Source organism: Pteronotus mesoamericanus, unplaced genomic scaffold (genome assembly GCF_021234165.1).
Source record: "Pteronotus mesoamericanus isolate MK-2021 breed Mesoamerican mustached bat unplaced genomic scaffold, CSHL_Meso_final scaffold_31, whole genome shotgun sequence".
Classification (NCBI taxonomy): Eukaryota; Metazoa; Chordata; class Mammalia; order Chiroptera; family Mormoopidae; genus Pteronotus; species Pteronotus mesoamericanus.
This window is the reverse complement of record NW_026555312.1, coordinates 8,909,413-9,053,591: the sequence shown is the minus strand read 5'-3', so window position 1 is coordinate 9,053,591 and position 144,179 is coordinate 8,909,413.

Below are 144,179 nucleotides of genomic sequence, written 5' to 3'. Positions count from 1 at the left end.
CTGCCGGTCAGGCTCTGCTGAGTGCTAAGGAAGAAGGCGAGGCCTTGGGGCCACACAGGGTCTAGATTCCTCTACGATAAGTGCAGTCAAGGGACACGGCGGGGACTTGGGGGCAGGATGAGTCCACCCTTCTGAAGGCTCTGCTAGTGTATGTTGACATGTTAAAGGATAGAACAATTAATATTCCCAGCCTTCTCTAAGGCTCTACTTCTGATACCACCCAATCTCTTTTAAACATATTTTAAACTTCACACTGTTAACATAGATTTTTTTGAGACTTGCTTATATCTTCCACCCTTAGGATCAGATCCACAGTGTAAAGATGACAAGAATCTCAATAATTACCTAAACTAACAGAAAGGCCAGAGTAAAATATTTCTTCCCCCAGGAAAATAAAGTAAATGGGAGTAGAACAACTTCTCTTCTCATCATTACTCCAAACTCACAAATCTGCTAAAACTCAAAGTTAACCATGCCATGCACTTTAACAGATAGTATTTTTATTAACAAGAACTGTTGCATTAAGAAGTTAACTCCAGGAAATGAGAAGATTAAGACAATGGAAAAGGTCACACAATTTGAATGTCACACATGCATACTTATTTTGTATTGGCATAATGAAAGAGAATCGATGTGACTGTTGTGACCTATGGTCATGTATACTTCGGTACCAAAAATATTTTGCATTTTTCTTAGTTTTATAAGATGGCTTGAGTGATGGTTTGAGTCCCTTCAGCAGGTCAGTGGACCAGCTTGGAAGCCAGCTGGAGTTATAAAACAGGCTCTGCGGTCAGGCGCCACAAGTGACAAGCCAGCACAGCAAGATTGTGGGACATGGGTTTGAATCCTGGCTCCACTACTAATTAGCCCTGTATGAGTTATTCAGCCTATCTTAACCTCATTAATTTTCTGTAAAGTTGGAATTATAAATTTAAATTTATGGAGCTTACTCATATAAAGATGATTCATTTAAAGTGCTTAGTCCATCATGCCCAACGAGTATTAAATTATGAGAAAATATCAATTGCTATTATTAATACTTGAATGGAAAATGCCGAATTTAACTGGCAATATACAGCTGCCCTTGTTTATTTCTACCAGTAGCAAAGCAATACATTGTTTGGTTAACACTTGCTTGGCCTCTTTCAAAATTCTTTAATTACGTATTTTTCTTTGCAGCCCTGCAGGTGTGTGGTGTGTTGTATGGGAAAGACCAGTAATTACCCCTTGCAGGCGGAGCTGACCAAACAGTCTTTCCCATGGCAACTGAAAAATAAAAAAATAAAATAAGAAAAAATTGGGGGTTACATAATTGCCGTCACTGGACGAGGAGGAATGTGAAGATCATGAATATTTTTTGTGGCTTTTGGTTTTCTTTGAGTTGAAGGTGTTGGGTGAAGATACAGAGGTCCTACTGAGTAACTGAACAGGATGCCGTTGCTTGCTTTGAAGTGAGTAAACTGGTCAAAAGTACAAGTGGGAGGGGAAGTTGAGGTTTAATGAAGGAGGGTCATTATTAATGTTTCCATGGTTTTAGCAGTTTAAAAGTTGGGAGTTTAAGTAAGGTTGTTGGTTGTGGGGAAAACAGCCCACAGACATTCAGACATGGTTCAAGTTCAGTCTCTTAGTCTTCATTTTAATCTGAAAATAGGGACTCAAGGCTTCTGAATAACATAGCAAAGGGATTGCTTCATAATTTTAACAGTGAATGCTAATTACCGCATGTCCACAATGGCACAAGATTCAGAAAGCTGCACCATTCTTCTCAAATCCCAATTATCCAAAGATTGTTTCTCTAGGGAGGAGAAAGAGTATTATTACTTTGAATTGCTAACTCTGCTTTCAAAAGGATTTATATTAATTTTTTCCAAAGCCTATGTGGAACCCAAAAATTAACTTTCAGTAAACAGGTGGTGCCTTTCCCCAACATCCATAAAATGATCTTGAATCCTTTCTCTTTATCTTTCTTGTATAAAGATTAACATAAAAGCCACTATTTATTTGACTGGAGGATAGGATTGACTTTGCCATTGGGGATTTGACTCTCTTGATTCCAGGACGAGGTTGGAAAAAACGATTAGCATCCACTTGCCCCTCTCCCCCACCATGTATGTTAAATGAAACTTGTTTTCTTTTATTTCTAAAAATTAGGTTATTTTTTTTCTTCCAAAGATCCAAGAGATAGATAAGGCCAACTCTACATTTTTAGCAATAATTTTGGTGTAGAAAGAACATGGAGAATTGAAATCTATAAACTGAAGTCTGACGTTTAAAATACTCTTTTAATCCCCAGCTCTTTCAATGTGAGCAAAGGATGAAAGAGTGAGAGGGACAAAGTAAGAGTCAGCACCCACGGTCTGTAGCACTTGGCATGAGGAACTCTGGAATAGAAGCGGGCCCTTCCAGTTTCCTAGTGAGCACTGGGATATTTCTGTAACTTCTCTGAGTTCTCTCCTCATTTGTCAAATGATGAAGTATTTACAATATTTTTTGTGGTCCTTCTGTTAGATCAGATGTGATATATGTGACAGTTTGTAGTCTGTTGGACACGCCCTGTGTCTCTCTTTGTCTCACCTGACAGAGGGGAGGAGGAGGTGCACACAATCAGTAGCTGAGCAATTATTTTTTATCATTCACCCTCAATTATCAAGAGTGGACTACAGACCAACAATCTTCATTGTCTAACCTTCATCAGTGGTCATTGCCCCAGCCCCAAAAGTTGTTATTGATAAAGAGAATATCACTAAAAACAAGATTCATATTCATATCCATGTCTTTTTTGCTTCCATTTTCCCATCCATGATGGTCAGTTAGGGATATTAACCAAGTTCTGTCCTGGGAGAATAAATGAATTTTTCTCTATTTTCTTTTTCTGGCAATCCTGTATCACCAGTCTCAATCTTCATAAATTGTTGGAGTTGGGAATTTTTTTCTTCTCAATACTGGCCTCTTTCACATTGGTAGCAGAGGGAACAAACTTTGGAAGTCTGGAGAGAGCAGTGGAACAGTGGCAGGTTCCTTTAGCTGGCAAGCTCAGGGCTTTTGCAATATATCTGCTCTGTTTCTATTCTACCTGAAACTTAGGTAAAGAAAATCTGTCTGTACCTTCCATCACCCTTGCCTTATTCTAAGCTAGCAGGAATATCTCTTTTCTAATCGTGTTGCCTAACTTTTTTCCTCCGTCACTTCCTTGAAGAGTGGGATGAACATCATCTTACTCTCTCAACTGGTTTTGGTTCAAAGTATTGGAGGGTCCCCCTCTCAGAGTGCACGCTGAGGGTGCACATGGCATCTCCCTGCAGGCCCTGCACCCCACACAGCAGCCAGTGCCCTCAACTCTCTTGGGCGTGTCCCTAGACGCGCCCCAGGTTGCAATCTGTGATACCACGAAATTTATGAATTCTGAAAACAAGTTATTTACATCCAGCCATTAGAAAGAAGAGACTTGGTAGTCTCATTAAAAATGATAGATATAGTATAAACATCCATTCCAGTAATGTAATAGAAAGAATTAGGAGTCAAGATTGGGGATCTAGTCTTGACTTAGCCACTAACTAGAATTGTAAAGGTGATAGAGTAACTTCATTTTTATAGATCTCATATCCAAATATAAAATTATTTTTATTTCAATTTAGGAAATAAGGTTTTAGACTGCATTATCTTTAAGACTTCTCTCAGTATTATGATTCTGTTTTTAAATTCAGTACTTCTAATTATTATTTATCTTATTAAGGATTACATTGCTTGTATTTTATATTACCTAAAGAATATCACGGTATTCAAGATTGGTCATTGCCATTAACATGCTCAACACTCAGAGCACATTGGAGATAAAAATCAAAAGTTTTCCGTGACTCCCACTCATCCACCCCACCCAGTGGGAGAGACTGGTCAGGGACAGTGCTCATAAAAGCAACAGAAGAAACTGAGGAGCAAAAAAAGACATGGTGTCATATCTTTTATTAGGTCTTTGGTCAGGAAACTCTACATAATTAAAAATTCTGGAAAGCTGAGTTCAAGACTAGTATTCCTTTGGGAATCGCTTCTTTTGGAATTTTTAAAAATAGAATCAGATCAGAATTTATTAGAAGACAGAAGGATTTTAATTGCCTTCCTATAATCTGAGTCTCAACTTTAGCCACTGTCCACATGTTTGTCTTTAACATAAACCTCTGTCAATAAAGTTTATTGGTGGTTTTCAGAAGAAAGTTAGAAAAATTATCTAGATACTTACAAAAGCCGAAAAACTACAGTTGGAAGATAGAAATGTTCCCTTAGAAAGTTTTATATCTATTACTCAGAAAGCTGTGTGAACAGTGAGCCAGTCTGTTCTTGATCTTGTTTTAAAGTAACCATATTTGTAGACTTGTAGTTGGCTCCTAATGAACCATGCATGAAGCCATTTAAGGCAAGAGCTTTGCATTGGTATTAAATCAGCAGAGTAAAATTGTGTATAATCTTGTTATACCTTTCCAACATCAATAATATCTCTTACATATAACATCACGTGGGAACTTTTCCCCTTACTTTTTGTCTGATCTGGATTGCAAGCTAAGCATACATATTCCTTGACAGAGGAGTTCTAGGTTATCTTTTCACATTCCAAATTGATATAAACCAGAGTCACTTGTTTTATTCTTGTCAAGGGATAGTGCTTATTATTCTTTTCTAACTGGGGCTCATCATCAGTAAGTATTTTTTTTTAAAGCTGTTTCAATGTTCTACCTCTGTATACACATATACCCTTTAAGTTAATGCTTGTATTGAGCACTCATTTATATCTTACCTTCAACTGTCATTGTCCTCCACCTGAAATAGTTTGTTTCTGTAGAGGATCTCACGGAGCTTTGTTGTCCATGAATATATTTTGTGTTGGACCACGTTTATCCAGATTTTATTCTAAGTTATCTTCTGGGAGGTTTTTAGTTTTGTGTTTTCCATTTAGGTCTGTGATTCATTCTGAGGTAGTTTTTGTGAAAGATGTAAAGTGTGTGGTGTATTAATTTTTTGCATGTAGATACTCAGTTTTTTCAGCACCATTTGTTGTAAAGGCTGTCCATGCTTTATTACATTGTCCTGCCTCTTTGTCAAAGATCAGGTGACTATATTTATGTGGTCTTTTTCTTTTTTTATTGATTTATCTGTTTTCTTTGTTTGTTTGTTTTGCCAATAACCACATTGTCTTGATTACTATAGCTTTATAGTAAGTCTGGAAGTTGGGCAGTGTTAGTCCTCCAGTTTTTTAGTTCTCAAAATTGTTAGCTCTTCTGGATTATTTCTTTTTTTTATGTATTTAGTAGTTTTCATAAAAGCTGGCCCTGGATTTTCACAATATAGGAAAGTGGTTTTTGGAGGCATGGTTCAGATATAGGAGATGATCATGAAAAAATGAGCGACGTTGGATCAGTCTTTCATTGAACAGTGTATCTGAACCTATTCAAGAGACCAGCAGCTGACCCGAAAGCATTGTTAGAGGAAAGGTTTCCATCCTTTTCTTAAAATATTATCTGGCTATAACAATATTATTTCTGTTCCTCTTCAACATGCCATTTTCCTAGTAAACAATTTGAGTGTCCCCTTGTACCTACTGAATAGAAAGCAAACACACAATGACCATCACGAGTTGACTTCGATCTGCCTCTCTAGTCGTGGTCTCCAGAACTCTCCTTTGGGAATGCGTGTTCTCAGAAGGACCATAGTTTGACGGGATGAGGGACATGGGGCTTTAGAGAACTCTGGGCTCAGATCCCTGTGCTGAATTTATTAGCTGTGTGAACTTTGTCAAATCACATCGCCCCCCTGAATCTTAGTCTTCTAAGGGCTGAAATAAATAATAAATACATTGACTTTGTTTTCATCTGTGATACCATGTAAGTAAATATCATGTAGGATCAGACACTTAGATTCATTCCCTGAACTACTTATTGTAGCTAAATTGGATTTGTAGTAGATGAACATAGGATATTTGAACTTAAGAAATACTCCTTTTTCTTCTTTTCTATTTGTTGGTAAATTCTTTTGCTCCTATTATCTAATGTCAAAACACTTTGTCCACAAAGATAAGTTTGATAATAGATTTGGGGCACAAATAAACTATTTACAAGTTAATACATTAAAAAGGCTATGCACAAATCTTTTTGGCATTTATGTTCAGTCTCTGATTTTATATGTTGCTCAGTTATGAAGAGGAGAGAGAACATAAAATCTGATTTTATTTGATTACTTATATGCTCAGAATTATATTTTTTCGGTCTTATCTAATCCTGCAGAAATATCTAGGAGGGTATACGATTCAGTGTTCTCAGATACTGCTTACCATCTGCTTTCAAAGTGAAAAATGAGCATTATATTATACTTTTATTACCCTTTGTCTGCTAAGTTCAAAGTCAGGAGATAGAGGTCACTATTCTTTTTACAACTGAGTTGATACTAACATTGCATACTCCATCATCTGCCTTCTCTGCAGTTTTGTGATAACCATTCACCCTGTCTTGGCCCCTTGCATACTTTCTTTCCCCTCTTACATACTTTTTGCAGCAGATATTCTTGGCTGAAGGAAATAGGGAATACATTCATCAGGAATGCGTAATTAGGTTTTATAGAAACAAAAAGTTTTTTGCTTTCTTTAGCTCCCCCCTCCCTTTGGACCTGATTCAGTGTGAAAGAGAGAGAAAGTAACTAGAGAATCTTGAAAACGGATGCAAATCACAGATTTAGATAGAAATTGGGAGGAAGAAAAATATAGTAATATTGCATGGATCTTCTGTATATTAGATGATTTCATATACATGATTTAAGTTTTATCAGAAGCATTGGTTATGGTGAAGATGAATGTGACAATGACTAATCGTGTTGGACAGATAAGGAAGCTAGCTGGGAGGGCCAAGTCACCGGTCCCAAACATATTGCTAGTGACTCTGCTGTATGTGGTGAAAAAAGATGTTTTCTGTGCAGTCATATGGGTTCTAGTAAAACCAATACTACATTGTATTTCCTTTTAAAACATTCATGATTTAATACCATATAAAAGCATACTATTTTAGGATCAGGTTTTTATACTGTTGTCTGTGCCATGTGCATAGAATGGCAGCGTCTTTGCGGCAGAGATTTGCTCAGACGGGGCAATTCGTCATCATCTGGAATGTTACACTAAGTAATCATTTAAAAGACTAGAACATATGAAGATGACCATAAAGCAATAACTCTATTATTAAATGCTTAAAGTGAGCCACAGATGTCTGTTTGCTTTATCTGTGTTAACCTTTTTCTCCATACAATGCTCTTGTGGGGTTGGCACTGTTATTTTTCCATTTACAGTTGAAGAGGTTGAGACACAATAGAATTCATAACTTGCTGAAGTCCCAAAGCTAGTGTGGTTTCGAATCCAAGTCCTCTGACTCCACAGCCTCTCTACAGTGCTGCTTCTTAGGTGAGTTAGTGGCTGTGGCTCCCTGAGAACCTTGACTTGGCCTCAGTTGATTTAGGAAATAGTTTGGTGTGTATGTATTTCCAGGCCTATTCTGTTTTTTCATCAATTATATGGAATGCCTACTTTTGAGGAAAGTAATTGTAAGATGTAACTCCAGGCACAGTTCAAGGGTGGGTGAGGATTAAGTCAGTTGGAAGGGTTAGGGAAAGTGTTCTGGGCACCTTCCCAGGAAATCAAAGTTTCATTTGAGCATAGGGACTCAATGGTTGAAGGAGAGGGGTGGATCTTGCACATAGGTTTGCCTGTGTCATCTTGGTCTTCAGTGTGAACCAGTCCATGATGGATAGACAAGCCTTGGAAAGATGAAGGAGAACTAAAAGAAATACCAAATAGGTTTCAAAGGACTAGAATTTCGTAGCTGTATTTTATAATGTCCACTATCCTGGTGATAATTTACATGGGACAGTTTATCTTTTTCTGTTTGGGAGTATACTTTCCTTTCTATTTAAAAATACCCTGTCTTTAGAATCCTTTGAAATGTAATGACTGGAGGGCAGAAATATGCAAACTAGGCTCTTTTCATTCTAGCCATTTGTTTGTTTGTTTGTTTGTTTTAGTCTGAGATAATTTAAATGCTTCTTTGTTCACTGGCACACTTATTCAAGGGATGTTTATTGAACATCTACTACATGCCAGACTCTTTGCCAGAATGTGGCCATAAGAGATGAGATGCTGAATCTGTCTTAAGGCATTTGGATTCTGGTGGGAGAAACTCTCTTGTATTCAGCTAGTCACAATGCAGTTTAAGAAGTGCTACATTAGCACAAGGGAGGGAGGAAGTAATTCCTCCTGTGGTTATCAGCAGACATTTGAGCTAAGTCTCTGATAGCAGAGCTGGTCAGACAGAGGTGGGCAGGGAGGACACGGGAGACTAGAGTGCTCAAAAGCTGGGAGGACAGGAATAATTATCACCACCTCACAGCTAGAAAACTGAGTGCTGTCGCCAGCATAGTTTACCTGTGACTGAAATGCCACCACACTCAGGGCTCCGGGATCTCCCTGGCCAATCTGCATTTACTACTACTGGCTAAAACTGGGCTGCTGCTGGTTGCTTTTATTTATTTTTTAAACTTTTCTTCTTGTTAACTTGATAGATTTGAATTAGATGTGTTTTCCACATCAGGCTTTAATTATGCAAATGAAGTATGGGAAAAAAACGAAGCTGCCTGCTATGACATAGTGGAACGTAAGGTTTTCTGCCATTTTTGTCTGTCATTTTCACATTTGTTTTTCTCATTTTTCTGCTTTGCCATTAGGATGTCAGTCCTAACGGCAAACCTCTGTGTCCATATCTCTGCTTCTCTCAGCTTTTTTGGGAGCCATTCTGGACAAGCATGGCATGCCAGTGGGAAGACTTCCTCTGTTTTGTACCTTAAATTTGCTAATTCATGTTTTTTATGGAGACAGCCAAATGCTCATGTTTAAATAACTTACAATTCCTGGGTAACTTGTAAATCTGCTTGACATGATGTTCAATAGTTTGTTCCTATAAGAAACTTTGCAGAAGAGTATGGTAAGTACAAAAAGCGCTTTATATGTTTTGACTTACTGTCTCTCAATTACAGTATATAAAATTCATCAGGCTTCATGATCATTAGAAAAATGAATAATTTTCTTGTCATAAATCACAAATATCACAAACTATAGGAGGGTTGTAATTGACAGGTATCCACTGATAGTTTATTCATATTCTCCAAGGGAACTCACAAATATGTTGTGCCTATCATAATTATTCAGAAAATATAACTTTAATAATAATTTTCCTGACACTGGGTGCTGTAGCTAAGTAACTTAATTCTGACTGTTAACTTTTCTTGTTAAACCAGCTGGATGTCCCAAATATGACTGTGTAAGATAAAAGAACACAGTGCCAGGACTTTATAACATGATGCCAAAAATAAATACATGTGTGCACACACACACATACAATTGACTGCATTGTTCATTGTTCTGACTCAGGGAAACTGGAAGATGATTTGGAGTTATGATCAAAATTGAATTTATTGCAGAAAATTTTACTTGAGGAGAAGGGATATTCTTGGTATGTAATAAAAACCAACATTTGTTATAGAATTCATTTTTTCACTTAAATATTTATAATTTATTCAATAAATCTAATAAACAAGTTAGTGCTGAATAATGAGTTCCATAAGTAAAAAAGTGCATGAATAATCTACCACTTTACAAAATGTAGTGCTGAATTGTGGATAGGGATGTAATTTTGGGAGGCCTCTCTCCCTTTTTCTGTCTTCTAGGCCCATCCAGACATACATCTTTCTTCTCACCCTAACCTCCCATGATTAGAGGAAAGCGCTCTGAGGAAAGAAATCTTTCGGAGTTTTTAATATAATTATATGGAGGATGAGAATTTTGTTCAATGTAATTTCATTGGCTGATTTAGTAATTTCTAGAATTCTGCCAAGACTTCAAAATACTTTCAGTGCCCATTGCTGAATACTGCTCTTTTCCTTCTGGGATTGAACTGTGCAGGATTTTGGTTTCTTAATACATTCCAGTGGTATCGGTATGTTTGCTAGTAAAGATTTCTTTAATCAACCTGGTTTTAGTAGAAATGATCCGGTCCCCCTCCTCCTAATTTTTTTTCCTTTTTAAAACCAGAAATTAATAGCCTGCCATTATCTCCATCACACTGGTGGGAGATTCTATCAACAGCAGTTTAAAAAAGCAGCTCTGGGGTTAGATCTGTAGAATGGCTAGGACTATAACAAAACTAGAGCCATGTTTTGCCTTTCAATTACACATGGGCAATTTCATACATTGTAACCAAATTCATCATCTGTATTTCCTTTATAAGAGGGAACATTTAGTCCCCCCTCTCCCCTGCACCCCTCCGCCATCAGTCTGCTCAAATAAAATTGCCTTTGGACTATTTTGCTCCCAGTACCTTGTGTATGATGGACACTCAGGAGTCAGTGAAAGAATTCCTTTGTCATTGTGTCTCTGTGTGTCAAGTGGAAGTCTGCACCGGAACAATGGCTGGTGGAAGATCTGCACTGGGGAGGCCTGGGCTCAACTTCAAAAGTGATTTCCCCATCCTGACAGGGCAGGACATGTTCTCGTCGGGCTGGAAAGGCACAGCTCTATCCTTGTTAAAGGCTGCGCCTTCCTTTTGCTTTTTTTCTCCCTGGGAGCTGTTGAGTCCAAGTGTGACTGCCAAGAAGAATCCAGTAAAGCCAAAGAGCCCCAGCACGTCAGGCCTTCCTGGACCTGCCACACACACTTGAAACCCCAAATGAGTGAGGATCAGTGGGAAGGAGAGAGCCAACCAGGTGAGCAACCACATCAGTCTGAGGGCTGAAGCAACAGGAAAGGATTCTTGGCAGTTCTGTTTATTTGGCAAGATTGGTATGTGACCTGAGCTTACACTAAATTACCTCACAGCAAATTACTTTTTACCAAGTTCTATAAATGTTAGGATGACTCCACTGAGCTCCTGGGCTGAGGACAGATGAATACATCAAAGAATGTTAATTAGTCTCCAGGTGTGATTGTGGAGATTGTCTCTCTTCTTTCAGGAAAGGGTTAAATCCCAACACTCTCTTCTCCGCCCAGGTGAGGTTCCTTCTTCAAAGCCAATATGAGCACTTTGACAGAGTCTTCTGGTTTGGGTACATGTGGGTGTGGGTGTCCTGAGAGGTGGCTGAGGCCATTTTCACTCTTTATATGTAGGAGCCCCATTTTTTGCTGTCTTTGGGCTCACATGTTTTAAAGCTACCTTCTAGGCGAATTTAATGACATTACTGCAGTTACTTTTTTGACATTTTAGTAATGAAATCACTGGTTGGAGCCTTATGCAAAGTTTGGTGCTATAATAGGATTTACCAGGGTTATATTGTAATTCTAAATTAGTTTTCAATTTCTGCCCCTTGCCTTCTTTTTCATTTATGTTAAATGTTACTACAGTGTGGGAAGAAGGTATTTCAATGATAGCCAAGTGTCATATAGAAACTCCTTCTGCTCTCCTACTCTTGAAAACCATATATAGTATCAACAGAGGGAGTTTAATCCCTGAAACAGTTTTCAGGCAGGCTTTCTCAGCCTCTGCATTATTGACATTTTGAGCCGGTTCATTCTGTATTGAAGGGCGCTGTCCTGTGTGCCCTGGCCTCTCCCCACTCATTTCCATAGCACCCATAACCATGGTGTACGACCAAAAAAGTACCATGGAGGACAAAATTGCCTCCAGTTGGGAACCGCTGTTCTACTGATAGACATGTTTAAGGAAAAAGAAGGTTAAAACAGTAAGATGTAGATTGTGGACCTATTGGGTTTGTTCTTAAAATTTTGTGTAGTAAATCAGAAAAAGAAAGTACATTCTTAGGAGGTCAGGTCTGCCAGTACAATTCCCATTTAGCCCCCAATTATCTATCTATCATTGACTGGAATTTGGTTTAGATTAATACAAATGATTATAACTCAGAGCATGTATTGATTTTGATGCTGTCACTATCAACTGAAGAACTTCCAGGTATTTATGTAACGTGCAGGACCTTCTATGAAGAGGGTGTTTCCCCTGATCTCTGAGTGCTTTCATAGTGCTGGCTTATTGTGTGGAAAGATGGGGCGAGCGGTTGGAGGACAGGATTCAGATGAGACTCTGTAAGACTTTAATAACTGAATGCATGAGTCGAATGAAGAAACACACCCACTCTGTGCTGTAATTCAGCAGTTTTATGAATGGGGAAGTCAGATACATAATCTGGTTTCAGATGCAAGACAGGTTTCACTGAGTTTGCTGTATTTTATATTATTAAAAGTTGTCTAGAATATTGCCTTTTTCTTCTGTAAGGATTGTAATTCATTTTTTCTGTTCTCCCTCTCTGTCTAAATTTACTTCTCTCTCTATAGGAGAATGTTTGAGCTATCAGACAAGTAGAATCGTGTCTGATTTAACGTTAAATGTCCTGTTGCCTTTATTTCCATTTTTTTCTTTTGGTCCTCTCTATTTTCCCTTCACCTAAACATACATGTTTGCCAGGCGCATTTGCTTGCTTTTCTCTGTCTGACGTCCCATCCCTCCTGCCCTTGTTTTCTTCCCTTTGCTCCAGCTGTAGAAACTGTCAGGTGGCCTCGCTGGCATCATCTTACCTTTTTTGAACTATGCTACCCAGAGACTTCCATTTATCATGCCTCGGGCACTCTCTTCCTTTAATGCTGTATCTCTCTGAGGGATAGTTAATGATCTTTGCAGCAAATGAAGGTGAATTGCAGTCACATTACTGTTATAATACAGCCAACTGTATGGAACAGATTGGGCTGAGCTTGGAACAGCTGGGGCTGGCAGAGTGAGTCTTGACTCCTCTCGGAAGAGTTCCAGAACTGCCAAATCATCATACTTGAAGGGGAAAGAGGGACAAGAAAGGTTATGGGGTAGTGGTTCCTGCCGGTGTTTTTTGCCTTAGTGATCTGCCTTTTTGAAATTTTTACTGGTTTGTAGGTCTGGGAAAGCAGGGACCAGTTGAACCCAGGGCTGCTGACACTGCTATTGGACTAGCCTGCTTAGAGGCGGTGATGGTGTTTTATTGTTCATCTGAGGGTGCTGGGCATGTGATAGGATAGATGCTTCTGTTGTTAAACCTTATGCCTCTTTTCTGTCCATTGAGACTATTTGTAGTATTAAAGAGAGTTTGGATTTGCTAAGTGTATGGAACCCTGAGGTAAATTAATAAAGGCCCCATTGGAACTTTTGGACTTGGATGATTGTGTGGCTTCCTGGTGGATATAATAAATGGGAATCAGTGTGGGGTAGGGCAGATATTATAGACTAATGACCCACAGAGCCTGATCTAGCTGGTACATATGCTGTGTTTTCCCATACAAGGCAGTGTGTGTGTGTGTGTGTGTGTGTGTGTGTGTGTGTGTGTGTGTGGTGGCCACAGCTGGAGCCTGGGTCCTCTGCACAGAAACCCTGGTGTGGGTCTTCAGTGGGCGGTCCAACCTGCAGCCTGCCGGCCGCATGTGGCTCAGAATGGCTGTGAATAACGCCCAACACAAAATCGTAAATTTACTTAAAACATTATGAGATTTGTGTGTGTGTGTGTGTGTGTGTGTGTGTGAGATTACATGTCGCAATGTTTTTAATGTGTGGCTCAAGACAACTCTTCTTCCAGTGTGGCTCAGAGACGCCAAAAGGTTGGACACCCCTGCAAGAGACTTGGCGAACGTGGTCTCTTTCCAGAGGTCGGGGGTGAGATAGCTCTAGGTCTTAGACATGGCATTGAAGGTGGCCTTGGCAAAGCTGCCCAGGGTGACAGTGCAGCCCCTGCCTGAGGTATAGCAGTCATTGACACCAGCCATCAGCAGCAGCGACTTGGGTACAGAGCTGAGAAATGTCAGGGCCCCTGGGTGCAGGGATGAGGCCACCAGCAGAGCGCCACAGTGGCAGTTGCCTTGCAAGGGACAGTGTGGGGCTTGCCAATCTTTTTCCCTCAGTATCTTCACCGCACAGGGGACGATAGCTTGGCCAGGATGATGGCCCCACAGATGGCAGTGGCTACTTCCTTGGAGCACTTAACACCAGACCAACATGTCTGTTGTAGTTCCCAGTGGCAACAAACTGGGTCCAACCTTGAACTGGGTCCTCTGGCCCGAGTGTCTGCTTTTGCATGGCCATAATCTACAAAACTTCGTCCTTGAAGGATGTCCCCATGAAAAAGTCAATGATCTCAGATTCCTGATGGGCAGGGACAAGAGATAGATTTCCTCCAGGGTTTTGATCTTCATGTCCTTGACAAGGTGGCCCAGCTTGGAGACAGGGATCCACTTCTTGTCCTTGGGCTTGCCTCCACGAGCCACAGCCCCAACCCCGATCCTGGCTGCGACCTCGGCCCTGCCAAATCCTCCACAGAAGACTCCACAGCCTTCCGTTCCAGGGCCCTCCTGCAGCACTGATGTCATCTGCTACTTGGTGTTTCCTGGGGAAAGAAGCAAGCAACTGCCATTATTTTTTTTAAAAAATTATATAAAAATCTGGTTAGTTTTTTTGTAGAAGCTAGAAGATGTGGCTTCTCTGGAACTGGGAATTCTCCTGTGGCGAATAAATATCAGCAAAGACTGAGTGACAGCTACCCAGTATCTGTCCTGAGCGGGAAGGCAGGAGCTGTACCTCTTACTGGACTCCTCTCCTTCTATCGCCACAGTTGCTTCTTGACTGATCTCTGCAGAACTTCAAGACAGAACAGATAGAGGCTATGTGATGAGGAAGAAGTGGGTTTGAATGTTAGCTTTATCACCAGCTTTGTCAATTTGGGCAAGTTACTTTTCTGAGTCTCCGTTTCCTCGTGTAAAATGGGAATGTGGTGTCTTACCTCATATGTTTGCTGGAAATAGTATTAAGTGACATAGCATGTTCGACAGCTCTAAAACAGAACTGTGTGCTTACCGAGAATTGCTACACACAGAAGCCATTATTGCACTTTTCGGTCGCCATGTATCATAGGTGAATTGATACCAATTCTTTAGAGTCACACTGATCATGTTGTAAATTTAGATAAACACTTCTATGACTCAAGACAGTGAGGGGACTTGTGTCTGGACTTCCATGTTTCTGTTTTTTTCCTGCAGTGTAAAATTTACAGTGTCTCTAAGGGAACCATACAATAGAAACTGAACTCTTAAGGGAGATATTACCTAAAGAGAGAAAAATCTTACAATTTAGTTCATACTATGTGAACACTTGGTTTTCTTTTGATTGGGTCAATATTTTATAATTTGGATCTAAACTCATAAAATTTCTGTCACCCCATTCCCATCCCAATTACATTCAAAATCAGGTTCATGATAACCCTGTGGACTAAAGACATTCAGAGTCTTCATGGAAGAAAAGGTACAGAAATGAGAGCACTACATCAGTTAATATATTTTCTTAAAAGTGGGGTTAAGTTTAGTTTTTGTTAGGCTCGCATTGTTGTCAAAGGCAGCAGTTAATCTGCAGTCTATGTTCACAGAATCTAAAATTTCAAGGGATTTTTTTCTATATTATTATATTCAGTTGGCATCTTTTCTCTCTAATGTTTGGCCTTTGACATCTACCAGAAGGTTGCAGCACACATTTGGCTGACATGCCAGGTGGGGGGCAGGGGCTTCCTGGTTATTATATATATATATGGCTGAGAAATGCAGGTTTTTCCGCCTATTTTTCTATTTCCTGCAAGGATGGGTGGATATTTCACTTAAATGCACACTCTTGTCTCAAAATAGTAAAGGGCAGCAATTCAGTATTTTCTTCTCATACTTTGTGAAGGTGTCTGGAAAACTCTCGTGAGTCCCAGTGTAAAGCTTCTTAGAAAGAAGAGAGCGGCATGATGGCTAGAAAATGTGAAGGTCGTTCTGGAACTAGAGGGAGAAAACTGTTGTGAACTGTGACAAATTAGTTGTGATTAGCTCCTTATAGTGTTCAAAAATTATGTTTTCAAAGGTTGTCTTAACTCTTCCGCTACATCCCTGCCTTGGGTGAGTGAGTGTCATTTTTGGGATAAACAGTCCCTGAACAGTAGGCATGAGAGAAGAAAACATTATTTTTAGCGCGCACCCCCTGCCCCACCGCTTCTCCGGCCGGCTTTTTAAAAAAAAAAATTTGTAACTAGAAGTGTAGGTCCACCTCTGGAACTTGAAATTGGGCCCAAACCCAGATTCTGGTTCCAGGTGATTACTCAGGATCCTTTCTCATTCCACTTTTCATCTGACACTTTGGGGGTGGGTTGGGGTGAAGCAGAAGAGGGAAGGAGGTAAAGAAGTCAAAATAAAGTACAAAGAAAACGAAAGTTCTCTGTACTTTATCAACATTTTGTCCAAATCACCAAAAAAATTGTGGTCTCTTTAAATCTAAGGAAATATATAGATGGAGCCATGTGAAATTGGCAGTATTTCAATTGTACAAAAATGACAATTTTATGTAATTCAACTGAATACAATTATTACATTTTTGCTAGAATTTCTATAGCTCCCCTAACTGGGTGTTTGTAATAATTAAAAGAGACAAATGTTTTAGCATCCAATTAGTGAAATTGTTTTACATACTTTGTTAGAATATACACACGTATTTTCTGCTCGGATTTCATTGTTATCAGTTTTTCCTAAAATTATAGTTATTGCACCAGATATCATAGTAAAGGAGACATAAAGGCAACGTCAGTGTGAGTGTGACTGAAGCCAGCAGAATCTTGTCAGATCATTCATCTGGGGATATGCATGGCTGACTGGGTTTGGCTGTGGGGTACCAAAATTGCATTTTTACCTTAGCAGACATAATGTTTGTTTTGAAAATAAGAAATGGATGTGGAAAGATGAAAAGCTATTCACGTGGACATGATTTATTACGACCTTTTTTCTGGTAGGTTGAACCTTGCTGAAAATTGTGAAGTGTGCTCAACTAGGCATTTCCCTTCTTATTTTTTGTGGGTCAGAATGATTCCATGAATCTGTAATAGTTTGGGCAAGCAACATATCCACTTAATCAAGAAAAATTAAAAGTCTCTAAGAAGGCCTGGGAGGAGCACAATGAGCGGTCCTTTGGTGGGTTGGTGATGGTGGTGAAGGGTGCTGGTGCTGGGGTGTGCGTGTTTGTGTGTTTGTTTCATGGGGGAGATTTGTTCAGAATGAAAGAGACAGATGCTTCCTTTGCTTGCTTGTTTCCTGGTTTTCAAAGCCTTTTTTTCTTGTTTTATTTTAAGATTGGGTGCCTTTTTGATGGGTCAGTGAGGGTGTGCAGAGCCTACAGGGGCATACGCCTGCCTCTGTAACTTGCTCTTCCTGGTATAGCATCAAGTGGAAGTGCAAAGCACCACAACTGCTTTGAGCAGAGCCCACTTCCCTTCACCCACAGAGAACATGAAGCAGTTATACCAACATCAATCAAGGAAAAGCCACAGGCTAAACTCACACCGTTGAAGCAGGTGCGTGAGTGAGCATTCTCCAACAGGCACACGTGATTGAGATGTACCTCAGCTTCTTGCCCACAGATGTCAGTTATGGTGACTGTTTGGGGCCGTGCCCTCCTCACAGAGGCAGGACAAGCCTGTTGTACTTACAGGACAGAGCAAGTGTAGCTCATGGTATCTCAGCTGATTTACTGAGACTAGGGAAAAATGCAAGGTCCACTATTTCTGTGTGTGTGTGTGTATACATATACATTGATAATATATCAAATATATGTATATGGATGTATGTATATGCATATGTATACACATCTACACATGCACATACATATGTGTGCATGCATGCACATACACACACATTTAAAGCAAAACTCAAGTGGGCCTTAGGGTAAAGAGAGAGTGTGAACATTTAAGATGTTCTTAAGCATCTGACAATAAGGTGAAGGTTCTAATTTAAAAACAACACATATCTCATCCTAAATTAAGCTATCCTGTTATACTTTAAATAGTTATTAGTTCCTCAAAGCTGGTTATAGGTATTATTGATAATGAGTATCCACTCTGAGCTGATGCTTCAAAATATTATGCATATTATTTATATTTTAATATGTGGACAGTCTTTCTCAAAGCAATACAAAGTGAAGTGACTCACTTTTAAACATCAGAACTGGCTAAGTTTGATAATAAATATATATAGTGTTAGTATAGGTATGAAAAAAAAACATTCTACTTGGGGGGATTTTATGTACTATCTAGAGATTATTTTGCAACACAGTTGACCCTTAATCAATTTGGGGGTTAGTGATACTGAATCCCAAGCCCCCACACAGACAAAAATCCACATAAAACTTTTGATTCCCCTTGGAATTAATTACTGCTAACTTACTGTTAATTGGAAGTTGTGCCAATAACAAAAACAGTCAATTAACACATATTTTGCATGATATATGTATCATATACTGTATTCTTACAGTAAATTAAGCTAGTGAAAAGAAAATGTTATTAAGAAAATCATAAGGAAGAGAAAACACATTTACAGTATTTACTGAATAAAATCTACATATAATTGGAACCAAACAGTTCAAACCCATGTTGTTCCAAGGTCAACTGTATACAAGATAAAAAAGCTGTAAAATGTGCATATTCATAGTTCTAGCAACACAACTCCCAGGAATATTTATCCTAACCCTATGATGGGACATGTGTAAAAATATTTTACTACAAGAGTGCTTTATCACAAACTTATTTGAATATACTTATAAATGTCTAAACAATATTAGGGTGATAAAATGAATTATAGTAGAAATATACAATAAAACACCAAGTGAGGCATTAAAAGACTGTTTTAGATTTTTGCATGATACTATTTAAAAACAAACAAACCTCCATTGCATGTATACATGCATTGAATATGTAGGCATTGGAAATATTTGGAAGATTGTATATAAACAAATAAAAGTTATTATCTCTACGTGATTTGAGGGTAATTAAATATACTTATTTTGCCTGTTTTAACAATTTTCTGATATTTGTATGTATTACCTGCATATTCATACAGCAAAGAGCAGTCATGCAAATACCATTTTAAGTGTAAGATTTATCTGGCAATATCTATGAAGAGCAGGAAGGGAATGAGCTTTTAATTTTTTCTCTAGATGACAGGTTAGCAGCTGTCAAAGGCCACTGATTGATTCAACAATACATGTATGTCTATGTGTGCCAGGCACTGTACCAGGCTCTGTCGTGTTGTTACGTGTTTTTCACATGGCAAATGGTTGGATCAGTTCTATTTGATATGCTTACATAGGTGGCTTTACTAACAGAGAATTAATACTGATATGAAAACTCTAATATGGACATGGTAAACTTTAAGAATAAACAATAACCTTTTCCTTCATATTTTTGTCTATCTGTTTTATTTGCTCTATGCTGTCTCACATGGTTAAACTTTTCCTACCATGTGGATTGTTGGCAACTTCAGATGTCTGGAGAGCCAAAAGCAGATAGGAAAATCATTGGGAGAACTTGACACCATTCATGAAAACTTTAAAGAACACTAAAAAGCTTATCGGCAAGAACTTTGAAAAATCTGACCTCTCCTTATTTTGTAGCTTTTTGGCTTTGAAACCCAATCTGGGTTTAATGTTCAGCAGGTGTCCTTTGGGGAGTTAGGACAGGATTTGAAGGGTGGGAGATTAGTGTAATGAATTCAGTGTCCGTCCATCTGGAATGTTGAGACTGTGGTGAATATAAATAGGAGGTTTAGATTAGGGGTGTCTGACTGGAGGAGGATCAGGATTCAGGCAGACTTGGAGATACTCATCTAGAAGCTTAAATGCTTCTCTGAGCTCCCAAGAATCTACCCAAAGGGCAGTCTTCTGATGTCCAGTCTCTGTCTCATCACAATCATCCTAGAAGGGTGGCTTCCATGTGGCGTCTCATACTGGTATGAGGTTAGAAATTAAAAATTCCAGCCTAAACCTCCCAGGGCTCAAAAATGAAAAGATTTTTCATGCTTTCAGCTATAATAATAACAAAGATTCTTGAGAAGAAGGGTTTGTTTTGGATGACTACCAATTTGCCAAGGGGGGGTGTGCATATGTGTGTGAGCGTGTGCACGCGCGTGTGTGCGTGTTTGGGGGAATAATTATGACTTCTTGAACTTGGTTCATTTCTTTCCTGTTGGTGAAGAGAAGAAGCTAAACTTCGGGTTGGGTTCTGTTTCCATTGTCCAATGAATCAGGAGAGTTAGCTCCATCTGTTTACTGTACTGCAGTTTTTCTGATACTGTGGGAAAATGTGTCATATTCACTTCCTCTTTTTTCTTTTTTATCCTTGTCTTCTACTAAAATGGATATGGTGCCATTAACTAATTGCCTTGGGATAGTTTGAAGTATAAAGCGGGGAGTAGCTATTCCTGAGACAGGCCCAGAGTGATAAAATAAATCAATAATTCAAGGAATCACTTGCCCTAAAAAATAAAAAAAAAAGAAGGGGGGAGATTTGTAAATAGAATAAGATTGAGAAAAACATGTCTTTAGGCAAGCTAATCTAATCACACACAGAAGGAAGCCTGTTTTCTTACTTGCTGGATCATTTCCACTTTATATTCTCACAGGGAACAATATATTAAGTACTGTATTTAGAAATATTTGTTGAATCCTACTGTCTGATTTTGGCAAATCCCAGGGAAGAAAAGAATCTTTCTTGGACCGCTTGAGTCTTTCTGAGAGGACACTGGAGTTTTCCCAGGGAGGCTGGCTTCACATTGTGGGAAACACTGGTGCAGTAGATAACACTGTTAGAATTTATATTTCACAGGGCATTTAGTTTTCTTTAGGTGTGTGAAGCAGCCACAGCTGATCTTGTATCTCTCAGGATCTGAAGAAACCCAAAGTGTGTGCTAGTCTTCCCGTATGTTGATGTCATTTCCTTTTGAAGGGCCCCCTAACTTGTAGCCCCCTCATCCTGTTAAAGCAACAGGCTGAGCTCTTCAGCACTGAAATATCCAGCATCTGAAGGGAAGATGTGGGTGGTAACATGTGAGCATAACTGAAAGAGAGGGGATTATGGAGTAAAGTGGCCATTGGCTAATGCTTTTTTCTCATATGGAACATAGAAACATTGACATTTTGGCAAAAGCTAAAGCTAATTTTGTTTAAGTGTGATCATCACATGGCACTGCCTGAGTAATTGATATTTGTGATGAAAATAGAGATGAAATATTTAGAAAATAATGTTATTGCCCTTTTCTGTTAAGGTGTGAGCTAAAATAAAAGTGCATTGTCATGAGGAAATAAATTCTGTTATTTTAAGTTTCTCAGCATATATCTGGGATAAAATTGTTTTCATAGATGTTGTTTAAGGACTGATTTTACAGCCTAGTCCACTGGTTGCTTAAATGTGATGTAGACATATCTGACCAAATTCTTTTGCTCTTTCTCTAAGCTTGTAAATTTGGGAAGCTATTTAATCTACGATTTTTATCCCTAGAAAGGAGATAAGAGCACCTTACTCGAGGGTTTTTAAAATAAACTTTATTGTAGAATAGTTTTAGATTAGCAGGAAAGTTGCAATGATGGCAAGAGTGTATTCATATACCTGCCACCTGGTTCCCCTCATCGTTACCACATTACCTTACTATGGAATGTTTGTCTAAACCAAGGAGCTGACATTGGTTCTTTATTATTAACTAAACTCTAGTGTTTATTTGGATTTCACTAGTTTCCCCCTCATGTTCTTTCTCTGTTCCAGGATTCTCATCCTGGATACCACATTACATTTACTTGTCATGTCTATTTAGACTCTTCTCCTCTGTTTCTCAGACTTGTTTTTGATGTCTTTGACAGTTTTGAGGATTACTGGGTAGTATTTTGTAGGTGTTCATCATTTGGGATTCATCAACTCTTTTTCTCATGATTAGATTGGGTTATAGGTTTTTGAGAGGAAGATTACAAAGTTGAATTACCATTCTCAACGCATCACATCAGGGATATATACTATCCACATGGCTAATTACTGTTGCCGTTGACCTTGACCACCTGGCGGAGGTCATGTTTGCCAGGCATCCCCACTGGAAAGTCACTCTCCTGCGTCCATCTTTTCATACTGTCCTCTTTGGAAGGAAGTGACTAGGCACATCTTTTAGGGTTGTTTTAATGTTTCAATGAAATGATAAAGCTCTTAACACAGAACCTGGTGGTTAGAAAACACTCATTAAATGTCAATTAACCTCTCCCATAGTTGCTGCTTTTGCACTAGTCCTCTTCAATACTTAAAAGCCAGTAGTCTTTAAAGCTTCTTCCTTGGAGATACACAGTTCTCAGTCATTGATTGTTGATCAAAATTTTTTTAAAAAGTAAGCGCTTGCAAACCTTTCAAGTGAGATGGCTGTACTTAAAAGGCACTATAGGATGGAGGTATACGGTCACGTTTTACCACTGAGAGGCTGCGCTAAATTGGGATCATCACCATCTGGTCGTTGTCCCAGGGACGGTGTCAGTCATCGAGGATGAGGGTGGAGGTGTGGGGGTGGGAGGCCAGGAGGGCTGCCTGGTCTTGGGCATGAAAGGGAGAAGGAAAGTAATTTAGGAGCTGGCCTACATTAGAGTGAGATCTGTTTTTCCCTCTTGTTCAAGTTTGATAGCTTTTAAGTAGAATTTAGAGTTCTTAGGAAAAATTGTCTCAGCAGTTCTCTGTAAAATGAGGGCCTTGTTCTGCAATCTGAAATGCTTTAAAGCCCATGCAGTTGTTGCTGGAGTAGTTCAGTGAGCCTAGATAATAGAGTTTGGAGTACTGTGTAACCGTGTCTGTTGGAATAAATGAGAACAGCTGGTTTCTTGTACAGATACTGTTTGGCATGAATTTTTTATTTAAGTCTCTCCATGTATCTAGTAAACAGTAAGCAGTATTCTAACATTACTAAAAGCCTCCCAACTCCCTTTCCAGTAAATTTCCTTTACTCCTCCCATTTAAAAGTTCAGGGGACAGGGTTAATGTACTAGATGAGGAATGCTAGGAAATATTCCTGAGCTAGAAAAAATGAGGTTCCACTTCTATGTATTCTTTCTTATTCGACCTTCCGCTTCTCTCTTGATAACTCATGTTTTGGACTGGTTCTTGATTAATGCAGGCATCCCTTTGCTGTTCTGTATGTACTAACTAAAGAGACTTACTCATATTAAAATGGAGTACTTTGACCCTGAATACTTAATCGTAGGAAAATTGGTACCTTCACTAATGGTAGGTAAGTGATGAAATATTCTTTTGGTTCTCTTTAAAGACTAGCAAGGAAATTCTTTCCATATATCTCAGTGAATTTCTGTCTTGACAAGCTTATTCAAGACAGAGCACTCCTTTCCTATTCTGTAGAGAACCCTGGAAATGCTTGAGGCACAAAGATGGTATCATTCATTCATTTATTCTGTTATCTTTGTTATTAACAGCAGAAAGAAAGTTTTTACTTCACCTGCCCAACTAACCCTAGGGTCTAAAGGAGTATGAACTATCGTAGATACACTATCCAGTTTCTATTGTTTTGTCAAACTGAAATCAAATTCCCTGTCCCAAGTGCTAGGAATATAAAATAAGAGTAAGATGGGATCTATAGCCCTCAAGAATCGAATACCGTGGTACCTCAGTACTCGCTGTTAATTCATTCTGGAACTCGTGATGAGAGCCAAAACCGACGAGTACCAAACGATGAGATGAAGCATTTTCTCTTTCAGGGTGGCGTCGTGACTCATACAGGTTCTACCAAATGTGACAAGTCTAAGGAAGCGTCCAGTGCTCAAGGGTTTTTTTCCTCATCAAAATGCAACGAGTATGGGGTTTGACAAGTTCTGAAGCTGGTGAATACCTAGGCTTGGCTATAATTGTCTTTATGGGCTCTAGGAGGTTTTTGTTCTTTAAAGCCTTTGTAAGATTCCTTTGGACATCAAGGATGACCACGAATGTATCAACTGCCCTGCTTAGGACCACATAGGACAGTCACACTTCCTTTCCCTCTTTGAGGTTAGGCATACAACGTTAGGTCTTGGCCCACCAAATGTGAGCAGATGTCACTTATGTTTCTTCCCAGATGAAGTGTTAGGAGTCACAGTGGAATTTGCTTCATTCCCTTCCTCCTACTTTAGTGGAAACGCACACTGAGATGGAGCCTTCACAGTGTTGCTTTGTAGAGGCCCTGGCAGAAAGATCTTCTGACTCAGGTTGAACACACAGTGTGAGCAAGAAGCAGGCTTTGGTGCTTGTTTTGGAGTCAATAGGGTTAGGGGAGGGTGGCGCTGGTGACCTGTCTGCTGCCCATTTGTATATTCTGACTAATGCAGCCAGCACTGGCATCTCTTTAGCGCTGGGGGATTTGAGGCCTAGATGTCTGGGCTGTGCAGGGGATATCCACAGTGGTAATGGTGGCAGGAAATCTGGTAGTCACTGTTACACAAACACTGGGTGTAATTTTTTAGAGGTGTGTCCTACATTTCAGTTATAGTTGCTACATTTCTTTAGTATACACTGTATGTATACTTTTCAACAAATATCTTTACATAATAGAGAATAATTCTAAAGAAGAAAAAAATCAACGTATGCACGCGCGCGCGTACATACACACACACACACACACACACACAGACGTTAACTGTTACTTTACTCTCCTGAGAGTCATATGAGAGATTTTTAATGCGTAACTACTGGTTGAGTGCCAGAAAGAATTTCTTGGGTGGACAAAATGCTTAATTTATATTTAGGGAATTTCCACTACTAAATCACAGAGCTTGTAAAATTTGAAAAGAAGAGGAGGGTATGGAAAGGGGGGGAGAAGGCCCAGGGACGTGGCGGACAATATTCCTTTTAATTTAAAGCCACCTGAAGGCTTCAGTTGCATAATAAAGTGATCCCCATATGGTTTCCGTTCTTTCAACATTAGAACCTCAGAAATGCAATCTACTTTTAGCCTTGGCTTCTGCCTGCCTCTTTGTCAGGCTGAGAATGCTTCCCGTCTGCTCGTTGGTAGGAATGTAAGCAAAGCTCTATTCTCTTGGGGATAGTTCCCAGGCTGCACTGTCTACATGGGCAAGTTGGCTCATTTGCAGGGATTACCTACTCTTCCAGAGCACTTTTGACTCTTGGATAGACAGGGCCAGCCAGAGCCACCTCACCGAAGGTGACTTCATGTTTAATTAGTGAAGAGCCTTCTGACAGGCAGTTTTCTCAACCCCCTTTTGTTCTTCCCTCCCTTGCAATTCTGTTTAAAGTACAAACTTCTCCCAAAGTTAAAAAAAAATTATTCATTTAGGTTTTGTTGTTTGCCCTTGAAGTTCTTAATCCTCAGAATCTTTAGAAGGGCAAATACTCAGTAAATCCTGAAACTTGAATATGGATTTATTTTCAATTACATATAGGTACTTTAATTACTGTTTTTTTCCCTCTCTTTCTTATCCTTTGTAAGTTTACTTTTTCTCCTGTGTTCATATGAGTTCCTGGTATACTCAGGAAGTTTATGAAAAAATATTTTGAGAAACAGTTTCATGGTATGATGCTAGACATCATCGTGATGATGTATTCTGGGCTATGTGTAACTGTTCTGGCCTGAATTTGTAAACTCTTGTAGTAATCATTAAAATGCCATGAGATAACTTTGTTGTGGCTCAAAATAAAGCCATCTAGGAAGCCAGAAGGTAGGAATTGCGATGCCACTTCATTGTGACAATGTCACTGTTTAACTTCTTTACCTGTTTGTCCATTTAAAAAATAAGATTAGTGGTGCTTACTTTTCCACTCTTCATAGAGTTGCAAAATGATTTCTTGACACAAGGATAATCATGATAATATGTATAAAGTGACCTGAATCTTTGGAAGAGAAGTCCTTCAAAAATTTAAGTAGATGGAAGCAGAAGAAGACCATTTTATATTGAAGAACAAAAGAGTTTGAAACAAAAATGGAGTTAAAAGTGCTTTTAGTTGAGCAGACAGCACTGTTTGTTCCCTTCCACCAGCGCCAGCATTTTGAGGCGGTCCCCCTGGCAGAGCCATCGCATCAGCTTCCTCTTAATTTGAAGTGAGTGAGCACATGTTGAACACAGAGGTGCTCTAAAGAGGCACACATGCCAAAAAGGGCCTTTGTGTTCTTCAGAATTCACTGTGGGACACACTATTAGGATGAAAATGATCTTAGCTGGCCTGTAAATTAAATGCTACAGTTTGTCTTCTGCACAATATGTCCCCAAATGGTATTTCATGTGTTTCTAGTAATGCCTTCTATCAACGAGGCTAACATATTTCATGTGATTTGTTTTCTTTTTGCTTGATTTTTGTCAACTACTAACATGGTGACTTTGAATCAAATGTAAGACAGAAAGAAAATCAAACACAATTCCAATATCAATCCAAATTGATATGTCTCTGTTCTGCAGTTTTCTTTAATATAAATTTTAATGTGTGCGTCACTAAAAAAAATTATACTTCTGATTTTTTGGATAACTTTAGTATATTTAAAAATCTACTTTAAGAGATGGAATTACTGGAACATTATCTTTTTCCTTAACTCGCTATATCCTTCTACTCTCTGACATATATAAAATGTATATCTGTGTTCCTGTCACTAAAGTTGTTAACAATTCTATTCTGTAAGTATTATAAAATCTCTCATGTTAAGCATTTAGGTTGATACTAAAAATTGAAAACCAGTAACCAGTGTTTATGCTATATGTATGCAAATAATGTTCATTATAGGGCCAATTAAGATGCCCTGATTATATTCTCCTGCAATTTCATAACCCCCATGCCTCTGTATGAAAGGGGTCAACTTAATTTTATCAACTCATATAACATTCAGTTTGCTTCAAAAGTGGCTTATAACCTTCTTTTACAATTTGTTAACTCTGAAGTGTTTGATCTTTGTTTTTTTCTTGTTGGAAGAAGAAATATAAGTTGTTAAAAAATTGCATCTTCTTTCTAGGTTCAGTGTTGTTTTCTTTCATTAAACTTTTGGGATCTCTTTAAGTCTTGGTATTCTCAAATTTCATAATGATGTTTTGGTCTTATTAATTCTGAGTGGTACTTGGAATAATCTGGAAACATATTCCATAGCCCCGGGGGATTTCCTCTTATTATTTTGATGTTTACCTTAGCTTCTTTCCCTTTTCTTTCTTAATGGGCCTCTCGTCAGTGAGATATTGGGTCCCCTGACTTGATCCTGTACATCCCTTATCTTTCCTTTACATTTTTCATCTTTCTGTCCATGTTCTTATGTTATGGGAGATTTTGATTCTACCTTCTAACCCTTAGTGTTTCTTAGCAATCAAAATTTTAATTTTTCAGAGCTCATTCTTTTATTTTGGGGGCATGTATTTTGGAATACATTAAACAATGGTATAAAGCACTAGCATTCTGCCAGAAACTCATTTATTATAAAGATTTACACTATAAAATTAAAGTACCCTATGGGTATTTGAAGAGACATCTAGAATTGCCATCCAGTTTCATAATCTAACCATTTATGAAAGCAATATCAGTTGATCATTGGCCTGCTGATTTGACTTTTTACCTTACTAACAGTGAGCACTGAACAGCAGCAAGAGAGAAGAAACATGTAGTTGCTGCCCATAAAGGCATTTAAATCCCAATTGAAAGATAAGACCAAAGCAGAAGCTTTTTAAGAATAAAGAAAGGACAATATAGAGTTTTCAGTCAGTTGTAGTTGTTGTTTTTGTTTTTTCAAACTGAGGTGAAACCCTTTGTGCACATAATTTTTTTTCTATATTCTGGATGTTATTTATCGAGAGATGCAGAAAGTCAAATAGTTGGATGAAGACTATTGCTTTTGATACATATGTTCATATTCCATTTATAGAACTATCCATCATCTATCAAGATTAAATTTACCAAAATCTACCTAGCATTGGATGTTGTAACTTTTTAAAATGCTGAGTAACATATTATGTGTGACAAGTGGCATTTTATTATTTTAGCTTGAGTTATTTCATTACTATTATGCCACCTTTATCACTCATTGACACTTATGTGTAAGTCATAGTGTACCTATATGCAAAAGATTTTTTCCTTCTCTCCCTTTTCTTCTTCTTCCTTTTCCTCCCCTTCTCCCACCTCATCTTTCTCTTCCTCTTCCATGTCTTTGGTCTTACTTTCTTATGTATTGATATAATAATATACCCAGTCCAACCTGTGTCTGAATATTTTCCACACATCTTCTACTCAGTATTATGATGACATGGGATCATTTCCTGAAGAAGTAGTTGGATGTTTATTTTATATACTATTGGCCAGAGACAAGAGTTTATTAATAACATTAAGGCCACCTGTTCTTAGATGGCGGGAAACGTACATGTGGCTTTTGTTGAGTTAGGACTTGAATTGGAGAACAGAGGGCAGTTGTTTGTACTCTTGAACTTTTTCCTGAACGCTAATTTCCATGACTTGTTTAAAGGCTATCTTGATGTGAAATAGGAGAACTGTGTTTGAGGACTTGGATTCTTAACCTGGCATCCAAGGGGCATTTAATTGAATCAGCTCATCACGGAGTTACTTCTGTTTTGAAAGCTCTCTACAAAAATATACAAAGTCTGACAATTTCATTCAAAGAGAACAATAATTGGCCCCACTTACTATATCTAAGTTTCCATCCCTAAATTTGTTTTTTAGTTTTGAAATTTGGCTGTCAGTATATTTTGGCTCAGGATAACTCAAGAAGAAATACTGTACCATTTAGAATTAGGCATTACATTGGTTAGCTTCCCACCAATAAAAAGTTTTATTTCTTGGCAAACTGATTCCGAAAATATAAATGCATATTACTTGATGATTAGAGTAGAGCTATTTGACTAGGGTTTTTAGGATGAGAAACTAGGTTGCAGCTAGTGTAAGTAGTAGGATAACTACTCTGTTGTTGTTGAGCACTGGTAGTTTCATATCATGCTGCAATGCTTACATTCTATCATGAGTAGTTTCACATATAAGAGATAAAAACAACTCTCTCTCTCTCTCTACTTAAACCAACAGGATTACTTTAAGCTTGTAGGTAATTACCATTTAACTACTTTGCTGATGGTCAAAGCCCAAGGTGAAGGTGTAGTCTTGGCTCTAATGCTGCTGGTTCTTAGAGCACCCTCTGGCAGAATGCATGTGGTACAGACAATAAGAATCAGAAGAAACATTTAAATAAAGAAAAAATAAAATTGTTTGTTCAGGTATGATAGAAACATGGAATAACCTATATCTATATCTTTGGATTTCTTTGATTAAAGCAATCAATATAATATAAGACCTCAAAACTATAGGTAAACATGCTCCTGTGCTACATATCACTTTATGTTGCAGTATTTGTTGGATGATATTGCTATATTACCTGATTGCTTTTTTCCCTGATTGACGGTAATAAGAATGATTTATCACTTCCCTTTTCAAGTGGGTTCAAATGATGATAAGCAAATAAACTATTCAACACAGAAAAGTGGACCTCTCCGTCTGTCAGAAGCATGTGTCTAAATATTAGCAATGGGAAGTGAAGAGCAGGAAGGAAGGTTGTGTAAGGATTGTTCTGGGAGCTTTCCTTACAGTCAGAACTGAATGAAGAGCTCATTTTCATGCCCGGCTCTCTGTCTGCTCTGTCAGCAGCACTGGTATCTGGATCTTTATCAGGTTACTTCTGCTGAAGTCTACATTTTCATTTATCTTGGCTTCCATTTAGTAAAAAAAAAAAAAAAAAAGACAAATGGCTAGGTGAGACTAGGAATGCAGTTGAGCTGAGGTTGGATGTCTCTTTATTAGTATATGAGTCTGGTACATCACCTATAATGTCTGTAATGGGACAAAGTCTTTTAATTTTACCAAGCCAGATTCCCCAATTCTTAGTTTCCTAATTTTTCTAAGTTTTTATGTTTTTTTAAATTATGAAAGTGATGAAAACTCTGGGATCTCATTTTTAGAAGTTGGTCACTTTCAAAGATAGTCTTAAGTAGGAAACAAAGGAGGGAAAGGTAACGTGTCTCTGAATTTCTCAGAAAGAAAAAGCTTCAGCTAGCCCTTTTAAGTTATATATTACCAGGGGAAGAGGGTATGAGGGAGTTAAAAGGTAATGGAAAAAATACAATCAAAAATTTAAAAAAATTTAAAAATACAATGCTAAACAAATTAATTGTGTGTTGGAATTCTGTAAAATTCCTTTTAGGAAAAAAATATTTGCTGAGTCAAGTTTGAAAACCATTGCACGGGGCTGTCATAAATTTTCAGTCATCTTTCTTCCTCCATTTCTTGCAGTGGACAGTTGCTTTGCTCCTGTTTATGCAACAAATTTCTGAAAAGCATTTCAACATTAATCATAGATGGAGCTGGCTACTTTTCTAGGCCATCATGCTTTCCCCATTCTAAGCGTTTTTACTACTGGGTAGGTGAATGGTTAAGTTGATATACAGATGCATAGGGATAGGAGGGCAGGAGGGAAGAGAGGAAAAGAAGGATATGTAGTTACTTCCATTGTCTATTACTTTATTTCAATGCATATATTTTAAATTATTTCATATTTCTTACCACTTAGGGCAGGAATCACATCTTGCCTACGTTTTACTATTTTATATGCAGTTAAAATAATAATGGACACCCCAGTCACTTTTTTATGTATATACGGGCCTTTCTAGATGGCAGTAAGAAAAGACAAAAATTCTGTCCCTTTGGATCTTCTTTCTAGTTGGAGGAAAGAGTAACATTGAAGTGAAATATGATAGGTCAGTGAATGATAATGCCGTACAGAAATATAAAACAGGAAAGAGAAGGAGGTGGTTAGTTTATATCCAGTGGTCACTGACATATGCTCAAACTCAGAAGGAGGTGAGGGAAGGGACTTGATCCTTAGGTTGAGAACCTTTTAGGTGTGTGGAGGGGGGCAGCACGGACAAAGGTGCTGCCAGAGTTTGTTTGGGACATTCTAGGAGGGGCACGGAGAGCAGGTTGCTGGTTGCTATGACGTTATGGAAGTGGGAGGGACTCTGGTTTTAGTCTCCTGTGTTCTAAGTAAGATGGAAAGCCATTGGAGAATTTTAAGCAGAGGAAAGACATCTAATTTAAAAGGACCATTCTTATTTTAGGGTTGACCATGAACTTTTTAAAAATTATAGTACAAATGCAGCCATGGGCAATATGTAAACAAATGGCCATAGCTGTGTTCCAGTAAAACTTTGTTGTAAAAAACAGGTGGTGACTGGATTTGATTTGCATGCCATAGTTTGGCAGTCACTGAAATAGACCATTTGCCAAATGGTTTTGAATTGTAGCTAGGAGGATAGATGATTGTGACTATATCACTTACCCCTATATCACACTCAGTACCAGCTTCCATCAATTGATCATTTTTATGCATATCCCATCTCTGTACAACTCATTTGTTATTACCTCAAAGCTATGGATATAATTTAATAAATGTTGATGATTTCAAAAGACTCAGCATCTAAAAGCACAGTTAAGGTACATAGGTTCTCTGCATCAAGGTTTCTCTGTACCTTTGAGGATTGGGATTTCTGGGACATGGACTGTTCCGTAGTAATTCCTTGTAGGAACTGTTCCGCGCCTGCTTGCTCTGAGGCCTTTCTTCAGCACTCTCTCTTCTGATTGGTTATCCGAGTGCTATCCCAGAAAAATGGGTCACGGACCTTTAATGCAAACCACCTCAAGAAGTTGAAAATTCTGGTAGCCACATAGAAATGTAAAAAGAAACAAGTTCAATGGACACAAATAATGTTTTGTTTAAACCGGTATAACCAACAAAATCACAGTATGGACTAGTCACATGCTGAACAGTTCATAGCCACATGTGGCTGGTGGCTGCTGTACCGGACAGTACTGGCATGTAGGTAAGTATTAGAGAAGGTTCAGAACTTGGCCTTCCCAGCATTAACAACACCGTTAGCCTAACAATAATTTTTAAGCTGATCTGTGAAATTTGTTACTTTTTTCTTGAAAGATTATAGATGTTGGACCATGTTAGAAATGTTGTGATCCAAGTTCTTATTTGCTGCCTTTAGGTTCATCAGCAATGATTAACAGCAAAGTATTTCATAAGGAAGACTTCTAATATTTAGTGTATTTCTCTTTTCCTAAATCTTATTTTCCCAAGTTAAGTTTCTCATACGCTTATAGATAGCTGGTTATAAACATAAAAATAGCAAAAGTCAAGGTCCTTGGCCATCTCCCATCCCCACCCCCAACAGTTAAGCAACTGATTTCAGGGTCATTTGGTAAGACTTTAGAGCTGTGTGGGTTGTACCTTTTCCCTGTTTGTGGGGAGTCTTCTATGTGTTCTGTCAGTCATTTCAATGTGAAACAGAACTCAAAGATAGAGACCAGTAAAGGCCCACCCTAAATCCAGTTTAGTAATATTCATCCCGTAGAGTTTAAACCTGTGCACATTTTCTATAACTGCTCCAACCTGTGACAGAATTAGCTGGAATTTGCTTAAGAAACAAAAAGTTTTGTATAAACTGCAAAACATTGACATTTTACAATTATTTTTAATAGATACATGAAATCACAGAATTTGGGAGTTTGGGGAAACAGCAGCAAGGCTATAAATGAAAACCTATGGAGCTGTTTGTCTGAAAATTCTGAGACAGTGAGAAGCTTGCAGCACCGTGACAGGCTTCTCCCGGGGCCTGTGACAGCAGGAAAGCAGCACCCACCCTGGCTTTGCCTGAGACTGCCATTTTGGCTCTGTCATGTGAGGGTTCCCATGCCGCTGTGGGAATGCCCGCAGTGGTGTTCACAGGGGTTCTCACAGAGAGCACTGGCCACAGTATCTGAAGAAGAAGGTGATGGACAGAGCTAGGCGAATTTGAGTTGAGTTTCTGCAAGAACATCTACATTCTGCAAGGGGGTATGTCCTGGGTATCTTTGAGGTGTGCATATGAACATTTCTGTCTTGCACAGTTAGCTATTTTTAGGCAAAACCAGGCCATTGAGACATAATAGTCCCCCCTTATCTGTGGGGGATATGCTCCATGAGCCAGAGTGGATGCCTGAATCCACAGATAATACTGAACCTATACATACTATGTTCTTCCCTATACATACATAAGTATGCGAAAGTATAATTTATGAATAAAGCATAGGAAGATATTAACAACAATAACTAATAATAGAATGATTATAACAATACGCTGTAACGAATGTGAGTGTGGTCTCTTTTAAAATATCTTACTCCACTGTGCTCACCCTTCTTCTTGTGATGATTTGAGATAATACAATGCCTATGTGATGAGATGAGGCAAGGTACTTGAATGACAGGAAATTTAAAACTTTTGAGTTTTTTATTTTTGGAACTTTCCTTCTAATATTTTTAGACCTTGGTTGACTTTGGGTAACTAAAATTGTGGAAAGTGAAACTGTGGGGAAGGGGGGAATACTGTGTAACTTTTGAATTATAAAGGGGGCATTCCTTTTCGAAGTTTTTATGGATCTGTTGATACAGTCAGTCATTAAATTTGACCTTAGGCCAAGTTATTTCAGTTTCTTTAAGGAAGGAATTTGTCAGAAGTTGAGATGGACAGGGCCACCTGCTTTTTGGAATTTCTTGAAATAGAACATTTTCAAATCCAGTAAAAAGAAAAATAATAGCAGTATTACTTGTATTCTTATAGTACGTCAGCAACAACTGTTTCTTAGCTATTACCACCTCTGGCCAGGCACTATTCTAAAATGGTCTATGTAGAACTCATTCTCACAACAACCAAGCAAGATAGGTATCACTGTTTTCTTCATTGTACAGTAGGAGAAACTGATTCCAAAAGTGTTTCATCACTTGTCTGAGGTCCATAGTAGCAACTAGCAAAGCTGGGATTCGAGCCCTCACAGCCTGACCACCCATTTTCTGCTTTTAATCAGCACACCAAGTAGATGGATATCTGAGTGCATGATGAATGGACATCTGAAAAATATTTTACAAATGAACTCACTCTAATGCCTTGAGTTTGAAATATAAGGTCTGTCCAGAGAAAACCCAATCATTGTCAGTATAACAAGAATGGTTTGCATGACATCAGTGTAACCTGGCAGTCAGGAAGAGTGGATGGGAATGCATGTGCATGAACAATGATGACTTCACTGTACTGGTCAATGGGGGCAGTAGACACCACTGAATGAGCATGTGTACTATGTGGCTGTGGCATTCAAAATGACTGAGTAGAGCTAGTAATCAGCATCAAATTTTGCATTAAGCTTGAACATTCCTCCACAAAAACTATTCAGATGATTCAGAGGAGCCAACTGGTGATTACAGCTTCATGATGACAACATACCAGCTTATGCATCACGTCTTGTGCAGAGTATTTTGCAAAACGTCAAATCACCTGTTTTGATGACTCAACCCCCTACAGCCCAGATTTAGTGCCCTGCAACTTCTGGCTTTTCCCAAAACTAAAATCACCTTTGAAAGGGAAGATATTTCAGACCATTGATAACATTCAGGAAAATACAACAGGGCAGCTGATGGCAATTGGGAGAACTGTGTGGGGTCCCAAGGTGCCTAGTTTGAAGGGGACTGAGTCATCATTGTCCTGTGTACAGTGTTTCTCGTATCTTATATCTTCTTCGATAAATGTCTCTATTTTTCATATTACATGGCTGGATACCTTCTGGACAGACCTCATATATCAGCCATGAAAATAAACTTTGGCCTATATTTCCAAGTCTCTAAGATAGTAAAGCACAGAAGATGAGATCTGGACCACTGTCCTCCAGTAAAAAACTGTCCTGGTAAAAAGGACATCATCGGGACATCATTAGCTTAAAACTTAGTAGTTTTTAAACATAGGTTTTTTTAAATATCAGGCTTACCTAAAATAGAGGTCATCTATAGAAAAAAAGAAGGCTTTGAGCTGCTCAAAAAGTATGTATTAAATAAATTAATAAAAGAATATAAAATTGTATGGCAGAGAGTTGCTGTAATGTGGAGATCATAGTAAAGAACTGAATTTTCACTTAAGTATTGCTTTTAGCTTTTCAAGATTTTCTGACACTTCTCATGGACACACCCATCTGATAGATGAGAAGCTCAGGCAGAGGAGCATTTGCAGAAATCATACAAGATGCTCATCCTGACCAGCTCCTAATTTAAATGACTGCACTCTCAATGTGGGCCTGGCTTCACTCACTGGGCTCATTTTTTTTTTTTTTTTGCAGTTAGTCCTTCCAGTTTTTGAAATTCAGTTTTCCCTAAATAACTCCTGACTCTGGTCAACCCTCAGACCCTCACAGTCCCTTGCTGTCTGGGTAGAAATATTTAATGTGAGTCCTGTGCCCATAAAGCCCAGCTCCGCTCTGCCTTCTTGGACTATATTTTTAAACCAAATGTACTAGTGTAATGTCTTATTCAGAATTCCATTTTCTTAGAGATCTCTCTGGAGGTTTATGTGGGCTAATGGCTCCCCACCCACTTGACATTTTGCCCATTACATTATATGTTTCTTCCAAGGAACAAAAATATGACTCTCCTTTTCTGACAGCATGGGAGACGTTCTCTTGCTGTTGCTCTCCAGGAAAAATCTCATAATCTAACTAGACAAACCCTTGCTGAAAAATTAGACCAAATGGCATTTGTAAACTCCAAAGAAAGCATTTTTCTTCTGTGAAGCATTTCCTAGTTGAAAGTGTTGAAACTTTACATATACTGATACCAGTTAGGTTAATGGAAAAAGTGAAAAGTTATAAACAGCTGGATACACTGTCAAAACTGAAGCCTGTCAACCTAATTTTTCCCTAGCCCTGTGTGCTAAGAAATTTGCAGCATTTTAAATTTACACTTATGAGATGAATGAGAAAATGAATGGATAAAGTCTAGTTGCTAAAAGAAAGACTGTATAGCTAGCTAGTTGTTTTTTTTTTTAATTTTCTTATTTGGTAAGTTTGAATGAAGGTAAGTATGAATGAAGGAAATAATATTAGAAAATATATGTTGGGATTATGTGTATCCTCTTTCTTATTGTTTTTATACATAACAAAATCAATGCACAATCAATTTTTCTGTATGTCTAGTACTGTAAATGCTTGTTTGCTTTGTTTTGACTCATGCTCTAAACCCATTAGGAAATGAGATACCACATCTTGAGAAACAAATATGATTTACACCTTTTGAGTTTCTAGGGAACTACAAAGAACCTAAATATCTGTGATGTTTATTTGTTTTCAGTATCAGATCAAATAAAAATGTTATGTGGGGGGAACAGTTCATGCTGCACAAATGTAATTTTTAATAAGGTTCATATATTTCCTGATTACTACTGCACTAATACATTACATATTTGTTTTAAAAATCCTCACCCAAGGATATGTTTATTGATTTTAGAGAGAGAGGAAGGAGGAAGGGAAAGAAAGAGAGACAGAGAGACATCGATGTGAGAGAGGAATTTTGATCTGTTGCCTCCTCTACAAACCCCGACTGGGGATCGAACCCTCAACCTAGGTATGTGCCATGACTAGGGAGTCAAATCCACAACGTTTTGGTGTATGGGATGATGCTCCAACCAACTGAGCCACTCACCAGGGCTGTCTAATACATTATGAATAATCTTTTCATGCCTTTTATGTGATGGAAAACTACTAGTGAAGGGGTAGTAGAGCCAGTCACTTATTTAGCATATTTGTTAAATAAGGTAAACATAATTGTATAATCAAATGTTTGAAACAAGAGAGAATGGAGTGAATATTTTCTAATCTATGGGTAATATTAATTATAACTCACTTTACTGTCTAATGTGCCTTCTCTTAAGAATTAGATTAGTGGCATAACGCTGATGCCAAACAAAAGCATACAGAAAACATTTGTAGAGACCTTAACAAAATACTATGAATAGAATGTAGCAATGCATAAAAGTGATAATATATCACAAACAGGTTGGGTTTATCACTGGAATAGAAAGTTAAGTATTTGAAAATTAATCTATGTAATCCAGCAGAACCAGAGAATAGAGAAATTATATGATGATTTAAATAAAGGTAGAAAAATCATTTGACAAAATGGGACACTGATATAAAGTAAAAACTTGAAGCATAGTAGCAATGCTAGGGATCTTTAAACTGATAAATTGACTCTTTGAAAAATCTACAGCTAACATCACACTTAATGGTGAAATGCTGAATGTTTTCACTTTAGGACTGATGACTATGCAAAGGTGTTTACTGTGATCTATTTTCATAGTTACTGATTTAGAGGTCCTAGATAGTAAAATAAGACAAGAAAAAGAAATCAAAGGAATGTAGATGGAAAAGGAAGCAGTAAAATTCTGTTTCCTGGTAACTTGGTTGATTTCACAGAATATCCTGAAGACTCCATAAAATAACTATCAGGACTAATAAATGGATTTAACAAGGATGCAGGGTAGAGTGTCAATATACACACTTAAATTTTTTTTTAAATTTTATTATAAATAATTGGAAAATAATTTAAAAAATTCCAAGTGTGATTAAACATAAAATACTTAGGAATAACTGTAGCAAAACAGATATAAAATATCTACACTGAAAGCTATAAGACATTGTTAAATATATAGGAAGAGATTCCATGTTTATTACTTAGAAATCTCAATAATGTTGAGATTTCAGTTATCTCCAGATAGATGGATAGAATGAATGTAATCCCACCCAAACTCCAGCAGGCTTTTCCTTTTTTGATTGAAGAACAAAGTGTGACTTCATGATTTAAGATAAAACTGCAGTAATCAAGATTTTGTGATATATTCATAAAAAGAAACAAATACATCAGTGGAAGAGAATTAAACCCAGAAATAGACCCATACTCATAGACCTGATTTCCAACATAGGTGCCAAGCAGTCCAGTGGAGAGAGGAAATTGTTTTTAGAAATGATGTTGCAAAAAACAAGAACATCAATCTCTACCTTACACCACTCACAAAAATTAATTAAAAATGAATCATAGACCTAATAATAATAACTAACATTATAAGATTTCCAGAAGAAAACAGCAGACTATCTTGTGATTTTGGGGTAAGCAAAGGTTTCTTAGGCCACAGAAAGCAAAAATCATTAAAACTGGTACATTATACTTAATAAAAAATTAGAAATGAGCTAATCAAAAATCATTCTTAAGAAATTTACAAAATGCATATCTGACAAAGGATTGTTTTCCAGAACATATGCAAACCCTTCTGCAACTCCATAATAAAAAGACAGATAATTCAATACAAAAACAGGACAAAACTTGCTCAGATACTTCACCAAGGAAGATGTAGAAATGGATAATAAATGCATAGGAAAAAAATGCTAAGCATCATTAAGCATTAAGAAAATGCAAATTAAACCACCTAAGCTACAGTCATTGGAATGGCTAAATTTACTGTGACTAATAGCAAATGTTGGAGAGGATGTGGAGAAACAATTACTTTCAGGTTTTTGGTGGGCATGTACAATTATGCAATCACTTTGGACAAAACTCTGTTAATTTTTTATAAAACTAAACATCTATGTGCCCTGGGACCTACAATTTCACTCCTATGTATTTTTACAAGAAAAATAAAAACATGTCCACAAAAATGATGTGCACAAGAATGTTCATAGCAGCTTTATCTAGAATAGCCATTAGTGGATATACCTGAGGTATGCAAAGAGGAGTAGATAAATTATGAAGTTCATGAATGGAATACTTTTCATCCATAAAATAGAAAACTACTATGTTATACAACATAGATGAATCCTGAAAACCTTTATGCTACTTAAAAAAACTTATGATTCCATTTATAACAAATTCTTGAATGGGCAAAACTAATTTATGATAAAAATATATTAGAACAGGAGGGATAGAGGCTGTAATTAACTAGGAAAGGGGCATGAAGGAGCCATGAAAATGCTTTTTATCTTGATGGAGTTTTGTGTCACACAGGCATACACGTTTGTCAAAGCTTACTGAGTGGTATATTTAAAATTTACGTATTTCATTGTATGTTAATTTTGCTAATGAAACACTATATAGATTTTGAAGTCTATTTCATGAATGTGGAAATGTTTAGTGCTAAAGTGTATTGACATTTGCAACTATCTTTGCAATGGATAAAAAATGAAATAGACCTGGCCAGGTAGCTCAGTTGGTTAGAGTGCCATCCTGATACACTGAGATTGTGAGTTTGATCCCTGGTCAGGACACATACAAGAATCAACGACTAAATCCATAAATTGGTGGAACTACAAATTGATATGCACCCCCCATCAATAAATTTTTAAAAAATCAATTAAAAGAAAATAGATTGATTAATAGAGGGATGGAAAGACGCATAGATAACTGCTAAAAAACGAATGTGACCAAACATTAATTATAGAATCTAGGTGGAGAGAAATGGGCTTTCGTTGTGTGTTTTTCTCAATTTTACCATATATGTGGAACTTTTCATCATGAAATAGTGGGGGAGAAGGCTATTTTTCTGTTCTGGCCTTCAAAGGGAGAAATGATGACCTTGTTTAGCAAGTAAAGGCATTGAAATCTCATTCTGCAAAATCTGGAGTTGTTAAACAACTTTAAGGGGGCTCTAAAGCTACATCTCATAGTCTGTATTGCCGCACCCCTTTCTAGATGCCAACACCCAGAGCCCATCGGATGAAGTTAGTCAGGGTCTTAAACCTCAGCTGTGCTTTGTACCCCCATGGCTATTGTCCAACTTCTTAAAAAATCATCCTTTTTTAAAAACAAAAATTATTCTTGAGAGAAAGGATGTTAGTAGTCAGGTTATTGAATATACCTTTATTAAATATCCAAGAAAGATAAATACTATTAATAATGTGAAATCAGTTATAACAGAAATCTATTTTCTCAAGGATTTCTTTTTCATTCTAAACTCATGCATGTACTGGGAATTTTAGATACAAAAATAACAATCCAGGTATCTTAGAGTCATAAGCCCATGCCTTTGGGTGTTTTCTTTCTTCATTCACTCAAGCAGAAATTCAGCAGTCCGCGGACGATGAGCACGTGTTCTGTTGAAAAGAGGCCGCCACGGGCTCGCAGAGTGGTGCGTGACAGTGGAAAGGGGGCAGAGCTGGGGTGGGGCGATGGGCACTGTAATCCCATATCTGCTCTTAACTGGTCCTGTGACTTTGTACAATTCTCTTCACCTTTCTCAGGGTCATCTTTTGATCCTGCTTTCCTTATCAGTGTGAGGATAAAAATAAAGCAAATTTCAAAGTTGAAATAGAGTTAAAAGATAATCAGCCAAACCTCCTCATTTTATTGGTAAGAAAATAGAAGCCTAGAGAGAACAGAAGCCAAGCCTTATAGTAATCTTTTCCTGACTGGGAGGTTACTGTAATCACCCCTTCCCAATTAATCCCATGCAATACTTACGAATGCCATTTTGGGGACAAGTGTGCCATAGGAATACAGTGTTTTTATTGATGATATTTCTTTATTAAGTTATATAAATATTATATGCATATTTTTACATAGTGACTATGTCTTCTGGATTATAATATGTATACTACAGTTTTATGTTAACTTTGTAACTATAAACCCATGTGTAGGTAACAATCTGTCTATATGAAAGTCGTCCCTTTGGCAAAATTCATCATTTTTTGTTAATACTCTGATTGCTACTCTGGACCTTCTAATAGATTATTTTTAAGTATAATATTCAATATAGGTAATAAATTACAAGACTGACCTTTCAACTGTAGATGTTCCACTGTGACATGGTTGAATAAAAGTGTATGAAGCAACATCGTACAATATTACCTTTTAGAATAATAGGACTTCTGTGACACTGTAACAACTAAACATAATGTCATATTTTTAAACATATTATTTTTTTGTTATCTTTATAAACCAAAGAAAAACCACTTTGAGATAAAACAGACTAAATGAAATTTTTTTCAATCAAATGTGTGTTGGCAGCTTTTAAATTTTGTGTTGTGTTTGTGTTTTATAGATATTCAAGAGTATTGCATATTTTTTACATTTTTACAGAGTATAATTGAAGTACAGTAACCTGTACACATTTAAGTATAATGTGATCAATTTTGACATGTTTTTAGACTGGAGAAGCCATCATCGAGATAAAGACAAAGAATAATCCTGCCATCTCCCAAACTTTCCTCAGAAATTCTTTACTTCATTCCCAGGGAACCATTGACTTGACTTCTTTTTCACTGTAATGAGTTTCTATCTTCTAGAATTTTATATAAATAGAATTAAAGTGTATACTTTTTTTTCTTTTGGCCTGGCTTCTTCACTTAACATGTTTTTTCTGATTGAAGTATAATTGGCATACAATATTAGCTTACATTATATTATATACATTATATAGATCATGTGTACAATATACTCAACATTTATATTACTTAAAAAATGATCATCATGATGAGTCTAGTAGTAATCTATCACAATTCAACTTTATTACGATATTATTGACTATATTCCCGATGCTACGCATTACATCCATCCCAGTGACTTTTGCTTTAAGTAAAAGTTTATACGCCTTCATTCCCTTTACCTATTTTTCCTGTCCCCTACCTCCTCCGATATTGTCTGTTATTGTGTATAAGAATTTTGTTTTTCTTTTTTCCGTTTTTGCCTTGTAGTATTTCATTACATGGATGGATATGCCATAACTTGCTTATCCAATTATCTGTTTGTTAGACACCTGGGTTAATTTCCAGTTAATGTCTATTAAAAATAAAGCTGCCAAATTTGTGTCAATAAATTTCCTTTTCTCATTGGTTAATCCCTAGAAATGGAGTAGCTGGGTTATACAGTATGTGTATATTTAATGTTTTATGAAGCTGTCAAATTGTTTTCCAAACTGCTTACATCATTTTAGATTCCCTCCATCAGTGAATGACAGTTCTGGTTGCTCAAAATCCTTTCAATGCTTGGTATGGTTAGTCTTTTTCATTTTAGCTAATCTAACAGATGTGTAGTTTGAATTTACTTTCCTCTGAGAACTAATGATGCTTGCATCTTTTCATGTGCTTTTTGGCCATTTACGTATCGTTTGTGAAGTTTATGTCCAAATCTTCTGTCCACTTTTAAAAAAGATTGATTCTTATTATTGAATTGCAAGAGTGCTTCTTATATTTTAAATACAAGTCATTCATCTGATATTTATGTTGAGAATATTTTCTTCCTTAGTATGAATAGCTTGACTTTTCATTTTTTCATGGTGTCTAAGAACAGAATTTTTAATTTTGATAAAATCAGATTTATTAGCTTGAATGTTTTGTTTTTTTATGTTCTTTTTATAAAAACTTTGTCCGCCATAAGATTATAAACATTTTCTCCTATGTTTTTTTTTTAGAAGTTTTATGTTGTACATTTAGGTATATGATCCATTTTGAGTCAATACTTTGCATTGAGTGTAAGGTGAATTTCCTTTGTACAGTTGTAAAAATCAATCAACCATATATGTATGAGTCTATATCTGGACACTTAATTTTGTTCCATAGACCAATATCTCCATATCTTTACCAATAACCCACATTTGTAATTATGGTAGCTAAATACAGGTTGGGGCAAAGCAGGTTTACAGTTGTTCATATGAAAAATGATACAATAATTGATAAATAATAATACAAGGATAAACTGTGTTTCATATGCTCACAACTGTAAATCTACTTTTACCCAACCCTGAAGCAAATCTTGAAATTATGTGAGGGGAATTCTTCAATTTTTAATAGTCTAGATCTTTTGTATTTGGAAATTAATTTCAGAATCATGCTATTAATTAATACATGCCCCCCCCCCAAAAAAAACGCCTGATAGATTTTGTTTGGAATTACATTGAATTTGTAGATCAGTTTGGGGAACATTGCCATCCACGGACATGGTGCATCTCTCCATTTATTTATGTATGTACCCTATAACGCAAAAGTATTCTGCAGTTTTTGATATAGAGGTATTGGATATCTTTGTTTAGATTTATTCCCAGGTATTCTTTTTCCCACTGGTGTAAAAGAAAAGAAAAGTACTATTTTCATTTTTTTACCACTAATATATCTTGTATAATCTGTGTAGATTTTTATGGGTTTCTTGATATTTTTAGGTAAACAATCATATAACATGCCATTACTGTCAGTTTTAATTCTTTTTTGACTGTTATTCATTTTTGCCTTAATGCAATGATGCAGTCTTTTGCAGTAAAATGTTGAATAAGAGTATTAGAAGGACGCATTTTTGCCTTGGTTGATATCTGTTGGGAATAATTCACTAGATCTTTTACTCTTAAGTGTGGTATTGGTTGTTGGTTTTTCCTAGATATGCTTTATCAGTTTAAAGATGTTTCCTACTATTTTTTTTTTAATTATGAAGAAGTGTTGATTTTTTTTTTTTTTATCCGCAACCTGAGGACATTTTCCTTTCATTGTTTTTAGAGAAAAAGGAAGGGAGAGAGAGAAACATTGATGCAAAAGAGAAGCATGGATCAGTTGCCTCCTGCATGCACTCGTACTGGGGATCATAGGTACCTGGACCAGAACTGATCCTTTAGCCCACTTAAACACCCTGAACTGGGAATCCAACCCACAACCCTTTGGTTACAGGACAGTGCTTCAACTAATTGAGCCACCATTGTCCAGGGCAGAGGGTGTTGAATTTTGTTAAATGGTTTTTTTAACAGTTTTTGAAATTATTATGTGATTTTTCTCCTTCATTCTGTTAATGTGTTGAATGGCATTGATTTCTGCATATTAAACCAACCTTGCATTCCTAGGAAAAGCTTCCCTTCATTATATTGTCACACACACACACACACACACACTTAGATAACATATGATAATATTTTTAAGGGTCTTTACATCTATATGCAGATTATAAAGATACTGTATTTAAAAAAACATGATTTTTAGATTTTGGTATTAGTGTTATATTGGCCTTACAAAACAAAGATGGGAAGACATCCCAACTTTTTTATTTTTTGAAAATATTTATGTAAAATAAGTGTTATTTCTTCCTGGAAGTTTTTGCCAGGATTCACTAGTAAAATGTTTAGGTCTGGGGTTTTCTTTTTAAGAAAAGTATTAGATAATTTAATTTTATGTGTATATTCCATCTTTCTGTTTTCCTGGCATCAAATGTGGTAACTTGTATTTTTCAAGAAATTTGTCAATTTTCTGTAGTTGTCACATATTTTAGTGTAATGTTGTTGCATTACCTTATTGTCCTTTCAAAGTCTGCTGGTTCTCTGTGATTAACTCAATAACATTCTTGATATTGTTGATTTGTGCCCTTGCTCTTATTTTCTTGAACATTTCAGTGAGGAATTTGTCACCTTTATTGATCTTTTCAGGTAACTAGCTATTAGATGCTGTCCATCTGTTTTATCTTTCATTGATTTCTGCTCTTAACTATTTTCTTCTTTCTATTTATAATATTTTTAGTTTATTTCTTTTTTCAGCTTTTTAGGCTGAAATCTTAAGTTAATTTTATATCTTTCTTCTTTTAAATACAAGCATTTAAAGTATGTCTTTCTCTCTAAGCCCTTCTTTAGCTTCATTCCACAACTCTGAGCATGTTGTATTTTTGTTGTTATGTAGGTCAAAATAATTTTTAATTATCTTGCACATTTCTCTTTTATCTACTAGGTATTTTTTAAATGTGTTATTTAATTTATAGATATTTGGTGTTTTTCTAGGTGCTATTATTGTTTTCTAATTTAACTATATTATGCTCAGATAATATACTCAATGATTTTCATTGTTTTTAATATTGAGACTTTGTTAATGGACCAGAATATGGTCTATCTTGGTCAATGTACATGTACGTATGTCAAAGCATTATGTTGTATATCTTAAATATACATCATTTTTATTAAAAGTAACATTTTCTTTCTCAATATCTAGCTCTTCTCCTCTTGGTATTCCAATTACATATGTTAGATCTTTGGACACTGCGCCATAGATCTCTGAGCCTATTTTTATCTATTGTATTCTTTTTATTCCCTTTTTTTTTGAGGTTGGATAATTTCTATTAATATGTATGCAAGTTTCTGATTTTTTCTTTCATTATTTCCATACTGCTTTTGAATCCACCCAGCAAGTTTTTCTATTTTAAATACTGTATTTTTCTTTCTAAGGTTTATTTTTCTCTCTTGAGAATGCTTATATTTTCATTCACTTCAAGCATTTTTTTTCCTTTACTCATGGAGCATAATTGTAATAGCTGATTAAATATCTCTCATAGTGTCATCACCTAGTTCATTTTTTTGTCTTTTTCCTAAAGAATTAATTGATCATATTTTACTGGCTCTTTTAATGTTGAGTACTTGTATTTTTTTAGGTATCATTTTATTTTATTTTTTTAATTATTAGTTATTTTTATTTTTTAAATTATTATTTTTCTTGTATTTTTTCCATTACCATTTGTTCCCCTTATACTCCCTGTCCCCTGCAATCACCACACTGTTGTCTGCGTCCATGAGTCCTTTTTCCTTTTTGCTCTATCCCTCCACCCCCTCACCCTGCTACTTCCATAGCTGTCAGCTTGCTCTCTGTCTATGAGTCTGTCTCTATTTTGCTTGTTAGTTCAGTTTGTTCATTAGATTCCACATATGAGTGAAATCATATGGTATTTGTCTTCCTGACTGGCTTATTTCACTAAGCATAATGCTTTCCAGGTCCATCCATACTGTTGCAAAGGGTAAACTTCCCTCCCCTCCCCTCCCATCCCTTTCCCTCCCCTCCCCTCCCCTCCCCTCCCTTCCCCTCCTTTCCTTTTCCCTTCCCTTCCTTTTTTAGTGGCCAACTAGTATTCCATTGTGTAAATGTACCATACCTGTTTGATCTACTCATCTACTGATGGACACTTGGGCTGCTTCCATATCTTGGTGATTGTAAATAATGCTGCAATGAATATATGGGTGCTTATGTTCTTTTGAATTAGTGTTTCAGGTTTATTCAGGTAAATTCCCAGAAGTGGAAAAATTTTTTGCACAGCAAAGGAAACCATCAACAAAATAGACAACTCACTGAATGGGAGAAAATATTCGCCAATACATCTGATACAACACACACGCAGAGTTTAAGAAAATAGCTACTGTGATACTTTAAATTGAACATTCTTTGCATTTATAATTATTTCAAGGACGTGGAAGGACAAGGACATGGAATACTATATTTTCTGCCCCCTCTGGGTTATTAAAGATAAAATTGATTATATATGTGAAGTGGTAGGAGGCATCAGAATCCAGCTATATATAATTTAAAGTGATATTAGTTCTGTGATACACAATTAATACATAGTGTTTAAGCCCCTTAGGACTGATTCTTTATGGTAATTTCAATATGTGTGTGTGTGCGCGCGCGCGCGTGTATTGTTTGCTTGCTTGTTGATTTTTTTTTTTTTGAGAGAGAGGAAGCGAGAGAAAGAGAAAAGGAAACATGAATTTGTTAATCCATTTTTTTACATATTTATTGGTAGATTCTTTTATGTGCCTTGACTGGGGATCGAACACACAACCTTGGTGTATCAGGATGATTCTCTAACTAGCTACCAGGTCAGGGCCTTAAATACACATATTTTAGTTAAAATAAAAAGTTTAAGAATTGACATTGGTGGTAGTATTTCCTGTTGTGAATTGCATGTAGTAGATCAGTGGCAAATTCCTTATGAATTCCTTTTTTCTGTTTTCCTTGCATCAAATGTGGTAACTTTTATTTTTCAAGAAATTTTTGAAGGTGTGTTTATATAATGATAAAATACAAAAATTAAAGCATATGTTACTGTGTCTTAATAATGTGCATTATGAAAATAGTACAGTATTCTTTTTTCTCAGAATAATCATAAGCTGATGTGAATCATGTAATATATAGTTTTACTATCTTTTTTTGTTTTTGGTAGTGATTAAGTGACTCAAGGAAATAAAGAATGAGGGCAGGCCATTTCATGTAATAACAAAGTTAAAGTGTGTTTAAAAAAATAAAGGATGTGTGGACATGTGATAAAGCATAAGATTTCCTTATGCTTAAGATACCCTTCTGACCCTGAATGTGATCAAGTTATTTAAATATAGCCCAGATAAGGAGCACATTGCAGTTCAGGTGAAAGAATTTCCTAATGAGCACTTTCCAAGCATTCATTATTGTTTGCCTCTTGAAATTGTGGTTACAAAAATAGCAATTCTCTGAATTTTTTTATTATTTCTAAAATGATGCACTATTTAGACACTTTGTTATATGGCAACAAGAATTCTAAAATAATATTAATCTCTATTTTATCGTATCAAATTACTTCAATGTTTTACATTAAAAAATTGAAATATAATTTGCATTCAATAAAATGCACAAATCTCATTTGTAAAACTCAATGGCTTTTCACAAATACACTTTTAACAAATATATGTAACCCAGGATATAGAACATTCTATATATCACCCTGAAACTTCTTTCCTATCCTTTCCTCTCAATATCCTTCATCCCCCAGCTAGACTTGATCACTTTTGACTTTTATCAGCACAGATTAGTTGCCTGTCCTTACACTTTATGTAAATAGAATCCTACCATATATCTTCTTTTACATAATGTTTTGAGATCTATGTGTTGTGTATATCAGTAGTTCTTTTCCACTGTTGAGGAGCATTAAATTTTTCCAATACCTCCCCAGTTTGAAAAATATTATTCATTTTTCTCTTTCTGGCTCACTTCTATTTTAGGGCTATTATGAATAAAGACACTTAGAACTTTCTTATACATGTCTTTTTATGGATATATTTTTTCCTTTTAGATAAGTTCATTATAAGTTATTTTGAATATAGCAATATGTGTACTGAATTTATTTTTCATATTAACTTTTAGACAATGTTTTGCTATAAAAAGAAAAAAAGTCCTGAGATATGACAGTTACACTTAAAATTTTTAACATTTTTTTGAAAGATTATTCTTCCCTGTTCAAAACAAGGACTGTCCTTATTCAGTTCTCCTGTACAAATTGTAGAGAAAAATTAAAATTTGTAAATCTATTAAAAGCATATAAAATTAAAGCATAATACAAATAGGAAATTCTCACTTTTTTCAAACTTATGTGACTACTTCACTCCTCAAAGCTAAACCACAGGGCTCCATAACTTTCCCCCACTGTGCTTTTCACTCTCCTGTATAATAAGCAATTTACGTGTCTGTCTCCCCATGAAACTGAAAGCTTCTTTGAGACAAATACCACCTGTGTCTTACTTGTCTTTTTGTCTGTAGCATCTAGCACTTTGCCTGGCACATGGTAGGTACACGTGTGTTGAGTGAACTGAAGAGCTGGGTGCTTATTTGCCTTGCAAAATTGTTTTTGCTATGGAAACATAACAACACTTAGGTTTAGCTCAAGAGTTTACTATTCCTTTTATGTCTTAAGTCTTTTGTTTAATACATGAGCTGACTTATCCCAGTTTCCTGTTTATATAGGGTAGGCTTTTGATGAAAATGCACACTACCAAAAAACTAGAAAAGATTTCCATTTTATTAGTTTAATAAAATTGTTATACTTAACTGATGTGTCATTGAGAAAAACAACTTCAAGTGAGGCTATTATACATATGCAAATACATATATATACACACACACATATGCGCGCGTGCACGCACACACACATATAGTCTTAACTTATCTTTGCTTCTAGGTTTATATACCTAGTGTGCTATATACTTAGTGCATAGAATATAAACATCATTTCATTTATCTATTTTCAATGTTGGCAAAAGACCTTGAAATTATTACTATTGGGATTTCTATGTTGAATCAAAGGTCATAATTCTAATTGCCTCACACCCCCGTTTTTCCTAATAGATCTTTTCAGTGCCCATCTGTCTATGGTTCATGATACAACCTTTTTTGATGGGGCAGGATGGCAGATGGACAGCAGATGGGAGTTTCGCCCTGCCTCCTGGTTCAGATCCTGGCCCAGGCAGAAACTGTCAGGGACTGTCAGTTTGTACTCACAGCTTGTGGGCTCCAGTACTGTGTTTGGCATTCTCACCGAGAGTCTGAATTGATGCTGAGCAGAACCAGGTAATGGTAATTATGACTAGTTAGTTATTGGTTAAAGACTAATAAGGGTGGGAAACCCAGTGGGTCTGACAAAGCATTTGAGAGGAAGTGTCCTTTCTATTTGACTGTATGCTGGGTCCTCAGGGCTTCAGAGTTGTCTCCTTCTCAAGATTGAAGTTGCAGAATTAGGAAAAATATTATTGTCATGTAGGTATTTATCTATTTTAAATTGGAACTCAGCTTCCCAAAAGTCTCTGTTTCTCTCCCGAATCAAATGAGGAAGCCAGTGAGAAACTGAGATAGACAGACAGTGGCTTCATCCTTAAACCAAATGTTTTTGTCTAAATTGTTGGACGACTTGTCATTGTCTGGAATTCCTAGGAGGGCCCTTCATGATTAAAAGTTACACTAATGATAACATTTTTGAATGCAGAAACTGTAATAGCGTCTACAAAAGCATTAAGACAGTTTAAGACATTGCTAGTATTAACAGGGAGAAAGAAGAAAGTCTTTTTTCATTCTGAACTCTAGGTATATACTGTGTGTGTGTGTGCGCGCTCGCGTGCATAAATTTGCTGCTTTACAAGTGACTCTCTTTATTTTAGATAGAAACCAGATTGGAGTAAACAGAAGAGGTTGGGTAAATCCTCCTAATGGAGGGTAAGCCTTCGCAATGGTCATGAATAAAAGGCAATAATGAGTCAAATTGTTTGCTGAGCTGAGTTTTTTTCCCGGACTTATTTAGTTTCTTCAAACTTAGTACTTCACGGAGATCCCATTGTGCCCTTTCTTCATCTGAGCTGAGTCTCAGAGGTGATTAGTAACACAAGATTTTATGTAAGGAATAGATCTTTAAATAATTGTCCACCATGAATATAGAAAACTGCCATACATTTTCTATGGAACCATCACTAACCGATCACCCTGTATTAAAGGAGGCCCTTACAGTATTCCATTCCTTTCCTGAACTAAATTGAAATACTGTACCCTGCTGCTTAACAGTATTTTGTTCATATAATATGTGCATTATGGCATTATTACACAATTTATTAACACAAATTGTTCACATATGAATAATTTCCTATGTTCTGGGAGTCAGGGGGCACTTCTACATGTGTATAATAAATTATGATGCTGTTCCATATTATATAAGTAACATTGGGTTCTTATACTCAAATAAATTTTGTTTGTGTTAGTTCAAGACATTCCTTCAATCCAATTTAGATATCTGTAGCATTTACTACAATAGGACAGTTTAAAATTTAGATTATAACAGATTGCTGGGTAATCATTTACCTGAACATTGAGTAATCTGTACATTATAAAATGAATATAAATTGTGTTCCATGTTCTATCAGATACTGTTTTATCTTTCTTTTGAATTTTATCCTTTCCTCAATTAATAAATATACTTAAATTTTAAGAAACTCTATGCTTATTTTCTCTGGTGAGATTGCATGTGTATGGTATTCCATCAGGCTGTAAATTTGACAGGTGACAAAGGAAAGTGGTGGGGGGGAGGCAGAGACAAATGTATTTAAAAAGTAAATAAATAAATAAATAAATAGATAAATAAAGGCACCTTCTGTTTGGAACCCTGGCACTGCATCTGGGGCTTCATTGAAACAAACTCATTCTTTTTTTGAAAACAGAATCTTAAAATAGAAAAAAAATCTGGTTACAGTGCTGCCCATAGTGGCCTAAAGGACTGTCACACCCCTGCTACCTATAAATGTACTTTAATATGGATCTTGGTAACATGATTTCAGGTGAGGTGTGGACAAGATCTAATTAGCTACAAATCTGTAAATGCTCGAACAGTTTGAGCTTGAAATTCAACTTATCACTGATATAACTACAACAGTCTAATCCTAGAAAGCTGTCTTATAATGAATTCCCATTAGCCATGGAGTTAAGGCACAGTCATGAACTTGAGGAAGCTAAGCGATCCCTGTGACTTAGCCAGTGAGTAGCTCTGCCATCCAGTGTGCTGTCTGCTTTCCCAGTCTTGTTCTTGCTTTGGAAAGCAGCTCATGGGGAAAAAAGTTGCAACCACGACAACCTGTTCTACAGAAAATTTTAAGCCATCTTACCTTGAACATCTTTCATAAGCAGCTAATTTCTCATATTTAATCATCCTTTAAATGATGTAATGCTTATTAATTTCAAAGTATTGATATCCATGCTTTATCTCTTGATTTAAAAAAGAAACACCCTAGGCAAGCAGAGAAGAAACCCAAATAACCAAGAAAACAGATCAAAATTCAGCACCCAATTTGATTAATTATTGCTTTTTAGTCATAGCCATTGCTATTAGATATATAATGGCAAATTAAAAATTGGCCGTTACCTTCAAGACACTTACATTCTAATAGGCAATGAAGATGATAGGTGAGCATATACTAGAATGTCAAATTTTAATAATAAATGTTATCACAAATACTAAAGCAGGCAACAGTGTAGGAAAGATTGAGAGAGGGAGGTGCTATTTTTATGTAGGGTGGTCACAGAAAGTCTCATGTGTGCACATGTATATTTATATTTTTTCACATTTAGCCTTTTCTTCTGAGATGATTTACAGATTTACAGATGGAGAATTGCACAGATCTTAAGCATACAGTTTGACGAGTTTTGAGAAATGTAATCTACAGCCCTATTGGACATCTCTATCATCAGAAACATTGCTCATGCCCTTTCCCCGTTAGTCCCATCACCGTTGCTCCCTGAGGCAACCACTGTCCTGACTCTTAGCCATATATTAATGCTACTGGTTCTGAGGTTTTGTGGAGTCATGCAATATGCAGTCTTTTGTGGCTGGATTCTTCCCTCCTTTTAAGATATTTGATGTTCACCCATGATATTGCTCTGTTGGCGTGTATTCCTTTTTATTGTGTTTTGTTGTCTGGAAATACCTGAATTTGTTTAGCCATTCTCCTGCTGATGGACAATTGGATTGCTTCCAGTTTGGGGCCATTTTACATAAAGTGATTAGGAACATTTTTGTGTCAGGTTTTTATGTATATATGTTTACATTTTTCTTAGGTAAAGACCAAAGTGTGTTTAACTTTACAAGGAAGTTCCGTACTAGTTTCTAGAGAGGCTGCGTTATTTTACCCTCCACCAGCAATGTAAGAGAGTTCTGTTTTTCTCACATCTTCATCGACATATGGCGTTGTCAATCTTTCAATTTTAGCCCTTTGAGTGGGTGTATAGCCCTCTGAGTAGTCCTTTGAATGGTGTCTTGTGTGGTTTCATTACTGAATGTTATAATCAGATGGAAGTTCTTTGTCAGATATGTGTCTTACGCATATTTTCTCCCAGTCTGTAACTTTCCTACTTACATTTTTAAAGATGTCTTTCAAATAACAGATGTTTAATTTTGATGAAGTTCACTTTGTAACTTCTTTCTTTAATTGTCAATATTTTTTCTACTCTAAGAAATGTTTGCCTTCCCCATGGTGAAAAGATATCTTTTCTGTTTTTCTTCAAAAGTTTTGTAATTTAATTTTGTTTTTTTTAGAGCTATGATAATCTAGGATACATTTTTGGGTATAATACGAAGTATGGGTAAAACTTCTCTTCTCCCCCAAATAAATATCCAATTGCTCTAACATCACTGGTTAAGACGATTTTCCTGTGTCTATAGAAATGCTGTGGGGCCTTGTTTGAGAAATCAGTATTATGGGCTTTTCTTTAATATGTAGAAAGGTGAAAGAATAATGTTCACACCTTTATTACAACAACAAAATGTAGAAAATTTGCAAGTGCATAACTTTTCTTGAAACCATGTGAGAGCTGAGGGCCCAAGGAAACCAGCTAACTTAGAATCTAAGGAAGGGCAGATTCCTCCAAGGAAAAATGGGGGGGCAAGCACTTGTTTTCCAAAGCCAGGTGTGTAAGGACACTGGCTAGAAGTAATTTGACTAAAATTTTTAACAAATTGACAAAAGCCAAGTGTGGGATAGCAATAGAAGCTAAAACTTCTGGGGGCTGCAGACATAAGGGAAATTTATAGCAATTCCCGGCTCTTTTTACTGGTGCATAGCCTTTGCATAGAAAAGAGAGGTTTGGTGTCCTGAGAAATCATTCTTGTGAGCAGGCCTGGGAGTGTGGATCAGTATGATTGAGGGAAAGGCAGGAAGTTCCCATCTATATTGTTCTCTCTCTTCTTTCGAATAAAAGCCTTAACACTGTATGGAAAAGAACAATAAACTCTTGTTCCATAGGCACTCATGAAAGCTCATGACAGCTGAAGGAAGGTACAGAAAAAGCCCTCTATCCCTGGCTAAGGAGCAGGAATACATCCCGGGCCCAGACCAACAGGCCAGAATGGAAGAGGACCAGTGAGAAGGTCTCATTTCTAAGGCCCAGGGACTGAGTGACTGCCTAATTAATCAGAACAAAAAAGAATACCACGCACCCCGCCCCCCACCCCCGCAACCCTACACAAACCTTACCACATGGCCAACTGCAGTCAAATGGTTAATACTAATATAGTTCCCAATTTATAGATGGGAAATACTAAGGACAGATAAATGAGTTGTCCACAAATCTCACAGTCAATAAATGGGAAAAAACTGAGATCTTAACCAAGATCATCTGGCACCAAAGACCTCATGATGGCTGTGCAATACTGCAAAGGAGTGTTGAGAAGAATGGGGCAAATTAGAAGAGTGGGCTGTTTCAGACTAAAGGGAGTGTTCATGGGGGCATATGGTTTTAAGAAAGGGGTGCATTCAACAAGGCCAAGTTTAGCAGAGTTGATAAGCCAGGTGAAGAGTGGAAAGTTTCCATTGGACTTTGCATTTAGAAAATCATGTAACTTTAGCTGTAAGTAGCTCAATAGAATGGTAAATATTTGAAACCACAGTCCACTGGACTCAGAAGTGAACATGGAGTGAAGAAGACGGTTCACTAAAAATATCCCACTTTTCTCAAAAGTTTGGATTGATGCAAAGGTAGTGAATAACATAGGAAGAGGATTGGTTTTCAAGGATAAATGTGATTTGAGCCTATTTACAAAATGAGAGAAAGCAGATAGCAGAATGGGAAAGTTTGTCAATATAAGAAAGAAAAATAAATAAGGTGGTATAAGGAGGTTTGTTGATGTGTCTGAGATGTGTATTATGAGAATTTTCTAGGAGTACAGATACTCTTATGTAAATATTAAGAGATATATAATTTGTACAGTTTCAATACATTCTTTATGTCAGATAAAAACTTATCTATACTTGGAGACACATATGTTAATCTCACATATATCTTCCTTGTAATTTTGTTTGAATGAGTTAGCCAGGAAAAAGTTGTTTCATCTCCACTGATGTGTGACATGCACTGTGTCAGAATACAGCTTTTGGTAATGGTGCAATAAACAACTGTCACCCTAATATAGAAATATGTAACAGACAATAACTCAATCATTCCATCTAACTTGACAAAATGGAAAATGGCTTGAAAAAGGAGAGCCCAAAGCACCGATTTGCAACTCTAGATAGGGTGAGTTTTAGGGTGTCTACTATTAAAGTGATGTCTTTGAGGACAAGGATTATGTATACATTAATATCTTTATTGTCTTTCCTAGTTTAGTAGTACATGCCTCAAAATGTCAAATGTATTGAGAGTATACATTTATATAAGTTGATTATCAACATTTCAAAGCAACTGTCTATTTAAACATCTTTACTCTTACATGTGACAACTAGTAGAACCTCTAGAAATCCTGGAATTTCAATTACAACCATGAAGTCTCAGCTGACTTTAATAATTTAGTCAAGATAGCCCATTGCTCTGGTCAACCTTGAAGACATTCCACCTAGCAGAAACACTAGGCACTTTGTTCCTTATGCTTCTAAATCCTTGACTGTGTGGATAAGATTGTATGATCTGGTCTACTTCCATAATGTTCATCTTATTCTTAATAGTCAATCATACTGATAAGACAAATACAGTGCATTTGTTATTTTAAAATATGCATTACTTTTTACTCCAAACATGGGATATAGGTTTATTTGTATCTATATGTTTAATATTAATACATTTTAATGGAAAAGTGAAGTTTTTATTTGGAAAGGGAATTGACATTGGAAGCTTGAGGTTGGCTGTCACAGTGGGTCACATGGAAGAACTTGGCCAAGTTTCCCAGCCATATTTGGCCTAGTTTTCTGCATATGTTTGCAAGATGCAAAAGCCAGCTTATTGCTTGAGGGCACAGAAACCTGGAGGAAAAGCTTGGAACTTGTGCCATTTAATCCACTGGGTGTCTTCCCTTTTTGCCTAGATTTTGCCTACAGAGGTTTGATTGTACCAGTAGAACGTAAACAGAAGGATAACAGTTCTCTTCGCCTTTAATCAGCTATGGAGTTTTATAGAATGTTCTTGTCAAACATTTTGAGGAACATAGCTGCAAAAATTTTTTAAAATGTGAACTTTGTAATGAAAAATACAGTTTTAGGTATGAATGATTGAACAAATGTGAATTAAAAAACATTTTTAGGTTTTCTTAATTTTTTTGTGGAAGTTATCACTTAAAATGGAACACTATAAAAATAGCTGTATGCATATGAAGTTAGTCCCTTATGTAACATATTTCAGAATTTTTGATGAATCAATCACACAGTTAAAGGTCATATAGTTATAGCTGATTCAAACCCCAAAATGAATAGAGATGTCAAAGCATGGAGCATATTGGATGTTTACACATGAATAAGCAAGATGACAGAATTTGTTTTCAAGCAGATCTATTTTTTTGTCTTCGCATATTTTTGTAATTCTTTGACTTGCTATTTTCATAGAATATTTTTGAAAATATTTATGTTAGGGTAATTAGCATATATATATAATTCCATAGCGGGATATGTAAATAATCCCCTTTCAGAGGAGAGGAAAAATGGGTATGTGTTGTTATTTTCCTTACTAAACGTCTCTAGACTGTTTAGTATTTAGAGGATAACTGTACTTTTTTCTTTTTAATTGGAGTGAATAATTTTAAGTGAAGCAGTAGCCTATTAAGTTCTATTTTTAAGTCGAGGATCTTAATATTTCAGGGCAGGTGTTTGAGTTTCAGGATTTGGAAGAACATAATTCTGACACATTTGTTCCTTTTTTCCTTCACCACATTTGGCATTTGACTACTACCATCACTCTTCTGCTATCAGAAAAAATGTTGCACTATTCTCATAAAACCTTCACGTAACCAGACACCAAAACGCTGACTCAAAGTCACAACATACTTCTGGGGGGATTCTCCCTCTTGGTCTTCTCAGCTCACTGGAAAATGTCATATTGAGGAAGATGTTTTTATGAAGTTTATTTAATTTATTTTTTAATGCAGTATATGTGGTGTGTATAGGTAACTGTAGGTGCTCCATAAAGGAGCTGTTGGCAGTGAATTGAGGCTGTTGAAAAGTAAATTGGCCAGTGAGAAATAAGCAAGAAGTAGAAATAAGTGGCTCTTATGACTTCCAAGTTGCTGTATGTACATTTTCGTCTTTCCCTTTATGATTTGCTGATTTATTAAGGAAAGTATTTTTTAATATCCAAGTAATCCCTTACCTCCCAACATGATTGGGACATAATGTAACTTCTACTTGTAGAATTACTGTGAAATTCTACTAAACATTTGAGGCATAAAAAAATTTATTTGTATACCCTGAGAGCCTCGTGGCAACTAATTTTGAAGCATCATCCTGTACACCAAAAGGGTGCAGGTTCAGTTCCCAGTCAGGGAAAATACCTGGGTTGCAAGTTCGATATCTGGTTGGGGTGCATATGTGGGGTAGCTTATGGATGTTTCTCTCTCTCTCTCTCTCTCTCTCTCTCTCTCTCTGTTTCTCTTTCCCCCCGTCCCCCCTTCCCCTTTCCTTTCTCTCTAAGATCATTGAACATATCCTCGAGTGAAGATTAAAAAAAATAATCATATAGCACTGACTTTGCTTAGGTGTATTATAGTCACATTTGTCTGACTTCCCCACTATATTGGGATTTAATTAAGAATAGGGACAATTACCTTTTTATTATTTCTAATCCTTGGCTCAATATTTGTTATATCAGAACTATTCAATAAATACTAGTTGAATTAAGAAAATGATGAAGTTTAAAGACTCATCAGGATTTCTCTCTTGTAGTCTTCATTGAAGTCATATTTTTTGTTTGTTTCTGTAGGAAGTATCAGGAATTCATATCCATATTTTCCCTTTTGGATTGGCTGGCATTGTCAGAGAACTTGTATATTTCTAGGAAAAAGAACACTGGAGTTATAAAACAAATACTTGAATTTAAATTTTGGTTTCACTGTTCACATGTGGTGAAAATTATTTATCTTCCCTGAGCATTCACTTCTTCATCTATACAATGGGTTAGTTACGTCTTCTCCTTATAATTGCTATTTCACAAACTCATTTTTCTTCACCTACGCAGGAAGCTCTTGACATCTCCTCTAATCTTAAATTACCTAGTTTATGTAGTAAGAAAAATTTCTTGGAATATTTAGTGATGCTTTTAAAAATCTCCCTGTGAATCTTGTTGTCCTGCAGCTGCCACAGTCCGTGGCCTGTATTGTTTTATGTGTGAGATGGGTACAATTTAGATTCCAGAACAAATGTATCATTGTGTATTTGTTAGAAAATTTTTTACGCAAGCCAGAATTTGTTGAAAAAATGCTAAAGCTGCCATTTACATAGTGAGAAGAAAGCCTGAGGATGTAAGATGCAGGATCCAACCACATAGGAAGGGAAGCCCCACTCCTCATCCCCAGTGGTGCAAAATGATGACTGATGAGAGATTGGGAATAGGAACCGAGGGCAAGATGATCTAAAAAGAAATAAGAAGGTTAAGGAGGGAGGTGAGAGGGAAAAAGGCTGTGTCAGTTCCCCCCTTCCCTCCCCTACCTCCCGAAACTCAGAAGAAACGTCTCTTGGGAGTCTCTAAACCACCTTGGCATGGCCAGTAGAGTAGAAAAGCGGCCTGTTGAGAAAGGGCCCACTCTACTCACCCCTCCTTCGGGTACCTCATGTCTTAGAATTGGCTCAGGCATTCTGGTGGGCAGAGAAACTCAACTGAGCTTGTAAGTAGGAGTCAGCACACCTTTTAGGGGTCCCAGTACTACAGAGCAAGGGAAATCTGTCAGAGACGGCCCCTCTCCACCTGGGGCTCCAACACTGCACACAGCCAAGTCTCTGAGGTCACGGTGAGGAGTGAGAGCTGAGATAAAGAGTCTGGTCAATCAGGGAAGATAGACAGAAGCAATCATTGTCCCGTGCCTATGCTGAGAACCACCCCAAACACGTCACAAACAGGTATAATGAAGGTAAAGACCAAAACTCAAGGAGCATGCCAGATAAACTTTGACTTACTAAGGTTGTAGCAGTCCACCCAGGAAGGGCACTGATGGAGGCAGGTGCTCCGCCGCCCACCATTACAATCTTGCATAAACAACTTCCTGAGGAGAGGCCAGTCTGTGAGGAGAAGGGAGAGAAAAACCAGGAAAAGGAAAAATTTACTCCAAACTGACCATTTAATGAAGAACATGAGTTATAGCAAATAAACAAGCTTTAAATTTTTATTTTGTTTTGCTTTGTTTACCGCCAAATAAGAATGAAGACTTTTGAGCAGTTATTTGATGGGAAACACATTTTTTTAAAGTTGATTTTTACACATCTGTGTTATAATGAATAAATTTCAAATCAACCCCACTAGTTAGCCTTTCTCTTTGTTTGTAACTTACATATGAGGTCTGTTGAGAAAAGCCCAGCCACTGTTATTGTAACAACAGTGGTTTGCGTGACATTGTTGTAACCTGGAAATCAAGGAGAGTAGACTGGAATACACCTGTGTGAATAATGATGACTTCACTATACTAGTCAGTGGGGGCAGTAGATGCTATTGAATGAACGTGTACAGTGTGGCTGTTGCATTTTAAATGACTGAGCTAGTAGAGCAACAAATCTGCATGAAATTTTGTGTTAAGCTTGAACATTCCTCCAAGGAAACTTTTTGGATGACTCAGAAGGCTTTCAGGGAGAGCACAATGAATGCACTGCAAATAAAAGAGTGGTGCAAATGCTTAAAAGATGGTCAAGAATCTGTTGAAAGTGATCCATGTTCTAGGAGCCCTGCAACAAGCAGAACATCTGAGAATGTTGAACATGTATGGACCGCAATCAACAAAGATTGGCAACTGACAGTGCAAGAACTAGGAGCTGATCTGGGGAATTTCAAAATCTACTGTGTCTGTGATTTTGACACAGGATCTTGGCATGAAACATGTTGTGGCAAAATTCATTCCAAGGCTTCTGCTACCAGAGCAGAAAGAACATTGTACTGCAGTTGGGAGAACTGTGTGAGGTCCCAAGGTACGTACTTTTAAGGGGACTGAGGCATCATTGTCCTGTGTACAGTGTTTCTTGTGTCTTGTATCTTCTTCAATAAATGTCTCTATTTTTAATAGTCCCTGGCTGGATACTTTCGGGACAGACCGCGTGTATAGTGTCCCCACTTAGGGTTTAAGAGTTTGTAATATTTTATAGTATACAGAATGCTTTGACATAGCCCTTCTCGTCTGTTTCTTATCATAATGCAGTGAAGTAATGTCAATATCATTATTTTCCAGGTGAGGAAGTTGAAGATTTGTTCAGGATCAGACAGCTGATGAGAGAGAGAGAGAAGAAAGAGAATGGCTGCCAGCCCAGGCCCCCCTCCACGCTCGGGAACCACCAAACATGCTTTTCTGCTGGCCTTCCTTTTGTTTCTGTCTGGAACTCTGTACTGTTTTGCAATGGTACGACTATTTGTTAGGACCTCTTACACAATTTGCTTTTTAATTTAAAGACATATTGCCACAGAAGTTTTATCAGGCAGTGTTTAAATGAAATATTCTCTTGTTATTTAGCATTTGACTGATTCTTTTGATTTAGTTATGTTTTAGTTACAACCTCAGAACAGGCTCTCTAGGTGATAGAATGAGCACATTTGGGCAAAACAAAACAAGAACCTATGGAAAACTCACTCTAATCATTTCCTATCTAGGAAAGGTGCAGAAAATAACAAAAGTGAGTCAATATTTTATAAATTTAAGGTCAATAGTCTATGTCAATATCAATAATGTATGAGTTCCAAAGGATTTGTGTCACTATTAAATTAGAAATGATTCACTCTTATTTGATGTATAGGGGATGTAGCCATGTAATGTTCATAAATGAAGAGACTACAAAGGATAGAGAACAGACGTATTTTGTAAGACAATTACAAATCTCTTATGGGCTTTGATACAAAATAATAGAGATCATCTCATCTCCTTTGCTATTCATTCACCTTTAGCATTAGTGAATTTATAGCTTGTATTTTCAACTTTGCCCTGCTGCAGTAGGGACATTTCAGGAAAGCGACTATGTGTTATATGTTACTTATCTATAACCTGGATCTTAGATAAATGGGTGCTATTAGAATTGGAACAGAGAGTATAATTTGAAGTTCAGGAATTTCTCCATTTTGAATATGTTTGTGTATCGTATGTCACATTTTGTCGTTAGCTTTTTATTCTCAATATTCTATTTAGCTTAATTTGCTGAGCTATTGGTCATGACTGTAGAAATCAATCCATAGGTATTTCACTGGTAATATATTTTGTAACTGATCAGCCTTATGGATAACCCCATTTGTGTGTTTCTCTGAGAGGTATACATCAGAGCAGGTTTTTCCTTTTGGCTCAGGACTTTTTACTTTCCATCCGAATCAGCGGACCATGCAGCACCACCACCAGTCATATAACTTACTATTTAAATATTTTCTTCTAGGATGTTAAGAGAGCATATTGCATTTTTTATGTAACTTTTACATTCAAAGTCAGACCATTAGCCATTACAGCGTTGTATTGTAAATTAATATCTTAAATTTCTTTAGCATTCTTTTCTTATGTGCATATTTGTAGTCTTCCTGCCAAGCAGAATTTTTCCAGCCCATCTTTACTGACCACCTCTGCTGGGTGAGTCCAATTTTGTGTGCCTGCAATAGAAAGCCTCTTTGCTACATACTTCATATCATTCATTACCTGATACAGAGGCCAAATTTAAAAATGCTCAGGTTAAATAAATTAAATCTTCTCATCCATTACCTTAGAGAAATGACCACACAGCATGAATACAGTTTAAGATGGTCTGCTGGGATATTTTTGGCTACATTGGGAGAACATTTATACAGATAAGCCTATTTGATTTACCAGAGTTTTCTATATTATTTATAAACTCAGTGTCCTTAAAATCCTCAGCTCACTTTTTCCTACTGATAATGGCTCCATTATGAACATATCGATATAATTAAAATATCCCTACCTATATTTAAAAGTTAAAAATAATTTTTATTTAATTCATATGGGTTCTATTATACAGTCAGCCAAGGACTTGAGTTATAGCTGGGGTGACAACAAAAGAGGCTTTGAAGTACTGTAAAAGAGAAGATAGGATGTGCCATTTTTAATTTTTTAATTATTTATTTATTTTACCATTGTTCTATTCTAGTTGTTCCCATTTTCCCCCATTGCCCTCCCCTGCCCTGTCCACTCCCAGCTCTCAGCATCAATCCCCACCCTGTTGTCCATGTCCATGGGTCATTTATGCTTGTTCTTTAACTAGGCCCTTCCCCTTCTTTCCCTCCTTATCCACTTCCTCACACCCCTCTGGCCTCTGCCAGTCTGTTCCTTGTTTCCATGCCTCCGGTTCTACTTTGCTCATTTGTTTGTTTTGTTCATTAGGTTCCACTTATGGGTGAGATCACATGGTATTTGTCTTTTACCGTCTGGCTTATTTCACTTAGCATAATGCTCTCCAGTTCCATCCACGCTGTCTTGAAGGGCAGGAGTTTCATCTTTTTTTCTGCTAAGTAGTATTGCATTGTGTAAATGTAAAACAGTTTTTTGATCCACTTATTTACTGATGTACACTTAGGCTGTTTCCAGCACTTGGCTATTGTAAATAATGAACATAGGGGTGCATAGGTTCTTTTGAATTGGTGTTTCAGGATTCTTAGGGTATAATCCTAGCAGTGGAATTACTGGATCAAAAGGCAGTTCTATTTTTAGTTTTTTTTTAGGGAACCTCCATGCTGTTTTCCACAGTGGCTGCACCAGTCTGCATTCCCACCAATAGTGCACTAGGACTCCCTTTTCTCCACAACCTCACCAACACTTGTTGTTTGTTGATTTGTGTATGATGGCCATTCTGACCTGTGTGAAGTGGTATCTCATTGTGGTTTTAATCTGCATCTGTCTGATAGTTAGTGACATTGAGCATCCTTTCTTATGCCTCTGGGCCCTCTCTAGGTCTTCCTTGGAGAATTATCTGTTCAGGTTCTTTGCCCATTTTTAATTGGGTTATTTGTCTTCCTGGCATTGAGTTGTTTCAGTTCTTTATATATTTTGGAGATCATACCTTTGTTTGAGGTATTGTAGGCAAATATGTTTTCCCACATGTTTGGTTCCCCTTTAATTTTGATGATTTCTTTAGCTGTGCAGAAGCTTCTTAATTTGATGTTGTCCCAGCTGTTTATTCTTCCCTTTATTTCCCTTGCTCTAGAGGCTGTATTGATGAAAATATTGCAGCATGCCGTATCTGAAATTTTACTGCCTATGTGTTGTAGAATTTAATGGGGTCGCAGCTTTTGTTATGTTTTATCCATTTTGAGTTTATTCTGTTGTACAGTGTAAGCTGGTAGTCTATGTTCATTTTCTTGCATGTTCTATTCCAGATTTCCCAGCACCATTTGTTGAAGAGGCTATTTTTACTGCATTTTATGCTTCTTTCCCCTTTGTCATATATTAATTGACCGTAAATACATGGGTTTATTTCTGGGCTCTCTATTCTGTTCCATTGATCTATGTGTCTGTTTTTATGCCAGTACCAGACTGTTTTGATTACAGTGGCCTTGTATTATAGTTTGGTATGAGGTATTGTGATCCTTCCTAGTTTGTTCTTCTTTCTCAGGATTGTTGCAGCTCTTCAGGGTTGTTTTTGGTTCCATATCAGTTTTTATAAGTGTGTTCTAAATCTGTGAAATATGTCATTAGTATTTTAATAGGGATTGTGTTGAATCTATAGAATGCTTTGCGTAGAATGGACACTTCAATGATGTTGAATATTCCAATCAATGAACACAGTATATGTTTCCATTTGTTTGTATCTTTTTTAATTTCTTTCTTCAGTGTTCCATAGTTTTCTGAGTACAGATCTTTTACCTTCTCGGTTAAGTTTATTCCTAGGTACTTTATTTTTCTTGTTGCTATAGTAAATGGGATTTTTTTTCCTGATTTGTGTTTCTGATATTTCATTGTTGGTGTACAAAAATGCCTTTGACTTCTGAATATTGACTTTGTATCTCCCTATTTTGCCAAATTCACTTATTAGGTTAGATAGGTTTTCGGTGGAGTCTATAGAGTATTCTATGTACACTATCTGCCGTCTGCAAATATAATGACTATTTTACTTCCTCCTTTCCAATTTGGGTGCCTTTTAATTCTTTTTCTTGTCTGATTCCTGTGGCTAGAACTTCCAATACTATATTGAATAAAAGTGATGAAAGAGGAGAGCCTTGTCTTTGTCCTGATCTTAGGAGGAAAGTTTTTAGTTTTTGCCATTAGGTATGATGTTGGTTGTAGGATTCTCATATATGGCCTTTATTATGTTGAGGTATTCTCCCTCTATTTGCACTTTGCTGAGTGTTTTTATCATAACTGTGTGCTTTACTTTATCAAATGCTTTTTCAGTGTCTATTGATATGATCATGTGATTTTCATCTTTTGTTTTGTTTATGTGGTGTATTATGTTTATTGACTTGTATACCATCCTTCCATCCCTGGGATGAATCCCCCTCATGTAGTGTGTGATCCTTTTAATATGTTGTTGGGTCCAGTTTGCCAATATTTTGTTGAGGATTTTAATATCCGTGTTTAGCATCAGCAATATTGGCCAGTAGTTTTTGTCTCTTTGTTGTGTCTTTACCTCGTATTGGAATTAGTGTAATACTGGCCTCATAAAGAGAGTTTGGAAATCTTCCCTTTTCTTGAATTTTTTTGGAATAGTTTGAGTAGGATAGGAGTTATCTCTTCCCTCAATGTTTGTTAAAATTCACCTGTGAAGCCGTCTGGTCTAGCACTTTTGTGTGCCAGGAGTTTTTTGATTACTCCTTCAATTTCACTAATTGTTATTGGTCTATTCAGGCTTTCTGGTTCTTCATGATTCAGTTTTGAAAGATTATATGTTTCTATAAATTTGTCCATTCTACCCAGGTTGTCAAATTTCTTGGCATCTGATTGTTTATAGTACTTTCTGACAATCCTTTGTTTTTCTTTGGTATTGGTTGTATTTTCTCCTCTTTTGTTTCTGATTTTATTTATTTAGGTCCTCTCTCTTTTTATCTTGAAGAGTCTGGTTAAAGGCTTATTAGAATTTTGTTTATCTTTTCAAAGAACTAGCTCCTGGATTTATTAATCCTTTGCATTATTCTTTTAGTCTCTATGCCATTTAATTCTGCTCTGATCTTATTTCCTTTCTTCTACTCACTCTGGGCTTAGTTGTTGTTTCTCTAGTTCTTGTAGATGTAGGGTTAGTTGTTTATTTGAAATTTTTCTTTTTTAGGTAGGCCTGTATTGCTATGAACTTCCCTCCCCAAACTGCTTTGACTGTGTCCCATAAGGCTGTTGTGTGTTCATTTTCAGTTGTTTCCAGAAACTTTTTGATTTCTTCCTTGATCTCATTGTTAACCCATTCATTATTTAGTAGCATGCTATTCAGTCTTCATGGATTTGAATGTTTTTGTTTTTTCCTTGAGGTTGTTTTCTAGTTTCAAGCCATTGTAATCTGTGAAGATGCTTGATTTGATTTCAATTTTTTTGAGTTTGTTGAGGCTTGTTTTTTGACCTACCATCTAGCCTATCTTTGAAAGTGTTCAATGTGAATTTGAAAAGAATGTATTTTTGCTTCTTTGGGATGAAACGTTTTATATATATATCAATTAGGTCCATTTGTTATAGAGTGTTGTTCAATGCCACAATATCCTCGCTGATTCTTTGTTTGGAAGATCTATCCAGTGTTGACATAGTGTAGTTAAAATCCCCTGCAAGGAGTGTTTTGCTGTTGATAATCTTTCTTGAAGTTCTCCAAGATTTTCCTTATATATTTGGGTGCTTCTATGTTGGGTACATATATGTTTACAAGGGTTATATCTTCTTGATGGATTGTTCCTTTAAGTATTATATAGTCTCCTCCTTTGGCTCTTTTTAGGACCTTCATTTTGAAATCAATTTGGTCTGATAGAAATATTGCCCTGCTTTTTTTTCAGTTCCGTTTGCTTGGAATATATAATTTTTTCTATCCCTTCACTTTTAGTCTGTGCAGGTCTTTTGTTCTGAGGTGGGTCTCTGGTAAACAGCATATATGCGGGTCATGTTTTCTTGTTTATTCGGCTCCCCTATGTCTTTTGATTGGAACATTAAATCTGTTTATACTTAAGGTTACTATTGATAGGTATTTATTCATTGCCATTTTTCCCCTTTGTTTTCGTATTCCTCTCTTTCTCTCCATCTTCTTAAAGCAGTTCCATTTTTGTCTCTTGCAATGCTAGTTTGGTGGCAATGTGTTCTTTTAGTCTTGAGTGTGTGTGTGTGTGTGTGTGTGTGTGTGTGTGTGTGTGTGTGTGAAGTTGCTTATTTTGCCTTCCCTTTTAAATGAGAGTCTTAGTGGGTAGAATAGGCTTGGTTGCAGGCCTTTGCTTTTCATTACTTGGAATGTTTCTTGCCATTCCCTTCTGGCTTGTAGTATTTCTGCTGAGTAATCAGCTGATAGCCTTATCAGGGCTCCCTTGTATGTTACTAGCTGTTTCTCCCTTGCTGCCTTTAAGATTCTCTCTTTGTCTTTAAGTTTTGCCATTTTTATTATGATGTGTCTTGGAGTGGGCCTCTTTGGGTCATCTTGATTAGGACCCTCTGTGCTTCCTGCACTTGCTTGATTTTTTTTCTCTCATCATGTTAGGGAAGTTTTCTGTCATTACTTTTCAAACAGGTTTTCTGTTGCTTGCTCCTTTTCTTCTCCTTCTGGTATTCCTATTGTATGAATATTATGTTTCACATTGTCTTGCAGCTCCGTTAAACTCTCGTCATTCTTTCTGAGTCTTTTTTCATTTTGTTGCTCTAGTTAGGAATTTTTTTCTTCCTTGTCATTCAGCTCATTGATTCAATCCTCTGATTCATCTAGCCTGCATTTGATTATTTCTACTGTGTTCTTCAATTCAGAAATTGTATTCTTAATTTCCTCCTGGCTCTTATTGATAGTTTCTGTGTCCTTTTTCATACTGATATAATTTACAGTAAGTCTCTTGTAGCTTCCCTGTAGTTCTTTGTAGTTCTCATTGAGCTTCCTTAAAACTGTTATTTTGAACTCAATGCCTGATAGTTTACTTGCATCAATTTCATTTAGCACTTTTTCTGGGGACTCCTCTTTTCCTTTCACTTCAGGGTTGTTTCTTTTTTCCCCATTTTAGGGGAGACTCTTCCTGTTTGTTTCTGCTTCTTAGATCGATCTGCTTTGACTCCCTGTCTTCATGGCACAGGCTTCTATGGTAAGAGACCTTTGGGATTCAGTGGTTCATTCTCCTTGATCTCCTGAACTTGATGTTCTTGGGTTGCACTTTATGCCATTTATGTTAGCTTTCTGGTTTTGGGTTTTGATTTTTGTTGGGTCATTCTTTGGTGGGTCCTTCCATCTGGCTAGCTTACTGAGAGTCACTCCGCCACCACATCTTATATGCTGTTGGGCAAGTGCACTGTTGCTGTTTTTTTTTTTTTCCTGGATCTGCTTGGGTGATGTCACGTAGTGTCCCAATCTGGCCTTAGGCAGCCTGTTTGAGACTTCTAGGGATCTACCCTCTGTAGTTGACTCCTTCAGTTGTTAATCTAGTCACTCTGAAATCAGCAGTCAGGTTTAAGCACACTCAGTGGGGCAGAAGAATTCCTGCGGGCAGGGCTATTGCTTCCCATCAGGCTGATGCCACCCAGAGTGAGGTGGTCTGCCTATGCAAGATGGCTGCTGCAGCAAGAGGGATGAGTCAGCACCAGGATCCTGGTGGCTGCTCTCTCAGGTGTCTCCCCAAAGCTACTAGCACCAATGACTCTAGTCCTCTCTGCCCTCCCTTTGCTAGGTCCCAGGGTAAGTGGCTGAAAATGAAAATTTATGCTTTGGCTCCTTTAAAGGCTCTCTGCAATCACCAGCTGTCTGTCCCTAACAGAGGGAAACTCTGTAGCTTATCACAGCTTGTTGTTTTCTGGGTACTTTTTGGGCTTTGGTGCTGTAGGCTGGGGAGGCCAGCTTGGGGTTTAGACCCTATACTTCTCAGAGGGATCCCCTCTGCCCAGCCGCTGAAGTATTCCTGCAGCATTTCAGCTGCCACCTGTCAGAGCCCAGCCAGCCCTCTTGCATCTCCTTCATACTCCCTACCAGTCATGTTGTAGCAAAACTGTTTCTTCTGTTTGTGGTTATAAAGCTTCTCTCCCACTATTGTTCAGTTGTTTATTCCAGATGATTTCTCCACAATTTAGTTATAGTTCCAGATTGGTCTTGAGAGGAGTTTCCTAGGAGGACTTAGAGTAGCCTCCCCTCACTCCTCTGCTATCTTGGATCCTAGGATGTGCTTACAGTGAGCCTACTCCTGCCATTAGTATTAGATGAGAGGGTTTAACATTTTTTTTTATCTTTTATGTAGTTTACATGCAATTGTGTTTTCTCTTTGGTTCTCTCATTTCCACATAGAACTTCCAACATTGTCATTTCTTTTTTCTTTTTTAATATAAAAATGATATTAACTGAGAAGTGTAAATAGATTTGTGCTATTTAAGGAGGGTAGGAAAGAGAGTTTGCCAGGCCTCAAATTTCCGCATCTGGATCTAGAACATAGCACATATTGATATGTATTCTCTAATTCATGTCTACTTGGAAGTACTGTGTACACATTTCATCAAATTTTGGCAAAAGCCATGTCCTCTGACTGGGAAGTGACTGTCCTCTTCTTGTGTCATTTCCCAGCCCTGAAGTCCTGTTTACACTAAGCTCCTTTGTTAAAGACTCAACATAAAGGTCTTTGATACTGTTGAGCCCATCTCTGAGTCATTCTTAGCTGACACTCTGTGTCTAGCTGGCAGTTTTTCCATGAGTGGTAAGGTCAGCCTCATACAATATTACACAACCCTCCCAACTCCTTGTGCGTCAGTGAGAATCAAATGACTCTTAATAGTGCAAAACAAAATCTTGGATTAGGATAGAAAGATGACCAATCTCTAAACAAAGCAAACCGATGTTCAGACTAGGGTTCTCTCATGTTTGTTATGCATTTTGCTGGTTCTCTGTAAGCCGCTTTCTCTTGTTAAAAGTACTTTTTAAAATGTGTCTTCGCTGTAAGTAATCATCACCTACAATTTTTAATTTCTCTTTTTAATTAATAAAAGTCTGGAAAATTTGAAGGCAATTCAGGGCCAATACAGTGCAGTGAAGAGGGTATTGACTCAGCAGACTGTCCATCCAGGGGTCCATTGGAATAACCCTGAACTTCTTTTAGTCTCTCTTCTCATCAGTACAGTGGAAATAATCATATCTATAGAGTTGATGCATAAATTAATGTGTGTATAATAACTTGGTAAGCTGTAAAAAACTATTCAGATGAAATAACCAAGTATTCTTGCAAGAGCCAGGGGAGTTTGCTATCATCATTTGAAAAAAGGTCCAGGTATGGAACATTTAGAAATTGTAGAATAATGTTTTAGAAAGAGTGATTTGATACATACTGGCTTAAGCTAGTGAGATTTTCAATAGCTAGATTGCAGCATTTTTTCTTATTACTTTGTCTCTCTAAGGCTATCATGCTATATTGGAAAAATCTTCCTCCCTTAACCATGAAATTAAAAAAGGAACTGGGATAGAGTTAGCTGCTACTCTTCTGGTGACTTGTGGGCAATGTATCTTGAGTAATTGGCTCTTTCCAATTGTTTCAGCTCTGACACCAATCCTCTTTCCTCAGTCCTTTCTTCATTGCTTGGAAAGAAACAATGGGGAGTTTTCACTGACACATCTCTGCAGTTTTTGATGGACACACAACATTTTTTAAAGAAGCAAGCATCTAATTCAGAGAGAATTAAAATATATTTTAAACCTAGTGGTAGATATACCAATTAGGCAACCTATAAATAAAGTTGAACTTTGGAGCCAAATAATTGTTGGGGTTGTCATCTTTATAATGAAATTCTTTGCCATTATAATCTCATTTGGCAAAGATGAAGTTGTCCCCTTGGGAGATGCCTTGCCAAATCTTTATCCATAATTCTGAATTGATGCCAAGCCAGACTGTTATCTGCAAACTATTTCATATCCTTTGTTTGTGGTCTATGCTCTTAACCTCAAGGATTCGGTTTGTGAACTTTCAACAGCCAGAAATTGTTTGGAGAAGAGCACCTTTTAAAAAATTACAGTCATTAAGGTCTAATGCCATATGGACTCAAGGGGTGGCAGAGATGCTGAGCAGTTTCTTGTTCATTAACATGGAAATATTTATATGAGCAGTAATAATAAAACAGCATATTTTAGTGTCTGTGTGGTATGCAGTTGGGCACTAATGCAATTAGACAATATTGACAGGCCCTATTGTAATTATGTAAATAATACCAAGTTTACTCTCCCGTTATCTTTCATTTCCATGTGCACATGGAAATAGAGGGCTAGAAAGTGAGTAAAGGCTGGGCTGAGTGCTTAGCTGTTTATTTACCTGAAAGAGCAGCCCCAAGCTTATATTATTATTTATTATTCTTATTCTTATTTTAATCCTGGCCTGAGGATATGTTTAAAGAGGAGAAGGTGTATGTGTGGAAGGGTAGGGAGGTGGGGAGAGGGAGAGAGAGGAACATTGATTGGTTGCCTTCCATAAACACCCCGACTGGGAATCGAACCCATGGCCTATCAGTGTATGGAACAACAGTCCAACTAACTTAGCCAGGGCTGAAGCTTATATTATCCTGAGCTGTCTTTTTGGTTTTTTTTCCCCATCCAAATTTAAGTAAGCCCAGTGGTTTGCAACAGAAGTGAAATACAAATACAGGTTTATTTGGAGGAATGCTTAGTGATAACGCATCCATGTGAGAACCCTGCCAACCCAGTAGGTCCACTTTGAGTTTTTCTATTTCAAAGTTGTATTTGGATCTCCTTTGACTAATACCAGTACTTTTTCTGTTACCTTTTGAACAGATCATTTTAAATTGTTCTACATCAAGACGTCTTGTTGTCTATCAATCTTTCCATCTCAATGCAGAAGTATTTGATTAGTGTATTTAAAGTAATAAAGATGCCAACAGTAGTGTCACCTTGATTGATACTAATTATAAGTCTTTAATGGTTCCTGTGCATTGGCCACTATCCTTGCAGATTGTAATTTTTATGGTTAAAATGGTGCCCTGCTGTCCAAAGCCTTAATCATAAATTCTGGTCTATCTTTCTTTAATGTTTCCACATGCAGTGGTATAATCCCAGTAACATACATTATCTTTATTCGTTAAAAGCAAGCAGTGACTTTCATAGGGGTGATTAATGCATTTATCAAGAGCTTGAAGAATCTTTGTTGGGATCACAGCAGAGGTTATGATGATTATGCTTGTTGGGCATTAGAATTAGCAGCAATGGTACATAGGCTGTCTGAAAATAATTGAGGATATTTATGCAGTCCCTGTTTAGCACATTAATGTTGTAAATGAGACTATAACTGCAATGGTAAAAAGACTTAAGGTTTGCAACCTGAAGATGCTATCAGTATGTGGTTGTCACACCAGTGAAACAAAAAGCAAGTTAAATTATCTGAAAGCTTTCCTTCTTGAGAACAAACAGTCTTGTTAAACAGATTTGGGGTCACTCAGATTGAAATATCTGTTGATTAAAATGTCTTTCCCACGAGGGTTTTTCAGGCTGAATTTTCACAGTGCTAAGATATGTTTAGTCTTTAATCTCCTTCCTCAAGACCAGAGATAGAGTTTTAAATAAGAGTAAATGTGCCCAGTGATTTATGCATTTTTGGCACTTATAATATGGTATATACACATATTTACCCCATAGTAATACTTCTCTGAAATGACATCTTATTGAAGAGAAGCTCAACATAAAAGGGTATTTTACTATTTTATAAGAGCAATTTACTTTCACAGCAATTACAGCACACAGCTCCTTGAGCATAGTAGACATTTTTAAAGTGTTTAATGCTGTAAGAAGGTACTGACAGTTTTTTTAAGGTTGTTTTTGAACTAATCTTAGTTCGCACCTGTTTTCTCCTCTGTTTAATTTTATTTTTTTTCTATGCTTATAAATTAAGCTAGATAGAACTTCAATGTACTACAATCCTAAATGCTAAAAGTATTTATACCTCTTTCCTTTCCACTACTTTTATATTCAGGTCTAATGATAATATCCTACTATAATATTTTCTAACTAGCTCTATCCTCATACACCTAGACAAAACTGTTCCTTTTAGTAAAGAGAAAATAATTTTTAAAAATTTTTGACTCATACTCATTTTCAAATAGGGAAATGATAAATTGTATTATAGGTAGGCTATTATTCTCCAAGTGGTACCAATTTAGAGAAAGACATCACAGACCTCAGAAGCCAATTGGAAAGAGTAGTCCTCTTATAATAGCATGAATTTGACATCACTGGAGGTGGCTATAGTTAAAGAGATGATAAGAAGATCTACCTAATATACTTCTTTGGCTGGGCATTTGAGGATATACAGGGTATGGCAGAAGTAGGTTTACAGATGCTAATATACAAAACATAGAGTTCATTCTTTTACTATTATTTATTAATATTAGTTATTGTATTATTTTCCATACAAACAACTGTAAAACTACTTTTGCCACACCCTGCATGCCAAGTTGCATAGTGTTAGAAGGCCCCTTAATTAGAAAGCACTGTTTTGGAGTATCTTTAACATCTATTTTGAGTTTTTGCAATGAGGACTTACTGCAAAGTGTTTTTGTCTTGTCATCATATAGTTTAAGGTGGATGAAATTTTATTTTTTTATTTTTAATTTTTAAATCATGTTTCTTCTATTACAGTTGTCTCCATTTTTCCCCCTTTGCCCCCCTCCACCCATCCCACCCCTCCCCCCTCCCCCACAGTCAATTTCTACTCTGTCGTCCATGTCCATGGGCCATTCATACATGTTCTTTGTTTAGTCCCTTCTCCTTCTTTCCATTAAGGTGGATGAAATTTTAATTTTCATATGTGCTGGTATGTTCTGTTAGACAGTGTTTATCATCAGTGAATCAGCGTACATCTTTTGACCAGAGTGATGGTATGGAAAATATACACACAGAGAGTATAGCTTCTCCCACAGGGAACCTTTTACTTTCAAATTTCACTCAGACATTGCAAATGTGGATGGGCTAGAAGGGGATGTTAGAAAGCTTAGAATGGATGAGGAAAGTCAGAGTTATTGAACTAGGATTGATTGGGGGAGGAGCCTGGTGTGGAACCTCAGGGAGGACTGGAGGTGTTCTTTATGGTGATTCATTCCCTGTGTCTACTCATTTACACAATTGTAGTGCTCTACTTATTAAGGAAGGTGGGTCTCATTAGAATAACCAGACAGAGACTTCTGTGGGCGCCAAGGATCAGTGGGCACCCTGGAGTTGTAGGCTTTATAATTACATCATGTGTGATTGTGCAAAGAGAAATGCAAACTGCTTGATCGGAGGAGGTGTCAGCTGCGTTGCTTCATCTCTCACTATGTGATTATTCCCTTTTGTAGTTTTGATAAATTAACATTGGCTCACGTATTCAACAGGAATATTTTTAAGTTGGTTTTTTTTTAAGCCCCAGGGCTTCTGTTTAAAAATGCAGGTTAATTCTCAGAGGCTTTCAAAAGCATTTCTGCATGATGCTACTAATTAAGATAAGGTTATCACTTTAAGTTATACCAGGAATGCAATTAGAGCTTCTAGTGAGAACTGTAGCAATCAATTTTATACAAATTATTCAGACCTGGTAAGGTAGAATACAGTTTTAATAGGACAAGTGAACATACTGTGATTTATAAGATACAATGTGAATTCAAATGGCACCTGAATGCAGCATCTGTAACTCACCATGCGCCCGAGTCACTGGGAATCCAGTTTAACAGCCTTTTTTCATAAGAGATTTACTAATATGGCTTCTATTCCCTATTGTCCAGTGGCCGTTAGGTTGGATTTGAGAGGGATTTTTGTTTTTAGATTTGAATGGTTTCACCCATGAGAATGTCATCTGAAGGACTCCAGGTGTGGATGACTTAGCCCTCTCATTTATCTTGACCAGCGCGTGCTGCAGAGAAGTTTGCTGGACCTGCTTTTTTCTTTTGTGTGGTCTGCAGAGCTAGGTGACCAGCTGACAGTGTAATTAACTAATTTTCTTGTGTTGTCCATCTCTCCTGAAGAGTATTGGATGTTGGATAAGAAAGTTGCATGTCTTACCTGCCAACTGTCAGTAATTACTTATTCATCAAATGGATACCTGTTTTCTAAGGATGTGTGAGGATGGCAGAGGTGAATAGCTCCTGAAAAGGTTGTATATCTTTTTCTCCTAGGATCACTGCAAGTCATCCCAAGCTCTGCATTAGGGCATATAAATAAATTGTAGCACTCTGGGCTTTCTTTTCTTGGACACATTAAAAATATTTGTAATTCCTTTTTCTTCTCTCTGGCTAGCTTTTATTCTCCTTTTGAAGTTTCAGCTGGTCCACAATTTGATATATGCCTAAATTCTTCAAATTACAGTCATTCATTTAATGTGCATTTATTGAGCTTTCGTTATGTGCCATGCGTTATGGGCAGTATTTGATATAGGATAGTGAAAAATAGAAGGCATACTGGTATCTCTAACGGAAGCCTGCCTTTCCTACCTCTCCCATTAACCACATAATCTACCCTCTCAATGAACGTGATCTCTCCATATAATATTCAAAGAAGATAAATGTGATCCAACACAGTCTCCTCCATCTTCTCTCTCCACCATATCTATTTTCTATAGCTGAAAGGGTTTTCTTTCTGTTCTAGCTCATAGCAAATCTCACATTCCTGCATGAAATTAACCTGATTAATTTTAAGAAGTTGCTCAGTTAAGTTTCCTCCTCTCTTCTTTATCTCAATCTTTCTCTTCCTCTGCTTCTTCCCTTCAACAAAACTGCATGCTCAAATTTTGCCCCTAACCTATGCATGAACAGTAAAAAAGATCTGTTGTCTTACCTCCATTACTCAGTCAAACTTCCTGGTTGCCAGTTTTCTTGAAAGTGTGTCTGAATAGATTCTGATTCTTATTTTTATTTTCTCATCTTATTACAAAAGTCTGGCTCTAGAGCAGCAAATCTACAGGCCAGTGAACACCAATTGCCTAGGTTTAAGTCTCAGTCCATGTAACCTCTTAATATCATGTGGTATAGCTGCCTAGTCCCTACTTCTGGAAATCTGCAACTGTCTTGAATCCATGATGTCATTCTCTCCTGGCTTCCCATCTAACTGTCTGATTGTTCATCCTTAACTTCCTTTGCTTAACTGTCCTTTGCCAATCTTTTTAGAGACTGTGTTCCTCAGGGTTTCCATTTTAGTTTTCTTCTTTACTTACTCGGTGTTAAGAGATTCTTAAAAGATTTCTTCAAAGGTGAACTGTGAGTACCCTAAAAGCATACTTTACACGTGTGCTATGGATTTGGGTATATGCATCTTTCTGAGAAAAAGAGTCACAGCATTTACGTGATTCTCAAAAGGCACCAGAGACTAAAATACCGTTAAACCCTCACTTTTTGAATGAGAGCATCACCTTCTGTGGCATCTCACTCCAAACCACTGCTGTTCCTATGCTGTATTTTCTTCCTCAGGCAACAGCAGTGCTCTTCACTTAAGTTCATTTTTCAAATTTTCAATTAAGTTCTTTCGGATAGCACTGGTTAACATTACATAAATTGCAGGTGTACAACTTTGTTACGCGATATCTGTTCACTTTACTGTGTGCTTACTACCCAAAGTCTAGTCTTCTTCCCTCACTATATATTTGACTCCCTTGACCCTCTTTGTCCTCCTGTACACCCCCTCCCCTTCAAAATGGGTAACCACCGTTTTGTTTTCTGTATGTATGAGTTTTTTGTTTCTTGTTTATTTATTTTGTTCGTTCATTTGTTTCTTTTGTTTTATATCCCACATATAAGTGAAATCATAGTTATTGTCCTTTTCCATCTGACTACTTTCACTCTCAAGATCCATCCATGTTGTCACAAATGACAATATTTCATCCTTTCTATGGCTAAGTAGTATCCTAATGTATCTATCTTCCACATTGTCTTTATTCACTCGTTTATCAAAGGACACTTGGGTTGTTTCCATGTCTTCACTATTGTGAATAATGCTTCTGTGAACATAGGGGTACATTTATCTTTATCAATAAGTGTTTGCAAACAAAACCTCTGATAAGGGGTTAATATCCAAAATATATAAATACCTCATACAACTCAACAACAAAAATACAACCACTAATTAAAAAATGGGCAGAGAACCTGAATAGTCAGTTTTCCATGGATGGCACACAGATGTCCAACAGATATATGAAAAGACGCTCAACGTTGACCAAGAGTCTTAGAAGAGCCACCTGTATCTTCTCCCTTTACATTCAATTATATACTAAATCCTTTCAGTTTCGACTCACAAATATATTTGGTCTATCACAATTTTGTCCTAATAAGATCCTCTGTCACCTATTTCTGACCACCCTGGTCCAACTTGCATAATAGTTCCAAAAAATATCTTTTGATATATCCAAAAACAAAAAACCTGCTCAGAATGTACTCTCCACCACTGAGCAGTCTTTAGTAGATCATTTCCCTCCTCTTATATAGGTTACATTTCAAGTCCCTTGGGTTATAAAAGCCTTCACTGGAATTTCCCTTCCTTATAAGAGCCCTTTGAACCCTTTGCAGTTTCCCAGATATGTTATGGTGATTTTTTCTCTCCCTGTAGTGAATCCCTCTCTGGTCTACATGGGTGATTTATATTTGTCTTTCAAGATCCATTTTGGCCATTAGCCTGTCAATGAAGTTTTCCCTGGCCCAGGTGGAGTTAAGTATGGCTTCTCCTTTGTCCTTAACTCTATTGTTAAATCGACTTTGTATTTTAACTTTTTTTAATTCCTCTTCCCAACAACATAAGAGGCCTGGAAATTGGAGTCCATCTGTCTTATCTGAGCAGCCTCAGTGCCCAGCACAGCGCTTCAACACATGCTTTCTGAGATCCACACCCTCTCAACTTTACCTGGACGTGAGCCTATGAAAGACACTGGATAATATTGTGCATCAAACAAACAAATCAGTCTTTCGCATTCCATGTTTGAGAGACACTCCAGCTCCTTTGATAAATAGTTATAATTTCTGTATTTCCCAGAATGATGCTTTCTGCACAAATGCCCATCATAGGAAATATACGTCGTAATATATATTATATGTTAGGCACTAGGAGAGAGGCTTGGATCTGTTTTAAAAAACAGGATGAACAGCATATATAAGCACAGAATATATTTTCTCTGATATGCCTATTAAATGAAAGATAAATCCTGAGTATGCCGACAGCAGCTGTGGTGTGGTTGATGCGTGATGACCTCCTTAAATGTTCAATGAAAATTTGGTATTTTGAAACCTTTCAGCTGCACCTTTGCCTATTCTACAGGGAAAGATCTCTTCCACCCCCTTTCCCAGGGGTCTTATTCCCCTTCTTGCTAATGGTTAAGACAATCATCAGACCAAAGCAATTGATATCTCTTGCCTTAAATTTCATACTTGCATACTTTAATAAAAATGATGGATCTTTTTCTCTTTTATAAGATTTTTTAGGTAATTTATTAACAAGACATGTCCTAGGGAAATGTATTTTTCTATTACTAGCCTAATAACATTTTTTGCTAATGAGAAAACTGGATCACAGAGAACTTAAATGACATTTTATGGAATTTTTGTCAGAGAACCATAAGGGTTATATCATGAAAAGTTACGAAATGTTTATTCTAGAAAAATTTGTGGTGCTTAATAATCTATATTAATACTTTATCCTAAATCAACCTGGTAAGTAATTTCTGCATACCACGGAGCCAGCCCAAAGTTGTAGTGTCATGTACCCTCTGGCCGAGCCGGCTGTCATTGCTGTTTGATTCTACTCCCTATACCTAAGTAAAGCTATTGTAGAGATTCTTATTGAGGTTTTATGAAAAATCTAAAACGGAAATGAAAATAGGAATAGAGAGACTTGATTCCCTTTCTGGTATCTGCCTCTTTTATCCCAAAGCCTCTTAAAATATCAAAGGAACTAATTCTTTGGTCCTGTTAGGTAGATTAATTGGGTGATGGACATTCTGTTGTGTTATTGTTGTTGCTACCTTTTCTAAATACTTAAAGCCTTCCTTTCCCTTTTAGGTGGTTTAATATTTGGCTTGAAAAAATGGAACTTAAATCAAAGCCACTGTATTTTTCTGGAACTTTTGCTCAAACATTATTTCATCCTACAGAGAGGCCTGGTATGAAACATCCAAATCAAAATTCTGCCTTCATATTTGTCACCAACAACTCCAGTTTCTCAGGAGTCTATCCTTTAGTCTCTGAAGCTGAAGTGACTTACATTAGTTTTGTTCACCCTATGCATATTTTCTTTTTTAAAAATATGAGCTTAGTTTTAAAAGTGCTATAAGACTCGAAGCTGGGTTTTTCTCTTTTTTCCTGGCAAGATTTTTGTAGGCTTGAACCACTGTCTCCTACAGTATGTTAGAGTTCTGGGACTTCTTGAGCTTTCTGACCACATCCTGGAAGCTCCTGCATATCCTAAATTATTCAGTGTCACGTGCCATAGTTTCAAGTATGCTTTATGATCATTAATCCTCTCTGTTGCAAGGGCTGTGGCACATTTAAGAAGTTGTGGGTATGAACTGATGAGCATACTCCTTAGCTCTGTTATGAACAGATTGATCAAGGCCCCCCTGCTACTTTCTGAAAAACAAGCAAGTCCTCTGGGTATAGACCACTACTCCCTCTGTTCCACTCGGACTCTCTTTTATAGGTTTTGGTAACTCTTGGATTTCTGCTCACAGCTGTCCCATGTACGTTCAGTGTCTTATCTTTTCTGTCATTTTGATGCAGCTGATTAGATTACAGATTGAGCCAGCCATCAGCATTCCAGAACACGCCCTGCACACATCCATTATCTATTTTTCTGCCCTAGTTGAGTCCTGATTTATTAATGATAATACTAATAGATTGAAGCTTGCTTCTAAGCAGTGTCTGTGCGAGAGTATTTTCTTTTGAGTATTGATTCCTATAGATCACTCCAAACATGCTACCACCTGGTCCCACGTTAGTTCTTTGAAGAAATTTAAACTATGTTGTTAATATACAGGCATAATGAGAAAGTATACCCTAACAACTTGGATACAAGATTGTGTGTTGAGAGTTAAACTGAATAAAGCCCCTCAAAATGGTTATGATTTTTATGAGTCACAGTTAAGCAAAATTTTTCTATAAATATATGACTTAAGAGATTACAGAATCCCTAGATTCTAATCAAGATAGTCTCTGGGAAAAAAGTTAGAGGCAGGACTGGAAAATATAATTTGCTAATCAGAAACATAATTAGAGTCTTGTGTCCTGTTGTGAAAAAAAGCTGTATAAATTTAACCAGGTTAGTGACTAAGAAGGTATAGGTAAAAAAAAAAAAAATCACAAAGGCAAATGTTGTTCATGCCAATTTAAGCACAACCTGGTGGAGAGGATTTCCTGAATGAAGGACCTGGTCGTCACCATTAATAAACATTACATTACTGATCAATTGAGTCGCTGTTATGTGCCAGGTATATGCTAAAAGCTTTGTCTATACTCTTCTCATAAATCTTCAAAATGACTTTAGAGATGCCCGTGACTTTTGAAGTATCTATATTTATAGATCAGGAAAATAAAGCTTAGTCAAGTTCAAGGATTACCCCTAGTAATTTGCTTGTTACCAAGAAATTTAGTTTTAAACTGGGATTCGAACCCAGATTCAGGGGCTCTAAAGCCCAACTGTGCTATGTGACTTTTTTAATATCTAGACTATTTCTTACAAATAAAAGAATCTTTTTAAGATCTTCTCAGTACTCACATAACAAACAGGGCAATGTAGCTATCAAGCATCAAGTTGTAGAAGAATTTCTTGCTTTCCCCCCCAGAAAATCTTGGTGCCACTTTGAAAAAATTCCTACTCCCACCTCAAGGGCTTGGAAACCATTGGTCTGTTTTCTGGATGTGGTTAGTTCCATCCACATTTTTATATAAGGTTCTCCAACCTGTAGTTGTAGCTCATCTGTGATGAAAAGAATTACTGGGCAGATTGACAAGAACATCTGACTGAATTGACAGTTGCACATCTTACTGTAAATTAATAGATTGACACTCTGATTGGACTTTGGCTTCCTATGTTGCTTGATTCGTACAAGAGAATTAATTAACATGCTCAGTCCAGTCTGCTTGAAAATATTATTTTTATGATGAAATAATAAGAGGGCATATGTATATGTTTCCTCATTTGTGCAAGTGATGAATATCTGTCTGGATCTGAAAGTATAGCTACATATATAAAGTCAGAGTATCTGGTATACCTCAACATTACTTTAAATATGGTTTGAATTTATATTGGTAAAAATGTTATATTGGTAACCAAAAGCCAGAATCACATTGAAATAAATATCCAAAATCATCATTTAAGAGGATTTATTTTTGTTTGTTTGTTTCAGTAAGTGTTTTGAACACAGTTCAGCCACCCAACAAGTATTTATTGAACATCTTTATCAGGCTAGAAAATGGATAAAGAAGTAAAGCAATGGACGGATGTAGGCCATTGTCAGTCAAAAGAACGGTGTGTGTGTAGTATCTGACATGAGAAGAACATGATGAATTAAGTTATGAAAGAAGGCAGAGATAGTTAAAGGAAGATAAGAAAACCACTGTGAGAGTGCTATGGGAGCAAACCAGAGAAGGAGGCAGGGCCTGGATTTGTTATTCATTCCTACGACATATATTAGGAAGAGTATCATTTTCTCCCTGGCTCTGCCTGAATTTACATGAATATACTGTTTGATTCACATCGGTCTCCTCCCAGGTAAAGAAGCTTACTTACATTATCAGTGTACCCTTTTCTACTATGTATTCTTAATTACATCCTCTCAACTGGACTCTTTCTATGGGCTTTAAAACTTGAGTTCTCCCTTCTTACATCCGCATACACAAAGAAAACCCTTCTTGACTCCATGTGCCCTGCAGGTATTCCTTTCTTTCCTCCCCATTACAGCTTAATTTGTTAAAAACATTTCTCTCTTTTCCTTTCCTTAATTCACAATCACTCCTCTCTAGTTTAGCTTAAGTGAACTTCTGTTGCCAATTCCATAGTCCTCTTAGAAAACTTCTTAATAGCATTAAAAAAATATATCCTCTTTTTGAATAATAACTCCTCTTGGCTTCTGAAGTATTTCAGTCTCTTCTTTTTCTTCATATTTCTAGCAATACATTCTCAGGCTTCTCTGCAATGAATCACTTATTAAATATTATACCCTCACAATCCCTATTCTGTTTTGCTTTCTACTGTATCCAAAATTAGTTTCATCCCCAAGTTCCAGAGATAGAGTGCATGGGTTTCTGTCCCAGCTCTGTGACTTATACAGGCAGCTTAACTTCTAATACTTTCATCATATATTAAATGAGGGTAATTATAGTATCTTCCTCATCTAGTTGATGTGAGAAAAAAGTGAATTTATATGTGAAGTGCTTAAAGCAATGCCTGGCCAATGTAGATGCCATTTCAATGTTTATCTGTAGTTATAAATCTGTGAATGAAATATGAACTGATATCATCTACCTACATACATATTCAATTGTTTATAAGTATGTCTACTTTCAGCTCCAAAGACATGCCAAGGTCCATGTGTCTAAGATCACATGCATAGTATTCTGGTGCTTCATCCCCAGGAAAAAATGTCTGATCATTCCTAGCAGTTTCTGCCTCAATGATTAGATCAACCATCTTGTCATTTGCACAAGCCAGAAGAGTAGACCCCAGCTCCCATTATTCCTCTTCTCTCATTTCCATTTTACCACCAAATCCTGTCAACTTTAACCCACTAAATTTCTATTAAAACCTTCCATTTCTCAGCATTCACATTGCCACCACCCTGGCTAAGGATACTATCATCTGTCATCTTGAGTGTGACAAGAAGAAGTTGTCCTGTGTTCACTTGGTGCACTCTTCACCTCTAGTGAACTCTTCATCCTCTTGCCAGAGTTCTCATTTCAAAAGGCCAACATGATGATCTCCCCTTTGCCTCAAACCTTTCAGTGACTTCCCATTGTGCTTAGGATAATGATCAAAATCCTTCACGTGGTCTGCCAGCCCCAGCCTCTGAGGACTCCAGCCCATCTTCCAGTCCACCTCTTGGTGCTTCATGTGTGCTAGCTGCTCACACATACTCACTCTGCTTTCCCCAGCAGAGACTTTTGTGTATGGACGTCCCCCTCCAAAAAGCTCTCTACACTGCTGTCCCATTTATGAATAAATTCGTATGCATCCATTGGATCTCAGCTCAAATCACTTCTTCGGGGAAGCTCTTTCCCTGACCTCCTAGTCTACTTCAGGTAACCCCTATAAACGATATTCTTTTTCAGAGCAAGTGCCTCAAATTCTCATATAGTTTAATTTTGGGATCATCTTTAGGCCCAGTGATCTGCCAGGATTCACAAGACTCAAGAAAGCTGTTATACTCATTGTTACAGTTTACTACAGTGAAAAGATACTGATTTCAATTAGCAAAGAAAGGTGAGTAGGTAGAATCCAAAAGAGACCAGGCATAAGCTTCCAGTTGCCCTCCCCCAGGGGAGTCCTACATACTGCTCTTAATTCTCTCTGCAAAATACGTGACAAAATATGCCAAGTGTTGCCACTCAGGGAAGCTAACTTGAGCCTTAATGTCCAGGGTTTTTAATCGGGGGTCAGTCATGTAGGCATGTAGCACCTTAGCTACTCAGTCTCTAGCCCTTCAGAGGTCAAATAATTCAGTGTGCTCCAAAGCCTCGGGCATACAAAAATAGTGTTTACTATAAAGCCCATTGTTAGCACCAGGTCTCCAGTGTGGCCCAAGGCCTCAGGTATACAAAGACACTTTTCTCTGATGGGATGCTCCAAGGACTCACAAGGTCATTTCCCAGGTTCCAAGCAAGAGCCATTCCTGAGTATTTGTGAACATGCAGGGTTCAAGCACTGAGGCCTGCTGAGTTACCTTTTTCCTGCACAAGTTTCAAAGTGCTTTTATTTGATTGTCTACCTTCCCAAGAGACTACATGAGAGGCAAAACTGTAACTGTTTTTACTCAGTATAATATGTCCAGATTTTATCATGGTTCTGGGCCGATAGCAGGTGCAGTGTAAATATTGGTTGAATGAATGAATAAAATCTTTTTATTGTCTTTATTTTCATCCAGTTGGTACTGTGTTCTGTATCTGTCACACTGCTTTTATATACTTTTTCTTTATTTTGGAGTCTTGTATATTTTATACCTAAAGTTACTTTGTGCTAATGAGTGATTATATAATCACTCAATATATATTAATATATAAATATATAAAATAATCCCATATATAAAAATGTACATATAAATATATATAAAATAATCCTATAACCCCCAATTATATTCCTGTACTTCTAAGCATTACACTATTTTGTAAGTAATTTTACAAGAGTAAATGTTTTTCACAATTATACCTGAAATACATGTTAGTATATTGAATTGTGCGATACCTTCTTAACTCATCAAAGCTGTTTGTAATAGAGCGAGGTATTGACCCAGCATCTGCTTTAAGAATTTCAGTAATGAAGACATGCTTGACTTTGAAGCCACTGACTGTATATTGAATTTTATTATGGCTATAGCAGAAATAAAGGGGCCAGTCACCTGGACCAAGAGGCTATGTCCCCATTTTCTCTGCAATTGTCTCTATAAAATGTCCTCCTGATGATCCTCAGCATCTTAATCTTCAAGGTGTACATGATGTCCAAGCATTTTGTTCCATCCACAATCTCTTTGCTTGTCCAGGGGGCAAAAGGTGCAGGACCATTTTGGCCAATTTGAATAAATCTCCTTTCATTGTGGTAGTATTGGATGATAGCCCAAAATGTAACATAAATATCTATGAATCTATAAGAATATAAAAGTCATTAAATAAAAATGGGTGAGAAATGATAGTTTTGCCCTGCTGAAGAATTCCAGATAATTTATGTAGATATTCTGCCCACAGATAGGTTCAATGTGACTTCCCACTCCTTAGTGTGGGCTGCACGTAATGACTTCCTTCCAAAGAGCACAGCATGGAGAATTGGATAGGGGTGGGGAGGAAGAGTAACTTTACAGTAGAGAAATGTGTCAAGCACTACCACAGCCACGCGGTCAAGTCTCTCATCAACAGTATAAAGCATGTTGATGCTATGTACCCTAAATACAATGTGATGAAAATGGAATGCACTTCATGCCTGTGGTTTTCTTTCTCCAAACCCATAACCCTGGTCAAACCATAAGGAAAATTATAGACCAGCTAAAATGGAAGGGCAGTCTACATAATATCTGAGCATACTCCTCAAATTGTCAAGATCATCAACAATGAGGCAAGTTCGAGAAACTCATATCAAAGAGATACCTAAAAACACATGACGTAAATATAATGGGGTGTCCTGGATGGGATTCTGGAACAGATAGAGGACATTAGGTAAAAATTAAGGAAATCTGACTAAAGTATGAACTTTGGTTAGTACTACATCAATTATTTATTGTGACAAATGTAAGATGTTAATAAGATGTTAGGAGGATACTAGGGACTCCTGTACTATATTCAATTTTTATGTATATCCAAAACTATTTGAAAAATTTTAAAACATTAAAAATGTTTATTGTGTGATAAAGTGTTTCAATTTAATCTCAGTGCTATTCAATGAAATTTGCTTATAATTCCTGTTCAATCAAGAATTAGTTCAAGTTGATTGGAGTTACTCAGATTTTTTAATGTGATTGCCATAGGTTGATTTTTCTGCAAAAGAAACAGAAACCATTACATCATTGTTTAATTTTGGGGGAAATGATTCTATTTTCTGTGATTATGAATTTCTTATGACTAAGAAACTAGAAAGGTTCTAAAACATTATGAGTGACAGAATATATTCAGTTTAGAAGTAACAGGACAAACCCATTAAATTAGCTAAATAAACTGGCATAAAAGCAAAACAGTATTTTTGAGAGCATGAGTCCAGACAATGTGTCTGTAAGATAGACTTTACAAACTTAGTTTGATTAATTTTTTGTTTTTCAGAGGATATGATTCTTTTCTATAATTATCATTCTATTTTCCCTGACAGGCTATCTAGTACTGGCCGCCTTAAGCTCTCTGCGAATTGAGTTATTCTCAATAATACTCTGTTTTATGAAGGCATTATTTGAGTGGCTGTCCACTGTGATCTGGTTATTTGGAGCTTTACATAAAACAGGTGGTTCTTCCATCTCATCAACATTTCTTATTGTCTAGAATTCACCATCTTTCTGTCTGTGGGCCCATCATACTTAGTCCGTCACAGGTGTGGCTCTGTCCTACAGCTTGCCCCTGTTTGGCTTCTCATTCACATCTTGGCCATTTCTTAGACATTCCAAGTTCCTTTGTTTTCAGACTTTATCAGGACTTATGCTGTAAGTTTGCGTATTTACTTACACTCTGATTAATTCCCAAAAGGCTTTGCAGCAGCTAATTTTATTTGTTTGGCCTGAGATGATCCAGGCAACTCTGATTCCCATCAGAGATGGCATTTACTTTTAGCGGGCATAGGGCCGATGCCCATAATCAAAGGGCAAGCAGCCTCTGATCTGTGATCCCATGATCCCAATGTTGCCTTCCAGTGCTGTTCTTAATGACATAGATGCCTGGTTTTTGATCCCGTTTCTCAGGCTGTCCTACTGATCTTTTTTCACTTAGATGATGCTTTTAACTTTACCTATTATATTATGAATATAACTTCCAAAGCACAAGTATTAGCGTGATATAGAGCAAGGTGTAAATCTTGCCTCAGACATTTGTTAGATTTTTGAAGTTATTTAATCTCTGTGAGACTCAGTTCCCTCATCCGTAAAGTGAAAATAATAGTGGGTTTGCAGAATTATAAAAATTAGACAAGATGTTTCTAAACTTCCTCCAGAGACCTGATTCTATATCATGGGTACTTAATGTACACTCAGTGTCATCAATATGATGATTTGATCGATTTTGTCTGCCCCACCTTCTCCTTATGTAGCCCCGTTTAGCTAGTTCTCTACTTCTCCCACCCATGTCTAAGCCCCACATATTGATTTATATGCTTTTTTTTAGTCACTGTCTCTGTAGTATGAGCCAAGTTCTCCACTTTTGAACTCTGCATTAATTTTCTTTAAAACTTGATAAGATGTGATGTGAATAGTTCTTACTAGTGTAAACATGTCATTAGAAATGTTATATTTTCTTCCTTACATTTTGCTGTCTGTTGTTTTCATAATAATGTGAGGAGTTGGGTAGAACCAAGGGGGCGGTTGGACATGAATTTGCATTGGGAGCTTGGGGGCCTGGTGGAAGAGGGGAGAAAGAGGGAGGAAATGAAAGGCTGAGTAATGGACTCAGGTACAAGAAATCAGGAGCCCAGCTGCCTTAATTTGCAGCCTGGCTCCCCAGTCTGGTACCTGTGGGACCTTGGTCAAGTTACTTAACATTTCTGTTGCCTCAGTTTCCTCATCTGTGAAATGGAGATAAGAACAGCATCTAACTCGTAGGTTTCCTTCTGGGGATTGAATGTGGAGTGCTCAGAGTGTTGCCTAGCATGTAGCAAGTAATAATTAAATGTTAAATATTATTAGAATTATTCTTTTTCCAAGGGTTCACATTTACTAATTCCAACCATCTTACTGCTATATATGGCTTTTGTTACAGCCTCAATAACTTTGGAGTAATAAGATTGTCTTTTTAGTATATCCATACTAAGAGGTTCTATACTTATGTCAACATATCAACATTTTAAAATCATTATTTAAAATTTTTCTTTAGATGCTGCAAAAAAATTCTTTTAAATGTTCTCAGTAATAACAAATCTTTGTCTTTTAAATGTAGAATGTCAAAAATTAGAGCCTATGCTATTAAATTTAGATGAATAATCTATGTTGACAATTTCATCTATGTTTATAATTACGTAAATTACATAACTCTTAATCTTAATAAAATATATACACAATATCCATTCAACCCATAAAATGTGTATGTGTCGGGGGGAGTTTGAGAGGGAAGTGTCAAAATCCAGTATTTAATGTGAACCGAATTATTGTTATAAATGAAGAGTCTGTCTTTGAGCCACAGTACACTTAAAAAAATCACACGGAATCTCTGTTATGGTCCAGTATTTTTCTAGAAATGAGTTTTTGATGTTATGGCACATAAACCATACATTCAGGCAAATGAAAGAAAAAATAAACATTGCTTATCTTTCTGATTCTGGCACTGTTTCCTTCCCTTCTGTATCTTTACATACCTACATGCATCATAATACTGGAGCACTTATCTTGGGACCTGTAGAAAAGGCCATCCAATATAGGGGGCCATGCTCCAATGAGACTTCAACCTAACTGAAAGTTACAGGTGTATGGCTGTCTCTTCTATTGCTTGAGAAAACTTCATGGCTTCAGCAGTCAATGATATATCTCTATTCATTTTGGCATCTTCAACATGGCATTTTGATTATTTTAACATTTCCTCTAAAAGTCTGTCTCACTACTTGAATAGAGATGTGGTCATTTATACTAATTGCATTTTAGAGTCTCTATTATATGGGTGACAAAAGCTAATGTTTACAACTTTTGTTCATATTAAATACAATAAGACACTTAATCATGTAACAATTTGCCACCTATTATATATTTTGCAAATACCAAAAAGCATCAGTCCATCTCCCCAAAACTATCTGTGTCTGAACTACACATTCTTTGCATAGCTGTGGCTTCTTGTTCAGGATCCCAAGGTTGTAGCCTGAGAACACTCTGCCTGATTCTCAGACAGTGATCTGGGACTAAAATTATATTTTTGCACTAGGAGTTCTGCAATGAGACTTCTGAAAATGAGATAAATTAGGAGACAATATGACTTGTGGATCTCCAGGATTATAGGCAGTTATAGTAGTTTACATGTTAGAAACAGATCTTTAAAAAGCTGAAAAAGCTTCTGACTTAGAGCATATCAGAGCCTGGACGTGCAGAGGCCTCCTTGTTATGCAGAGGATGATGCTGAGGCAGAGATGGTGAAGGGACAGGCACAGAGGAAGGCTTGGTCAAAACTGGGCTCTGGTTCTGAGAAAAAGCAAGCCTACCTTTCTAATTTTTGTTTTTAGTTTTTTTGATCTAAGAGAAAAAATGCATAGTCTAATAACATACTTAGCAAAAAGACCAACTACTGTGCTCTGTAGGTTAATGTTAGGAGGGTTGGATGTGCCTTACGGTCTCATCACAGAGTTAATTTTACTCTAGTGCAGGATCTCAAGATGAGCTTGTGTTCTGTTATGACCGTATGCTATCATCGCCTCCCTTCTACCTGGGAATGTGAATAGTATTTCCATTGTGAGGACTGCTGATTGACATCAAGCCACTCTGTTGTCATGGCTCCAGTTAAAAATGTGAAAGAAACTAGATCTTTTCAACCTAAAGGTTCTCTCTGTACAGTTAATTAAAGACATTTTAAGAAGACATTTGGATTATGGGAAAGCGATGATATCACATTATGACATTTATTTCAATTCTTACCTCAAGAATCTCAGTAATTGGTTCACCTATTCAAAACTGTTATTTTATCAGAGGGTAAAGATTCCAGAGCCCCCAGAGGGACTTACCTCATTTACCTAATTGGCACATTCCTTTAAAAACAACTCTGTACATAGGAACTTTCTGATTTGTGAATGTGCCATTCACTTGCTTTGAGACAATTTAATGTAACTTACCTAATTTCACTGTGAGTCTTTAGGAAACTTTAGCTAAGGGTTAATATTTTATTTATGCCATTATATTAAAGAGCTGATTTTAGAAATTTAATTAAAATTCTACATAATCATAAATTGTTTGAATGCTGTGCAACTCAGGGATGCAAGTTGTCGAGGTTCTCACTATGCAGCTGAAGGAACTAAGGCTTGAAAAAAGATAAAGTGCTCATCCATGGTCATATAGCAAATGAACAGACAGTTAACGGCAAAATGGGCCCCAGAACCCAGAGCTCTTGACTTCTGGTCCAGAAGTCTTCCTGCTAGGCCAGGCAATTTTATGTAATCGGAGGTATTTCATTCTCTGCAGTGCTACTTTGATACAGGAAACTCAGAAGTTTACTCATTGCCTTCTGAGAACTCATGCCCCAATGGGTATTATGTCTTCCTATGGAAGAGAGATGTGCTTTTACAAATGCAGTTGACCTTTGAACAACAGGGGTTTGAACTGTGCATAGGTCCACTTATATATGAATCTCTTTCAACAAATACAGTAAATGCATTTTAAATTAGGATTTTATTAATAGCATTTTCTTTAGCTTACTTTATTGTAAGAATACAGTATGTGATACATATAAAATACAAAATGTGTGTCAATTGACTGGTTAGGTTATCAGTAAGGCTATTAGTATAGTTGGCCCTCCACCTCTAAGGACTGCCAACTACAGATTAAAAATAGTGTTTTTTGACCTGCTGTTGGTTGAATCTGCATATGCAAATCCTATGGGTATGAGGACTGACTGCAAGGAAGGTTTCTGGGGAGTCAAAGTTGATGTGGGAATTTGTGACTGCTTACGGGTCCAGTGCCCCTAAATCCCACTTTGTTCAAGGATCAGCTGTGCACTCATGTTTCCTTCAAGGATAGTTTATTCTCTTCCTTTTTATTTATGTTTTTAATACTATTGAATCCAATCATATTTATTAACCCAAAACAGTAACAAGACAAAAAATGGTCAAATAATTGCACAAAGTCACTATCCAATGATAGCAGCAATGTGATTTAAGTGAAACGTGTGTGAACGGAGGCACAGGTGGGCCCAATTAGTCACCACTGTGCTCTGCCTTCCTCCCAGGAAAGCAGAGGCAGGTTATACTGCACCAATTGAGATCTGGACTCTTAGAACGTGGGAGGCAATAGTGCTATTGACTTTGTGTGGCCACACCATGGCACCACGTGTTCTGTTCTCTGTGACATATCAATCAAACGGCTACCGATAAACTGGAATGTATTTCTAACCTGGGAAATGAGATGTTGCCTAGAGTACAAGACACAGAATAGGGGCTAAAGAATTGCAAATATTTCACGTAGAGAAGAAAAATCTGACTGGGTGGTGATCCGTTCCCTCTAATAACTAATGGATCAACATGTGGAAAACCCACTAGATGTGAGCTCCCAAACTTCTGTTATAAATTGAGGGCCAAGAAACCAGCTACAGTGAGGCTTCCACTACCATGGAATCAGACTTTTGGCTCAGGCCTTTTAAATAATGAAGCTATTGCATTCGAAAGATGAAATGGTCTGCTTCCCTGCTAGGGCACTGCGTTTTTAGTCACTGGAGGTGTTCCCTCAGATCCTGGATGGTTGCATGGAGAAGATATTTTAAAGGGCAGTGCTCACAATTCAGATTTGCGGTTGGACCAGGTGACCTTTAAGGTGCTTTCCAACACCTGGGGTTTTATGATTCTATCTCTATTATGCATTGATGCTGGGTATGCGTCACATTGTTTGAACCAAACACTGAGAATGGACAGGAGCACAGTCTGGAATGTTGACGGCGCTCACATCTATTTTGTGTTGAATTTCTGGAAACAGTCTTTGTCTTTGTGGCGGTTTGGTCCCTGACCTTCTGTAACATTTGGAGCCCAGCCACACTGTCTTTGTTTACTGTAAAGAGCATGGAAAAACTGACTTCCTGACAGCGCTCTGCAAAGTCTAAGGTCAAACCACTAACAGGTGAACAAACACAGTCCTTCCACCTTAAAATTGTCATTTGGCCCCTGTAAAATGGACCAGGGTAATAATACTGGGCAACAGAAAGGGGGGAAATCAGAGCTCTGCCAGCAGCCAGCAATTAGTCAGTCTGTCAGTCAGCTTTGTGAAGAGCTAAACTTAATTCGGTATCCATTTGGGGGAAGTTGGAAAACAGGGCATGAAATGTTAAGTCCTCTAGCTACTCACTAAATAAGCCCATAGACCTTTCCCTTCTCTACACTATTATCACATCATTAATATTTCCCAGGATTTCAAATAGAAAGCATAGCATTCTTATTCGCTAAGGAACTTAAGAATCACACTCATCGACTATATATATCATACAAGATATTTCTTTTATTCTAAGACCTCAATGTAGCCTAGATGGATTGACTTCCTTTTGAGAAGCATATCCTTCCCCCCCCCCCAACATCTACTATTCTATACTGCCATTAAAAGCAATAGGTCCCCTTTGTTAAGGGAAAGGAAGTGTCTTCCTGGGTAAGGGTATTGTATACTCATCAAGGGCCTAGACAGTGCCCCATTCGTTTTATCTCCATCTCATAATGTTTAACACATTGTCTTATATTAGCAGGTTCATACAGCACATTTGTGTGCATCACGTATAAAACGATGGCCTTGCTCGCATATTACCAGCTTACTCAAAATTGCTTATTTGTGAGATCCAAGTTTTCTTCATTATATTTAAACATTACTTATTAGAATAGATCTAAAACAATATAAATAAAAATACCCCAATATAAATTTACATTTTTTCCAACTATACAGGGATAAATATGATTTTGGCTACATTTTTTCTTTTCCTTCTTCTTCTTTTTTTTTTTTTTTTTTTTTTTTTTTTGGTCTCTAGTGTAAGTAGCCTCTTGAAATGCCCCAGTTATCTAACATTGCTTTTGAACTCCACTTAGAGATGATATACTAGCCTTTTACTAAAATATATCTGGGCATTAAAAGCCCAATTCTTTATTGCTGATGAGAAAGATTATTAACACTTTTTTCCATCTTTAATATGAGGCAATAACACCCCTTTTTACTCCCAGAGCCAGAGGCAGTATGTCATATTAACCTTCATTAACTGCCTAAGAAATGAGGTACACTTGTTAATTTAACATTCTGGTTAGCTAAGATTGTGAGAGAAGGCTGTGGTTTCTCCCTTTGCTATCCATAAAAGGAGTAAAAGTAAAGTATATGAGCACACTTGCTTTATTGCCTTGGTAAGTGCGGCGTTTGGTTTAGGGTCTAGACCTGGATGAGATGGGTCTGCAGAGGGTAGGCACACACTGAGGGCCTGGAGCAAGGGAGCAGCACCGCCTGGGCTAAATAGGCCTGCAGAGGAGCACCTGAGATGTGTGGTGGGAGAAAGCAGGTATCATCGAAAGCCTGGGCCAAAGGTGGGAAGAGAAAATGAATTCTGTTTCCAGGTATGTAATTTCATGATGGACCTTCTCCCTTGGATGTCCTATGAAATACCAAATATTCTGTAGAAGTTTTCTTTATATGTAGCATTGTTTTTAATTTTTCCATTTTCCCTTCCGTTCCTTGAATTTACCCATTCATCATTTTTTTAAAAAATGGATCAGCTGTTGTGCTAGCTACTGGGCAAACTTGAGGAACTGCTTTCTTTATTTATCCAGGTTTTTAAAAAACATGCTGTCCAGCCCTGGTCATGTAGCTCAATTGGTGAGAGGATCATCCTGATACACCAAGGTTGTACGTTCAACCCCCAGGTCAGGGCACTTACAAGAATCAACCAATGAGTATATAAATAGGTAAAACAACAGATTAATGTTTCTCTCCACTCCTCTCTCTTTCTCTGTCTAAAATCAATTAAAATAAAAAGTACAGTCCACTCAGCTATCATCATTTTTCCACTCCCAAGAATACCTTAATAATGTCATTTTTTTCACATAAAGCCTCCAGAATCCATCTTGATTTTTCTTCTGAAACTAGCAGAGCTCAGGCACTGTCCTCTTATAGCCTCTTTGTTACTCTTCTTATATCTAATCTCCCTCCTTCCTCTGTCCATATTTGCCATGGCTACTGGACCCATTATCCTAAAATTTGGTTGTTCTATGGCTTATGATAAGGATAAATGCCTTAAAAGATGGCTCTCCATAATCCAATCCCACTGCTACAAAATGAATGTGCTACTTGAACCAAGTTGATCTCTTCACACACCTTTAGGCATAGCGAAGTATTCTCTCTCTGGCGTCCTTACAGCAGTTTTTAAATTCCGAGGTGATACCACATGGTGATTAACAAGATGTGCTCAGGAACCAGAGATGCTTTGCCACTTACTTGCTGTGCAGTCTTGGGCAACTTATCTAACCTCTCTTTTGTGCTTTTGCTCTATGTAATTGAATAGAACTCATTATATCAATACTTCTCTCACAAGATGATTAAGTTTCCATGGGTTCGTTGCTATACATGCTTAGAAGAAATCCTGGCACATAATACGTGCTGGTGTTTTGCTATTGCCATTGCTGTTATTGTTGTGACCCAAACCCCACTCCCTACCCTGGCCAGACATTTGTGATATCTTAAAATCTGCAAATCCCAGGGTTCTTTGGGGACCTTTCCCCACATTTTGGTAGACGTAATTGTTCCCTTTTGAGCTCTTCAATGGCACAACATATCTGATGCTAACTTAGCTGGCATACTTAGAACTATTTATTATTTTTATAGAAAATAAAACTTAAAGAGATAACGAGCAATTCAAAATAGTAAATAGTAAACAGTAGCACAGGTTCCATAGATTATACATTTTCTGATGGCAGGGATAGTGCTCCATGTGTTTTTGTTTCCCTAATAGAGCTTTATGCCTAGTTATTAACCAAAGTAAGCCAAAAATGTTATTTTTTCCTGATTAATGGAGGGTGTACTCAGAGAATCAAAAAGAGATCATTTTTTTAAATAGTTAAGGTACAAGAAGATAATAGGATGTCTTTACTGGTAGCATATGAATGTGAAGAAATAAAGAGCCATCATCAGTGCTAGACAAAGGGTCGCCCGAGACCATCCAGACAGGGGCCCGGACACCACGAACGTGGTGGTGTAGTAGGGTTAGTTTGGGGGCAGGCATCCCAACGGACTGAAACAAAAAGAGAGAGACCAGACAGAAGGTTGTTAAGTGTGAGAGCACACGTTTCTGGGCTCAGACTCTGCGAAATGGGGAATGGAGAGGAAATCTTAAATTCAAGGACAGTTTGTAAGGAAAGAATCCATGGGGCGTGAGAGTTCGCCGAGGATGATGGCCAGGAAAGTGAAGAGTCACTGCTGGGTTCCTTTCTGGAGAATTTTGGAGTACCCAAATTGAAAAAAAGTTGTCTTCGGAGACAATGAGATGTGTGCTGTTACTAGACTGCGAGCTCCACGTGGCGGAGACCATGCCCAGCTTGTTCCCGCTGGACCCCCGGTGCTCAGGATGGTCTCGGACACACTCACACCATCGGATGCTAAGAGCATCTTGACCAAATTAATGGCCACTTACCCTGACATTTGCACAGTCGTAAAAGGCGAATTGTAGACAGTTCTTGCTGCTGTTTAATGATTCTCTCGTTCTAGTTATCTGGCATGATCAGTTTTTCTACAAAGTTATACCTCTCTCATAAAGGGCAGAATGTCCCAAATAGGCACTTCCTTCATTCCAGGATGAGTGATGGAATCTATAAGGACCTGAGGCCATCTCTCTCCTACATGCCTTAATGTAACTAGTAAAATGTACATGGTAGTACAGCACCTCTGCAGAGGTGCTCCAGAAAGCAATTGTTTGCTCTCGCCCTGCTGAGTAGTAGCAATATCTGTGTGGCTTAAGGGCTCTAGCTGCAGCCATGAACAGTGTAAGAAAAATATCACCACCATTTGCCAGCAAAGGATGCCAGACTGCAAATAACAGGCATGTCAATTCAATGAAGCAGAAACATTTCACTTGTTTTTAATGATTACTTGCAGGAGACCTTTATTGTTATGTGTTTGTATGCCTTTAAATAAGAAATTGCATTTTTTGAAAATGACGAAAACCATCTCTTCTCCCTACAAAGGGACAAGCTTTTCCCACTTGGATGAATATTGCCTGCACCACTCACGGAAGAAAGGAGCGGTCTTGGCAAGCATATTATTAGTCTAAAAATAAATTATTCAGAATGCAGGTTCAGATACAGATTGCAGGGAGAGATAATAGAATTGGTTTTCCAAGCCTGATCATGCTATGAAGACATGGTGTGTGCTTTTCAGGAATCCACTTAAGTGGAATCAGCTTTGACTAATACAATCTAGAAATAATATTGCTGCCATCCAGCTAGTGTCTGCGGTACAGCATCCTCAAAATGTCTTTAAGGATCCACAGTCTCTTTAGTCTATGTAAGTGTGCATAAATAAAAGTATATACGCATTCACAAGCATTTCTTCAGAGATGCGTTCTTCTCATTGTTCTTTTTAAGGAAATTTCTTCCCGGCAGCATGAGAGGGGTATGTCTCACTTGAGATTTGTCTCCTTCCTGCTCCCCCCTGCCTCCGCCGAAATAGTTGACCACATCAGCAGCCGACTCCAGTTGTCATGTGGTTTCTCATGTGATGCTGGGTCTGCAGCACTTTGGAGCAAGAGCCTTTGTGACTCGGTACTCATGGACAGTGGCGTTCCGGGACAGAAGAGATTTCGGAAGGGGTTGGGGAGACCAATAAACCGAGAAACATTAGAAATAAAAGTCGCATGAAGTACTCTGCTCTATGTATTTTTTTTTGAAATTTGATTTTCGTCCTTGCTTTTTTTATGATTTGCTTCTGTTTTTTTCCACCCGTGCAGGCACCGAGCTGTGCTGTTCTGTGTTTTTTTTTTTTCCCTTTTTCTTTTCTGTTTTTTCTTTTTCTTTCTTTCTTTTTTTCTTTTTAATCTTGAAGCCAGACCGTCTTTGCTCCCAGCTCCAGAGCTGTATCGCTGTGGGCACTCCAGCCTCCCCGGTTACCTGAGCTGCACCTGCTGCATCCCACCCTGCCATGCCAGGTGCGCCCGCGTCGGACTCCTGGTCTGCACAGTGCCGAGAAGGACCTTCTGCAGCTCTGGCCAGGGCCCTCGCAGCTGGAGGAGGGGCCTTGGAGGAGAGGGTGAAGAAGCTGCAGAAGAGCTGGGGTGGGACGATTAAAAAGGACGCCAAGGACCGGGGAAGGGCAATTTAGGAATACTCTCCATCCGGTGCCCACCGCTCCTCAGCAGGGCAATGGCAGAGCAGCCCGCCGTGGGCACCCAGCTCGGGCTGCTCCCGGGGTTTACTCTGGGGAGGGGGAACCAAATAGAAATGTGGTGATATTGTACCTGAGAGTGGAGCTGAAGATGGATAAAGCAAGGTATCTGATGTATCTACCTGACGAGGCAGAGTTGGAGAAAGGCAGAGTGAGGAGTGGATAAAAAGAAAGAGGAGATGCCGAATGCTGTTTGATTGTCTGCCGCTGGCTCTGCATTCTCATTCTAGGGAGGGAGGATGGCATAATTTATAACCCAGTACATGGATGGAGGACCTGTAAATTGCAGTCTGGATGTCCCCGGTGCTGTCAAGGGACAAACTGATGGGCTGGGCGACAGTACCAATGTCCTCAGAGAAAATAGCAGTCTTGTAGCATGGATTTAAATGCACGTGCATGCATGTAGAGACATGAAAAAATGAGATTTCTGACCATTTTACACAGGAAGTCTGTCACTTTGCTGGATCGGGCTTGATTGCCGCTTGTATTTTCATATTTTCAGCTTCAGCTCAGCACCCATTTCCTGATGAGCTAGAGCGCATGGCTGGAGCAGCTGCACGCAGGATTTTTTTTTTTTTTTTTTTTTTTTTTTTGCTAATGTGAAAGCAGGCCCCTTAGCGTTAACTCCTTGACGGTCTGAGTGCTCTGTGTTTTTCTAGGACTGATTGTGGAGTTTTGTTTTCTTCTTCTTCTACAAATCCCTGTAAACACAGCTGTATTCAGTATGGTGAAAAATTCTATCCTGTAAATAGAAATCGATCGATTTAATCAAAATAAATGTATCCCAGATGACTTTGAGACCAGCTGGCTACCACAGGCTTCAGATGCTAAATGTTTAGTGGAGATGAATGCAGTGTTATATTTACATGTTTTAGAATTCCAGGATCAGGTTATAATTAAAAAAAGAAATTCTTTTCTAAGGAAGAGAGGTGGTCCTACCGGCTTGTAGCAAGAAGATGTTTGGGTGCGGGTGTGGGCACTGTTCACGAGGGTTGGGAGGGTGCGAGCCATGCAGCAGAGTATGGCCATAAAGGGAAAACATGCATCTAACTTGCTCTATGGAGAGGCTGGTGCCCTCGGAACAGTCTCTGGTGAGGTTGGAGGAGGCACTGAGTCGGGTTTTTGATTCAGATGAGTAAGCGGTGGTGCTCCAACCCCAGCTCGGTGGAGTCAGCTCAGATCTGACCTGGAGATGAGGAGCTTTCGCAGTTGTCATGGGGAGCTCTGCTGGGACGCCTGTCTGGCCCTTCCACTGTTTGTTACTATTTCTACAAAGGCAGCTCTGTGTGTTGGATTATGTTTGGCCAGCTGTTGATGCATTCCTGCGGGTGGAGATGGGTGGGGATCCTATTACTGTACTTCCAAACTGCAGATCTGTGTGCATGGGAGTAGGGAGGGAATGGAAAGAAAGCAGCTTGCAGAATCTGATCACTCTTACTGCTTTCTCCAGGTAGTCTTAGAGTGAATCCAGAAAGGCTTACAATGGAAAGAAGGACAGAAAAAATAATGGGAGCAGGGGCGGGGGGTGGGGCGTTGAGGGAAAGAGAATAAAACCTAGCAAGCTCATAAGAGAGAAAACAGACTTAGAACTTCAAAGCTGCATGGACAAGTAGAGTGTCAGCAGCTCGTAATTAGCGGTTCATGGTTGCGTCAGTGACTGTATCTCTCCAAGAATAACTATGTGCTGTGTGCCACAAAGTGAAGAAGATAGATAGTCATAACGGAGTTATCAAACCCAGTGCAAACAAGGGCAAATGGATTAAGAAATTTTCTATGTTTATAAATCAAGTACTGATAAGTTACACATATAAGACTTGCTGAATTCTGCAAAATTGAAGGCTGAGTTTTCCATTTGTGGGGGGAGGGATATATTCATTAAATGGGACTCTGGACTGTTAAAAACGCAGATTAGTCATGCAAGAAAATATTAGTACAAGCCCCATCAATACAAGATAAATCCCCAAATAGCCCGAAACAGCCCTGCCAAGCTCTTATCCCGGCATCGACACTTAATGTTTGTTTGTTTTTGTGCATTATAATGGAGAGGAGTAAAAAGATATTCAAATAAAGATGGTCAACTAAATTTTAAAATTCCCATTTTCAAATTCAAAAACAGCTGTGGGGTTTTGATTTTTGTCACCTGTCCAAGTTTAAACCTTGAAGAAGCCTCGGTTGTCTTGAAGCCAAACAGCAGTCTGTTAGCAACCCCGTGGGAAGTCAGGGCACCACTGTGGTTGAGATCTGAAGACCACGTTCACTTTCCCTCTCCTGTCTCTTGTGTTCAGAGATTTGGTGTGACTACAGCCCCCACAAAGAGATGGTGGGAGGAGCTGATTGGTTGGTAGGCTAGAATGTTTACTCTTATTTGTTTTCAGTGCTCCTCCACAGCATTCATTTTGTATTTGTATTTGTGTTCACGCTGTACAATTACTCCTGACCTGCTTTGTTTCTCTGCCCGAAAGAAGTCAATTTTAGTTCAGCTCTGTGCATTTGGCTTCCTGGGTAATATGCGTATATGTATTGCATTACCCATGTATGCATTTCCCCTTTTAATGTGGATTAGGGAATATTGTAGGCAGGGAAAGCTGCGTATATTAAATCAATGGCTTTTTGAATCGCACGTAATATAATTTAAATATACTTACTTTGAGGTTGCCAAAGCTGACATTGTCTGAGCCCGTTTAATTTACATCTTCGATTTAGTCAAGAAGCGGAACCTGCCAGATCAGAATAGGGTATTCTGTGCACCCAACAGGGTGGAAGACATTATTTTGTTTGTGTTAGTTCAAACAGCTGGTCATTAATGCAGTCCCCATTTCTAGAGTGAAGTGCGGGTGGACATGAATGGCTGCCTGATTAATGCTGCCCCTCCGAGGGTCCTTCACCCAGCAGTCATGCTCGCAGCAGAATAATGTAGCATGATGTGATTGCACTCTAACAGGGTAGTATGTCATTGTGTCACCAAGCAATTGAGGTTATTATGGGGCAGGGCAGACAGACGGGACAGTGGGGTTATTAGACCGTAGCATTTTTAGAAATACAGGCCTGACCTACTTAGAGTTATTCTCTCTGGCTGGCAGCTGCGTGGTGCATAAAGTCTCTGATAGGCTGAGGCTGTTGCTAGGGGGAATTAGCATGAATTTTTCCACACACAGACTCAGTGGCTGAATGATAAAAGCTGACTGGAATTAAAGAGATTTGGTTTAGTATTATACAGATTTATCTGCCTCGTTTTTCTTTCTCAAGTGCAGAGAAAGGGTGCAAAATACAGATTTTGTTTCCATTTGTTCTTTGACCTTCTTGTTCTCCCTCCCTACCCGCTACCCTGCAAGAGGTCCGAGGGGAGGAGAGCAGGACAGTTATAAAATTTTGGTTAATCTCTTACTGTTGGGGTCATTAAAATGATGTTGCAAAGTGCAAGATATTTAAGTTTAAAGACTACTGGGAATGACTACAAAGGTTAGATTATTTTTCCTCTTCTGTGCATTAAGCTGTTTGAAGTTGGGCATGCATCTTTCAGACACTGTATATTTAAACTCTCTTTCCCTTTTGGGCTTGAACAAAACATTTATATAAATTCTTTTCTATCCAAACAGAGAGCTTGCACTCTCTGGCTTGTTTAAAATAAGATAGTAAGGATTCCAGATTTAGACGGGAATGAATACACACACACACACACACACACACACACACACACACACCCTCTTTTCTGAATTATAAAATATTTCTTCAGGGCTATTTTTGGCTTGACTCATTTTCCAAAAGCTAGCTTGATGTTTATGCTCATAGATAAAACCTAACTTCTCCTACCCTACCCTTTTTGCTTTACAATGTACAGAAAGACACAGGTTTTTCTACAGAAGAGAGAAGATCTGCAGATTTATCTGGAGATTGTTTTTCCCTTGCTGGCATACATACTGCATGTAGAGAGCTCACATATTCAATTTTATAGATGACCCATTTTTTTTCCTACTCCTGAATTCTCCACTAAGATTACCACTTGTGATTTTAATAGATCTTTTCTAGAGGTGGATTTTTAGTAGATCTTTTACAGCAATCTGAAAGTCCACCAGGAGAACAATAAAAGCAATGTATAGTCAAGAATATTTTTATTTTTCTTGTTCTTCAATATATGCTTAAACCACATTGTCCTTCTGTTACGTTTTACTGCTGAAAGGAATCATCCTGTCTTTTAATTTGAAATTAATTTTTGTAGAACACGCTGTGATATCACACATAAACAAGAAGCTTGGTGACCTGAAGAAGAATAAATGTAGATTCTTTTAAACTTGCCACATTGGATTTCTTAGCCACATGAAAATAGACAAGAGAAAATTTAGATGTAAATTTTTCTTTCCATTTAGGTTTTTAAAAATATTCAGAACTATTTAGATATATATGTTTCCAAAAAGTAATTTCCACTTATACCAGAAATCACAGTCAAAATTTTAAAAAAATACTCTAATGGTGTCAGAGCCAAGACATCCATCAATATTCTTTTATATAACGCAGCAGTATTTGTTTCATCATATAAATATAGCTTATTAAGCTAAAAGAGTGTATTTTCTGATGTCGTAATTGATATTTCCTATCCTTACTGGCTTTGAGAATCCCTAAAATAACATTTACCATATAGGTCTCCAATCATAATAACAATCTCAACTGAATAAAATGTCAATTTTTATTTGATGAATAAAAGATTATTTTGGTATGCAGCTCCTTAAAAATGAAGCAATTTTATTATTTTAGTAAGTGAACATTGCCACTCAGTCTATGCTACTTACTTTGCTTAGGTCAATGGATGATCATTTAAATATTTAAGTTCAAAGTTATAGAAATAAATGTCACTTTAAAAACACTTAAATAAGGGAAAATGTTAGCAAAAATTCATTAACATTTGTTAAAGGACAGATGTCTACTTTATATGTTAAGTATATCCTGTGTCCAGGGACCCAGCCAGATCAAATGTTTGTTGTTTGGTTAATAATAAAAGGAACACACTGAAATTCTTCAGTGTAAGTACTATTTGGTTGTTTAGGTTGGTAAGAATTTTTTATTGTTATGGCTTTTATCCATTACTAGAGAGGTAAATATTAGGTGAGTCAAAACCAAAAACAAAAGAAGCACATTTTAAAGCGTCATTTATGCTGCCTTAGCTATAGTTAAGCTTAACTTCCAGGTATCACTTTGACAATGTATATCCGTAGTATTAATTTCATTCATCGTAACCGATCAAAAAGCTAAAGGAGCAATCACGCTCAGTCACTGCATCAATCATTTATTCATTAGGTATTTATTTTCGGCACACACATAAGGCTGGCTTAGCCAGTCAAAAATGTTCAACATGGATCAATGAGTTTTGGGGATGTCTTTGAATAAACAAAAAAGGGTAAAATAGCGGTTGGTTGTTTTAGGGTACCAAACATAGTTAGATTTTGGGTTAAAGAGTTTCCCTTAGGGTGTTCTGTCCAATACCTGCTGTTATGTACTTATCTGTAACTCGGGGGCCACGCTGGTGATAATGACAGTAGACGCTTGGAGAAGAGCTGCTCTGCTGATCGCACTAACAAGCTACATCTCTTCGAAAGCATCTCAACACTTTCATAATATTGAACATTTAACAAGAAGCCAGAATGTCATAAAAGCAGATTTTCAACATCGTTATTATATACCATTAATAGTCTTTCAAATACCTTTATATGCCCAAGCTGCACCTTATGTGAAACTATAGGAGTCACTCTAAATGTTTTTTGTTTTGTTTCATTTCCTCCTCCTTTCCATTAATCTCATTCAACTCCTTCAATTATGACTCTTGTATTTCTAAGCAAAGGCTTAAGCAAACCATTTTTTTGCTTTTTACCCCTTTGATCACCTTTGTAACAAACTGAATTTAAATGTATCCGGCTGTCTTGGGATGATGCTGGCATTCCTTTCCTCTATGCTCCTGCTTTGATAAAGCAGTCATCACACTGCCTCTTGTTAACCTGTTTCTCCATGTGTCTGTAACGTATTCTTCATCTATGTGCCAGGTGCGTAGAAGCTGGTTCATGAACATGAGTTGATTAATAAATGAATAAATGGATGAAGCCAAATTTCAAGAGAAAGATAATGAAGTCTTAGTATGCAGACTTCTTTAAAGGGCTAGATAGTAAATTCTTTGGGCTTAAGGGTCCATATTGTCTCTGTTGCAACTACTCAGCTTAGTTGGTGTAGTGAGAAAACAGCCACATGCAATATGTAAATGATTGAATGTGACTGTGTTCCAATAAAACATAATTTACAAGAAGTCAGGCCAGGGCTGGGCTGTTGGCTGCAGTTAGCTGACCCTTGGTACAATCACAACCTATGATATTTTGTGGGTGTGATTACAAAAGACATGTATACTGAATAATATCAATGTATTAAACATAGAAGAGTACTTTAAACAATTCAATAAAGACTAAGAAAAAGGGGCAAATAATATCATTTGAGATGAGAACTCAATGCTAATTCGCTAAATTTTATTTCCTTGGTGATGACAGAGATGGAACAGTTTATTTTAAAATTCAAAGATGAAATCAAGGATTGTTACTTTCTTAAAATATAATGTGGTTTTATTGTTTAATACATAGAAAGAAGAATGGAATTTTTTACTTTTCAAAATTATCCTTCGAGTGCTGGCTACCACGGGAAAAGGAGGAAGCTCGACCTCTCTGTTCAAAGAGCTGGCACGACATTCAAAATGTGCAAAATGGTATATCTGGAAGCATTGATAATGCATCTAGTTGCTGTTTGCAGATTCTTTTAATCAGTTTATATACCGTGTGATTTCAACAACCTAAGTCAGATCTTTCCTTTACCCACCCCCCAGCTCCTTCTTCATTAGATGGTAATTAACCTGCAGTATGAGAAGTTAGTACTACAGGATCCCTTTTCATCTTGCTCCTCTTCCACTGGGGTCTCTTTCCTTTTCTTCTGTTATGTGGCTGTGTACATCGGCCTTGGTTGATGGTGTGGGAGGCAGTAAGCAAGCTTCATACAGTGGCCTGGCTAATTGGCAAGTCTGTGTTTAAATTCTGCGTGTCAATCTCATTCCAGGCTCCCACCAGCTGTGACCTGGAGTACCTTAATTAACTTCCTTAAGCTTGACCTCATTTATAAAATAAGAATAATGATTTGTGAGGGTAAAATGAGATCATGAACATAAAACCCTTGTATCACTTTGTAAATGTTCAATAAAATTTGACTGCTGGTATTATGGCTTCTCCTGCTCTTCCTTTCACTCTTGGGAGTTATTCTGCAGACAGAGAAGTGTGTGATCTGGCACTATGCCTTGAGATCTTGGTGGCTTTATTATGGGTAACTCTCCTTAAGGCGAGGAGTCACCTATTTATTTATCTTGGATGTTTATTTATCTTCAGAAATTAGAAGTCCTGAAGCCAAGAGCAAAGCAGGCACAGAATCCCAGAAAAAGTCTAGAGGTATCCAAAACATATCAAGAAATTGTATGCTTGCTGTTTTAGCTCCCAAATTTTTAAAAAACTTGGTTGGTTGTGCTTTAGTGTATTTTGTTCTAGTAATGTCCTAGAGGCACAGTGTGGTTTTTTGTTTGTTTGTTTTTTCCTGTTTAAAGTAAGACTGAAAGACTGATGGAACAAAAAAAAAAGATTGCTCTTTGACCTAAAGCCACAATTTTATTTTCTGAAAATTATGCTCAAGACTTCTCTCCTCCAGAAAATTTATTGTGATAAAGTGGCTTAGGAGCAACACATATCCACACACATTCCTCACTCTTAAGCTGGTTTTGTGTCAAACGATTTTTTTAAAGAGTATTTTTTGCTCATCATTGGCTAACTTCTCCCTCCATTCCTGGCCTTTCTTTAGTAATTATGTTTCCCTTGAAATCTTTTCTGGCTCCCAAATGTGACTTAGGTCATCCTCTGTGTGAGTGCCCTGAAGTCCCCAAACAAAACACTTAATAATCTGCTTTTTGCTTTTCACCTTTCTGATCTCTCCCATTAGCCAGTAAGGGCCAAAAGGCAGGAAAAACTGTGTCTTCAGTATGATATTCCCAGTGACTAGTGAGTGATTGGAGTATGCTATGTGCTCAATAAATATTTGGAAAACAAATCACTGTCAGAGGTTTATACATTCTGTAGATTCTAATAATTTATATTAAATAAGTCACTTGGAATTCTGCCGCACTTGTTGTAGTAAGTACACATTAATGGTGAATATCATGAGCTAATCTCAGTAATCACAGACCATCACCTAAAACTGAAGGAGACTCCTTACAGTTGTGGAATACATACATTTTTATAACATTTTTGGTGATCAGAACCAACTAATTATACTGTATATATTTTTATTTAGACAGAATAAAGATGAGAAACTATGATTTTCAGTGGCAAAAAAAGGAATTATTACAAAGCAAGCATTTTATTCAAAAGAATGATCCTTTTTCAGTGGCATTTTCATAAAACATGTATCTTACTGCAGGAGAGAGACATGTTCTTAGTTCTAATAAACCATTGAGATGCTTATTAAATAAAAAGTGTTCAGGAAACATCAATTGAGTTGAGTGTTTTGTCTTGTCTTTATATTTTTCTTTAATAAAACAATCCTTTATTTCTCTATGCACCCAGAAAAATGTTACTTTGATGCTTTTAAGGACTCTTTTGTAACCCACGAAACTGCAGTATATTAATAACAGAGAGGTGTAGAGGCCAGTTGGGGGGCGGGGTATAATTGAATGAATCTGGTCTCCCTGGGGTTTCTTCCTTGCCGCTGGTAGTGGCCACAAATGGCCATGAACCCCAGGGGGAGTGAATGCACAGCATGGAAGTGAAAGCCTTTTTGTGTTTCCTGCCAATTATTAGGTGTGATTGAATATTTTGAAAGAAACCAGTACATAAAAATTGGCATTTGTCTAGTGCTTTATAAAAGTGATCTTTCCCCGTTTTCTTTTTAGATGTGATACACCAACATTAGATTCTGCTTACCCTGCTTGTTATCAGAGGTGGACATCAAGTTTACAAAAGACACTTGATAGATATGCAGCAGATTACATTAGGTTTACTCTATGTTTTTCTTTACTAGCTACTGTGGGTTATCATGTTTTTCCTTGTTCTGTTACAGGGACATCTATACTTCCTCTTTTTCCAGGACCATAGTATTCAAAGTTCTTGCCACAAATGAACTTCAGTTTAGGTTTCTAGTTGTAACAGTAAGGAATGCCAATACTGTTTCCCAAGAATGACCATTGGTGCCTTTAATTTATTGTATTTTTAGAATGAAAGACATAACAGGATTTGTAAGTTTTGTAATTTTATTAAGCAGTTCTCTTTATATTTCCTTATTGGACAAATATTCTATAAGATTTTGTATTGCTCATTGTTTTAACAGAAAACATAGTAGTAGCCGGAATGATGTTTGGCAATTGCTGATCTTTACTAGAATCTGAGGACTCAATTAAAGAATTAAGGAAGCCCTGGGTTTTTTTTTAGTAAAAACATATACATACAGAAAGAAAGAGTCTTATAGCAGAATATTATTTGCTTAGAGTCTATTGAAGTGTGAACCAGCAAATACAGTTTGAACAATTGCATCCTTCTTTCTATCAGTTCCCTGTATTGCTAATTGCTGGGATCAGGAGTAAGGGCTTGACTTCATTCTGGGAGCATGTGATATATACAATAGAAACATATGTCTGTCTGGGAAAAGCCCAGCCAATGTTAATATAACGAGAATGGTTTGCATGACATCGTTGTAATCTGGCAGTCAAAGAGAGTGCACTGGAATGTGCATGTGTAAACAATGACAACCTCACTGTACCAGTCAGTGGGAGTGGTATATGCTGTTGAGTGAGCATCTGTACTGTGTGGCCATTGCATTCAAAATGACTGAGCCAGTAGAGCAAAAATCAGCATGAAATTTTGCATTAAGCTTGAACATTCCTCCCCAGAAACTATTTTGATGATTCAGAAGGCTGCATTTATGGGCAAGTGGTGATTGGAAGCTTCATCATGACCATACACAGTTTTTTTGCAAAACATCAAATAACCCAGTGATTCAGCTACCCTGTGGCCCAGATTTGACACTTTGTGACTTCTGGCTTTTCCCCAAACTAAAATCACCTGTGAAAGGGAAGCAATTTCAGACCATTGATGAGATTCGGGAAAACAAGGATGTGGCAGCTGATGGCAATTGGGAGAACTGTGTGAGGTCCCAAGGTGCCTACTTGGAAGGGATCTGAGGTGTCCTTGTTCTATGTACAATGTGTCTTGTATCTGTACCTTCTTCAATAAATGTCTCTTGTCATAGTAGGTGGCTGGATACTTTTTGGACAGACCTTGTAGTGTATTTATGCTCTTTATTACTCAGAAGCCTTTGGAGTTTTAGGGAGGTACTTCAGCATATATGACATTCTATATTTCCAGGATTCTCTTTAGAATCAGTGTACTCACTTCTGCCTTCTTCATCACAGTATATGTAGAAAGGTAAACATGGATTAAGGTTCACATCTTTAGAGAGCTATTTTTTTTCTCAAGATCAATTTTCAATAAAGAATATTTACATGGCTATATTATATTCTGAGTCCTTAGAGGAGCATTAGGCTAATTTCTTTTAGATGTATACATTGGACTATAAAATTCATAGGGACAGGTAACATATCAATTTAGCTCACCATTGCCTGGTTGCAAGAAGGTGCTATATATGTGTCTATTGAAGGAATTAAAAGTATTGGGAGCTATATGAGCATGTTTTAAACCAAAATTCCTAACATAAATGATTAGTTTTCAGTTCAAAATGTTAAAAAGGAGAAGATATCTATATGACCTTGTTACAAATGATCCATTTCTCCCTTTTATTTAAGTAAATTTTTTTTTGAAGGAAAGTGTAATTTTCACCATGCTATTGTTTGCCTGATGCTAAATGTTATAGGAGGCTTGCTCTTAAGAGTAAACTTTTCTGGTAGTGATTGCTTGAAATTCATTTTTTTTCTTCATAAAATGTTTAGTATTATTTCATCAATCCTTAAAAGTATCCATAAAAAGAACAGGTGGTAGCACTTTTTTCTTCTAAGTAGAAGACTAACTTAGAAAGGTATTATTATATATTATTATTATATAATTTGTGTAGCAGGAACTTGAAGAGACCTTACAAATACTCTGATCCTCTCACTGCTGGTCATCTTGCAGATAGGGAGTTTAAGTCAGAGAGAGGTTAAGAGGTTTGCTCAATGTCACATACCTATTCTTTACCACAGCTCGTTTCTTCCCCCTTGATTCCAAAGTTGTATATGATCAGCAACCCTGCTGTATCTTAGGCTTTATTCTTTCAGTTCAGAGCTGGTCTTTAATTCTTACATTTTAGATGTCCTTTATGCTTGTTCATGTTTCAATTTTGTATTACTAAGAACTCAGATAGAAAAAAACATGGAGAGATGCTGTTGTGATACTGTGCTGGAGAAATACATATATAGTAGGCTTGAGTGTGGTGACATTCAACATATTGTAACAAAAGGTTCCAAAGCTAGAGATGGGGATTACCAGCCTGGATCTGCTGTCAACTAGCTGTATGAGTTTAGCTGAGTCATTCCTCTCTAGGGACCAGCTTCGTATAGTGAGGATAGAGTTTTGGTAATTGTTTGAGGTTTTCTCTAGTTCTCTTCCTCTAACAGCCTAACAATGTCTCCCTCCCCAAACATTCACAGTGATATTTTATTCTTGGAACTGTGACCTAAATATCTCTTATAGTCAATCATGGTCTATGGACTCATTCATGAAGCAAAGCAAGCATATTTCTAAGTAAAGACATGATACAATTAAACCTGTATCATAAGGAACTGTTGCACTGGCCATACTACAGAAAAATTTATCAAAATTTATCAAATTGTTTTTAATTTCTAGAACATACAATAACAGTAGAAATCGTTATCTTGAACCTGTGTTTAGAGTTGGGCAATGTTAGACAAAAATAAAAAAATTAATACATGGCAAAAGTATTTTTAAAAAGATTGGATGGTGTGCTATCTAAAATGTTAGCCACTAACCCTGTTTATCTACTAAGTACTTGAAATGTGGCTAGTATGAATTGAGAAGTTCCATAAGGATAGAAATACACATTAGATTTTAAAAATTTAATGCAATTAGATGAATACACAACATATATTTCTCTATTTTTACATTTTTAATGATGGTATTTTGGATATATGAGAGTAAATATGTCACTAAAATTAATTTCCTCCTTTAATTTTTTAAATTGGCTTCTAGAAAGTGTAAAACATATATGTGGCTTGCTTCAGATTTCTGTTAGGCAATGCTATAGCTTGCCTACTTTCATAGGGATGATAACTCTTTATATCTCAGAATGACTACCAGAGTAGATGGGAACGCAGAGTGCACTGTGGAGCAGGGAAACCATAGATCACTATACAGTCCATGAGGGGACTGGATGTCACACTGTTGAAGTGGAGACTTTCTTCCAAAAGTTTCTAGCTGTGTCCCCATATTCATATTTTAATATCAGTGAGTTAATGTGGAATGTTCATAAGTGACCTAGAGATGGGTGTGGTCAGCTACCAATTCACAATCAATCCACTAATTCCACTGATTGAAATGAATTCGCAAGGCCCCTCTAATCTCCACAGTGCCAGATGTCTTGGCTTTTAAAAGATTTTTTTCTTTTTCTTTCTTTTTCTTTTTTTAAATTGCAGCTGGTTGGCTTCAAGTAGATTCAGTCTGAAGTTTTTACAATGCCAGAAAGCATAATTACCCATAGGATTCATAATAATAGGGAAATTATAGAATTTGGAATAGAAAAGATGGAATGGATACCCAAAAGGATCATAAAGAGGTTATTATAACTTTGCCAGTAATAACAAAATGTCTGGGCAATAACAATTGTAAACTTGTGGGATAACCACCATCATCATGAACAAGCTGTAGGGCTCTTTGAAAAGAGTACTGAATTTTCTTGAGAGAGGATAAATTAACACTGATTATGTTAATGTTGTTCAGTGTATTTTGATATTGTTTTAAACTGGGAGAGTATGACTGCTTACTTAACATTGTGGTAATCAACTTAGTCTATTTTAGAGGATTTTCCTATAAGATTGAAAGCTCACTGTAGCCTTAGAGTTGAACTGGACATTTTTAGTGTTGCAGAAACAGAGGTACAGACATGGTAAGCAACCTGGTGGTACTGAACCACATGTCTTGATTTAGAGCCAAGTACTGTTTCCATATTACCTTGGAAATATACTTCCTTAAAGCTGCCGTTATTTTTAAATTACATTACTAAAGCACAGTATCTTTTAGCTCCCTAAATCCTCTTGACAACTTGTCTCTGAAATCATAGGATAAAATGAACAAGACCTATCCAGAACCCTCAATTTTCTATGAAAGCTATTTTTTTGTAAACAAATATGAAAATAACTGAAAAGAACTAAATACTCTTTGAAAGCACTAAAGGGACATCTCATTTGCTGATGAAAAGAAAAATAGTTTTGTCAACCAATTAATATTGACTCTCAAGGCCAGTGCATCTTAAAACTGAAAACAAGCATCAGAGAAAAGGAAAGGCACTTTTTCTTTACTTGATGACTAAGTAGGTTACTACAAGCAACACCTCTGCCAGAAAACAACTATAAATTCTGGATATAACACAAAAAGCAACCACTTGAAGGCAGTAAGGAGGAAACACAAATAGAGTCTAGTAGAATCTTCTTTAATGAAGCAGGATAATGAGGGGCAGTAAAAGTTAAGTCAAACTGTTTTGTCTTATAGCGGTGGGTCCTAGATCTACTAAACTCAACTTTAAATTTTGGATCTGGACTCTTTAGTAGATTGTGAAATTAATGTATTGGGTCACAACCAACATATATGTTTAATGAAATGGACAAAATAGAATAAAATGAAAAATATCAAAGTATCTTGCTGTTAATAAGGGTCTTTTGAAACATTCATTTTAGTTACATACAGTCAGTTATCTTTATTTGTGGTAGTTATATTTCATAGACTTGGTGTAAACAATAAATTCACAAATACAGAATTATTGAGCCTAAGGGAAATATAGGTTTAGGTTCCTTTGAGCCTCTGGTTACAAGATTTTCATTAACTGGTCAGTACATAACCTTATTTATATGTATTTCAGTTTATAGACACCTTATTGAATATATGTATATAACTGATTCATCAACATTGAACTCATGGCCAACAGCATGTAGCTTATGCCTGAACAAAGATTATATGACACAGATATTTTCTTCATTAGACATCACAGCCTTAAGAAGAATAGCCAACACTTCGGCAGTATTGTTGGGCCATTTTAAACAGCAAAATCACCAACAAGAAAGCATGGAAATGCAGAAAATGTGGCATTAAATGAACCATGAAAAGAATTCCTGTCACAGAATGAGAGCTGAAATGAGAAGGCAGAACATTATCTTGTTCAACTCTAGCTGGGTAGATATACACTGGGAGACTAAAAGTTTTCATCACTCTATGTTTGAGAATGACTACAAAATTGCTGTGAGTATTTATTTGGGGGTTAGATGTCAACTTTAGCCAGTAGATGCATTTGCTAATATGGAACCTGTGAATAATGAAGATCAATAGTATGTGTATAGACACACAAATATGTTTATTAGACTATAATTATTAGACTATAATTTGAAATGTATTTCCCAAGAAAAAAAATTTAGGAAGTAAATCTCTGAGAAATTATCTAGTACTCTAGATAATCAAAGTACCAAAGAATAACATGGTGAACAATGTTTTAAGATGTATCCAGTATATATGCAGAATAGAGTTAAGAGTCAAAGAGACTAGGAAGATAAGAAAGCTCTCATAGAATCTAACCTGTAATGTAATGAAGGAAAAAGTAGGGATGGGAATAGGGATAGAAATTTAAACCAAGAGAGAAAAATGTGATGAACTCATTATAAATTGAATATATGAATGAAGAAGACAAAGTTGATTATTACCCTGCAGTTTTCTGATCTAGACTTGGAAGATTGGTGGGTACGATATGTAGTATAAAGTAAAGAATAACATTTGGGATGCTGGTGGAATCCAGTTTGAGTCTTGGCTCTATCACAGCTGTGTGACCTTTGGCAACCCACAAAGCCTTATGCTTAGCTTTAAAATAATGCCTTTTAAAGTGCACATTAATATTACAATCACATCAGGCAATATAGATATATATGACACTCGCAGGATATAGTAACAGATGTGATGTGATTAGCTGCTATATAAAGAGATGAATAGTATGTTTTTATATTATGTGTACATTCATATATATGTATACACACATATATACATATATATACACATATAGATATATGCAAAATATACTACCATTTCACCTGAGGAAATGTAGGGACATCTAAGAATATGTTTTCATTAGACTGTTGGAAATATGGGACTACAAAAAGCCAAGAGGCTTTAGATTAGATTTATTCATCATCAAAGACAAAGAAAGAAGCAACAAAAAATTTGAGAGAACAGGAAATGATTTATTAAGTATATAAACTGAAATGTATGATTCGGTAATCCATATATGTTATATTGTAAATATATATTATGAACTTGATTTATAATATATTTTCACAACTTTATGATGCATATTATATAATAAACAAAATTTAAATTAATCTATACTATGATATGATGGCTTATGTTTATAATACATACACTATATAATAGTAATACTTTTCAAAGCTCTAGAACATAAGAAATGCACAATAAAATTGCCTGACAAAATGTAACCTTCATTTGAGAATGCAGTGAGATCTTGCAACCAGCCATAATTATGAATATACCTTTTTACCATATTGGCAAAGCTTGGACTTGCTAGTAAAGAGAAACTTCTGCTTGACAGACTACCAAATACACAGGCTTTTACTGTAATTTGTTCTACAGGCTAAAGTTAGTATTGTCAAACACTGCAGGCAGCAGTAGAGATTTTAAGGCTCCAGTACCATTATATCTCCCATGGTATTAAATGTAATTCAAACACTGAAAAATCCTCTCCTTTCATTTTGTCTTTTCTTTTTGATAAGAGATGAATAGATCCACTTGAGAAATGATTATATTGACTATTGTAGTTTTAAATTTTCTTTAGCACTACAAAACTAGCAAGTGTCAAACCAGTAGGTCCAAATAGACCTGTGAGGCTTGATTTCACATCACAGATGCTTTCTCTGCAACATAATAGAACAAAGTGTGCAGCATTGAGTTATTCCCACACGAATCATGTCCCTCTTGCATCCTTTATAAACAGTTTTCATTAATATTAATCATTACTAATTGTAATTAAAACCTGCCAGTGAATAATGGGAATTACATTTTTAAAAATTTTGCCTTACAAGGACTGTGTGTGTGTGTGTGTATGTGTGCGCATGCATCCTGGTCACTATGTAGTCTGATAGCTTTCAAAGAACAAGTCAAATTGTCAAATGCTGTCAGTGCGTAATGTCATGTTCGATCTGGAGCTGAAAAGTGTGGCCTCAGGTTCCTGGCCTGTCTTTAATGTCACAGAAGCACAGAATTGTTAAATAATCTGGGGAAATTGAAGGCAGCAAATGTGCAAGTTCAGTGCTACCTAACAGGAGGGACCAATAACATTTGCTATACTCTTGCATTGGATGCTGACTTATCCGCAGGAACGCCAGTCACAACACATGTAAGGAAAAACAGAGCTTTTAAAAATAAACTTCAGAAAATAGCTTTAAAGTCTTCTTTTTTTCTCTGTGTTTCAGCTAAAACCCAGTGTTGCTAAAATGTTCTGTGGAAAACAATGGGAATGAAACGTGCTCAATTTTCCATTTTCTTCCTTGTTTCTGGGCTTTCAGAATGGCCTCTTAATAACCCTGAACTTGTAGGGTGTTTTAATTAAGGACTTCATTGTTAGAGCATAATAACATAAACCTAAGCTCTCCCATGGCAATTATGCTTTATTTATGGTTTTACTACAACCTTGTGTTTTATCCTGTTGGCTTATCACCATTGTATACTGAAGCTTTCTTTTGAAGCTTTCAAAAAAAAAAAATGCCAGGAGCTTAAATAAGAAAAGACAATATCTTCATCCATTCTGGCTTTCTTTTTCTTGATGAAGTGATTTATTTCTAAAAACTGTACTCAATTTAGTGCAGGGGACCTATGAGTACATTTACTGTTTTAAAATGTCATTTTTTTTCTGAGATCAAATGAAGAGTGATTATATGAAAAATAAGACAGATAACTACTTTTAAAAAATTTCTGTTTCTGCCAAGAACATCATATGTATTTTCCTCATATCAGGAAATGGGGGTAATTTGAACACCTTTTATTGTATTTTAGAAAGTGTGTGTGCTTTTTTCTTTTAAGAAGTACAGAAGGTAAGCAATGCTAACTATTCATCATCAAAATGCACTGAGATGTTAATAGAATTTTCCTCTATCTTTCTAATAAAAAATTTAGTCCTAAAGCCACAATGTAGGGCAGAGCAAGGTGGGAGTCTGCAGCAGCGACGGGAGGCAAGCTGTGGTGGCTCAGAGCAGGGTGTCCGGCCCAAGAGGGTGAGCAGACACTGATGGAAGGGCAGCCCGGCAAGGGTGTCAGAGCCTCTTCAGGGTGAGGAGGATGTGCATGTATTTGTCGGATAGTCTGGTGTGAGGTCTTGGAGCCCTTGCAGGGTGAAGAGCTTATCCACATGTGCATTGGATGGCAATGTGGACCCTAGACATATATGTTGAAACCCTAGTTCAACGTACCAAAGCTTTCTTAGCTCCTGGTGGCTGATGGCATTCCGTAGCATTCTGTGGCTTATAAATACATCGCTCCAGTCTCTGCCTCTTGTCTACATGTGGTTTTCTCCCCTGTGTGTCTCTGTTTCTCCTCTTCTTCCATGAGGACATCCAGGACGACCTCATCTCTTTACCTTAGCTATATCTGCAAAGCCCCTTATTCCAAATAAATTCACATCCTCAGGTTCTGGATGGACATTTCTTTTGGTGGGCCACTGTTCTACCCACTACAACGTAAGGAAGCGGCTCATCTTGTGAAGTCAGAGAGCAAAAGGGATGAGAAGAATGCCTTTGTGAAGGGTGCCTATGCGGAGCATCGAAACTCATGTAGGGTAGGAGAACATCAGGGAGGGGAGAGAAAGGATGTGAGAGATTTGGTCATTGATAATGAAACTGATCAAATGGGCAAATATATTGAGGGTAATGGGAGCCAAGTTTCTCATTCTTGGAGAGGTTAAATATATTGAAAAAGAGGATATGTTAGAATTGAAGATATTGGTGCAAACTCATGATTGTTTATTAAATATAGACAAATAGCCTGGAAAGACACACACACACACACACACACACACACACACACACACAAATGAAACTAAACTACCTTCTCACACCATCCACAAGAATAAAAAATAAATTCAAAATGGAATAAAAACTTAAATGTAAGACTCAAAACCTTTTAACTCCTAGAAGAAAGCATAAACAGTAAATACCTGCATCACTTTTGGTAATATTTCTTTTTAGGATGAGCTTCTCTATTTTATTTATTTATTTATTTATTTATGTTTTTGTAATTTATTTATTTATTTTTCCAAAAACATCTGCCTTCCCCCCACCACTTTCTCCTGCCCCCTTCTCCCTCTCCCTCCCTCAATTCTTCTCCACTTTGGCTTTGTCCATGAATCCTTGATATATGTTCCTTGACTTGCCCCTTCCCTTCTTTTCCTCCCGCCCACCCTGCCCTCCTTCCCCCTTGTCTCTCTTGGTTTCTTTTTCTTTCAGTGTTGCTGGTTTTATTTTCCTTGCATCTTTGTTTTGTTGGTTAGGTTTCCCTTATAGGTGAGATCATATGGTTTTGTCTTTTGCCCCCTGGCTTATTTCGCTTAGCATAATGCTCTCGAGTTCCATCCATGCTGTCGTGAAGTGTAGTAGTTCTTTATTTCTTTCTGCTGCATAGTATCCCATTGTGTAAATGTACGATAAATTTTTTATCCAATCATCTACTGGTGGGCATTTAGGCTGCTTCCAACACTTGGCTATTGTAAATTGTGCTACTATGAACATTGGGGTGCATAGTTTCTTTTGAATTGGCATTTTGGGATTCTTAGGGTATAGTCCCAGCAGGGGAATCCTGAATCAAAAGGCAGTTCCATTTTCAGCTTTTTGAGGAAATTCCACACTGCTTTCCACAATGGCTGCACCAGTCTGTATTCCCACCAACAGTGTACTAGTGTTTCCTTTTCTTCACAGCCTCGCCAGCACCTGTTGTTTGCTGATCTGTTTATGATGGCCATTCTGACCGGTGTAAGGTGGTACCTCATGTTGGTTTTGACATGCATTTCTCTGATGGCTAGTGATGTTGAGCATCCTTTCACATGTCTCTGGGCCCTCTGTACCTCTTCCTTGGAAAAGCGTCTGCCCAGGTCCTTTGCCCATTTTTTGATTGGATCATTTGTCTTCTTGGAGTGGAGTCGAGTGAGTTCTTTATATATCTTGGAGATCAAACCTCTATCTGATGTATCATTAGCGAATATATTTTCCTATAGGGTTGGCTCCTTTTTCATTTTGCTGATGTTTTCTTTAGCCATGAAGAAGCTTCTTATTTTGATGAGGTTCCACTTGTTTATTCTTTCCTTTATGTCCCTTGCTTTAGGAGACATATCGGTGAAAAAAATTGCTGCATGGGATATCTGAGAGTTTTCTGCCAATGTTCTCCTCTAGGACTTTGATGGTGTTGCGACTTATATTTAAGTCTTTTATCCATCTTGAGTTTATTTTTGTGTATGATGTCAGCTGATGATCCAATTTCAATTTTTTGCATGTAGCCATCCAGCTCTCCCAACACCATTTGTTGAAGAGGCTATTATTGCTCCATTTTATGCTTCTGCCCCCTTTGTCAAATATTAGTTGCCCGTATAGACCTGGGCTTATATCTGGGCTTTCTATTCTGTTCCACTGGTCTACGGGTCTGTTCTTGTGCCAGTACCAGATTGTTTTGAGTATGGTGGCTTTGTAGTAGAGTTTGATGTCCAGTATTGTGATCCCTCCTACTTTGTTTTTCTTTCTCAAAATTGCCATGGCTATTCTGGGTCATTTATGGTTCCATATAAATTTTTGAAATGTCTATTCTATTTCTGTGAAATACGTCATTGGTATCTTATAGGGATTGCGTTGAATCTATAAATTGCTTTGGGTAGTATGGACATTTTGATGATATTAATTCTTCCAATCCATGAGCATGGTATGTGTTTCCATTTATTTGTGTCTTCCTTAATTTCTTTCTTCAATGTTGTATAGTTTTCTGCATACAGGTCTTTCACCTCTTCGGTTAAATTTATTCCTAGGTACTTTATTTTTCTTGTTGCTATATCAAATGATATTTTTATTCTGATCTCTTCTTCTATTTCATTGCTGGTGTACAAAAATGCCTTTGATTTCTGAATATTGACTTTGTAACCTGCTGTTTTGCCAAATTCACTTATTAGGTTGAGTAGTTTTTTGGTGGAGTCTACAGAGTTTTCTATGTACACTATCATGTCATCTGCAAACAATGATAGTTTTACTTCCTCCTTTCCTATTTGGATGACTTTTATTTCTTTTTCTTGTCTGACCACTGTGGCTAGGACTTCCAGTACTATATTGAAGAGAAGTGGTAAAAGTGGACATACTTGTCGTGTTCCCGATCTTAGTGGGAAAGCTTTTAGTTTTTGCCCATTGAGAATGATGTTGGCTGCAGGTTTTTCATATATAGCCTTAATTACATTGGGGAATGCCCCATTTATTCCCATTTTGCTGAGTATTTTGATAATGAATGGGTGCTGTACCTTATTGAATGCTTTTTCTGCGTTTGTCGAGATGATCATGTGGTTTTTGTCTTTCCTTTTATTTATGTGATGTATTACATTTATTGACTTGCGTATACTGAACCATCCCTGCATCCCTGGGATGAATTCCACTTGATCATGGTAGATAATCTTTTTAATGTATTGCTGGATGCGGTTTGCCAATATTCTGTTGAAGATTTTAGTGCCTATGTTCATCAGAGAAATTGACCTGTAGTTTTCTTTCTTTATAGGGTCTTTATCTGGTTTTGGGATTAGGGTGATGCTGGCCTCATAAAAAGATTCTGGGAGTCTTCCCTCCTCTTGGATTTTTGGGAAGAGTCTGAGAAGAACAGGGTGTGCTCTTCCTTAAATGTTTTGTAAAATTCTCCTGTGAAACCATCCGGCTCAGGGCTTTTGTGTGCCAGGAGTTTCTTGATTACTGCTTCAATTTCACCAGCTGTTATAGGTCTGTTCAAGCTTTCTATTTCTTCCTCCTTCAGTGTTGGAAGATCATACTTTTGTAGGAATTTGTCCGTTTCATCAAGGTTTTCAAATTTCTTGGCATATAATTGTTCATAGTAGTTTCTTAAATCCTTTGTATTTCTGTGGTATCAGTTGTTATTTCTCCTCTTTCATTTCTGATACTTATTTGGGTCACCTCCCTTTTTTTCTTGATGAGTCTGCTTAAAGGGTTGTCAATTTTGTTTATCTTTTCAAAGAACCAGCTCCTGGATTGGTTGATCGTTTGAATTGTTCTTTTGGTATCTGTCATTCAGTTCTGCTCTAATCTTGACTATTTCCTTCCTTCTACTTGCTCTGGGATTTATTTGTTGTTGTTTTTCCAGTTCTTGAAGTTGTAGTGTTAGGTCTTTTATTTGAAATGTTTCTATCTTTTTTAGGTAGGCCTGTATTGCTATGAACTTTCCTCTCAGGACTTCCTTTGCTGTGTCCCATAGGTTTTGGATGTTGTATGTTCATTTTCATTTGTTACCAGAAATTTTTTGATTTAGGATGAGTCTCTTTGGGCAAGGGAAACAAAAGAAAAAATAAACAAATGCACTACATCAAACTAAAAAGTTTTGTACAGCGAAAGAAACCATCAACAAAACAAAAAGACAACCTACAGATTGGGAAAATATCATTCATCAAATATACATCTCATAAGCGGTTAATATTTAAAATGTATAAAACTTAGATAACACTAAAAAACCCCCAAACAATCCAATTAAAAAAACAGTCAGAGGACCTAAATGGACATTTATTCAAAGAGGGTATGCAGATGGCCAATAGACATATGAAAAGATACTCAATGCTATTAATTATTAGAGGGATGCAAATTATCACAATGAGATATCACCTCACACCTGTCAGAATGGCTGTCATGAATAAATCAACAAACAAGTGTTGGCAAGGAGGTGGAGATAAGGAAAACTTCATTCGTTGTTGGTAGGATTGCAAATCGGTACAGCCACTATGGAGAATGGTATGAAGTTTCCTCAAAAAATTAAAAATAGAACTATCTCATGTAGTTCCCTTTTTAGAACTACATAAGAACAGCAATTCCACTTCTGGTATTTATCCAAAGAAATTCAAAACACCAATACTGAAAGATAAATGCACCCCTTTGTTCATTGCAGCATTATTTACAATAGTGAAGGTATGGAAGCAGCCTAAGTGTCTATCAGCAGACGACTGGTTAAAAAAGAGAAGGTACATATATAAATGGAGTATTCATTGGCTATAATAAAGAATGAAATCCGACTATTTGCATAGATAGACCTAGGGGGATTTATGCTACGTGAAATAAGTCAGACAGAGAAAGACAAATACCATATGATTTCACTTACATGTGGAATCTGAAAAACAAAACAAACAAACAGAACAAAAACAAACTCATAGATACAGAGAAAAAATTGATAGTTGCCAGATGGAGGGGATATGAGGATGGATAAAGAAGATGGAGGGATTAAAAAGTACAAGTGGTACAAAATAGTCATGAGGATGTATGTACAGTATAAGGAGTATAGTCACTTATATTGTAGTAACTGTGTAATAAGTCCCAAGTGGGACTTATTGAGGGGATAACTTTGTAAATTACATAAATGTCTATCTACTATGCTGTATACCTGAAAGTAATATAAAATAACATGGGTTGTCAACTGTAATTGAAGAATATATATAAATAAAAATTGATAAGCATAGTAAGTAGTACATGGTATGTAAATGTGAAATGTGTAGTTTTTTGTTTTTGTGTGTATTCCCTAGCTCTGCCCACTAACGTGACCTTGGAACAGGAGAGTGCAATAGCAACAAACACACTTAGGGTGCATATCTTGGCTACTAATTATCAGTCTTCACATAGAAGAATAGCTAATTTCAGAGTTTGGGTAGAGAAAGTAAAATATGAGCCTGGAGCATCTTGTGCCAGAAAGTATGAAAGTGCTCAAAGAATGATGGGAACACATCACAAGGATACAGAAGTCATTTTGTGGAGGCTTCCATAGGCCAAATTGGAATAATTTTAGCATGAAAATAGAGAGGCCAATGTATTACAAACTATTAAGTACAAACCATATGTCCATGATGATCTCAGTAAATAAGTGAGTACAGCCATACCTCGCAGATATTATGGGTTCAGTTCTAGACCACCAAAACAAAACGAGTATTGCAATAAAGTGAGTCAAAATTTTTTGCCAGCAAATGGCCTTGGCTTCAGTTTGTTAAAAAAAAAAATATATATATATATACACACACACACACAACATCTGTGAAGTGCAGTGAAGTAAAGTGCAATAAAATGAGATCTTCCTGTGAACTGAAAATTTGATAAATGGGATATTTAGCTACTTTCAAATATCTCTCCACAAAATATACTTTCTAATGACAGAAAGGAAAATAAGTAATTTTTGAGTAGAGAAACCTGGCAAATGCAATCTTAACCAAGTGTTTAAAGTGAACATTATCAGTGATGCATTCAGGATTGTCAAGATTATTTCCAAAATGTTACAATTTATCTATGCTATGAAAGTCAAGGAAATATGAAGGAACTGTTCCAGACTGAAGTCGTCTAGAAAGACAAGTCATTGCAATGTGTGATTCTGAAATAGATCTGTTATTTTGACAATGGGGGAAACTTGAATAAGGTCTGAACATTAGATGGAAGCAATACCTCATATGAATTGCTTAGGACATACTTGGACCAGAGTAAGCCTTTATTGATTTTAGCTGTGATGATGACGATGATGAAGGAAACAATGACTGAAGGACCATGTGAAAGTATATATGCCATCTATTTACTCAATAACCTGGAATTCTGGAACAGAAATGTTCTAGGTTCATGTGCAGAAAACTGTTTCCTTCAGGCCTAATTAAGTTAAACTGAGAGGTAAACTTAAATTACATTATTTTTAGCCAATAGAGAAATAAAAAGCACTTTGCCAGGTAACTCAACACTTGGGACCCAGGAATGGTAAAATTTAACTGTTTCCATGGAAGTGAAAAAATTCAGTCTTCTTTTAGTACCCAAAGAAGATAAATGAAACGCAAATTTTCCCAACATTTGAGTATTGGGAGCAACTCATTGAACTACAGAGTTGGAAGAAATAATGATAAACATGCTAAGATCCTTTTATGAAGAACTGATCCCTCATTCCATTTTCATGGGAAAAATAAATTCCAGTGGTGAATTAGTACTTCTATATTGATCTTTTCTCATGTTTTACAGTGAAAACACTCACAGAAGTATTTTATTCCACAGTACAAAAGAAGGAGGTGTAGTTAAGAGAACATTAAATCAGGATTCTTAAGATGTAGGTTCTAGTATTACCCATTAACTATGGGAGACCTTGAGGGAGTTAAACAATTAAATTACCTTTCTTTAACTGTAAAGTAGAGACAATAATAACATACCTGCCCACCTTACACAAATGTAATAAGGAAGAATTCTATGATAAGAGTGTATTTTATACTTCCAAGTTCTGCACAAATGTAAGGCATCATTCTTTTACTTGTTTATGTTGATTGTTCTTTAAATAATATTTAAATAAGTTAAATAATTTCTGCTAAAGCCCACTGAAAAGTATACAATGCATTTGTGAAGGATTTGCATTAAAGATAGTCAAATCGTCAAATCAAAATGTAGAAATTATGGTGCTCTCAGTGGTAAACCCCAAGTAAGTGAAAACATATATAGCTGATGATTTAGGATTTTTGGTTGCAAGTGACAGAAACTCAACTAAAGATAGATGACACACATAACCTGTGAAATCCATGGCATGGTTCCTGAATGATTCTCAAACATGGGAAATGCTGGGACTGACTCATATTTCATCTATGTTGTCCTATTCCCAGGTGGTCTCTTGCATATGGTGGCAAAGGTGACTGCCTGCAAATAAATGTCTTTTTTAAAGGGTCATCTCAAGCTATGAAAGGCTACTTTGGGTTTACTGGGAGAATTATTTCAGCTTTTTGTAGTTTGTGGTAAGTAGAACACTGAGCTGAGGTATAGCGTAAAGTCCTGCAGTGCAGGGGCCAGAAAATGATGTCCTACGTTTGTGTAGAACTTTGAAGTGTAAAATGCGCTTTTATTATCGAATTGTTTTTTACTACAATTGTGTGCTGAATCTGGACTGACTGCAGCCTGTTTTTGCAAGTTTTATAGAATCACAGCCACAGCCATTCATTTATATATTGTCTATGGCTGCTTTTGGGCCACAAGGGCAGAGTTAAGTAGTTGTGACAGAGAGATTTACTATCTGCTCCTTTACAGAAAAAGTTTGCCGAACCCTGCTCCAGAGGAATGTATGCTTTTGGTCTCAGCAACAAATGTCTTGGATTTGTGTTTTTTATCTCTACAATCATGGTCACTGACTAGATGATCCTTGAGAATCCTTTTTGAATGCCACTCACTGTTCATTCTCTGATGACTCTTTGGCTCTCTTCCTAGCGCTATTGAGTGCACAATTTAATGCCCTGGAGTTCCCTTCTCTCTTCTGCTAAACTCATGAGTTCTCACACAGTTAAATGTTGTCCAAAGTTAAAATGAAGTCTCCAAAGTCATTTTTCTCAATTAAGAAGAGCTAGATTCAAAATTATCCATTAGGCCCCAAACATTAGAGTTGAAAAGAGTATCTATTTTATGCCTTGTATGTACATGAGCATCCACTCGTCTTCCCAGGTAGGAAGGGAAGATTCTTCCAAAGCATATACTAGCCACATGGGGGTCAGAAACTTTTCTTTACTATGGAGGGTTGATGAAAGGGAGGTGTGGGATTAAATGGTAAGAAAGGGGTTTAATAATCATCAAATGGGAGAATTAAAAGAAGACCCCTGTGATTCAATCACCCCAAAATTTTAAAATGAGAAAAATAATTCCTGGTCACCTTCCACCTCCTTTTTACAACTGTTTTGGCAATGCCTATATATTTGGGTGTAGAACTCTCCAGCTACAGGTTTCAAAAGCCTCAAGTGATGACCTAAAAATGAAGTTAACACATATTAACTGGGGCCAGCTTTCTTTTCTTCCTTCCTCTCCTTTTAATTGATTTTTGGTTCTAGTGTCTCAAACCAATTAAGCTGTCCTTTGCTTTTTATTACTTGCTTATTGATGGCCTTTGTCATTTGTTGCAATAGTAATGGAGTCATTTATATGTTTATGACCTTGTTGAATGTCTAATTATGTAACTAGAGAAAGAACAGTGGCATTTTCTAATTGTCTAACCCTGTAGCACCTTGACAGGGGACTGCAGTTTTGATTAGGTACCTTTTGTGCTGGTGCAGGGTCTGCAGGGCTAACATATTTATTTACACTATCTTAATTACCAGCCTTTTGGGGAGGGCAATATATACTCATTATGATAGAAACATTCCTGTTTTAAAGTAGAGTTGATCAATGGTAGACCTAAGTGTTGTTCAATTTTGCATAATACTGACAAAATTACTTAATTTTTGAAAACTTAGAGCTCAGCTCTGGGCATTTTACATCACTTCAAGTATACCCAAGCATTTTAAGGCATAAATATTCAACTATCTTCAGTAACCTGAGAACAAAAATAAATATTTTAACAAGAAAAAAGTGTGCCATGACAAACTGTGACTTAATAAAGAAAGACAAGGAATGGTCTCTATAGACCAAGAGAAAAATGAGGCCTTAGATATATTTGTACTAAAGGAATGTTATGAATGTGAAAAGCAGACTATTAAAAAAAATTCCCAAACTTTACTTATGTTATTTCAAGACTAATGCTTCTTAGTGAAAAAAGTATGATTCAGTTTTACTTGTCTTCATTTAATATTTATTAACTATTTTATACTTATATCACCTGAGGGTTTAACCTCAAGTATAATAGCATATCTGTAACGATTGTAAATAAGGCAAATGTAAAAACCGGAAGTAAATAAGAACAAAATAGTGAGAATTGTCTAATTGGTATAAATCTTAGCACATCAACTCACGTGTGCAAGAAATATAACTTGTTTTTTTTACGTTTAAACCTAATTTTGCTTTTGAGACTCTGATCCCTGAATCATCATTTTGTTAAATTCAGGAATGCTTTCTTTTTCCCAAGGGTTGCACCTAAGTTTGGGGGGTGACATAGAGCTAAGGCATCAAGGAAGAAGGTCTGGGAGAGGGCTTACTGTTTTGTGACACCAAGCAGCCGCGCTGGTCTCTTTCCACACTGGCATTTATCCATAGTGGCATAAGCTGAGATGTCTTCTTTTGCATATGATCCTCCATTCATTATTTTGTACAATAGTGCTTCTTTAATTCTGACTCTCCAGTGTTGTCAGACCTCCTTTGATCACTAGTAGAACCTTCTATTTCTTCTTCATAACTGTGATCTGGGGGATACGGTGAGGGCCTTTGAGACCCTATTTTCCCAGTCACAGGTCACAGGTATTTCTTTCCTGTTGTCTTGCCGATTTCCCAGGACTAAAAGAGTATAAGTTCTCTTTCCTTTTAGATCTCCCAAACACCTAAGTCTAAGCAGCTATATGACAGAAGTCCACAAAGTTTTGACTTGCCTGCTTCTCTAATCTCCCCTCCTCTTTGTAAAAACTTTGGCTTGAGGGTAAGACACCTGTCTTTCTCTATTGAGTGTACATTCAAGACTATTGCTTATCATTGGAGATTCTTTCATTTGTTCCTGAGGATTAGGCTGTTAAAACAAGAGTGAACTCCCTTTATCTTTTATCTTTTAGTCGTGTGCTGGGTTTTGCCCATTTTGAAGCAACAGATTAAAAAATACTGTAACTGGTTAAATAAGGCAAGGATCAGGAGCACTAGCTAATTGTTCCAAACCCTATCCTGCCATAAATAAAATTATGGCTCATATCGTAATAGTGTAGTTACAGATGATAAAACATGACCTTGTTCATTACTGCTAAGCCCCTTGGCTTTCAAAATGGCAGAAGAGTAGTCTATAGAAGTAGAATCATGAGCCAACATCATGATTGGAGAGGTCTTAGAAATCCTGTTGGCTGTCTTTCTGGCCTCTGAAAACCCAGAATTTATGTATGAAAAATTGTGTATTTATTCTTACTTGTTTAAACTTCTGGCACCTTCACAGTACTCTCCATTTGATGTAAATACACCCATTGAGACTGTTTTTCTACTGCTCAGCACAGTTTTTGAACTTATTGATTTTGATACTTTTTAGTGGTTCTGTCAGGTTTTTTGTTGTTGTTGTTGTTTTAGTTTGTTTCTTTCTTTCATCTCGTCCACATTGGCAAAACGTTTCTCTTTGAGGAATTTTTTCATTTGGGAAAACAAAAAAAAGTTGCTCGGGGAGAGATCAGGTGAATAGAGAAGGTGGGGCAAGGGAGATCATGCCGTTTTTGATCAAAAACTGCTGAACACTCAGCATGGTGTGGGCAGGTGTGCTTGTAAATCACCCATCATAAAATGGGCAAATGCGTTGAAAGCGTCTTCACAAAAAATTCATTGAAGTAGAACATAGCCTCTCACAACACCAGCTGATACATTGATACAGATGGGTTCTTAGAATATTCACATAGTGAAGAAACCTGTGTTTTAAGGGATCCACCTCCAGAAGAGGATTCTGTTTTTTGGCAGGTCCCCCCTCAAATTACAACTTCTTTGGTGATAGCATCAACTCATTTTTAAGGCCCAGAATCAATTGCAAATAAGTGGACTTCCTTGTTTCAGTTTGCTGCCGACTGATCATTAGGCCCCGCCATAGAATGACAGCAGGGGTATTGACTAGTGAGTAGAAGTCTCTCATGTTTAAGTTGCAACTCTATCACTAATTAATTCTGAAATTCTGTATTTAGTAATTGTCTTCTTTATGACTCATTTAAAAATATATAATAGCCCTGGCTTGTGTGGCTCAGTGGATTGAGCGTTAGCCTGTGGACTAAGAGGTTGCTAGTCTGGTTCCCCATCAGGGCACATGCCTGGGTTGCAGTCCCGGTCCCCAGTTGGGGGCCTGCGGCTGGCAACAGGTCAATGTCTTTCTCTCGCACATCGATGTTTCTCTCCCCCTCCCTCCCTCCTTTCCCTTCTCTCTAAAAATAAATAAATAAAATATCTTAAAAATGTACATATCTATATCTAAGAAGTAAATTGATTTTAAAGAGTTATATTCCATTTTTATTTTGAATCAAATACATACCGCATTGGGTGAGTTTGGGGTCTAAGAAAACATAAAGGAAAGATCTGGACCTTGAAAATACAGGCAATTCAGATTACTAGAGGATATCTTGGGGTTCCTAGAATGCCATTGCAGTGGAGAGTTAAGAGATTAAATAGAATGCTTTTTGGCAAATAAACATTCCTTACTTAGCATTTGTCTCAAAGCTGAACATGCTTACATTATTTTTACCTCAGTCAGGCTGAATTCTTTGATCAGTTTATATTTCTGACATAAAACCCTCTGTTGTAAAAGCTGTGTTTTTTTCTCTTTTAGGTACATATTATAAAGTACCCACTTGCAGTGTAGAGAATCTCTACAGAATGTCTGGATTTGTATTTGTATTACACAGCACTTCTTATTTTCACAAGTTGGTTTAATAGAAATTACTTAGGCCTTGTAAATGATGGCCTTAAAATGCAGGGGTGGAGAGAAAGAGAACACTTGACCTCTCTCTGTAAAACTGAATTGCTCTTTATATAGAAAGTTTTGACAGAGAGAGAAGGAAAGAGAGAGAGAGAGAGAGAGAGAATGTCATTATTTGGTAATGAGTACCCATTAAAGGGACAGTATATTACATTTCATGTTCCTACTTCACATTCCTATTGTAAAGATTTGCAAGAAAAGCACTGTGAGACCTGTAGAGTTAAGAGGCTGGAGACAGTTAGTTTTGATAATATTTTAAGGGGCACTCAATCGTGTGTGTAGTCTGAGCTGTGGAGCTTAATCAGCTTCAATTAAATCCAAAGCATACCGAAGAGTCACTGTGTGTCTGGCACTGTGCTGTGCGCCGAATTGGTGTAAAGGAGGCATATGAACCATTGAAGCTTAGGGATGAAAAGAAACTTCGAGAGATTGGTTTCCTGCAAAACACGCAGTTAACAGGTCACTAGTGACTACTTCTAACTTGCTGATTGCTGTCAGCTTCTCATTGCAGAGAGATAATATGGCGGGACAAAAAGATTGCTGTATGTCAACTCAAAATCCCTGGGTCTGAGTCCTGGCTTGACTATTTTATGTACCTGTTAAATAGGGATATGATGGCTACCCCATTTGCCTTTGTGGGTTGTTTTGAGTAGCAAATGAGATGGATACCAGTTTCTTGCAAACCAGTAAAAAAGCTATTCTATGGTAAGACTCCTGTTATGGGCACAACTGCGCCCTCCTCCCAAAATTCATAAGTTGATGTTTTAATATCCATATTACTTCAGAATGTGACTGATTAAATACATATTTAATTTGAGGTATAATTGATATGTAACATTATATTAGTTTTAGGTATACTATATAACATTAAACTAATATTATATTAGTTTTGGGTATACCATATAATGGTTCCATATTTGTATGTATTGTGAAATGATCACCACAGTATGTTAACTAACATAACACCACACATAGTTCCAAAAAATTTTTCGTTATGAGAACTTTTAAGATTTACTTTCTTAGCAACTTTCAAGTATGCATTAGAGTATTAATTATAGATACATGCTCTATATTATATCCCCATGACTTATTTATTTTATAACTGAAAATGTTTACCTTTAAAGAGATAATTAAGTTAAAGTGTTATCCTGAGGGTGGACCCTTATCCAATATGAGTAGTGTTATTGTAAGACAGAACATTTGGACATAGACCTGCACAGAGGTAAGATCGTGAGAAGACAGAGAGAAGGCAGCCATCCACAAGCCCAGGAGAAGGGCCTCAGAGGAAACCTACCCTGCTGACACCTTGATCTTGGACTTGTAGCCATCAGAACTGTGAGACAATAAATTTCTGTTGCTTAAACCACCCTGTCTGTGACTCTTTGTTATAGCAGCTTTAGGAAACTAATACAACACATTTTAGTGCTATGATTTTACATGTGCCATGTTTGACAGCCAAAGAGCCCAAATAAATTGCAGTATCTTTCCTTAAAGACTTTATTGTAGAACATGATGCAACATAAACACAAATAATAAATAGCATACCACTAAGTGCTTGAATTAGTAATGATTACAGCTGGTGCCATTAACATTTAGGAACCTTCTATTCCAGGTTTCTCCATTCATTTTAGGGGCTTTTGCCAACCTTAGTGTCTTTACCCAATATTAAATTGATGGTTTCATCTTCATGCTCTAAGTAGAGGAAAACAAGTACTGTGCTGTAGGAACTCAGCCAGGTATTTCTAATATACTTTTTAAAAGTCTAATCCTCACAATAGCATTCAAACTTTATTAGCTCCATTTCCAGTTACGGTTACAGAGAAAATATGGTTACAGAGATGAACGCTAGTCGACAGTGGAACTGGCACCCCAACCCTCTTGTGCCTAAAACTGAAACTGTGTTCTTGCCATGAGGCAGTTGGTTTTTCTCTTCATTCTTACTCTGTGGTAAGGACAGATAGTCCATTAAGGAACATTGCAACAGAAGAGATATAAGCCATTTAAAGTGTATTTTGTGATTGGTGAATTTGAAACAGTTTCAACCAACTTTATGTCAGCAGTGCCTATTCTGGCTCAGAATGAAAGCTGGGGATGAGGATGACTGCATGGGCTCTACTGGGGCAGGAGTCACCCCAAAGTCTGCGCAGCAAGGGAGGATGGCCTGTCATGTCATCAGAACAGCCACAGAAAGCATTGAGAAGCCTATGGTTTGCAGACAGTGTGCCTCACGTGCTAACTTGGGCTCTGCAATCAATGTCAGTCCTTGTGCTTTTAGACACGTTATTGTCCAGACCAGCTTTTTAGCCTATGTCCTTATTTCTGCTAATGGCATCACTTCTTTGTTCATGGAGTCTGGAAACCTTGGTGTTATTCTTATGTCTCTCTTCTTTCTTCTTTACTCCTCCATGTTGTTGTTTCTCATCTATAAAGTCACTAAGCCTTGACGAGTTTTCATTCTTGGTACTGTTTCATAGAGGTGCTATGAACTATGCCCAGGTCCTCAATTTCATTCCCCTGCCATCCGGGTTAAGCAGCTCTGCTTATGTGAATTGTCGATAGAAGCTGACTGTTCCGTATCCATCTGCTCCCCAGGCAGACCCTGGGATTCTCAGTTTGTTCTATGTGTTTGCCTGTCTAACACAACTCAAGCTTCAGTTGCCCATCTCAGATACCAGCTCCTCGATGAAGCTCTCCTGAGGTAACTGGAGCTAATCTCCCCTCTGAGCTTTCTTAGTTACTGCTTGTAACTCTCTTAGAGCACAACTTTTATGTTGCCATCTACTCAAGTAATGAATTTGTAAACTTGTGTCTGTGTTTGATAAATATAAAAATCTCATCCTTTTCTTAAATATTCCTTGGAATCTCAAAACATACTAAATACTGTGATTTAAAACAGATTGTGGGAATTATATGATGAGTATTCTTTTTTAGAATATGCATGCTCCTCTTGAGACTGTGTATTTTTTCACTCCACATTTTCCAAAGTGCCCCTTATTGAGATTTATTGATTTAAATGCCTTGCCTTTGACCTTGGATGTGGAGGCTGTGTCTACTTCTTCTCTGTTTTCCCCTAATATCTAATGTATAGCTAATGTCCAATATATATTACTTTTGAGTAATAGTAGAAAAAAATTGGATAAGGCTTAGGAAATTCAACACACAGGAAAATTACAAAGTTCACCAGACACTGAACTATGGTCAACCAAATAAGTCTAACCATCAAGGACTTGCTTATAGACACACATGGAATTATGGTTGTGAGACTAGAAAAGAGGGCTGTATTTTGTATCACAGAGGGAAGAGTAAAGAAGGTTATGTGTCCCACAGAGACAGAGCTCTTAGACATGCTTCTCACTTTTTCTTCCTGTGCACTGATTTTTATTTTGGCAAGCTGAAGCAGAGGGCCAGCAAACTCCTATCTCCTTTGTCTTTATAAACAGAATTACTGGATTGGCCTTGCAACTAGGGCCTTTGTGGGATGCCTCCTCCCTCAGCATTATATCTGAGTTTTAGCAGAATGAAACCTGAAATAGTGACTTACCCCATTGATTTCTTTCTCTGCCCCCATCCACAGGAGAGATCTCTCTTGGCAAAAAGAGGCTCCAATATTCTAGGTTGCAGTGCTGGATCCAAATCTGTCATTTATTTCCTTGGGTGGTTTAAGACTAAATAAATAAAGGAATAACTTAAATGGGAGAAAGCTGTATACTTTCAATGTCATCTTAAAAATGAATAGCTATAGGGACAAAGTAGATTAAATGGTTAACTAGGGCTGGGGGAGGGGGTGGGGAGTGACTACAAATGGCATGTTTCTTGTTAAGGTGATTGAAATATTCTTAAATTAGATTGGTGATAATACTGCTCTTCTGTAAATATACTAAAATTCATTGAACTGTACACTTAAAATGGGTGAATTTTACCATATTTAAAATACACCTCAATAAAACTTGACAAAATGAATAGAATGATATGAATGAGAGAAACAGTGTGGTTTCTAGGGGCCTTTCTGCACAGCGCATCCATCAGTAGGCAGGTGTGTGGCCAGGGCCAATTCTGACACCCACATTTGTAGGCTGACACCCAAGAAGGTCACTCAGCCATCACCCCTGATGGGCAAGTGGTCATGCAGTAACTGCAGGCGTCAGAGATGATGTGATTCCCTGCTCTTAGTATGATTATATTGACTTAAGTTTTATTTTTGCTGTATTTTTTCACCTTCTCAACTACAAAAGCATGGCCATCTGTGTTTTTCAGTTGCCTTTTCAGAAGGCAGTAATGAGGGATTGGTTGATTCATGTCTTCTGGGTCTTTTACATTATCAACACCTACTCACACGCACACACAGACACACTGAACCAAACACAAACCTGAAACAACACTGGAAGGATCATAAAAGTGCTGTAATGTGCCTGCTGTGGACTGAATTCTTTCTCCCTGAAAGTTATATGTTGAAGCTCTGACACCCAATGTGACTGTATCTGAATCTAGGGTTTTGAGGAGGTAAGGTTAAATGAGTTCCTAAAGTGGGACCATAATTTAATAGGACTGTGACCTTATACAAAGAGAAAGATAGAAACTCTCTCAATCCCCTCACCCCACCCAGTAGAGGACACACACAATGAAAAAGTAAGTGAGAAGGAACCAGGAAAAGAGCTCTCCCCAGAAGCCAAATCAGCTGGCACCTTGATTTTGGACTTATCAGCTCCCAGAACTGGGAGATAGAAATTTTCAATTTTTAAGCCAGGTAGCCTGAACTGACTAATGTAGTCTCCATAATAATAGGTGTTCTGAAATATTTGAGTCATTTTGTTATTGTTACAGAACAAGGTTGTCTTCCTTTTATTTTGTGACCCCTTCTCTCCCCGTACTGTCCCTTGGGCTTTTCTTATCCTAACAATAATAGGAGAGCTTGCTCACACCAGAAAGCATATATTTAACACAATTTTAGTAAAATTTCTTAGAAATATTTGTTTGCACAGTCTCTGTGGCCAGAGTGAGTATGTATAGGGTTCATTCTTGTCCTGTACTCAAACAATACACATGATTTGATTTTATGTCCTATGTGTTTCTCGAATCTGTTCCTTTTCTCTTTCCTTATTCTCTGTACCTTTATTCATGTCAATATCATCTTTCATAATGGGTTATTATAATTACCTCCAAAATACCACTTGACTGTATCTTTGCCTGTCAATGTCTTTCAGTTGTCTACAGGTATATAATCTACTTGTGGTATTTTCCTGCTCCATCACTTGCTATGTCTCCAGACCCATTTCTACTCATTGCTCTTATACTAATCTCCAGTATTGCTCCTCAAGTTGTAGGCCCTGATCACAGTATGCTCTTTCATTCCTCTATGCCTTTAACAGGACTTTTGGTTCCCAAAATGTCTTCACTTCTATATACCCTCACCCATTTTTCTTTATGGCTTAAATAATATTATGGCCAGGGTGAACTTTCATAATTTATCTTTTAATATGTAATTTTTCAACTGGGACATTTTCGAGAGTAAAATAAGAACTTATTAATTATTATTCCAGAACTACAGGCATAAACTGAAATTATCTTGGGTAAAATAGAATAAATGCTTATTTTTCTTGCTAAACTTTTATACCCTGCCTCCTTTAGGAATGCATTAATAACGTGCCATAGTACCCCTTCTGTTTCTTAAATGATACTGTTCACACTTTTAGCGTGATGTATTCAAATAATGTTTTTACATTCTGGCTCTTCAACCTGATTTGAAAGGGAAGAAAAAGAAGAAATTAGATCTTTCTCATTTTTTCAGGGCTAGGACTTAGCCCAATATCCTAGAAACTGGAGAACCATGAAGAAGTAAACCCACATTTGATGATACTTTTTCCTAATTTGGAAGTTGCAGCTGAGAGTTTAATTAGTTGTAAGGAACTCTAGCCAACTCACAAATATAGGAGCATTAAAGTTAAAATTCAGAGTTTCCCACTACAGAAGGTACTAGGAGCTCCCAGTTTTGGGTTAGGACCTCAAAAAAAAAATGCATGCTAGGAAGAGAGTAAAAAGAAAATAGAAAAATCAGTCTTAACTCAGAAAATAGAAGATAACTTAAACTGAAATTCAAATTATTAAGTACCTGATAAAATAAAAAGTGATCTAAACTGTCAAATAAGAATTAAATCCAAACCTAGGAAAATATCATCTAGATCCTCAAATTATCTCTCCATTTTTTAATATACAGTGCTTGCATAAAATGAAACATAACTAGGCATACCAGAGGATTACATAAATTTAATAAAAAGGAAAATAACAAAAATAAGCCCATGAGTCATGTAAATGTTGCAGTTATGAGATATGTACATAAAAATATCTCATTAAATATTCAAGGAAGTATGTACTAAAGGGTAATAGAGTATGAAAAAATGTTTTAAAAATAAAATAATCGATTTTTATTTAAAAAAATAAAGGAAATCAATGTATAGATATATAGATTTAACAACACATTAGACACAGCTCGAGATGATTGAAACTATGGGTCTATTTCTATTTTTTCCTGAAAGTAAGTCAGAAGAAAATATTAATACTAAGATGTGAAGAGAGTGAAAGGATACAACTATGCAAAAGAAGAGATAGAAAGAAAAACAGCAAATTACTATAACATACATGTAATAAAAATATCAGTAGGGGATGAGAAAGGAAATGGGAAAAAGAAAATGGAAGAGACATTTGAGAATTAGAAAAAATGAATAAACAACATCATGCCACAAATTCAAAAAGACTTAGGAAGCTAATATGGAAAAAAAATATCTAAGTAAACCAAACCTGGACACAGCATAATGGAACACTAAAAAAATTTCTTAATAGACCTGACTGGTGTGGCTCTGTGGATTGGGTGCTGTCATGCAAAGCAAAAGTTCGCCAGTTGGGTTCTGGATCAGGACACATGCTTGGGTTGCAGGCCTGGTCCCTGGGTGGGGAGTGTGCGAGAGATAGCCTATCGATGTTTCTTTCTCACATCAATATTTCTCTCCCTCTTTATCTCCTTACCTTTCCCTCTCTCTAAATAAGTAAACAAATAAAACCCAGGAAGGAAGGAAGGAAGGAAGGAAGGAAGGAAGGAAGGAAGGAAGGAAGGAAGGAAGGAAGGAAGGAAGGAAGGAAGGAAGGAAGGGAGGGAGGGAGGGAGGGAGGGAGGGAGGGAGGGGGGGAGGGAAGGAGGGGAAAGAAATTCCTTGATAGACCTCAGTTTTGCTGTCTGAGAGCTCTTAGTTTCTGGTTTTCTATTGCTTTTGGCTTCATCTTCTGGGGTGACCTTCCTTTGGTCCCACCGTCTTTGGTCATATCCGAAGAGGACATGTAGAGTATGTCCTACTTGGGTACTGAGCAAATTTATCAGCATAATTTCTAATAGGAAAAATTTGGGTCCACAAAAATTGTTTTAAATTTTGAGTTGTCATAGTCTTTGTTAATCCTGGTTGGTGCCACCTTTGCTAATACAATCTGTCAAACTTTTATTGGCTTCCAAACAACACTATGTGCCAGTTGCTATACCCACAATTCTATTTAAAATGCCCCTCTCTGTAGATTTATTTTGAGTTTATTGGCTTTCTGGGTGAGCCCAACACATATTCTCTGTGTTCTAGGCATTTTTTTCCTAACTAAAAGATTTTCTCTTGGCAATATTAAAACATTTACGATGTTTAAACAAGGAGGCTATGACTATATTCGAGGTTCAGTCTTTACCTTGAGATCTAGTCTAAGCTTTGTTGTACAAACATTTCTCAGTATTTTCTTTTATTGGTTGTACATGAAAAAAATAACTACCTCTTTCAACTTTTCCAGAACTGAAGTTTTTGGGTTCTCTCTATATACATTATCCCAATTCCACTGAGCTTCCTTTCCTCTTAAAACACCTTGCCAAAGGCAGCTAATAATAGCAATCCAGACACCCTAGGTAGATCCTTGTTTTGCAATTTATTTGCCTAAAGCCACAAGTTTATAGATACATTAGCTGACTTCCATGCTATCAGAGAGGACATTTTAAATCAATATCACACCACTACGTAACATAGGTCATTATTTTTCTCAGCCTCAAATAACATTTTCCTTACCACCTACCACCTGGCACCAAGGTCAGAAGCTCGTATTTTATGTATTGGTATGTCATCACCCTACTTCTGGTAACAGTTTCTTTATCCTAGTTCAAGTTTCTATGTTTTTCAGATTTGCTTCAGTAGCAACAATCATAAAATCCCATTAATGTACAATAGCAAACATTTGTTTCTTGCTCTCATTACATTTTGGCAGCTAGCAAATCAGCAACTGCAGCTCTGCTCCACATGTCTCCGCAGTCTGAGATGAGTATAGAAGAAACAGCCTGTCTAATATATTTTCTCTCTGTATTTCAGCTCCATAATAAGTATATATATTCTTTCTACATTTTTTTTTTTCTGGTAGAGGGAAAGAACAACCTTTCAGAAACAACCAATGAGTCTTCAAGCTTCTGCTTGTGTGTGGCTCACATGATATCATTTCCTATGCCTTTGCCCAAAGCAGGTCACATGACCCAGGTTTACAGTAATTTGGAGAAGTATACTCTGACTACATGGCACTGCAAGTCACACAGCAATGTGTGGGGATGAATTATACTTCTATGATGAAGAGATAAGCAAGTAATTGATGACAACAATATACCAAAAACACCAAGGCCAATTGTGTCTAAGGAACTTGATCAATCTGGTGGAGTGACTTACTAATACACTGAGAGGCCCATATACATGTAGTATTTCTTGCCAAACAGACTGAAGGGAAAATTAGAATTCCTAGTTAAAATAAGAAGTATGTCACAAAGATTTCTTTTTGTAGAGCAGTTATGACAATCATTATTAGATTTGTTATTACTATGGTATCAGTTATATGTACATTTTATATTTATTAAGCCCTTACTGTGTGCCAGGCATAGTGGTCTTTTCCTGACATTATCTATTTAAAACTAAAAAGAGCCCTGAGATGTAACTATTTCTCTTCCAATTTATAAATGATAATATTAAAGGACAGAATAGCTAAGTAATTTGACCAAGGTCACAGATTCCTGCTCTTATCGACTGTAATGCATTTTCTTTTTCTATTTTTTTTCATGTAATGCTGAAATTCTGGGAATATCATCATGTATCCTCTTTGGACATTGCGGAAACGGTGACTTACCACTTCATAAAGTAGTTTATTGTAATTTAGGATAGCTCAAATTACTAGAAAACAAGTTTAATGGGTCTTTAATCAGTTCCCCCTAATACTTTTTCTAGTTGGTCCTAATTTCACCTAATGGAGCTAAATATACAGAAATAATCCAGTGAATCTTCCTTCAATTAGTAGAAACATCTTGTAAATATTATTTTTTACATTCTAATAAATAAATAGTTTCTTCAACAATTCTGCATATGACAGGAGTTACAGATTTTTACCATTGTTGTTACTTTTCTCTTGGACTGTCAAACTATTAAGTATGAAACAAGAATTTTTGACAATATAACATATGTGAACATTTGTGCTGAATTTGCGGGCATTGATGCTTTCTATTCAACTGAAGTATCTCTGAACATAAAAGAATACTTGATGTTTCAGAAAATCTGGCTCCTGCCTCTAACAAATAGCTATATTCTGCCATTTTTACTGAGGAATCAGTGTTCATCACTACTATTTTTGTGGAAGCCTGGCCTGAAGTAAATTTTGTGCTTATATAGAATGTTAATTGTTTCGGGTTAACTTCATGTCCCAGAACAAACACCTGCTCATTTCTGTTTAACACTGGTATTTTTCAAGTCCCAAAGCTGGTGTGAACCTTAAACAAACCAACTTCTTGGTATTTCCTCTAAATAATACACACAACAAATATATTAACTTCAACTGTACTTTAAAATGTCAGCTTAGTTATCCTTTTACTCATGAAACTATTAGAACTTTTATATAAAAAACTTAAACTTAGAAACCAATGTCAAATTCCTCTCTTACCATTTGTCAGATCTCTACCTAGTGATCATATAGATTAGAGAAGTTGCCATTTTAAAAGCCTATTTATTTGTCTTGCTCTATGTAGCAAGTAGATCAGGACATTACAACATGCCTATACACATTAAGAATAATGTTTTGTAAGTAGGCTAATCATTTTAGAAAAATGGAAGTTATCTTTTGTATTTCCTAGGACTTTGAAATATTCTAGTATAATATTTATCTCAGTCTTGCAGGCATTTGGATATGAAAAATAAAGCCCAGAAAATCCAGTACTATTTTCTGTCATTTGATCTTTCTTATTTGTGTATTTTGTTATTAATTCAGTAGGGTGAGGGTGGTACTGAGGTTTGAGATTATTCAGTTTGGCATATGAAGAATAAAGTAGAACAGGGGACTAATTGGGTGAATAGAATCATTTTTTAGTTTCTTAATAATGTATTTTAAAATTTCTATCTATCACCTACCAGTCATCTAACATTTATCTTTTATTATACAAGAAATATGAGGAAATGACACTTGGACACAGGTTTATTCAGAATCTTCCCAGAGGAAGACTTAGATTTTGAAAAATATCTGTAGTGATTATTTTTCTGAATAAAGGAGGTTTTTTTTAGGGCATTTTCTCAAATGCCCTAAATGCCCTTCACATCTGTTTCCTGGCTATTACACTAAACCAGCTTGGATTGCTACACTAAATGGGCTTGAATTAAGCTACCATATTAGCTGCATTACCAATTTGACACACCTGTATTTGTGATTAACAATCTTAAAACAATGCACAATATTGTGGCAACTTAATACAGGAAAACATGAATTTACTTGAATGCTGAATATATGTTGATATATTTATTAAATGTTGCATGTTTCATTTTATATTAAATTACCATGCAAGCTTTATTTGATTAAAACTTCCTAGTAATCTTACTCCATTCTTCTATTGTCAGTTTTTGTGTGTGTGTCACTGTGTAGCTCTTGAAACAGAACAGCGTGGTTTTTTTAAAGTCAAGGGTGAAAGTCCCTGTCTTTCAATAAGCAAATTTTATTCTTTATATTTATTGTGATTACTGCTGCATTTGATATTTCTTCTACTATCTTATTTTGTATTTTCTATGTACCACATTCAATTTTTGCTTCTTTTTTCTGACATCAATTTCTGCCTGTTATTGGAAAATAAAATTTTATGTTCTATTTTCCTTCTACTGACTTGGATATAAACTCACTCCATTTAATTTATTTTAAAGGGTATCTTAAGTTTTTAATACACATGCCTAACAAAGAATATGTTTGCTATAAATTTTTATATATACGTGTATACATACATACATACATACATACATTTTAGGGCAGTTTAACTTCAAACTACCCCATCTCTTTTTGGTAATTTCCATGTATTATGTATCCTCCCTGGTTTTTAAATACCTCAGAGATATTGTAGGATCAATTCCAGACCACTAAAGAAATAAAGTATCACAATAAAGTGAGTCATAATCTTTTTGCTAGTGTAGGGTCTTGCCTTCCATTTGTGAAAAATGTAACATCTGTCAAACATAATAAAGTAAAGCACAATAAAGTGAGGTATGCCTGTGTCTCTTATAAATTGATCCTTATTATTAATATTATTATTTATACTTAATGCTTATTTACATTTATTCAAAAGTTTACTGTTACATTTGTTCCTTAAAACTGCCAGATGCAGTGAAACATCTAAGATTGTGCCTTCCTTATATAAGCTAATGAGATAGCCTGCCAGTTTCATGGATGTTGACAGAGGACATGAGTCTCATGGGTCAGAGACCCAGGACTTTATTATTCATGCATTAGTAATAGCAGCTATAATATTTCCCCATTTTTCTGATGGCTCCCTTTGTTCTCAAAGTCCCTCAGAGGCGATTCTTTGATGCTTTGGTATGTTTTAGGTGTAAGGTATGGATGGTTTTATTTGCCCTCTTTGCTGATCAATGTGGTTATATCAGACAATGTGAAAATACTAAAATTTAAGCATTTCTTATTTTGCTATGGGAACTCAAAGCTATTTTGCATTTTTAAGAAACTGTGGATATATACTTCATCAAGGCTGCCGCCATTTATTTCCTTGTTATTAGATAAATGGTTTACTTGAAATTATGGTGGGTATTATTGACCATAAATCTTGATGTAAAATTTTGGAAAATAGCCTAAAAATTTCTGAACATGTCATTCCAATTTTCATAAAAATGCCATGTGACTAAATTAAGAATCTTAAGGGAGGGAGATTATTTTGGATTATCCTGGATTAGCTGGGGGTACAGGCAATGTAATCATGAGGATCCTCATGAGTGAAAGAGAGAGGCAGGAGATGCAATAAGAGAAACAGGGTCAGAGTGATGTAGCGTGAGAAGGGATTAACTGTGCACTGTGGCTGAATGTGAAGGTGGAAGGCGTCATGAGCCAAGGAACACAGGCAGCCTGTAGAAGCTAGAGAAGGCAAGAAAATAGATTCCCCAGGAGGACTGAAGTCCTGCCAATACCTTGATTTTAGCCCAACGAGACCTGTTTCGGATTACTAACCTCCAAAAATGTAATATAATAAATTTGTGTTCTTTTAAACCAAGAAATTTGTTGTAATTTGGTATAGTAGCAACAAGAATCTAATGCACTACTTTGTTACACGATTATGATTTGAAAGCTTAATTGATGAGAATGTATTTTGTAAACTGAAGTATCATAAACGTTAATTATTAATAATAAAATAAAAGTGGGTTCTAATAACTCTAATTAGAAAGATGAGGTCTGCTTCAAACAAAATCTAGATTAGAAATGGGCTAGGGGGTCTTTGCCATTTTCATCAACTTTAATAGGGCTCCTTCCATAGTGAATTAACAGAACTGTTCAAAGCAACTCCTCTGGGGCCAATCTGAAATTAATTTTTTGGCTTGATCTCTACAACATTCTCTAAATCATAAATTAAAGGGGAGCAATCATTCTTCTCTGAATAGTACAGCTTCTTAAGTTAGAAGTCCACTGGCCCAGCACATGAGTGACCTTAGAATAAAACAACCTTTGCTGGTTGAAAATGTTTAAGTCAAAAATCATCTGTTAAATATATAGAGCCCATTGCAATGTAGTCCTAATGATAAATCAATCACTTTTAAAATTTGTGGCCTGAAATATATAGAGGAAACATTTCCTAGCACTATTAAATTCAAGGAAAAAACAGACTTTTTAAGTCAACCCATATGCTTGCTTTCAACTTCACATATAGCATTATGTGGAAAATGGTTAATTAATTGTCTAAGATCCTCCCCATTATTTCAGATATTTTTCTGTCAAATTAGAAATAACTCATTTGTCAATCTTCAACATTATTAGTTTGTTATTGCAGTGATTTTCAAAAGCATAGTGATTGCTGAAATTAAAACAAATTTGTCTACTAGAGACATAACCTTGGCTTCCAACAAATTCTGATAAGTCTTTTCTGTCCAGCACAGAGGGAAAAACAGACATTAGGAAGGATATGGCTTGGCTAGTGGACATGCGAGGGACACTTACTCTATAATGACTCTGGGCTTTGAATGAAAAAAAAAATGTTTCTTTAGAGTTCATTCCTGCACAAAATTGTTTTAATCTAGCAATTAAATAAAAACCTGGGGAACTTTGAGACTTCTAGGAATCGTAGTCAGCTACAAAAACAGGAGCGTAAAAGCAACTCTGCTGAAGTTCTGCCTCTGCTGGGAGTTGAAGAGTGTCAAGGAAATGTGGGTTTTATTTATAAGGAATTCTCTCTGGGCCCAAAGCTAAAGCAGTTGGGTGTGGGATGCATTTCAGCAGTGCAATTAGAACAGAACAGAGAATGAACAGAATTTTGGTTTGCTTTGGTTTGGTTTGTCAGAAATTAGTTTCTTGGACTTTGTCCAATACAACTAGATATGAATTGTGTTTTTGCATTTGTAACTCTTGTCCTCAACTGCACTAGCTGTTGCAAAAAATAGCCTAGAGCCTTCTAGTTCTAAGCATTTGACTTTCCCCTCAAAGTTCTTCGACACCTTCTCTCTGGAAGAACACAGTCCCCTGTGATCATTGGATTAGTTCCACTCTCCTAAAAAGCTTCGGGCTTTCCAATGCCCTGATGTAGCATCCTTGTTTCCCAGTAATAGCTTCTGTTGCTGTATAGCTGCTCTCACCTTGAAACCATGCTGAGAATAAGGATGCCTCTGTGCAAGCAGTCTGGTATGGCCCCCGGGGCATATTGCTCTGTTTATTCAAACCCTACAACCCCAAATTCTTTACCTCCCCCAGATACTGTGATGAATCCAAGATAATTTGTTCTGGTTCTGTCACCCTCTTTTTTTGTTCTCAAGCCGTAGAAGCAACTTTGCCCAGCGTACCATTAAGTGTGGAGACATAGTTGCATAGTTCTGTTATTGATGGAGGCGTAGTGACAGGGTTTTTCTTTCCGAAGTCACTGCTGTGTCAGCAGACTGGCCCTGAACCCTACAGGGTAAGGCCCCTTATGAGAGTGTTTCCCATCTACCTGATCTTGTTCCTCTTTCCAGGTGACTACCACATGGTGGCCTAGCTATGTTCAGGGTAAGGCAGCCCCTGCTTATTTCAGCCAGGTAATTATTTATGTTATGTTCACAGGTGCTTTCCATCCTAATTCTTCTTCTCCTTCTCATCCTTCTCTTTCTTCTCCTTCTTCTATTTTCAGCTCAAGAAATGCGGCCATACCAACTTGCAACCACTGCCAATTCCACTTTCTAAAAGGCTTTGGTATCTGGCTCACAGTGAACATCCTAACAGTTTATATTTTTTACAGCTGATTCAAGCAATAGCTTCAATCCAATAAAGGGTCCATTTCTTATTACTTCTCTTCCTCTTATGCCCAGTGCGAGTCTTAGAATGGATCCGACCTTTTCTTAGCACCTTGTTTTTTTAAACCATACAACAATATATCTAGTACATTGAGTTATAAAACTTTAATACGAGATTAGTGAAATAATGTGCTTTCTGGATTGCTATATGCTACTAGAAATGGAGGGAAGGAAAAATGGGTGGATCATATAACCAGCTCAGAAATGTTGTAAATATCCCCTCCTGCTTTCTCTTAGATTAGGGCTCTAGAATCTGATTAGGCGATTCCAGGTAGAGCCTGATTCTGCATTTCTAATAAACTCCAGATGATATCCATGCTTCTGTTCCTCTGACTACATTTTGAATAAGAAGACTAAATGAGATATAAGTATTTATATTTTGATTTTAATTTTAAACATGTAATTAGTTCTTGACATTTTTTTTTTTGTTCCTGTTGAAATGCATAGGAGTAAATTTGCAATCAGTATTGAAATGCTTAGGAGGATTTGAAATTTGCTATATTTGTAAGTTTAATTTATTTAAACTTTAAAGATTTTTTCAGAACACGGAAAGATTTTCTTGTTAAAATCATAAATTTACCCAATGAGGCATATGAAGTAGGGTATTTCAATTTATAAATGCAGTTTAAATTTTTTTAAGGGAACTTAATTAACTAAGTTTTTAAATGAGACTGATTGTTTAAGAGGAATTTAGTTTGTGTAACTTAGGTTTATCAAACACTAATCAAAATTTCCTTAAAAGTTACTCTATTTTATATAACATTTACTAAATTTATAAATAGATGAGAAGATTTGCAAGTTGCATTTAAAGCAAATTATGGTTCATTTTTTACTGTAGTAAACAAAAATAAATTTAAAACACAAATAACCCTATCTTTCTTTTTTAATGCAAAAAGGGGCCTTTGAATAAAACTGAACTTGGCACCACTAACAGAATTCACCCAAGTCTGGTAGGTGTCTCTGAAAATGCTTAATTTCCTCTGCATTGCCAGGGCTTCATTGCCAGGGCTTCTCTTTTGATCATTGTACTGCCTTGGGTGGGCGCCTGGGACTACTTTCTACATCCTTTAGGTACCCAGCTCACTTGGAGTACATGAGGCTTTGTAAATGATTCCTGGGGTTTTCTACACAGTCAACCTCTATTGGCTGGTCTGTCTGGAAGACTGTCCTAGGTGATACGATATCTATCTTTCTATCTATCTATCTATCTATCTATCTATCTATCTATCTATCTATCTATCATCATCATCTATCATCTATCCACAATTTCCCTCTGCCTCCATTTCCCTCTCCCCCTCTCTTCTCCTAGTCCTTACATTTTCCCCAAAAGACCCCTTTGCCTTTTAAACTCTTCACCTTTATTCCTTTTCCTGACCACATCCCATAGTGGAACCTACTTCCTTTTGTTTTCAGTCTTTTCGTCCAGGTTCAGTTCCATCTGGTTTTCCATTGTGGAGATAGGAGGAGATTTATATTCATGGGGGTAGAGAATAACATTAAGGAAGGCAAAGCATCTACTAGACAGTGAGAATTTAAGTAAATCATTTACTGAACTAAAAACTATTCTTTACTCTTTAAGTGAATTGAATCGCATGATATGCTGATATTGACCTAGCTTCCAAATAAGGGAGCAGAAATTCACATTTGGGAAACAGATGGGATGGGGTATATAATCCTGCAGCATCTAGATAGATCACAGCTATTCTGCCATTCTAATAAGAGTAAATCAAAACTCTCCTTTACCTTTTATTTCTGCAAGTCATTTTCTGCACTTTCCAACTCTACTCTCTCAAGAAGATGACCTCTTGACTAAGCCTTTCTAAAGACTTTTTTTTTTTTTTTTTTTACAGCAGTTCTGGGTTCACAGAAAATTTGAGGAAAAAAATACTGAGATTTATTATAAACTCTTTCCCCCTACACATGCACAGCCTTCCCCATTATTTATATTCTCCACCAAAGTTGCATGTTTGTTACAACTGGTAAACCTACAGTGACATACTATTATCACCTTAAGGCAACAGTTTACATTATGGTTCATTCTTGGTGTTACGACATTCTATGGGTTTGAACAAAGGTATACTGACATATATCCATTATCATAGTATCATACAGAGTAGTTTCACTGTCCTAAAAATCCCCTATGTTCTGTCTATTCATCCTTCCCTCCTCCAACCCTTGGTAACCACTGATATTTTTAGTGTCTCCATCATTTTGCCTTTTTCTGAAATGCCATGTAGTTGTAATTATACAGTACATAACCTTCTCAGATTGCCTTCTTAGTAATAAGCACTTAAGTTTCTTCCATGTTTTCCCCTGGCTTTTAACATAAGTATAGTGAGATCCTATTCATTCCCGAGTGTTCTGAAATCAGCATGCTCACTTAGGCCTGATATCTGGGATACTCATTAAGTTGAGGCCTTTCCTCTGCCTGTATTTAACTTGCTTGATTCCTGGTTTGCCTTTCAACTACTTGTGGGAATCAGGGCCCTTTTCTTGACAGTACAATGATTAGCAGCTTATCTTTGAGAGTTCCAGAACCAAGGTGATGGACCATGTCTTGAAAATCCCAATAGTTGGGTAATTCACATCTGCTTCTAACCAATTAACTTACTAGATTGAAGACATATGATCTGCCTGCATGGTTAGTACTGAGATTTGTGGCCTTATATTCCTAGCACCTGGACAATACCTCCTGGATGTAAATATCAGCTCTGATTGAAACCCAAGGTCCCTCACCTCCTTGAACTTTATTATTTCAACTGCTGCTTTTACCCCTTGGGGTAAGTCATGCCGCCTGGTTAGTTTCTCCAGCTCTAGACCTTTCCACTCCCTGCTGTCATTACTCTTCCTGCTGCCCTGGGTGTGCTCCCAGTGTACAGAGAGTGCATGTGAGTTATAGCCTTGTACATCTGCAGTTCAATTATAATTGATGTTCATATAGGCATGTCCCTAAGTCATTACAGGAGTGAAAGGTGCCTTCTAAATCATCAAGGATAAAATAAATTATGTTCAGTAAAATTTTATTGTTCCCATGTTTTCATTCTTTAAAACCTGATAATCCACATAGGAAATATGGTTAGCTCTATATTAATCAGATTCATCCACAGTCCGTTCCTGTATAACTTAAAATTTACAGCCTTAGGAAAGATCTAGATGATTGAATATTTCATTCCACATCTGGGTATTTGACATCACATACACAGATTTCAGAGAGTTTAGTATAGCAAGATGGTAATTTCTAGCACATAAGCCCTCAGCTCCTTGGCCATTCATGCCAAGAATCTCTAGTACCTTCCAATTCTTTTGCTTCAGTCATTGACATCTACAGCTTTCTGGGTCAATGCTTTCTTTATGTAAAGAATTTAGCACCTATTTCACAACCTTTTGCTCAAACATCGCCTCCCTGATAAATCTTACCACTGAAATATCCACATTGTAGCAGCCAGGAGAGCTCACTAAATATTCCATTATGCTCAGCACAGGTAGTGGGTCTGTATGGCCAGTTCTAACTAATGGAATGCTGAGTGGAGATGATGAGTATCATTTCTGAGGCAAGGCATTTAAGAGCCAATACACAATCTCTATTTTCTTGATTCTCTTTTGGCAGGAAAAGGAAACGACCTTTCAGTGACTGCAGATGCCACATGTTGAGACACAGAACCAAAATTGGAAAGTTGTTTGGCTTTCTAAGTCACTTAAGAGAGGAATCTTGGAGAGCACCTAAGATATAACTTTGCATACACTAGAAATGTGGGAGTTTGTTACCACTGGAACTTTGGGGTTATTAATGCAGGATAACATTACTCTACTGAACATATAGTTGGACACAATTCTTTGACTTCTTTTCCTCAAATAGTCTTGACTTTCATTCTACCTCAGCCATTCATTTCTTTACTTTTTATGTTGGTTGCCACCAATAAGTACACTGTTTGCGTAAACTAAATCTTAAGTACCCTACTTAACACTATTCCATATATTTCCAACTTACTTCTGCTGGTATCCCAACTTCAGTCATTCCTCAAGCCCTTAGATTTTGCTATTTCTCAATCCACTTACATCTTTATTTCCTCCTTTACTCAGTGTTTATTCTGTAGTTTACCACTATGACAATTACTGTGCACATACCATAAAGTACTTTGCCCTCTCTCCCTTCTTGGCAAAAACCCAACCGGGGTTAAATGTGACATTCTTGAAACACAGTTATTTTGTATGAACAATTGAGTGGATGTAG